Here is a 144179-nt window from a genome sequence, read left to right as displayed (position 1 = left end):
TACATTCTCTATGGGATTTAGGTCAGGCGAGTTTGCTGGCCAATCAAGCACAGTGAAACTGTGGCTATTAAATCAGGTATTGGTACATTTGTCAGTGTGGGCAGGTGCCAAGTCCTGCTGGAAAATGAAATCAGCATCTCCATAAGACTTGTCAGCAGAAGGAAGCATGAAGTGCTCTAAAATTTCCTGGTAGACGGCTGCGTTGACTCTGGACTTGATAGAACACAGTGGACCAACACCAGCAGATGACATGGCTCCCCAAACCATCACTGACTGTTGAAACTTCACACTGGACCGCAAACTACTTGGATTGATGCCTCTCCACTCTTCCTCCAGACTCTGGGACCTTGATTTTCAAATGAAATGCAAAATTTACTTTCATCTGAAAACTGGACTTTGGACCACTGAGCAACAGTGTTGGTCCACTGTGTTATATCAAGTCCAGAGTCAACGCAGCCGTCTACCAGGAAATTTTAGAGCACATCATGATTCCCTCTGCTGACAAGCTTTATGGTGATGTTGATTTCATTTTCCAGCAGGATTTGGCACCTGCCAAAAGTACCAATACCTGGTTTAATAACCACAGCATCATGGTGCTTGATTGCCCAGCAAACTCGCCTGACCTTAATTGAGTATTGTCAAGAGGAAGATGAGAGACACCAGAACCAACAATGCAGACGAGCTGAAGGTCGCTATCAAAGCAACCTGGGCTTCCATAACACAACCGCAGTGCCACAGGCTGATCGCCTCCATGCCACGCCGCATTGATGCAGTAAGTCATGCAAAAGGAGCCCGACCAAGTATTGAGTGCATATACTGTACATACTTTTCAGTAGCCCTACATTTCGGTATCACAAGTCATTTTTGAAATTGGGCTTATATAATATTCTAATTTTCTGAGATACTAAATTTTGGGTTGTCATTAACTGTTAGCCAAAATCATCAACATTAAAAGAAAAAAATGCTGGAAATAGATCACTCTGTGTGTAATGAGTTTAACTTTTTGAATTGAATTACTGAAATAAATCAACTTCTAGAAGATATTCTAATTCTTTGAGAAGGAATAATATATACTGTATATATATATATATATATATATATATATATATATATATATATATATATATATATATATATATATACAGTGAAGGAAATAAGTATTTGATCCCTTGCTGATTTTGTAAGTTTGCCCACTGTCAAAGTCATGAACAGTCTAGAATTTTTAGGCTAGGTTAATTTTACCAGTGAGAGATAGATTATATATATATATATATAAAAAAAAAAAGAAAATCACATAGTTAAAATGATATATATTTATTTGCATTATGCACAGAGAAATAAGTATTTGATCCCCTACCAACCATTAAGAGTTCAGCCTCCTCCAGACCAGTTACACGCTCCAAATCAACTTGGTGCCTGCATTAAAGACAGCTGTCTTAAATGGTCACCTGTATAAAAGACTCCTGTCCACAGACTCAATTAATCAGTTTGACTCTAACCTCTACAACATGGGCAAGACCAAAGAGCTTTCTAAGGATGTCAGGGACAAGATTATAGACCTGCACAAGGCTGGAACGGGCTACAAAACCATAAGTAATACGCTGGGTGAGAAGGAGACAACTGTTGGTGCAATAGTAAGAAAATGGAAGACATACAAAATGACTGTCAATCGACATCGATCTGGGGCTCCATGCAAAATCTCACCTCGTGGGGTATCCTTGATGCTGAGGAAGGTGAGAGCTCAGCCGAAAACTACACGGGGGGAACTTATTAATGATCTCAAGGCAGCTGGGACCACAGTCAACAAGAAAACCATTGGTAACACATTACGCCGTAATGGATTAAAAACCTGCAGTGCCCGCAATGTCCCCCTGCTCAAGAAGGCACATGTACAGGCCCGTCTGAAGTTTGCAAATGAACATCTGTATGATTCTGAGAGTGATTGGGAGAAGGTGCTGTGGTCAGATGAGACTAAAATTGAGCTCTTTGGCATTAACTCAACTCGCCGTGTTTGGAGGAAGAGAAATGCTGCCTATGACCCAAACAACACCGTCCCCACTGTCAAGCATGGAGGTGGAAACATTATGTTTTGGGGGTGTTTCTCTGCTAAGGGCACAGGACTACTTCACCGCATCAATGGGAGAATGGATGGAGCCATGTACCGTCAAATCCTGAGTGACAACCTCCTTCCCTCCACCAGGACATTAAAAATGGCTCGTGGCTGGGTCTTCCAGCACGACAATGACCCGAAACATACAGCCAAGGCAACAAAGGAGTGGCTCAAAAAGAAGCACATTAAGGTCATGGAGTGGCCATCGAAAACTTATGGAGGGAGCTGAAGATCCGAGTTGCCAAGCGACAGCCTCGAAATCTTAATGATTTACAGGTGATCTGCAAAGAGGAGTGGGCCAAAATTCCATCTAACCTGTGTGCAAACCTCATCATCAACTACAAAAAACGTCTGACTGCTGTGCTTGCCAACAAGGGTTTTGCCACCAAGTATTAAGTCTTGTTTGCCGAAGGGATCAAATACTTATTTCTCTGTGCACAATGCAAATAAATATATATAATTTTGACAATGTGATTTTCTGTTTTTTTTAAATATAATCTATCTCTCACTGGTAAAATTAACCTAGCCTAAAAATTCTAGACTGTTCATGTCTTTGACAGTGGGCAAACTTACAAAATCAGCAAGGGATCAAATACTTATTTCCTTCACTGTATATATATTAGGGTATGTGCACACACACTAATTACGTCCGTAATTGACGGACGTTTTTCGGCCGCAAGTCCCGGACCGAACACAGTGCAGGGAGCCGGGCTCCTAGCATCATAGTTATGTACGATGCTAGGAGTCCCTGCCTCGCTGCAGGACAACTGTCCCGTACTGTAATCATGTTTTCAGTACGTGACAGTGGTCCTGCAGCGAGGCAGGGACTCCTAGCATCGTACATAAGTATGATGCTAGGAGCCCGGCTCTCTGCACTGTGTTCGGTCCGGGACTTGCGGCCGAAATACGTCCGTCAATTACAGACGTAATTGGTGTGTGTGCACATACCCTTAGAAAGCAGCTGATCTGTTTTTTTTTTTACTGTTTTGGACAGCAGAGGACGCAGACTGATCTCTTTCTCCTCTCACAGAACAACTGCAATCAGAGGAGAGATAAACAGAGCCCAAGTCCTGACTGTGTTATGAAAATACCAGTCTGTGATCTCTGTGATTTATCACAGCGATCACCTGATTAGGGACCAGTCACAATGGTCCCTGATGGTTCCGGTGACTGCTGCTTCCACAGGCAGCTTGAGCACAGCTTGCCATCTGCGCATGCGTGCGCCATCTTGTGTGAGGGGATCGGCAGTGGTGGGGAATCGAACATGGGAGGGGGATAATTTTCATCTGGGGAATTTTTTTTAACACTAGATTACCCTTTCTCTGTCCTCTCTAAGGAATTATTCCATGACATATGAGAGAAAGGGTAACCAACCGGCAGCTGGCATTGACCGCCATGATTTCAACGAATCACAGTGATCACATGACCAGAGACCACTCGTTATGTTCTCCGGTTGTAGCTTCGAGCCCTCGGCTACCTTCGGTAGCTGAGAGATCGGAGCTCCAGTTATTTATTTTGATGCTACATTAGGCTAAAGCGCTGCCGTGAAAAGGCGGCGCCTTAGCCTAAAGCCCCTTAGTGACCGCCATGAAAAGGCTTATTGGTGGTCTGTAAGGGATTAATGTTTAAAAATATCTTGTTTTGTGACTCATCACTCAATCTTCTTGTACATTACAAAATAAATGAATGGGTATCATAGCCAGTATTCTTCCCATATAGTCTACAGTATTCTCTATCATGTTCGACATGCATAGAAGCTACATCTACTTTGTCTCAAATTTGTTTATAAACATTAAAAGGGCAGATGACATATTGTTACTTTATTGCTTCCAATTAACCAAATGCACCAGCATTCATATGATAGCTCTACCTATATGGTCCAAAATGATCTGTACAACAAATTAAAAATAAAATCACTAAGTAAATCTACACTCACCAGTCTTCACAAAATGCAATGAGTAACTCACAATACGCAAATATAACTCGATACTAATGGGTCTTCCTCTCACTAAACTTTTGCCTCTCCAGCCTCTCCAGAATGCAGCAGAGAGGCTCATCTTTCTGGCCAACAACTACACCAATGCCTTTACCCTGTGCCAGTCACTGCACTAGTTTCCCATTCACTTAAGAATTCAATTGAAACCTATTACTCTCACCCATAAAGCTCTCCACAGTGCTGCACCTCCTTACATGTCCTCCCTCATCTCTGTCTACCACCCTACCCGTGCTCTACATTCTACTAATGATTTAATACTAACATGCTCCATAATTCGAACCTCCCTCTCCTGTCTCTAACACTTTTGTCGTGCTGCACTAGTTCTCTGATAATCGATACCCAGGTCAATCGGATTTTGAAAGATGCCCTAAAAACATGCTAGTATAGAAAACTCGTTACACAGGTTTGCTAGCAAAGGGAATGATAAGTATTTATAATTGTGCTCTTTGAGAACGAAGTTGTTCATTACAGGCTTGTCTTACTTCAGGGTTTTGCCTTCTTAACACCTTGTTTTTGGGAATTGGTTTCTCGTTGTTCCTGGCATTCCTCTGCATTCATAGTTGCTGTTTTTATTCTCTGAGCCAAATATATGTGATGATTATCAGCATTGTCCCTTTTATAAGTAATCGTGATCACATGTAGCAGGTAAGGGAAAATCCTGATAATCAATATATATTATTGGATGACTATGCCTGCAATTCTCTTATGTCAAAGAATTGTGTCTTGGTATTTTTTGGAGATAAGGGAATTGCATGCACAGAATTCCTTAATTACTCCTAAAAATAAGAAAATTGTGAATCAAATAAAAAATCGTCCATAAGGTTGAGAAAAATCTAGATTTAATGTTTTTGCAAAATCTCCCATCCCTACATACAGTGATAACTCTGAGTACACTTAATGTAGTTATGTTACCTGCAGTCCTATGTAATGCTACAGATAACACCATGATAACTCTCTGAGTACAGCTAATGTAGATGTTACCTGTAGTCCTATGTAACACCACAGCTAACACACAGTAATAACTCTGAGTACAGATAATGTAGTAGATGCATGCACAGAAATATATACATTTACAGATACAGGGGCGTAGATAAAGGCTCATGGGCCCTGGTGCAAGAATTCAGCTTGGGCCCCCCCACCCCTTTATAACATCACCAGACCCCTATGCACGCCGATGAATGCCTCCACAGTATAATGCTACCCATTGCTGACCCCACAGTATAATGTCCCATAGCTGCCCACACACAGTATAATTCCCCCATAGCTGCCCGCACAGTATAATGCCCCCATAGATGCCCCCACACAGTATAATGCCCCCCATAGCTGCCCCCACAGTATATTGCCATCCATAGCTGCCCCATACAGTATAATGCCCCATACAGTATAATGCACTAATACAAAATAATGCCCCATACAGTATAATGCCCCCCCTTAGCTGTACCATACAGTATAATGCCCCCAATACATTATAATGCCCACCATAGCTGCCCCCTACACTATAATGTTCCATACAGTATAATGCCCCCCATAGCTGCCACATACAGTATAACATCCCCCATAAAGTATAATGCCCCCATAGCTGTCCCATACAGTATAATGCTGCACACAGTATAATGCCCACCATAGCTGTCCCATACAGTATAATGCCCAACACAGTATAATGCCCCCCATAGCTGCCACATACCGTATAATGTCCCCATACACTATAAAGGCCCCCATAGCTGTCCAATACAGTATAATGCCCCCCAGAAAGTATAATGCCCCATAGCTGTCCCATACAGTATATTGCCCCACATACAGTATAATGCCCTCCATAGCTGCCACATACAGTATAATGCCCCATACAATATAATTCCCCCTATAGCTGTCCAAAACAGTATAATGCCCCCCATACAGTATAATGCCCCCCTCAGCTTTCCTATACAGTATAATGCCCCCTATAGTATAATGTCCCCTCAGCAGCTACTATATGATCCCCCGTCCCATACCCAGTATAATGTCCCCATATGTACGTACCCAATAGAAAAATAATAACATAATTACTTATCTATCCCCGTTCCGACGACGGGTGGTGAAACCTTCTCGTCCGGTCTGTGTTGAGAGTGACTCGGTGCAGAGAGGCGTGATGACATCACTACATCGCCCCTGCCTGAGCCAAACCACTCACGGCACAGTGAATGATGGAGCAAAGCTCCAGCATTGTACTGAGCTGTATTTGCTTCCTAAGGGTATGTTCACACGAGGGCGTCCGTTACGGCTGAAATTACGGGGATGTTTCAGCCTGAAAACATCCCCGTAATTTCAGCCGTAACGGCATGTGCAGGCGCTTGAACGCCGCATCAATTACGGCCGTAATTAGCGCTGCTATTCATTGGAGTCAATGAATAACGGCTCCAATTACGGCTAAAGAAGTGACAGGTCACTTCTTTGACGCGGGCGTCTATTTACGCGCCGTCATTTGACAGCGGCGCGTAAATATACGCCTCGTGTGAACAGACAAACGTCTGCCCATTGCTTTCAATGGGCAGATGTTTGTCAGCGCTATTGAGGCGCTATTTTCAGACGTAATTCGGGGCAAAAACGCCCGAATTACGTCCGTAAATAGGCCGTGTGAACATACCCTTAGGATGCAAATACAGTTGGAAGCGCGGTCAGCGCTGTGTGGCAACAAGTGCCCTGGGAGGGGCCCCATGCTTGGGGGCCCGGTCGCAACTGCGACAATTGTGACCCCCTATAGCTACGCCACTGTACAGATACATATATAGGCACATAGACAGAGACACACCGACAATTAGAGGCACAAACAACAGACAGACTAAGCACTTACATTAAACCGAAAAGAAAAATCTCGACATAATAATATTATATCAAAATATTTTTATTTTTAATTTATTAGACATCAATAAATACAAAACATACAAAATTAACCCCCTCCCAAGTATATACTATAGACATATAAAATATAATTAAAAGAAAGTGTACCAGGTTCACAAAATACAGTATCAAAAATAGTTATATATAGAGAAATAATTCCTCCCAATAGAGAATCACATCCCAGGTAAGTAATAGCTTATATCATGTGTATGAGTATCAGACTGACAGGTCCCTCCAAACAGTAAAGTATAGCAACCATGCTTAAGATAATGGAGACCTAATCAGAAACAAGCTATAGGCAGTTAGAAATAGAACACAATACCTGTTGAGGACATGATACTGGTGGGATAGGACACCTGGACACCAAGCACCTCGACCCGTGTTTCGCAACCTTTTTGTATGTTTTGTATTTATTGATGTTTAATAAAGTAAAAATAAAAATATTTTGATATAATATTATTATGTCGAGATTTTTCTTTTCGGTTTAATATATATGGATTATGTGAAATCTTGAATTTAATGAATTGGCTATGAGTATATATATATAGGTTATTAGACTAAGCACTTACATCTCCTTCCTCACATGCTTCTTGCAGGTTGGGCTGTGGGCGGAGCTAACTGTGCCTTGGACACCACATCCTTGCCAAATATATATATATGATAGTTTTAGGCAAGCCTATCACATTCTATCAATTGACTCCTGTCTTTTTCATAACATTATTTCTTAATATGTGACTCCTTCATTTACCACACTACATGTACCCTAATGCACTTCATATCTGTCATACAGTGATTCTAGCTGGTGACTGGCTCATGCAGCTTTATATATACAGATGTAGCACTGTTTATCTTGACTCTGGTTACATACTGCAGCGTGGTATCACACAACAAAAGCCATTGAAAAAGTCAAGTTAAAGAGGCTCTGTCATCAAATTTTGCAACCCCTATCTGCTATTGCAGCAGATAGGCACTGCAATGTAGATTACAGTAACGTTTTTATTTTTTAAAAATGAGCATTTTTGGCCAAGTTATGACCATTTTTGTATTTATGCAAATGAGGCTTGCAAAAGTCCAAGTGGGCGTGTATTATGTGCGTACATCGGGGCGTTTTTACTATTTTTACTAGATGGGCGTTCTGACGAGAAGTATCATCCACTTCTCTTCAGAACGCCCAGCTTCTGGCAGTGCACAGACACACAGCGTGTTCTCGAGAGATCACGCTGTGACGTCACTCACTTCCTGCCCCAGGTCCTGCATCGTGTCGGCCACATCGGCACCAGAGGCTACAGTTGATTCTGCAGCAGCATCAGCGTTTGCAGGTAAGTAGCTACATCGACTTACCTGCAAACGCTGATGCTGTTGCAGAATCAACTGTAGCCTCTGGTGCCGATGTGTCCTCGCTCGTCCGACACGATGCAGGACCTGTGAGTGACGTCACAGCGTGATCTCTCGAGAACACGCTGTGTGTCTGCACTGCCAGAAGCTGGGCGTTCTGAAGAGAAGTGGATGATACTTCTCGTCAGAACCCCCAGCTAGTAAAAGTAGTAAAAACGCCCCGATGTACGCACATAATACACGCCCACTTGGACTTTTACTTTAAACACGCCCACTTGTACTTTTGCAAGCCTCATTTGCATAAATACAAAAATGGTCATAACTTGGCCAAAAATGCTCGTTTTTTAAAAATAAAAACGTTACTGTAATCTACATTGCAGCGCCTATCTGCTGCAATAGCAGATAGGGGTTGCAAAATCTGGTGACAGAGCCTCTTTAACCCCTTGGAGACACGGCCAATTTGATACCAAATTTATTTGTTTTGTTTTATATTTTAGCACTTTTTAAAAAAAAATAATACTATTTGCTAAAAAAAACAATACAGTATTATAATAATTTGTGTCACCATGTTCTGAGAGCCATAACTTTTTTAATTTTTCTGTCAATTTAGCGATGTGGGGCTTAATTTTTGCAAAGTGAGCTGCAGTTTTCACAGATACCATTTTGGAGTATATGCGACTTTTTGATCTCTTTTTATTTCATTTTTTTGGTGCGCTAAGGTGACCAAAAAAACAGCAATTTTTACAGCGTTCAAGTCTCCTAGGGGGACTAATAACAAAAAAAGTAAAAAATAGTAAAATATATATTTGTTATGTTAAAAAAAAAGTTAACATACAGATGTAGCCGTATTATAGCCAATGTAGACGCATTAAGTACACAGTGGCAAGATCCCTTATCTTGACTTTTTCAATGACTTTTCAATGGCTTTTGTTGTGTGATATCACGCTGCAGCAAGTTATCAGAGTCAAGGTAAAGATGGCTACATCCGTAACTGGTATCGCTGCATCCGTAAAAGTCCGAACCATTGCAATATAGCGTTGCTTAACCTGCTCGGTGAACGCTATAATAATTAAATAAATCTCACAATATACTGTAATACATTAGCATTGCAGTATATCATGAAAGCAATCCAACGATTGTCGTTGGATCGCTTGCATGATATACTGCAATACTAATGTATTGCAGTATATTGTGAGATGGGCAGTCTCCTTTGAAGCCCTGCCAGAGGCTGCCATAACAACCATTTTAAGCAGCTGATCGCTCCGCAGAGGGGTGCAATGTCGTGTTTGATGGGGTGCCCCCCTGATTCTAACCATTTAAATGATTGACCGCAGCATTTAAGGTGTTGAATGGGCGTAATCAAAGTGAACTTTAATTTCGCCCGCTGGAGAGAGGTGTCGGCTGTCACCCGCCGAGTATGGAGCGCGCTCAGCCTGCATACTTCCCTTTGGCGACTGCAAGGTAATAGTACGTAGCATGTCGCCAAGGGGTTAAAGTTTCTTGCCACTGTGTATTTAATTTTGTTAAGAGTCAATATAAAAAGTGCTACATCTCTACTACACCATTTGGTTTAAAACAGGGGTCTCAAGCACATGGCCCGCGGGCCGCATGCGACCCCTGGGGCTGTCATCTGCGGCTCGCGGGACACAGAGCCGCTAGTATTGGCTCTGCTCCGAGAATCTGGAATTCCCTGACATCGCTGTCCACATATGAACAGCGATGTCTGGGGCTTCCCCAGAGCCAGAGTCCAATGCAGAGCGCTAGTACAGGCTCTGCTCCGGGACTCTGTGGAATTCCCTGACATCGCTGCCCATATATGGACAGTGTGTCAGGGTCTTCCCCAGAGCGGAGTCCCGGGCAGAGCACTAGTATCGGCTCTGCTCCAGGACTCTGAGGAATTTCCTGACATCCGTGTCCATGTTTGGACACACAATGCCTGGGGCTTCCCCAGAGCCGGAGTCCTAGTGATGTCAGGAGCACAGCTGGAGTCCCAGGAAGAGCCTACTTGCGCTCTGCCCGGGACTCCAGCTCTGGGGTTGCACCTGACATCTCTGTCCATATATGGACAGTGATGTCAGGAGCAGAGCTGGAATCCCAGGCAGAGTGATAGATGCCGCTCTGTTCCGCGACTCCAGCTCTGGGAAAGCCCCTGACATCACTGTGGCAGCATCTGCAGAGGGCACTGTGGCAGCATCTGCGGAGGGCACTGTGGCAGCATCTACGCAGGGCACTGTGGCAGCATCTATGGAGGGCACTGTGGCAGCATCTACGGAAGGCACTGTGGCAGCATCTACAGCGGGCACTGTGGCAGCATCTACAGAGGGCACTGTGGCAGCATCTACAGAGGGCACTGTGCCAGCATCTACAGAGGGCACTGTGGCAGCATCTACAGAGGACAATGTGGCAGAATCTACAGAGGGCACTGTGGCAGCATCTACAGAGGGCACTGTGGCAGTATGTACAGAGGACACTGTGGCATTATCTAGGGGTGTGTTGTATTATCTACAGAGGGCACTGTGGCATTATCTACAGAGGGCACTGTGGAATTATCTAGGGGTGTGTTAAGTTATCTACAGAGGGCACTGTGGCATTATCTACAGAGGGCACTGTGGCAGCATCTACAGAGGACTCTGCAGCAGCATATACAGAGGGCACTGCTGCATCATATACAGAGGGCACTGCGGCAGCATCCACAGAGGGCACTGCGGCAGCATCCACAGAGGGCACAGCGGCAGCATCCACAGAGGGTACTGTGGCAGCATCCACAGAGGGCACTGCAGCATTATCTAGGTGTGTTGAATTATCTACAGAGGGCACTGTGGCAGCATCCACAGAGTACTCTGGAGCAGCATCTACAGAGGGCACTGCGGCAGCACCCACAGAGGGCACTGTGTCAGCATCCACAGAGGGCACTGCGGCAGCATCCACAGAGGGCACAGCAGCAGCATCCACAGAGGGCACTGCGGCATTATCTAGGGGTGTCTTGAATTATCTACAGAGGGCACTGTGGCAGCATCCACAGAGGACTCTGCGGCAGCATCTACAGAGGGCACTGCGGCAGCATCAACAGAGGGCACTGCGGCAGCATCCACAGAGGGCACTGCGGCAGCATCCACAGAGGGCACTGCGGCAGCATCAACAGAGGGCGCTGCGGCAGCATCCACTGAGGGCACGGTGGCACTATCTAAAAAGGGGCTGGCCAATCTTGACATGTGTGTCTGCCAAACGCTGCTAACTGAGCCGTCGGACTGCATTTAGCGACACTTAAACTGGAAAACTGGATTGTTTAAATAAGCACGTGGAGAAATATCTCAAATTTTAAACCTAGCTGTATTATTATAGCAATGTAGTATTATTATTATAGTAATATAGTGTTATAGTAGTTCAAATAACTAATTGATTAACAATAATTTTGTATTGTGTCAAATTTGAAACTAATGCGGCCCGTCAACTTCCCATTTTTTCTATATGCGGCCCACTTACCCGGCCGAGTTTGAAACCCCTGGTGTAAAGGATAGCTAGATTATTGAATAAAAAACATGCACTTTTAGCTCTTGTGTCAGCCCTTTTTTCTCATAGATTGAAAGTTCTAGAGAGCAGGACCCTCACTTTTTTTGTATGATCAGTTAATTTGATTTTTACTATGTAATGTCTGATTTTGTTTTTACATACCCCTCTGACTTGTAAAGAATGTGGGTAAAAAATGATGGATTGCACTCCTGGCTGGAATGTTCAGGTGCTGTGAAGGTTCGGGTTTGGACAACCCACAATATATGTAAAACAAACAACCCAAGCACTCAAGCATATAAATTAGGGGGGATTCACACGAGCGTGTATTCGGTCCGTGCGGGCCGCGTGGTTTTCACGCGGCACGCATGGACCAATACAAGTCTATGGGGCAGTACAGACAGTCCGTGCTTTTTGCGCAGCGTTTGTCTGCTGCGCAAAAAGCGCGACAGGTTCAATAACTCCGCGTATTTCGCGCATCACGCACCCATTGAAGTCAATGGGTGCGTGAAAATCACGCGCACCACACGGAAACACTTCCGTGGGACGAACGTGATTCGCGCAACAGCAGTGAAAAGGATGAATGAAAACAGAAAAGCACCACGTGCTTTTCTGTTTCCGAACATCCAAACGGAGTGTCTTTGCGATGAGCGAAGCCGGACAAGCGAACCGAACTTCACCGGGTTCGGCCGAACTCGTTTTGGCCGAACCCGGCAAATAAATTATCGGTACGCGACGTCAGGAGATAGTCACTGTCCTTGGTGCTGAAAGAGTTAAACTGATTCAGCACCATGGACCGTGACTTCCGATCCCAATATACATGAACCTGTAGAAAAAAAAACGAAGTTCTGACTTACCGCTAACTCCCGGCTTCTTCCTCCAGTCTGACCTCCCGGGATAACAATTAAGTCCAAGTGACAGCTCCAGCCAATCACAGGCCAAGCACAGGCTGCAGCGGTCACATGGACTGGCGCGTCATCCAGGGAGGTGGGGCCCGATATCAAGAGAGGCGCGTCACCAAGAACGCGTCACCAAGGCAACGGCCGGGAAGTTCTCGGTAAGTACGAACTTTTTCTTTTTTTTCGACAGGTTTTGCGATATTGTGTTCAGCATTCACTGTCGAGGGTGCTGAAAGAGTTAGCTCTTTCAGCACCTTGGACAGTGACGGCCGTCGACTAGCCTCATCTCTATGATGGCGGCTGCGCAAAAATCACGCAGCCGCGCATCAGACACGGATGACACACGCAGCTGTCAAATGGTTTTTGCGCGCGCAAAACTCAGCGGTTTGCGCGCGCAAAAACGCAACGTTCGTGTGTATCTGCCCTTAATGTAAGATTTTTTATTTTGTTTTTTCTTCACAAAGGTATTTTTAGAGCAAATACTTTTCTTCAAGCAGTATTTTGAAGCCACCTATTTTACAGGCGATTTATTTGGACTTTTCAGCCAATCCAGGCCTGTTCTTCTTGTAGGAGTGTTTCAGGGTAGCCTCTCTGTATACATTTATTGGACATTTGTTCTAATCTGATAGTTTTTGTACTGTCATTAGAGACAATCCTGGAAATTCTTGTAAATTATGATCCTGGTACAGAATGTTTGGTGTTTCTGGGGTGGTTACTCTAAAAATGCAATAAACCATTCTTGTCAGTGGGTTTAGAATAAATGTCTGTGGTCAGGTTGCCCCCATTATCCTTCATAATGATTTTATCTAGGAAGCAGACACTATTGCTATCTGAGTTAAGTGTAAATTTTAATTCTTCTCTTACCTGATTAATGTGTAATAAAAAAATGTCTAAGGTTTGTTGAGAACCTTCCCAGATGCAAAATATGTCATCAATATAATGATGCCAGCATCTGGCATGTTGCAAAAAGTCTGCATTGGTGTAAATGTGTTCTTGTTCAAATAATGTCATATAGGCATTGGCGTATGGTGGTGCGACATTTGACCCCATGGCCGTGCCACAGATTTGCACATAGAACTCATCCCCAAACATAAAAACATTTTCATGTAGTATTAAGTCTAATAATTTTAGACAGAATGTCTTAGATTCAGTAGTCATGTTGGTGGATGCTAGTAGTTGGCTGGTGGCTCTCATGCCGTTTTCATGTTGTATTGAGGTATAAATGTTATTTACGTCGAAGGTCGCTAAAATACACAATGGATTTACCTAGGACTGCTCTTTAATTTTATGAAGAAAATGGCCAGTATCTAATAAAAAAGATTGTGTAGCTTTAATCAAGGGGTGAGAATTTTCTCCCAAAAAATTGAGAGTGGTGAGAGAATCGACTCAGTGGAGGCCACTATAGGTCTACCTTGTGGATTTTTTAGGGATTTGTGAATTTTTGGTAAGATGTAAAAGACCGGAATGACTGGATGGGGATTTTGGAGATATTTCAGCGTTTTTTCATCGATGGTTCCTAAGTTATGATAATGTTCTAAAATTATGGAAATTTTCTTATGAATATTTGAGGTTGGGTCAATATGGATTTTATTATATGTGTCACCATCAGATAATTGTCTTTCGATCTCCACTATATAGTCCACTTTGTCCCAGACTACTATCGCACCTGCTGGTTTAATTATGATGTTTTTATTAGCTCTCAGGGATGTTAGGGCTTTGGACTCCTCTTTAGTCATGTGATTTAGATGTGGGTATAAGCCCAATTTGTATTTCTTTAAAATACTCTTGGTGTCCCTTTTGAATAATTAAATAGCTGTTTCAGTAGCATGATAGATTCTAGGTGAAAAATTGCTCTGATTATGTAGGCCTAACTGTGAAATTGCTAACTGTGCTATTGATACAGTCGAAAAAACGGAAACCTGCCGGAATCGTGACAAACGGAAACCAATAGCAATGTTTCCGTCACCATTAATATCAATGGTGATGCAAACGGAAGCTAAGGTTTCTGTTTGACTTTCCGTTGAGGGGTTCACCCGATGGAAACTTTCGACGGAACCCCTGAACGGAAAGCCAATGTTGATGTGAACAGGCCCTAACTCAACTCCTGCAGTCCACTTGTCCTGGTGGCCGATATAATCTGCTCTCCCTCTCCCTTCTTTCAGTGTTAGATATAGCATTAGGGAGGGGCTGAAGGTTGTAAATGGCAGATCAGAGTGTGAAGAGGGGGGGGGAGGGAAGCTTCCAAGTCCTCAAAAAGGTCAGATCACACAGGCTATCAGTATCAAAGTGTACATAGGAAGGGGACAAGAGGTGAAATCACACAGGCTATCAGTGTAGAGAGAAAGCTGGGCTGATACATGAGAGCTAGAGAAGGCAGCAGCATCCTGGAGTCACAGAACTCACTACCAGCATGTACTACTAGGAGGGACATGCTCACAGTGAAGTGAATATCAGGGGGTCTTAAAATTAATGAAGAAATGAAGAGTGCAGCTCGAAAACTTTTTTTTAAAAAAACAAAACAAAATAAACTCAAGTTAACCACTAACATATATAAAAATCTTTTTTTTTTCCATGTCAATGGATTCCATAGCCTTTAATACATTTTGTGAACTATGAATTCTAGATTTTAGATTCATTTTACTAAGGATATTTATGGAGTGAATTTTATGAAAATTTTATGGACTGTATATTAGAAAATTGAGATGCCACTAAGTGGGCAAAAGAAAGCAACACTCATGTCACATACTAACATTTAAAACGATATCTATGGTCTTTAACATGTAAATATATACAGTATAAGTCTTAGCTTTTGACATATGTTTATAATACATAAAATACAGAGTTACTAAAGCAATCTCCTGTGCATTGATAGGCAATAACAATAAAAAATTGTATGGCTAGAAACAATAAAAATTACAGACTCGGATTGTTATTTTATGGTGCATCAAATACAGGTAAAAGTTAATGGCCTACAAAAATATATTACACTTTCTGTAGACAATTCTAGGACTGAAAACCAAAATGTAAATGAAAGAGCAGATTAAAAATCATTTTACAAAAATTCTTCTACCACAGTAGACACTTAATTTCTCATAGTAAGATTTGAATGGTTTCAGCCCTTTATTTTTATTTGTGTTTTCACAATTGGTTTGCAGTTTTTTTGCAATTGTTCCTGTGCATGTAGTATATTAACATACAACTAGATACTGTCCTTAATATTACAAGTACTACAATGTTTAAACATTAAAACAGACAATTATAGAATAGTAAAATGGTTACAATATAATAAATGTAAGATCTATGTCATTTACAATATTATTTGTAATTTTTACAATTAAATTATTTACGACTTTTATATTCACAATATAATTGATTATACACTTCTAAACTAAGAATATGTTTTACATATATAGGAAGTAAAAACTTGCTAATAGTATGGATTAATCACAGAAAAAGGGAATGTATTTACTTAATAAATACAGAAAAATGCCATACTTACTGATACAAGGGCAGGTTTAAACACCAGTTCCCAGAAGGATGCAGACAAGCCACAAATGCTTTATAGAGAAAGATTGCACCAGTGCAAACTACTGATAAACAGCCACTCTCACACCTATTATTTATGAGGGGGTGCTTAGCACTATCATTGCACACAGATTAGGCTCATACAAGGGTGCCAGTCACACGGTTACATGTAGTGCACCATGCTTGCTTGCAGCCTATAGATCACACCTATAATATTAAGCAGCCACCCTCCTCATATATGGTAGGTGTAGGAATGTATGCTAATCCGTATTTTGCACCTGTGCTAAGTCCCCCTTATAATGTTGTGGCTTGTCTGCATCATTCTGGGAACTGGTGTCTGAACCTGCCATTGTATCAGTAAGTATGGCTTTTGTCTGTGATTTTTAGGTAAATATATTTAGTTTTTCTGTGACTTGTTTGTAATGAGTGTAGGGACTCAAGACAATGAGAAACCGTGACGCGGGTTGAATATTTTGGCCAAAATACTCACTAATACCTCATGTTTATCATGGATATTTTTACAGGATGCAGCCTATCCCTTGTGATGTCGGGGGAGAATGGGGTGTCATAACTTAGTGTGGTACACTTAGAAGGTGCTGGACAGTCCGCCTGATCTTACAATATGATTGTGATCAATAGACTGTATACCAGCAAGGTGCATTACATGTAACTGGCACACTTATAAAGGCCTTATCTGTGTTCAATGATAATACTAAGCAGCCTCCCCCTTATAAAAGGTAGGTGTGAGAGTGGCTTTACATCAGTATTTCACCTGTGCAATCTCCTTCTATGTAGCATTTGAGGCTATTTTGTTTCCTGCTGGGAACTGGCGTATGAACCTGTCCTTATGTAAGCATGGCCTTTTTCTGTGATTTTTAAATAAATATATCTGCATTTTCTGTGATTTGTTTGTAATGCGTGTAGGGAATTTCAAGACGATGAGTACCCTTGACGCAGGTTGCGAGTTTGCATATTTTGGCCTAAATATCAAACTAATACCTCATGTTTATCATGTATATTTTTACAGGATGCAGCCAAGCCTTGTGATGTTGGGGAGAATAGGGTGTCAGTACTTAGTGTGGTACACTTAGAAGGTGCTAGGCAAGCCACCTGATCTAATAGTACTGGTGTGATCAATAGGCTTCAAGTCAGCATGGTGCCTTATATGTAATAGTGTGACTGGCACTCTTATATAAGCCTCATAAATGGTAGCTGTGAGAGTGGATATTCATCAGTATTTTGCACCTGTGCAATCTCCCGCTATGTAGAATTGTGACGTGTCTGTATCCTGCTGGGAATTGGTGTTTGAACCTGCTCTTGTGTTAGTAAGTATGGCCTTTTCTTTGTATTTTGAAATTATAGACTGCCCAAAAAGGTAGTAGGCAGAATATTTCAATATGGTACATGCTAGCAAATCTTAAAGCATCCTGTCATCTGCTTAAATCCCTCTTAGGTTATGCATCGCTATGTTCTACACTGTTTCAAATTTGGGTCAGAGTAGGAATACACTTGAATTACTGCAAGTATTTAATAAATTATTGATGTGAATTAGATAGATATATAGATAGACAGAAGATAAATTGAATATCTGTATGTTTGTAGAGACAGCTTGCTAGCTACTTAAGTCCTGTGATTATAGCAGCATTGGCACCATCTCACGCAAGCAATCTCTGCAGGGTGAAAGGGTTGGAGGGAGGAGAAGGAGTGGCAAGTGTAATATGAGCTAGCTGTCTGTTGTTAGTTAACCGTTACTGCACTGTAGCTTAATTGTAGTAGTAACATGGCAGACAATGAAACTTTCAGTTAATGAATTATGGCCCATTTGCATGTGACAATTATGATTAGTTTCCAAGTAATGGTAACTATAATTGGCCAGTGTGAATGTAAAAAAAGTTAACAATAAACATCATGGCCTGATGAAGGCACTTGTCCCACGTCGAAACGCGTAGCCCTTATCATATTATTAAACCTATGTTATCATTAACACGCCAGATTACTGTCTCGTATAGCAGCGCCATTTTGGCGTCCTATTTGTTCTCCTCATCCATTCCTATCTAACAATAAACAATGGTTTATCATTGATTGACATATTCCTTCTAACTTTCCCGGCCCACTCTTCTCCCCGTTGTATTGAACTGGATCTTAATTGTTTTATTTAAACTATATATTTATTTACATTTGTGAATGTGTATTTATAATACTGAAGTTCTTCGATCCGGAAGCGTCTTCCATTTTTTTATGGAATGATGTTCCCCTTTAGAGTCATGCCCCCTATGAAACCAGAATGGGCAAACTAGTCGGACATAGATACTGAGGACCATTAGTTTGCAGAGTAAAGCTGATATGCAATGTATCAAGTTTTAATCTCGTAAGTGTTCATAATAAATGCAACGTCATTTATCTGATTGACCAGTTTCCACACAGTTTTAGCCTTCTTTCTCTTTGAAATTCCTTCAGGTTGAAGTAAGCCTCTGGTAGCTTCCCACAGGTTCCAAGTTTTGTCAGTTTACTCCCTCGTTTGAGAACCATGAGGAATTTTAAACCAACAGCGCTACCTGTAGTTTGGATGAAGGAAAGTGTGCGCTTCTAAACAAGAGATGTAGAAGCAGATAGAAAGTTCATGGGATTAACGCATCTGACTATACCGAACAGTATCTTATAAGGAACCCGCATTGCTATTGGAAAGTAATTATAAATATGTGGCTTTGCTTACTCCATTTCATAATTCAGCTCTGAGACATTTCTAATTATTGTCTTCTTATTGCTGTGACGCAGGACTCTGTGCTGTCTCGTCTGTGAACTTATATATAGAATTGCTCTACAATTGCTTTTATTATTTTGCTACATTATTTACTGTTACTTTAGTCCTTCCTGTCCAGCGTGCGGAACTCTTGGGAGCCGTAGATAGGCAGCAATTATGCTGATAATGTGTTGGTGTATAGAAATATTTTTATAAAGGGGTATTTAGAAAGAAGGAGAAGTCTGCAGCATAAAAGACTGAGCTTTGAAGGGAAATGCACTTCAGAATCCAAGAGCATTGAAAAGGTTTTTATTTTTTTAATAGATGTATGCTGTGTAATATGATTCTAAGGCTTTCCCCTGATATAAACTGTAAGTTTTAAGCCCAAATGTCAAAGACAAATATTGTGAGGAAAAAATATACTGTATGAATATAATTTTGGAAGATAAGATAGTGAAATAAGCACTAACAGCATTTGAAACTGTAACTCCTTCATAACAACTGATGAAGTCAATCAGGTCCCAGAGAAGTCTATAGCACCTATAGAGAATGCGGCCACATTGACTTTCCCATAGAGGTACGGTATATGAAGCATACAATTTTTTTTCCTGCTTCACTGACTAATATTAGCTCTGTAACACAGGCACCAAAATTTTAATGCCAATAGGTATAAACAGCAAATAATCTTTTAAAAAATCTACATAGAGCAGATCACATTGTCAAATGATTAATTATTTTATTATCTCTACTCATCTAGTAAATTAAAGAAGACTAAAGGAACTGGAGTATTTTCAAATAAATGTATTGGGATATAAAAAGGCTCAAATATGCAAGATTAACAATTCTGTTAGTCTGCCATAAAGACTAACTGGTAATATATTTAATATATTTAGACTATATATACTAATATATATATATATATATATATATATATATATATATATATATATACATATATATATATATATACTACCGTTCAAAAGTTTGGGGCCACCCAGACAATTTTTTGTTTTCCATGAAAACTCACACTTATATTTATCAAATGAATTGAAAATGACTAGAAAATATAGTCAAGACATTGACAAGGTTAGAAATAATGATTTTTATTTGAAATAATAATTTTCTCCTTCAAACTTTGCTTTCGTCAAAGAATGCTCCATTTGCAGCAATTACAGCATTGCAGACCTTTGGCATTCTAGCTGTTAATTTGCTGAGGTTATCGGGATAAATTTCACCCCATGCTTCCAGAAGGCCCTCCCACAAGTTGGATTGGCTTGATGGGCACTTCTTGCGTACCATACGGTCAAGCTGCTCCCACAACAGCTCTTTGGGGTTGAGATCTGGTGACTGCGCTGGCCACTCCATTACAGATAGAATACCAGCTGCCTGCTTCTTCCCTAAATAGTTCTCTCATAATTTGGAGGTGTGCTTTGGGTCATTGTCCTGTTGTAGGATGAAATTGGCTACAATCAAACGCTGTGCACAGGGTATGGCATGGCGTTGCAAAATGGAGTGATAGCCTTCCTTATTCAAAATCCTTTTTACCTGGTACAAATCTCCCACTTTACCAGCACCAAAGCAACCCAAGACCATCACATTACCTCCACATGCTTGACAGATGGCGTCAGGCACTCTTCCAGCATCTTTTCAGTTGTTCTGCGTCTCACAAATGTTCTTCTGTGTGATCCAAACACCTCAAACTTTCGATTTGTCTGTCCATAACACTTTTTTCCAATCTTCCTCTGTTCAATGTCTGTGTGCTTTTGCCCATATTAATCTTTTTGTAATGGCAGGGGGTAGGGAGACGGACAAGTGAGCCCTAATCTACCCGCCACTCTGTCCCTGCCTACTTGCAACGACCCGCCCTAGGCGACGGGGTACAACTGGGCGGCGGTCCCTGCGCTCAGTAAGTGCACGACAAACATGACAAACATACAAAGGAACACAAGCAAGAAAAAGGGGCCGTTGCCCACGGCAACACCGTGAGCAACCAGAGTGGTGAACGAGCCGAGTCAAGCCAGGAGTGTGCGAGGTACAAAACGAAAAGCAGAAGAGTAGTCGGTAAGCCAGGGTCTGTATGGAGCAGGATCAAAAATAGCAGGAGCTGTAGCTGGGCCAGGAAACCACAAGGAAAGAATCACAAGCACCGAGGGACAGGAAGTGCAGGCTTAAATAGACCGAGGGCGGGAGCTAGCTGAGTCTGGCCAGGTTACAATAGGTTCTCCCACTCCTAAGCCTGCCAGCCTGAATGGTGGAAGCAGGAGTCAGTCTCAGGGATGTATTCTCAGGTGCTGACTGATTAGTTCTAGGAGTTAACCCCGAAGCTGTGCCTGGCAGATCCTTTACACTTTTGCTTTTATTAGCCAGTCTCAGATATGGCTTTTTCTTTGCTCTGAAGACCAGCAACCCGGAGTCACCTCTTCAATGTAGACGTTGACACTGGCGTTTTGCGGGTACTATTTAATGAAGCTGCCAGTTGAGGACCTGTGAGGCGTCTATTTCTCAAACTAGAGACTCTAATGTACTTGTCTTGTTGCTCAGTTGTGCAGCGGGGCCTCCCACTTCTCTTTCTACTCTGGTTAAAGCCTGTGTGTGCTGTCCTCTGAAGGGAGTAGTACACACCGTTGTAGGAAATCTTCCGTTTCTTGGCAACTTCTCGCATGGAATAGCCTTCATTTCTAAGAACAAGAATAGACTGTCGAGTTTCACATGAAAGCTCTCTTTTTCTAGCCATTTTGAGAGTTTAATCGAACCCACAAATGTAATGCTCCAGATTCTCAAATAGCTCAAAGGAAGGTCAGTTTTATAGCTGCTCTAAACAGCAAAACTGTTTACAGCGGTGCTAACATAATTGCACAAGGGTTTTCAAGTGTTTTCTAATCATCCATTAGCCTTCTAACACAGTTAGCAAACACAATGTACCATTAGAACACTGGAGTGATGGTTGCTGGAAATGGGCCTCTATACACCTATGTAGATATTGCAGTAAAAACCAGACGTTTGCAGCTGGAATAGTCATTTAGCACATTAACAATGTATAGAGTGTATTTCTGATTAATTTAATGTTATCTTCATTGAAAAAAACTGTGCTTTTCTTTCAAAAATATGGAAATTTCTAAGTGACCCTAAACTTTTGAACAGTAGTATATATATATATATATATATATATATATATATATATATATATACATTTAATGTTGGGTAATTTATGTGCTTTGAAATACAATATGTAATAAATAATACAAGGAGCAAACTAGAGGACAATCACTTAACTACAATGAATTTATGGCATTACCTTACACAAAATGAATTGGAATTCAAAGTGGACACGCTTTCTTTTAATAAAATGCTTGAAGTTGTACTTGTATCATTTTATTGACAAAAGATTGAAGCTAATGACGTTTATCACCTGCCTCATTACTAGATATATCTCGTGCATCAGGTGCACGAGAATGTGTGAAGAGGAGATTAATTATCATTATAATTGAATTATATATATTCACCTTTTGACACCATTTTACTGTTTTGTTTTTTTATAATTTATATACAAAAAATTTAAAACTTTGTAAGTAAGTTGTATTACTTCTTGTGCTTCACAATTTCCAGTCTATATCATGCCACAGAGCTGCATTAAGTTCACCCCGGAGAACATTAAATTTAAAATTAAATTAAAATGTATGTCTTCTTATGTCTATAGGTGTATAAAAAGCAGAGGACAGGCTTTAAATCCCTCCTCCGCAGTCATTTTTTGAATTTTCATCTTTGCTTCTTCCTCCACATATTCCAAAAGCCATATATATATATTTTTTTGTCGATATAGCCATATGAGGACTTGTTTTTTGCAGAATAAATTGTAGTTTATCAGGAACCATTTTTTGTACCATATAAAGTACCATAGATAGAGTATGTTCATGCAACGTCTATGTCTATAAGACGGTTCTCGGGAAGGGATCTACAACAAAATTTCCCTCTTTGCATCCCGGCACTCATAACTTTTTTTATTTCTTGCTCGATGTAGCTGTATGAGAATTTGTTTTTCGCGGGATGAGTTGTACATTATGTAGGTGCCATTTTTTTTGTACATTATCGTTTAATTTATATACATTTTGATTTTGGCAAAAGTTCCGCTACAGATTTCATATATTTTTTTTTACACCATACACGGATCAACAAAAATAATAATTTACATTTCTTGTACAGGTTTTTATGGTCATGACAATACCAAATATGTGTATATTATTTCATGTTTTGGGACTTGTAAAGTTTATTAATTATAAAAAAATGTGCATTTCTTCATATTTTTTTACTGATTATTTTTAAATGTAACATTACTTTTTTTTAAATAATTTTACTACATGCCACATATGGACAGGCAGCCCATGGTCCATTGAAGAACCAAAGGGCTGTCTGACCATATTTATTGTTGTTAGGGCACACTGAATTTTGCCATGAGGCATAGCTAAAGACTCATGTGCCCCGATGCAAAAGTTCTTATTGCCCCCCCCGCAAACTTCTCATAGCCGATGGTCCGCAGCTTTCAGCTGCATCGCTGGGTCTCCTATGTGACCCAACAATGCAGCACTGGCAGCCAGGGGCATCACTAAGGACTTAAAATGTCAGGGGAAATAGACCCAATACATATGTGTCCGCCCAAAAAAATGTATGTGTGTATAGGAGACAGCATATCTATAGCACTACGACCCTATCAACTATGGATAGGATTAGATACATTGGCTCAGCAGACAGTATCACACATGATAGGATTAGATATAAGGCCCAGCAGACAGTTTCACACATGATGGGATTATATACACAGCTCAGCAGACAGTATCACACATGATTGGATTAGATACATTGGCTCAGCAGACAGTATCACACATGATAGGATTAGATACAGTGGCTCAGCAGATAGTATCACATATGATTGGATTAGATACAGTGGCTCAGCAGGCAGTATCACACATGATTTGATTCGATATAGGGCCCAGCTCTCTGACATTGCGGCTCCAGCGCTGGACCCAGGAAAAGTAAGAATAATAATTTTGCTTCTTTATGTGTTACTAATTATTTTTGTGTGTTTGTGTTTTTTTACAAGTTTGGTTGTTGGACTACGTCGGATTCGAGGACTACTTCAATGACAGCGTTTTTTTATTTTCAATAAAATGGTTAATGGGGGTTGTGTTTTTTTATTTCAATAAAACATTTTTTCTATATGCTTGTATTTTTTGAAACTTTATTATTACCGCCTTAGTAATGGCCACTGGCTGATTGACAACCTCCATTACTAAGGTGGGGCTTAATGTTAGCAGGTGCAGAGGCTATCACTAACCCCCATTATTACCCCGGTACAAACCGCCACCAGGGGTACTGCGAAGAGCCGGATACAAACCAGTACGCGACCATCTGTAGTGACGGTCATGCACCGGGGTGGCCCCAGGCTGGTATTGTTAAGCTGGGGAAGGCCAAAAACAGTGTCCCTTCCCACCCTGGTAATGCTAGGCTGCTGCTGTGTTGTATTTGGCTGGTTATGAAAATTGGGGGGGACCCCACATCGTTCTTTCCCATTATCATTTTTTTTTTTTTTTAAATTACGTGGGGTCCCCCCCATTTTTTTATAACCAGCCAGATACAATAAAGCAGCAGCAGCCTAGTATCACCAGGGTGGGAAAGGCCACTGTTTCTGGCCTGTCCCTGCCTGATAATACCAGCCTGCGGCCGCCCCATTGCCCGACCATCACTACAGATGGTCAGGTACTGGATCGTACCCGGCTCTTCCCAGCACTCCTGGTGGCGGTGGGTACCGGGGCAATAATGGAGGTTAGTGTTAGCCTCTGCACCGGCTCACACTAAGCCCCGCCTTAGCAACGGATGCTGTCAATCAGCCAGTGGCCATTACTAAGGCGGTAATAATAAAGTTTAAAAAAATACAAGCATATAGAAAAAATGTTTTATTGAAATAAAAAAATACAACCCCCATTAACCATTTTATTGAGAACAAAAAAACGCTGTCATTGAAGTAGTCCTCGAATCCGACGTAGTCCAACTACCAAACTTGTAAAAAAACACAAACACACAAAAATAATTAGTAACACATAAAGAAGCAAAATTATTATTCTTACTTTTCCTGGGTCCAGCGCTGGAGCCGCAATGTCAGAGAGCTGCTTCCCCTTCATTTCTCTTACTCGCTAACATGGATTCACAGTGTGAGCAAGTGACCGGAATGAAGGTGGAAGCATCTGCTCTCGTACGAGTGCTGTGGCCCCTTCACAACAGCTGATTCGCTGGCTCCCGGGAGACGGACCCCGCCAATCAGCTTCAGCAGACAGGGATATTAATCTTACCCTCCTCTTCAGCCGCGGCGGAAGTTCTGTCCTGACTCTATCCAGGATCACGATGTTGTGCGCGGCGCATAGCGTCGTGACGTCATGCGCTGCGCACAGCGCTGTGACGTCAGGACCTCCGCTGCACTCCGGAACCAGGAAAGTAAGTGCTGTCAGTTACTATAGCAACAGTGGCCCACGGCCCGAGTTACTATAGTAACTTTTTACTGATGTGGTGCGGGGGGCCGCTGGCCCCCTGGCTTTGGGGGCCGGTCGCAATTGCGACCGCTGCGACACCTATAGCTACGCCACTGACTATGCCCATACAATCAGTACACCGGCTAATGTATGCCAGTACATTAGCCTGTTTACTCATTGTTAGGGCATACTTCAGTATGCCATAAGAACAGGAAATATGGTAATAATTAGCACCGATAATATCTTTATGGCATCAATATATTATCAAGACATACTAAAAACTTAAATAAACCAATAAGTCTCGACTATACAATATAACTATCAATCATCACAGACACATAATGTCCATAAATATCCTTTATTACACCACAATTTTGGAACCCCCAGAAACAACAAATATACATACAAAAATACTTTTAAAATGTAATTAAAAATGATCCTTCTGAGACCATTAGCTATATACCAACAATGCCGTGTAGGGTCAAATAGATCAAATAGTCTGTAAACATACTTACGATGATACAGGGAAAGCATATGGTGAACACAATCCTACATCTCCATGTGAAAAAAACAGCCTACACAATGGTAAGTCTGTGATTGTCAATGCAAAATCACATAGAGAGTATAGATCAATTATTTCAATTACCTGTCGCTGGCATGATGGATTTCCATCATGTAGGCTGTGTGTTTTTCACATGGATTCCCTGTAACGCGATCAAAGGGGGGTCATCTGCTTATTTTCCCTTTGAATTTCGCAGTCAGCTTTGATTGTGTATTACAGCAGTTGCCCCTCTCCTGATCATGCCAGTACACTGTGTGTCACACAGGACAAGAATGCTCGCCAATGCTCATCATAATGCGGCAACACGCAAGCTCAGGACGAGTATTCTTGTCCTGTGTCGGCAACCAGTTAAACAAAAGGTGTAAAAAATTGTCATGAGGGGTGATCTAAGCTTTAAAACCTCATTGATGTTTGGAACTAAGGGGCTGTTACGATCTGTTAGTGAAGGATGAGAAGAAGAGCAGAGCTGAAAGAAGCCACCAGTAGCCAAAAACGGCAGAAAAGTGTTGTAGGCACTCCATCATTGGGGATTTCAGCACCCAGACCCCAACAATCGCAATGTGTGAGAAATATTTATGACATGTCAGAAGTTCTGAAAATTAGGGGGACATTTCAGAGATGGTTATGATAAAATATTTGCAGCAGCTCAAACTCCAATACTAAATACTTAGTCTATTTCAAGAATCTCACAAGATTTAAGTTAAAATAGTGAACACCACATTTTACACAATTTCCTACAGTCTAAAGCAAAGAAAACAAAAATAAGACTTAACATATTTAGATCTCTGGATAGACTCGTCTGGGACACTGAATGAGAATTTGTAAACATTCCATGATAATCATATTCCATAATCTGCAAGCTAACCTTGCAGTTAAAACTGTATTGTCACAAAGAAAAATAAATACTTGCAGTATTAAATATGGTACAGAGAAGCCTTAAAAACTTGCATTCACTTACTCAAAAGGGTAACGGAGCCATGAAAAACAATTAAAAAGGAGGTCCATCTCTAGCCACCACAACCACTATTGTAGATTTTCCACACCATGTCAATATGGAATAAATCTTAATACTATTTTACAAGACTGAGTGACACAAGTAGCATCTAAGAGATGTATAGTGAAGATTAGTTTACACTTTGGTTAAAAACACAAACATAGAGTAATCAGCACAATGAAACATCTTCACTGCTTGTGTGTTCTGAGTATGAATGAGAATGGCAATGTCGAGAAAATATTTATTCATCTCTAGTTATAATGTAATAAACTTTACTTTAATTAGACAAAGTCTCACATATATATATATATATATATATATATATATATATATATATATATACATATATATTGTCACGTTGGGTGCGTGGAACCACTGGGCCATACCGCCTTGATGGTATAGCAGCTGGCCAACAGGGTACAAGTCAAAGTCAATAGCTCGGATAGGTGTACTTGTGGTAACTTCAGACAGTAGCGAAGAGGCTTGGATGGGACATTGGCAGCAGGCAGACACCAGGCGTGGTGTAACCATGAGGGCGTAGCACAACATGACTCCAACTCTAAACAGCACTTGAACCAAGATAGCACGGGATACAGGATACAGGTAGCAGGAACGGGAACACTCGGAACTGGGAAACACTAAAGGGACCATTTGCTGAAACGAACATAGGTAAACGACAACAACGCTCAGGCAATGCAGGAAGGGGCAGGGCCCTTCTTATAGTCTAGGGTGCTCATGGGCTAATTTGGTAACAAATTCAGGTGCGCGCGCTGGCCCGTTAAGATTGGGCACGAGCAAGCGCGTGCACCCTATGGGACACAGCAGAGAGAAGCGGTAGTGAGCTCTGGCATCTCTTGAGGAGGAGATGCGGGCCAGCGCTCACAGATCCGTGGCTGCGGCCATCAGGAGGTGAGTAATCCTGATGGCCCGCGGCCATGGGTGTTACAGTATCCCCCACTCTTATGCCCCTCTTCTTGGGACCAGAGCGAGAGAGGAACTTCTTCAGGAGGGCAGGGGCATTGAGGTTCTCCTTTGGCTCCCAGCACCTCTCTTCAGGACCAAACCCCCTCCAATCCACCCAATAGAAAGTTCTTCCTCCTACTCTTTTGGTGTCAAGGATCTCCTTAACCCCAAATGTATCTTATGAACCGCTTGGAGCAACTGCAGGACTAGGAATCTTGGTGTAGTGGTTCAGGACCACAGGCTTCAACAGGGAGACATGGAAGGAGTTGGGGATCTTGAGGGTAGGAGGCAGCCGAAGCTTGTAGGAGACAGGGTTCATCTGTTGCAAGATCTGGAAGGGTCCAAGGAACCTGGGAGCAAACTTGTATGATGGCACCCTCAGCCGGATATTTCTAAAGAACAGCCAGACCTTGTCTGCGTATACGTTTCATGGGGTCAACCGCCAGCAGAATGGAGGATCTGGTCTGCTGCCAGATGTGCAGGCAGTCCCTAAAAGCAGATTCAGCTACCGGCACTTCGGACATAACGGACATCGGGAGAGGAATTCGTGGGTTTTGGCCGTAGACGATGAAGAACGGTGTAGTTCTTGTGGACTCGCTTGTATAGTTATTGTACAAGAACTCGGCCCAAGGAAGAAGCTGCAACAAGTCATCATGTTGCCTGGAGATAAAGTGTCGTAGGGAGTTTTCATGATCTAAATTGATCCTCTCGACTTGACCATTGGACTGGGGATGGTAGGCTGAGGAAAAGTCCAACTTTACATTGAAGAGTTTACAGAGGGCTCTCCAGAACATTGAGGTGAACTGAACCCCACGATCAGACACGATATGCCGAGGTAAACCGTGAAGGTGGAAGATGTGTTGGATAAAGAGGTTGGCCATTTGAGAAGCAGAAGGTAGACCGGTCAGCGGAACAAAGTGAGCCATCTTTGAAAATCGGTCCACCACCACCCAGACCGTACTACATCCCGCAGAGGAAGGCAGATCAGTAACAAAGTCCATTGCTATATGCTGCCAGGGAGCATCGGGCACAGGCAGCGTCTGGAGCAGGCCAGCAGGTTTGGAGTGAGCAAACTTGTTGGCTGCGCACACCGAGCAGGACGAAACAAAGTCCATGATGTCCTTGGGCAGCGTGGGCCACCAGAAATGACGGGCTCAGGTCTCAGGTCTTACGGGTACCCATGTGACTGCTAGTCCGGAGCTGTGTCCCCAGCGGAGGATTCTCCCTCTGTCTGCCAGGTGCACAAAAGTCTTAGCTTTGACTAGGGTTGACAGAGACATTGCAGTATGGATCAATAATATTTTGTGGAGACTCCATGGAGTCCTCTGTCTCGAACTACCTGGATAAGTCATCTGCCCTCACGTTCTTGTCGGCCGGACGGTAGTAGAGCTCAAACTAGAACCGAGCAAAGAACAGCGACCACCTGGCCTGACGAGTGTTCGCCGTTGGGCCATCTGGACATAGGTGAGATTCTTGTGGTCAATGAATATCAGGATGGGATGAACTGCGCCCTCTAGTAGATATCTCCAATCCTCCAGGGCCAATTTGATGGCCAGTAACTTCCGATCCCCAATTGAGTAGTTGCGTTCTGCGGAAGAGAAGAGTTTAGAGTAATAGCCACATACCACTGCCTTGCCCTTGGAACCTCTCTGGAATAGGAGTGCACCGGCACCAAAAGAGGAGGTGTCCATCTCCAACGAAAACTGTAGAGAAACATCAGGATGATGGAGGATGGAGGCTGACGTGAAGGCACACCTCAGGCTAATAAATGTGGATGCCGCTTCTAGAGTCCACACCTTGGCGTTCATGCCTTTTTTGGTGAGGGTAGAGATAGGTGATATTTGGGATGAACTGCATGTAGAAATTGGCGAATTCCAGGAAACGCTGTAAGGACCTTAAGCCTTGAGGACGTGGCCATTCCAGGACGGCCTTTACCTTCTCAGGATCCATCTTGAGGCCTTGATCCGAGATGATGTAGCCCAGGAAGGATAAAGCATCTCTCTCAAACACTGACTTTTCCAGCTTGAGTAAAGGCGACTCTCCCTTAATTACGGCAAAACTTGACGGACATGTCTCTGATGAGTCATCGGATCTGGAGAAAAAATCAAGATCTCATCAAGATAGACCACAACACAGACATAAAGGAGGTCACGGAAGATATCATTAACCCCTTCAGAACATTTGACGTATCCATACGCCAAAGTCGGGTAGGGAAAGTATGGAACGGGGTCACGGAGTGAACCCGCTCCATATGATGCTGGTGTCGGCTGTTTGTTATAGCCGACACTTCATAGTAATCCCGCTCATTTAACTCGTTAAATGCCGCAGTCAATAACGACCGCAACTTTTAAATCGTTAGAAAGAGCGGGGCGACCCCCTCTAACAGCTCAACGCTGCCCCCCGCAATGCAATCACGGGGGGGGCGATGGTTGCTATTGCTGCCTGGCAGGCCTAATGAAGGCCCCCAGGTCCGACATCTTTGTGCTCTATGCTTTGTGATCTTGTGCCTCTGGCAGGGCTTAATAGAAGCCTGTCAGAATCACGATATACTGCAATACATCGCTGGTTGAAATCCCCTAGGGGGACTAATAAAAAAAGTAACAATTAGTAAAGTTTTTTTTTTAATATAAAAAAAAATTAAAAATTAAAAGTTAAAAAAACAACAACATAATTGGTATCGCCGCGTCCGTAAAAGTCTGAACTATTACAATATATCATTATTTAATCCACACGGTGAACGCCGTAAACAATCTCTATTTTCTGGTCACCTAATCTCCCACAAACAATTAAATAAAAAGTGATCAAAACATCGCATGTAACCTGAAGTGGCATAATTAAAAACTACAGCTTGTCTGTATTGCGGCCACGGAGGCCATCTTGTGTGTCTGTGCCCCAAAAGCCCCAGAGCATAGGGTTGGTTGGTGAGACAACCCTGGTTGAAGAAGGACTTTCTTCTAAATTTTCCATCCCCGTGACCATAGTGTCTGGCGAAAAGATGCACCGTGTCTCTGCCTATCTGGACTCTGGATCCGCAGCTAACTTCATTCAGAGAGACCTGTTGGATCTTCTCCAGTTGCACATCCGGGTCAGCCTCCTCTGCCTAAGTCTTTGACAGGATTGCCTTCTCATTATTCAATGTTCTCGGATGTCTTCAGCAAGAAGGAGGCGGAGATGCTGCCCCTACACCGGGAGTATGACTGTCCTATCAAGCTGGTTCCTGATGCATCCCTTTCCCATGGTAGGGTATATCCTCTCTCCTTGCCAGAGACTAAGTCCATGTCCGCCTATATTAACCCCTTCCCGACATTTGACGAATCCATATGCCAAAGTCGGGTAGCGGAAGTATGGAACGGGCTCACGGAGTGAACCCGCTCCATACGATGCCGGTGTTGGCTGTTTGTTACAGCCGACACTTCAGAGTAATGAGCGGCATCGCGCTCGAGCGATCCCGCTCATTTAACTCGTTAAACGCTGCGGTCAATAGCAACCGCAGCATTTAAATCATTAGAAAGAGGGGGGCGACCCCCTCTAACAGCTCATCGCGGTGGGGGGGGGGCGATGGTTGTTATAGCTGCCTGGGGGCTTAATGAAGGCCACCAGGTCCGTTATCTTTGTACACCTATTAAGCCTTGCCTCCCGCAGTGCTTAAAAGATGAATGTCAGAATCACGATATACTGCAATACATTAGTATTGCAGTATATTGTGCAAGTGATCTAACGATCGCTGGTTGAAGTCGAGCATAGTAAAAAACTAAATTAATTAACATAATTGGTATCGCTGCGTCTGTAAAAGTCTGAACTATTACAATGTATCATTCTTTAACGCGCACGGTGAACGCCGTAAAAAAAAAATTGTAAACGCCAGAATCTCTATTTTTTGGTCACATAATCTCCCACAAAAAAATGAAATAAAAAGTGATCAAACCGTCGCATGTACACCAAAATTGTATTATTAAAAACTACAGCTTATTCCTCAAAAAATAAGCGCTCATACCACTTATCGACAGAAAAATATAAAAGTTATGGCTCTTGGAATTTGGTGACCCAAAATAAATTTTCTTTTTTACACTTAGGTTTTTACTTGTAAAAGTAGTACAATATAGAAAAAACTATATATATTTGGTATCGCCATAATCGTATTGACACACAGAATAAAGTTAACATGTTGTTTTAATTGCACAGTCAATTCCGTAAAAACGGTGCGCAAAAAAAACATGGAGGAATTGCTGTTTTTTTCATTTTCTACCCCACAAATAATTTTTCCTAGTACATTTTATGGCAAAATAAATGGTGCTACAAAAAACTACAACTCGTCCCTCAAAAATCAAGCCCTCATAGTACTATATCGTTGGAAAAATAAAGACGTTATGGCTTTTGGAAGGTGGGGAGGAAAAAACGAAAATGAAAATCTGAAAAAGGGCTGCGGCGGGAAGGGGTTAAGGAGAATCTGGAGAAGGGCTTCATATGGAAGTCTTCCTCCCTGGCAGGAGCCGGATTCTTCTTCGTCAAGAAAAAGGATGGTTCTCTGTGGCCCTGCATCTACTACCGGGGTCTCAACCAGATCACGGTAAAAACAGATATCCATTGCCTTTGATCTCTGAACTGTTTGATCGCATACGAGGAGCCAAATTTTTTTCTAAACTAGACCTGCGGGGGGCCTATAATATAATCCGGATTTGCCAGGGAGACAAATGGAAGACTGCATTTAACACCCGTGGCGGACACTATGAATATCTAGTAATGCCCTTCGGCCTGTGTAACGCTCCCGCGGTCTTCCAAGCGTTTGTTAATGACATCTTCCGTGACCTCTTCTATGTTTGTGTTGTGGTCTATCTTGATGACGTCTTGATTTTTTCTCCAGATCCAATGACTCATCAGTCCGTCAAGTTTTGCTACGGTACCAAACTAGGAGGTCTGTGCCGGATCGCCTAATCGGGTGAGGAATGTCAGGAACCTATCTTCCTTACTGACCCTGTTCTGAAGAACGCAACTGGGATCTATTGTGTAGTTCACTCTACGCTATGAGTGGACTTAATTTTACCCAGGTGGTTTGGATTGGATCAAGCCGGTCTGATCTGGGGAGTTAAATTTAAACCTTCTCCCACATCTAATTTTGTCCTAACAACTGGAGGTGTCTTTCAAGGGATTTGTGCTTCTATACTTCGGCACATAGACACAGATTCCCTACATCATCATTGAAGGACTTTAATCTGCATGACAATTTTATCAATGGGGCCCCTTGATCACGTCAAGATATAGATAAGTAAATTTGGATCTGTATGCATTCATTATGTTATAGTTTGTACTTAGTCTTCAATTGTTTTGCATCACGTGATTTCTCATATATTGTCTGTATATGTGAATTCAATACTTTTGGAAACTTAATCAGCAGTACTAATCGTGATATATTTATCTTCTCAGCTGATCATGTATGATGTTCTTTTTTTAGCAATCACATTATATGTCATAGATCTTTGTTTCCAGGTCTATGAATGCTTTACGTATTATAGTGAACAAAATCGACTATACTTTTTTAATTAATTAATACATTTTTACTTACTTTTATATTAAATATTTTACCTAGAGTGTGCTGGTTTGTGTCCAATGATCTTTTTTGTTTTGGTTTTGTCATATAATAATTTGGGCGGCACCGTGCATATTATATTTTTTTGCATTTTTTCAAGGTTATTTAGTTGGAAATTTTTTTCAGTTTTCTTATGATATCTCCTATTTCTAACCTCACCAAGAAAGGCATGAACGCCAAGGTGTGGACTCGAGAATCGAAGGCCACATTTAATAGCCTAAATAAAGCCTTCACGTCAGCCTCTATCCTCCATCATCCAGATGTTTCTCAACAGTTCTCGTTGGAGGTGGACTCCTCCTCTTTGGTGCTGGTGCACTCCTGTTCCAGAGAGGTTCCAAGGGCAAGTCAATTTCAATGGCATGTGGCTATTACTCCAAGCTCTTCTCTTCCGCAGAACGCAACTACTCGATTGGGGATCGGGAGTTACTGGCAATTAAATTGGCTCTGGAGGAGTGGAGACATCTTTTAGAGGGCGCAGTTCATCCCGTCTTGATATTCACGGACCACAAGAACCGCACTTATCTCCAGACGGCCCAACGACCTAATCCCCGTCAGGCCAGGTGGTCGCTGTTCTTTGCCCGGTTCAAGTTTGAGCTCCACTACTGTTCGGCCGACAAGAATGTCAGGGTCGATGCCTTATCTAGGTCGTTCGAGACAGAGGACACTATGGAGTCTCCACAGAATATTATTGATCCGTCCTGCATCTTCCATGTCAACCCTCTGCAAGTTAGATACATTCCCCCGGGGAGGAATTTTGCGCATCTGGCAGACAGAAAAAGAATCCTCCGCTGGGGACACAGTTCCAAACTGGTAGGTCACGCGGGTGTCCGTAAGACCTGAGACTTGATCGCTCTTCAGTTCCGGTGACCCACGCTGCCCAAAGACATCACAGATTTTGTCTCCTCCTGCACTAAGTGCACAGCAAATAAAGTTGCCCACTCCAAACTGATGGGCTTGCTCCAGCCGCTGCCTGTGCCCGATGCCCGCGGGCCACATATTGCTATGGACTTTGTCACGGACCTGCCTCACACTGCGGGATTCAGTGTGGTTTGGGTGGTGGTGAACCGATTTTCGACGATGGCTCACTTAATTCCGCTGACCAGTCTACCTTCTGCATCTGGCCGCCTTCTTCATCCAACAAATCTTCCGCCTGCACGGCTTTCCTAGGCATATCGTGTCTGATCGGGGGGTTCAGTTCACCTCTAAGTTCTGGAGAGCCCTCTGCGGACTCCTCAGTGTGAAGTTCGACTTTTTTTCAGCCTACCATCCTCAGTCCAATGGTCAAGTCGAGAGGATTAACCAAATCATGGAGAACTACCTATGACACTTTATCTCCAGGCAGCATGATGACAGAGTGTAGCTGCTTCCTTGGGCTGAGTTCTCCTACAACAACCACACTAGGGAGTTAGAGTCCATTCTTCAATGTCTATGGCCAACACCCTCAAATACCTCTCCCTGTTTCCACTACGTCCCAGGTGCCTGCAGCTGACTTTTAATTCAGGGACTTTCTACAAATCTGGCAGCAGCCCCGATCTTCTATTCTGCTGGCGGTCGACCGCATGAAAAGAAAGGCAGACACAAGAAGACGAGAGCCTCCCCAGTTTCTTCCAGGTACTAAGGTTTGGCTGTCCTCTAGGAATATCCAGCAGAGGGTGCCGTCGTACAAGTTTCCTCCCAGGCTCCTTGGACTCTTCGAGATTTTGCAACACATCAACCCTGTCTCCTACAAGCTTCGGCTGCCTGCTACCCTCAAGATCTCCAACTCCTTCCATGTCTCCCTGTTGAAGCCTGTAATCTTGAGCCGCTACTCTAAGACTTCCACTCCTGCAGTGGCTCCCAGCGGTTCATCAGATACTTTTGAGGTTAAGGAGATCTTGGACACTAAAAAAGTAAGAGGAAGAACCTTTTATTTAGTGGATTGGAGGGGGTTTGGTCCAGAGGAGAGGTCCTGGGAGCCAGAAGAGAATCTCAATGCTCCTACCCTCATTAAGAAGTTTCTATCTTGTTCTGGTCCCAAGAGGAGGGGGCGTAAGAGGAGGGGGATACTGTAATGTCCGTGGTTGCTGACCACTAACTCATTCCATCTGGTCGACGCCCTTCTCTCCAGAGATGTCTGCACATGCGCCGTCCTGTTCCACAGTGACCACCAGGGCACACTCGCGAGCTCAGTCCAGACAAGGAGCCAGGTCGCACACAGGTGGGAGATTTTGCTGATTGCTCCTAGAGCACCCTGGACTATAAGAAGGGCTCTGCCCCTTTCTACCTTGCCTGAGCCTTGTTGTAGTTATCCTAGTATGTGTATGCAAATGGTCTCCTAAGTGTTTTCCAGTTCCCAGTGTTCCTCGTTTCTGCTACCTGTTACCTGTATCCCGTGCTATCCCGGTCAAGTGCCGTGTTGAGCTGTAGTCATGCTGTGCTGTGTTCCACGCCTGTCCTGCTACACCACGCCTGGCGCCTGCCTGCTGCCTAGTCCCAGCCGAGTCTGTCTTGCTACTGTCTGAGCTACTACAGGTACACTATATGAACTATAGACTGTGACCTGTGTCCTGTTGGCCAGCTGCCATACCATCAAGGCGGTATGGCCCAGTGGGTCCACGCACCCCTCGTGACACGTCTATATGTGTGTATATATATATATATATATATATATACTGAACGGCCACTTTAGTAGCGACACCTACCTTTTCACAATTAGATGTATGTATATATATATATATATATATTTTTTTGTATTACAACCCTCAGTAGAAGTGATCACCATGCCAATCTGTGAAAATGGTGGAAATGGCTTTTGTCCTGTAGAAGATACAGTTTATTTTGTGACAGGGCTGAAAAGCAGTGGTAATGGGGTTTTTGTGATTAAGTTCATTTTAATGGCAAGGAATGGCTTTGCATTTAATTGCAATTCATCTGATCACTTTTATAACAATCTAGAGTTAATGCAACAAACAACTATAATAACTATAATAACTGAAGCAGCAAACTTTTTGAAAACCAAAATTTGTCTTAGTCTCAAAACTTTTGGCCAATTAAATTCTTATCATCTGGATAACATCAGCATAAAAGCACAAATGAATGTATTTAGCGTTACATGAGAATTTGAAAAATCCCTGGACAGAGAAGGCCACCAGTAACGAAGAGATACCAGATCTACTGTTTTCCGAATACTAAGGTGTCCAGAGAACTTGTAAGAATGACCCTAATGGAGAATTTGTTCTGATTGAATCAGAGGAACAAAAGTCTTTTGACAAGAAATATTGATAACTTCGGCTGGAGCCAGAGACTAAATATGACTGATAATAACGAACTGAGGTTCATGGTCCTGATCTTCAGGGTAAAGGAGTTTTTGTGCCCGCAGTCGCTACTTATCCGAAGCCGCGACTACAGGACACTTTCTTTATGCCGGCGTCTCCCTACTCAAAGACGTCGGTACATGCGGCTGCAGCTCCCTTCAGTGTCTTGTAGGATGTGTGCGCGCTCACTTCCAGCCTTAAAGGGCCAGTGCGCACACCTGTGTTAAGTTCCCCAGCCAATCCCTTTACACAATGAACTATAAATAGGGCTCTCTCCTCTCCTTGCCTGAGCATTGTTGCGTCTACCCATGTTCGTAAGCAAATGGTTCCTGAGTTGTATCCTGTTCCCAGTGTTCCCATATCCTGTTTCCTGTATCCCGTATCCAGTAACTGTGTTTGTCCCTGTGCGGTCTAGTGTTGGAGTCGAGTTCATCCTCTGTACCATGTGTCATCTGCTACGCAAAGCGTCATCTGCCATGCCAAGTATCATCTGCCACGCCAAGAGTCATCTGCCACGCCAACTGTCATCTGTGCTGAGGAGTCTGCTATGCCACAGTGTCTGCTATGCCACATGTCTGTCAGAACTTCTATACAGGTACTTCAGTTTTAAAGACATACATTAACTGTGTTTTGGCCAGCTGCTACTCCGATATGGCGGAGCGGCCTAGTGGGTCCACATACACGCGGAGTCGTGACAGAAGTGCAATAAGGTGACTGACTTGATGTTTTTGTCAGCGTGTCAATATTAGAGGAAGAAATCAAATTATGAAAGAACAGAGCCCAATGTTTAGTCGATGGGCATTTGCTGATACAACAAATGTTTGTGGTTGGTATAAATGGTAATTTGATGATGAATCCCTTCTAGCAAATGTCTCTCTTTTTAAAGAGCCAATCTAATAGCCATGAGTTCGTAATTTCCGATGCCATAATTTTTCTCGGCAGGAGAGAAGGTCTGAAAGAAGAATCAACAGAAAAAGGCTCTCCCTCTGTGTCTTCTCTGAGAAAGAACAACACCCACACCTACAGAAGAGGCATCTACTTCCAGAATAAATGGTTTCGCTAGAGTCCGCTCTATAAAGCACAGCAGCAGAGGAAAAGGCCAGTTTGAGACTGAGAAAAGCTAAATCGACTTCAGGAGTCCAAATAGTTTCATTAGAGAAGCAGAGATGTTTGCCACCAAAAAAGAGGAATAAACTGTCAATAATAATTGGCAAATCCAAGAAGACGTTGAATGGCTTTGAGTCCTTGGGAACGAGGCCATGTCAGTACTGCAAACAATTTTGCTGAATCCATTTGTAGTCCTTCATCAGAGAAAATATAGTTAAGAAAATACATACTGGTTTCTTGAAAATACATTATTCTAGCTTGACATACAGATGATTCTTTCTGAGAAGCTTCAGGGACAGACGTACTTGGTTGCGTTGGGTACAGAGATATGGAGAGAAAACAAGAATGTCATCCAAATAAACCAGTACACAACTGTAAAGGAGATCTCTGAAAATGTCATTAACTAGTTCTATAGTATAGGAGGAGGTAGAAAAATTGGAATACTTCTCCAGCGCTGTCTCTTTGCATAGAGGGTACATGCAGAGTGTATAAAGCAATCAGTCCATAGGAGGAAGGAGATAGAATACTATATGTTTTATTCAGAATAAGCTATGCATTGCAAGGTCAGACCGACCTCTTCATCAGGTTAAAAAACATACAAGTTGCTGGAGAGACCCAGCAGGGTTTATATAATTTAGAAAAACCGCCAAAAAGCATCATTGGGGTCAGAGGTTGAAACATGATGTGACAATGATAAGAGCTGTACATACAATTAGACAACAGTAGCGGAATTGTAATGTCAATGTTTAAAATCACATTCTTGCTGGCAATAAATTAGTTACTAGTTGAGAGCACAGTCAGAGGGATGTTAATCATGTAATTCTGGGAGAGGGGAAGGTTACTTTGATTTATTGATGTTGGTATGGAGACAACCAAGGATCTACGGACAACTCGGGAGGTTGGGAAAGTAAAAGTGAAGGTATATGCAGTCTCTGCTTTGGTATGTGTCAGCCGCAGGGGGGGGGGGGTGAAGTGTCCAGAGTCTAAATCGGGTTGTGTGTATATTAGTTGTGCAAATGGTATTCTCAATCAGCTAGGAAGGACTGGAAAGCACGGTGCTCGCTGGATAATGTATAAATGCAAGAATGATGCAAAGGGAAAGGAGCCCTGCAGCACCGTTTGTATGTGATGTAGACATATCCTAGTGCAAGTAGAACAAGATGAACATGGTTCCGGGAAGGATTAATGGGAGTATGGGTTTGCATCTTTGTTTATAAAAGTAGCGAAATAAAAGAAAACAGTTGTTTTCTCTGTACAGAAACAAATATGAATGTAGATGAACTGCATACATAGATAAAATATTCTCATAGATAGTACGGTGGTGATAATATTAACCCATTCATGACTAAGGGTCATTGATGCCCCTGTGTGCAGGTCAAATTCTAGATATGCACTTCTTGAAACGATAATATCATTGCAACCACTTTGAATATCACAACTATTTTTACTTGTTTTTTTTACAAGACTTATGAAGCTTTCATATTCTAGATTAGTTTAATTAATCCTGTGTTTTTAATTTTTATTATGAGCAGATGAATCACTAAAAATTAAAGTAAAAACACTTTTTTGTTATTTTTTTATATATATTTATCTATATATAAATCTCTCTCTCTCTCCCTCTCTCTCTATATATATATATATATATATATATATATATATGCGCACATATACATACACTGTAAAGTTCTGTAACAATTAGTCTTCTCTCTCCGTCACCCTGGATCGCTGGGATGATTGTGGATCAAGCTCTGGTGTGAGCATAAAAATACGGACACTAAGCACAATGGCCGCATTTACTAATGCTGTGTAATATTTAGATAAATATAAATTTAGACCAGGCAGCCCGCATGATGCACCAAGTTTATCACAGTGGTGAATGCTTTTTGATAATTTTGGCACATCTGGCTTGACCTGTTATGCACTTTTCTCTTTCTTATACCACCTTTGATTTGGCTTATTTTAAGCCAGAATTCTGTCCTGGTTTTTTTGGGCTCAATTTTGGCACCCTTTGGTGCAGTTTAGGCACCACTTCCTTCAGCTAAGCCACACCCCTTTTCCTATACACTTTTTAAGTGTTAAGTATGGTGCAATTATTCAAAACGTGCCAAAATATGTCAAATTGCTCCAGAATCTGATGCATTTTTCAACACATTCTACAGGGGCGTAGCTAGGGAGGGGAAGGCAGGGCATGTGCCCCGGGTGCAACGTAGAGGGGGCGCCAGGGCCGCACCGTCCATGATGCCGGCCTGCTGCCTCTCTGAGGGGTCAGCGGCGCCACTGAAACCATCCGCCACCACCCCCTCCTGCACTATAATTGTACCTGCATTGATAGGAGACAGCAACAACTAGAAGCAATGAATGGCCGGATACGTAACATGCCCGACCATTCAGCGCCTTTCTACGAGTGAAGCGGCGTGATACTTTGCACCGCTTGCGTCGTTGAAAGGCGCTGATTGACAGGGAAAGTCATTCTGCCCTGCCAATCAACTCCTTTCATAGACGCAAGCAGCGCAATCACGTCATCGCGCTGCTTGCGTCGTTCAACCAGAAGACAGCAGGTCTCCATTGCCGCCGGACGGCGCTGCAACGGGATTAAAGTGAGTTTGTATAGTTTTCTTTTTTATCCTAATAAAAAAGTGTGTGGCATTATCTACGGGGAGTGGCTTTATCTATGGGGGGGTGGCTTTATCTAAAGGGGGGCTTTATCTAAGAGGAAGCTCTATCTACAGGGGGGCTATATACTGGGGTGGGCTATATGTGGTGCACTATATAAGGGGATGAGCTGTATGTGGACCACTATATACAGGGGTGGGCTATATCTACAGGGGGCTATATACAGGGATGGGCTATCTGTGGAGCACTATATACAGGGGTGGGCTATATGTGGAGCACTATATACAGGTGTGGGCTATATCTACAGGGGGCTATATACAGGGGTGGGCTATCTGTGGAGCATTATAGGGGGAGCTATATGTGAGGCACTATATACAGGGGTGGGCTATATATGGAACACTATTTATAGAGGGAGATATATGAAGGGCACTATCTACGGGGGGCTTTGTGGCAGGCACTATCTACAGGGGGCACGGTGTGTGTGCGGGACATTATAATTAGATGTGCAGTGTATGGCAGTATTATATTTAGGGGCGTAGTGTGTGGTATAATGAGAACTTTATCTTTGTTTATAGGTGTATAAATGTTTGAAAGTGAGAAGCTGAAGACATCTGAGCGGCAAACTCCGCAGAAATGGGCTGTGACTGGGAGAAGTCATCATAGAGGTCTGGACCGGATGGAGAAAAAGAACTAGAGTCTGACACGTCACCGGTGAGTCACTTAATGTAAATGTTAAATCCTATAGTGACCTAGTAATAAAACCGGCCGACAAGGGGGGAAATATTGTTCTGATGACCAAAGATGACTATTTTAAGGAAGCCGAAAGGCAACTTGGTGATCCATTGGTGTATCAAAAACTGATGAGCAATGCCACTCCTAAATATCAAGGTCAACTCCAAACACTCTTACGTACTAATGTGGAAAAAGGCATTCTATCCACTAAATTAGCTCAGAAATTATGTTCCATTTATCCGCACATACTGAGTTGGTATTTTGTCCCCAAGGTACACAAAAACAGGGAGCGCCCCCAGGACGCCCTATAGTCGCTGGGATACAGTCAGTTACTGAACCCTTGTCCAAGTACATAGACTGGCTTCTTAGGCCTACTCTGAGGGAAATTTCCTCTTACTTGAAGGATACCAATGACTTCCTTGTGGCTCTTGAGGATTTTGACTGGTGTAGGGGATATAAACTAGCTTCAATTGACGTGGAAAGTCTGTATACCCGAATTCCACATAACTTGGGTATTACAGCTGTAAGAAAAATATTAGGAAATACAGAAAAAAGTGTTGAATACATTGACTTCAATTGTGACTCGTTGGAATTCATCCTAACACATAACGCGTTTAGGTTCAATGGCAAGTGGTATTCACAAATATTGGGAACCACTATGGGCACCCCCGTAGCGTGTACATACACAAATATCTTTCTTGCATTCTTCGAAGAAACATATATTTTTAATGTATTAAACAAATTTTCTCGTCACATTAAACTCTATTTGAGATATGTGGACGATATTTTCATAATCTGGTCGGGTACAGACACAGATTTCTGGGTTTGTAGACCACCTCAACTTTAATAACAGCATGAATATTAAATTCACTTATAAAATTGATTCAAATAATCTAGAATTTCTAGACGTATAAATATCCATTAAAGAGAACAAGCTGACTACGTTAGGTTATCGCAAACCAACAGAAACAAACTCATTATTGCATAACAAAAGCTTTCACCCACACCACACTAAAAAGGCCTTACTGTATGGACAGTTCTTACGACTCAGACGTATCAATGACAACGAGCAGGCCTTTCTCCAGCAGGCATTCAAAGAACGCCTCCTGGAGGGCTTTTGAGAAAGATAGGTCTGAACTACTCCATAAGCATCGTAATAGTGCCAATAGGGAAAGCAATAAGAGGAAACAGAGATTCACCTTCACTTTCCAACTTAGCCCTTTGGAATCTGTCATTATATCAGCTATCTATAAAACCTGGCATATTATAGCGATAGATCCTGATTTGAGAGACGTGGCTTTGAATAAACCACTGATTAGCTTCAGACGTAGTAAAAACATCAAGGACATGTTGGTAAGCAGTACACTTAAAAGTAACAAAGAAAACTGGCTAGATAAATCTATCCAAAAAGGGAATTATAAATGTGGTCACTGTAATCACTGTCGCTTCCTTCTGAAGTCTAGATGTTTAAAAAATAAGGGGTATAACTAAGGGTGTGCCAATTCATTAATTGCAAAAGCAAATTTGTGGTGTATGTAATTTTCTGCCCATGTGGTCATTTTTATATTGGCAAGACAATACGCTGCCTACATGTGAGTTTCCTGGAACACTGCAATTCTATTGAAACGGGCGTGGGAGCCCCAAGATTGATAGAACATGTTACGCAGGCAGATTAGAAGTCCTTACATTTGCAGGGATAGCAATGGTTAATTTACCATCAGCAGGAGGTGACCGCAATAGATTGCTACTTCAGAGTGAGGCCAGTTGGATTATAAAAATAAATGCACTAGGTAACCTTGGCCTTAATGACCGCAATGATTTAGGTGTATTTTTATAACTTTTGTCTTTTTTAACTTGTGCCGTGTTTTATGTTTACATGTTTCCATGACAACCCACGTAACTCACGCATTTAAGGGCGTGTAGGCGTGTGCTGTCAGCAGAAGGCTTGAGAAAGCGTGTCTACGCGAAACAGCTGTTGCCTGTAATCTGTGTATTCCGTCTCTCCCCCCACTTCACTTTTTGAGCAATAAAGCATTTGAAAACGTCGAATACGGTGTGGCTCTATTTCCTTCTTCATTCATTGTGTTACAAATGAACTTTTCTTGCTGAGCCAGCACCTCCCTTGACACACAACGGAACAGTGTGTATGCTACCTTGGCAGTGACCTGCCAAATGTCCGGAGGACTATTTATTGCTTCAGTGCCGACTTATTTTCTTTTTACTACTGCTTTATATTAATGTAAATGTTTATTCTGCCTCTAATCAGTACTGTAGTCACCGTATGATCTGCAGCGAGATGATGGGTGGTATGATTATGATCTATTTTTTTTTTTTGTGAAACAGCAACTCCCAGCATATCCTTATTATTGTTTGGGCCATGCAGGGATCCGGAAACAATTTAGTGCAAAAGTATACAGCAGGGGTTGCACTAAATTGAGCTGTATTTGCGCTGGTGTTGTATATATGTACTGAGCTTGGTTCTGGTACTATACATATGTACTGAGCTTGGTTCTTGTGCTGTATATATGTAATGATCTTGGTTCTGGAGCTGTATTTATGTACTGAGCTTTGTTCTGGTACTGTATATATGTAATGAGATATGCTCTGGTGCTGTATATATCTACAGAGGTTTGTACTGGAGCTGTATTTATGTACTGAGCTTGGTTCTGATGCTGTATTTATGTACTGAGATTTGTTCTGGCGTTGTGTATATGTAATGAGCTGTGTTCTGGTGCTGTATATATGTAATGAGCTTGGTTCTGGTGTTGTGTATAAAACTATATTGCTTGTAAAATGTACAAATGTTTTATGCTCGAGTTACATAAAAAAAATTGTGGAAAAGAAATGACACGTCATTGATTGGTAGAGAAAACGAACATGGCGAGGGGGAAGGTAATGTCGGGAAAGAGGTTGGGGGGCGCCAAACTGAATCTTTGCCCCGGTGCTGGAGAATCTAGCTAAGCCTCTGCATTCTAGACTTCGTACAGTAGTAAATCTTCCCCAATGTGCCTGGTGCTAAACAGCTTTTGGATGCTGGAGCTGAGAGGAGAAATGTTAAACTTGTACAGGCAATCATATATGCTACAGTCAGGGGCGTAACTAGGAAAAACTGGGCCGCATAGCAAACTCTTGACTGTGGCCCCCCCAGGTGTCACACGTTGCCCCCCTTATAGATAGTGCTTCCTGCATATTGTGCTATACATTCCCCCTACAGACAGCGCTATACAGCTCCGACTGTAGACAGTGTCACACCCCACTTGTAGATAGCGCACCTAAACTCCCCCTGGTAGATAGTGTCATACAGCCCCCTGTAGATGTCGCGATACAGCCCTCCCTGTATATAGTGCCACACAGCCTCCTCCCTTGTATATAGTGCCACACAGCCCCCCTTAGTGGATAGTGCCACAAACAGAACCCTGTGGATTGCACCACACACAGCCCCCTGTAGATAGAGTCACAGCCCTCCCCCTTGTAAATTGTGCCATGCAGCCACCATAGTAGATAGTGCCACACAGCACCCCCTTTGTAGTGTCACACAGCCCCTTGTATATAGTGCCACATAGCTTCCCCTTGTGTATAGTGCTACACAGCCCCCTTGTATATAGTGCCACACAGCCCCCCCCCAAGTAGTACAATGCAATGGTGCAACCAAGAAAGTTGTATCAGCCAGGGGCATGTCAATCAAACATGGAAAGGTGGGTTTGGAGGCATGTGACTCTTCAGGATAGTGGCACCGACCCATTAATGAGTAATTAGCGCATAGTGTGTGCCGTTTTAAAAGATGATTTTATAGAATTTGCTGCATCTGAAAAAAAACATACATTTGGAAATATTGTCTCGTCATATATTACCGCATGGTGGTGGTTCAAGGGGTTAAAACTACCAGACAGGTTCCCATTAAATATACAATGAAATGAAAACAATTCCATCTGCTCTGCAATTTTGTTACTATAAATATATCCCATATAATTACAGCTGAAGAAACAAGCTCTGACATATATACCGTACCACAATCAACCTCAGTACATAAATACAGCACTAGAACCCAGCTCATACATATATACGGCTTGAGAGCCAAGCTCAATACATATAAACAGCACCAGAACCAACCTCAGAACATAAATACAGCACTAGATCCAAGCTCTGACATATATACAGCACCAGAATCAACCTCAGTACATAAATACAGCCTATAACCAAGTTCAGTACATATACACAATACCAGAACCAAGGTCAGTACATATATACAATACCAGAACCAAGATCAGTAAATAAATACAGCCACAGAACCAAGCTCAGTACATATATACAGCACCAGAACCAAGCTCAGTACATAAATACAGCCCCAGGACCAAGCTCAGTACATATATACAGTACCAGAACAAAGCCCATACATATATGCAGAAATAGAACAAAGCTCAGTACTTAAATGCAGCATCAGAACCAAGATCAGTATATATATACAGCACCAGAACAAAGCTCAGTATATATATGCAGCCGCGGAACCATGCTCAGTACATATATACAACACTAGAACAAATGCAGCTCCCTTTAGTGCAACCCCTGCTGTATAGGTTTGTACTGCATAAAGCTACAGCTCCCAGCATGGCCCAAATAATGGTAAGGATATGCTTGGAGATGCTGTTTCACAAAAAAAAATAATCATACAATGCATCATCTCACTGCAGATCATACAGTGACTACAGTACTGATTAGAGGCAAAATAAACATTTACATTAAGTGACTCACCGGTGACGTCTCAGATTCTAGTACTTTTTTCTCTTTTCTTCTCCCTCCGGTCCAGAACTCTATGATGGTTTTATCTTCCGTCCATGACCCATTTCTGCATTTTTCCACTCAGATGTCTTCAGCTTCTCACTTTTAAAACATTTATGCACCTATAAACGAAGATAAAATTCTCAACACCTCTAAATATAATAGCGCCATACACTGTGTCCCTGAAAATAATAGTACCATACACTGTATCCCATTCACACACTGTGCCCCCTGTAGATAGTCCCCCTAAAGCCCCCTGTAGGTAGTGACCCCATAGAGCCTCTGTAGATAGTGCCCCACATAGAAGCCCCTGTAGATAGTGCCCCACATACAGCAGTCTGGAGATAGTTCCCACATATGGACTCCAGAGCTGCAAAGGCAATAGTGCTAACCACTGAACCACCGTGCTGCCCTACAAATAGCTTCCCCTATAGATAGTGCTCCACGTATAGTTCACCTCTGTAGATAGTGCCTTACATATAGCCTACCCCTGTAGGCTGTGGTCTACACATAGCTCCCCTGTAAATAGTGACCCACAGGTAAACCATCCCTGTATATAGTGTCCAACATATAGCCCACAGCTGTAGATAGTGCCCTACAAATATCTCCCCCTATAGATAGTGCTCCACATATAGCCCACCTCTGTAGATCATGCCTCACAAATAGCTCCCCCTGTATATAGTGCCCCACATATAACCCACCACTGTATATAGTGTCCCACATATAGCCTACCCTATAGATAGTGCCCTACAAATACCTCCCCCTATAGATAGCACTCCATGTATAGCCCACCACTTTATATAGTGTCCCACATATAGCCCACTCCTGTAGATAGTGCCCTACATATAGCTCCCCCTGTATATTGTCCTCCACATCACCCATGTAGAAAATGCCACTCACATTTTTTGTAGAAAAAAACGAAAACTTTACATACTCACCCTGGTCCAGCTCCCGTGCCGTCCGGTGGCAATGCAGATCTGTTCTCTTCTGAGCAGGTCTGCTGGAGCTGAACCACGCAAGTGGCGTGTCGTTGAAAGGCGCTGATTGGCAGGGCAGAATCACTTGCCCCGTCAATCAGCACCTTTCAACCATGGAAGCGCTGCAATGACGTCATCACACCACTAGCATTGTTGAAAGGCGTTGATTGGTGGGCAAGTCATTTTGCCCTGCCAATCAGTGTCATTGTAAGGCACTGAATGGTCTATGGATATCGACGCAGGTACAATTACTGCAAGAGGTGGTGGCTGTCGCTAGCACCAGGACCCCGTCCAGTGCTAGCAACGCCACCCGGCATGAGAGGGCCTGTGCCGCCCGGCCCATAAATGTTTCAGGCTCAGCGGTGCTGGCCCGTAGTTGCATCGCTACCTCTGTAGCAGCCACAATGGCTACTAGCGGCGCGACCGGGCATATGGGGGTCATGTCAGATGGCAGCACGGGCCCCCTCATGCCGTGGGCCCCGTAGCAGCCGTTACGGCTGTTACTGTGGTAGTTACACCACTGGCTACAGTCACATAACAGATATTCTAATTTAGGCATAAAGTCACATCTTAGCCTCTAAATGTACAGTACAATGATAGTACAAGTACAGTACAAGTATGGGCATAACCAAAATTTGGTATTAAGTAGGTTCTCAAAATAAACTGTCCACTTAGTGTATTCATTTTAGTTAGATCTATAAATTTATGCCACAGTGGGATATATATTACATTGATAATAAATGTTGTTTGAACTAAAATAAAGGATAAGGTCTATAAGAGAAGTTATTAAACAATCATGTTTGAATAAGAAATAATAAAACAACAGCTACCATTTGATGGCAAATACAGCAACATTAGTCAGATTAGGCCAAGTATAAAACGTTAGAAACTTTTTATTTTGATCTGTCAACTCAATGACACTTCCTAAATGCATCTTGATTTAACCTCTTCTACCATTGTAGGCGCATACAAAACAGGCATATATCAAACTATCACATTACACTTAACCCCTTACCGCACCAGGACGCACCGGTACGTCCTGCATTGAAGTGCTTTAAGGCACAGGGACGTACCGGAGCGTCCTGGCTAAAAACTGTCAAAGGACAAGGTGACAGAACTGTGCCGTCAACTGACAGTTGATCGGCACAGTAAGACGGCAGGGGACAATCACAGCGGTCTCCTGCCGGCGATCGCTGTGATTGGTCAGTCAAAGCAGACTGACCAATCACAGCTCCATGACGTGGTGTATGTGATGGCGCTGGCTCATAAGCTGGCTTCTGAGCCAGTGCTATCACCACTGGTAATCAGATGTCCGACACCCCTCTGCAACCGCCAGGACCAGAGCTAGGCTCCGATCCGGCCGATTAACTCCTTTGATGCTATCGCTGCATCTAAGTGATTAGATCGCACCCTATGGTTGCTAATGACAACCATCGGCACCCGCGGGTGTTCCGATGGTTGCTATGGCAACCGTAGCCTAACAATCGCTTCCTAGTACAGAAGCCTATTAGGCCCCGCCGGGAGGCGAAGCCTAATAGGCTTGCTGTCAGTGAATAGCTGACAGCTCTAATACACTGCACTATGTAGGTAGTGCAGTATATTAGAATAGCGATCAGGGCTTTATGCCTTCAAGTTCCCTAGTGGGACACAAAAAAAGTTAAAACAAGTTAATAAAAATGTTGTAAAAAAGTAAAAAAATAATAAGTTTCATGAAAAAATAAGTTTCAAAAAACACTATAACAGCCTTTTTTCCTATAATAAGTCTTTTATTATAGGAAATACAAAAAAAACATAAAAAAAGTACACATATGTGGTATCCCCGCATTTGTAACGACCCAATCTATAAAAATATAAATCTATTTTACCCGTACGGTAAACACCGTAAAAAATTTGAATAAAAAACTATTCCAGAATCGCTGTTTGTTAGTCACTACCCCTCGCAAAGCAGAATAAAAAAAGGGATCTATAAGATGCATGTACCCCAAAATTATACCATAAAAACTTCAGCCCGTCCCGCAAAAAACAAGCCCTCCCGCAGCTTTTTTGACGGAAAAATAAAAATGTTATGGCTCTCAGAATATGGTGACACAAAAAATAAATTATTTGAAACAAAAGTGATTTTATTGTGCAGACGCTGCAAAGCATAAGAGAAACTATATACATATGGTATCGCCGTAATCGTGCCGACCCGCAGAATAAAGTAAAATTGTCATTCATAGCGCATGGCGAACGCCGTAAAAAAATAAATAATAAAAAACATCAGAATTGCAGGTTTTTGGTCACCTTGCTCGCCAAAAAAAATGAAATACAAAGTGATAAAAAAATCTCATGTACCCCAAAATGGTACCAATGAAAACTACAGATTGTCCCGCAGCAAATAAGCCCTCACACGGCTCAGGTGGAGAAAAAATAAAGAAGTTCTGGCTCTCAGAATATGGAGATGCAAAATGTGCAGAGTGTCCAAAAGCGGATAAGATCTGGCACCATTTATCAGTGCGACACCGGCCACATATCTATGAATTATTATTTATTTACCCCATTATAAAAACCCTCTTATTATGCCCCTGATGTTCTCCGCACAGCTTACATATGCCCCCACATCATAAACTGAAATACCAGCGAAACCCCAAACAAAACTACCAAGCAAAATCTGCGCCATACCCGGGAGAACCCGCTTAACATTTTGAGGTATTTGTCTTCGGTGGCATGAACTGGGCACAAAATATTGTGCACTAAAATAGCACATACCTGTAGAAATTTGCAATTTTCACTTTGCACCATCCACTGAGCATTCATTTCTAATAGAAAAAAAAAACCTATGTGGTCAAAATGCTCACTACACCCGTTAATAAAATGCCTTCAGGGGTGCAGTTTCCAAAATGGGGGTCACTACTTCGGGGTTTGTTGTACTATTTGACCCCAGAGCCCTGCCATTGTGGGCTAATGCTGCGAAAATCACCAAAATAGGTCTCACATGCGCCTTTCACTCCTAAGCCCCGTCACATGTCCAGGCAAATGATAAATGCCTTGAGGGGTGTAGTTTACAAAATGGGGTCACTTCTCAGGGTTTTACACTCTACTCTGGTACCTAAGGGAGCTCTGCAAATGCGACATGTCGCCCCTACACCATTCCAGCAAAATCTGCGCTCTAAAAGCCAAATGGCGCTCCTTCCATTTTGAGCTCTGCCATGTGCCCAAACAGCAGTTTAGGGCCACACATGGGATTTTGCCGTACTCGGGAGAAATTGGGTAATAAATTATGTGTTGTTTTTTCCCCTATTACCCCTTGTGGGAAAAAAAAGGGTGCAAAACGACATATTTTTGGGAAAAAAATTTTTTTTTCATTTTCACTGCCTCATTCTAATACAATCTATGAAACACCTGTGGGATCAAAATGCTCAGTACACCCCTAAATGATTACCCTGAGGGGTATAGTTTCCAAAATGTAGTCACTTCTCAGGGGTTTCTACTGTACGGGTACCTCAGGAGCTCTGCAAATGCGACATGGCGCCCAAAAAACAATCAACCAAAATATACATGCCAAGTAGCACTCCTGCCATCCTGAGCCCTGCGGTGTATCCAAGCAGCAGTTTATGACCACATATGGGGTATTACCGTACTCGGGAGAAATTGGTTTACAATTGTTGGGGCGCTTTTTCTTCTTTTTTCATTTTCACAGACCAGTTCCAATAAATTTAGCAAAACCCTGTGGGCTAAAAATGCTAACTATACCTCTTGAAAAATTCCTTGAGGGGTGTAGTTTCCAAAATGGGGTCACTTTTGGGGGGGTTTCCACGGTTTTGGCACCACAAGACCTCTTCAAACCTGACATGGTGCCTAAAATATATTCTAATAAAATAGAGGCCCCAAAATCCACCAGGTGCTCCTTTGCTTCGGAGGCTGGTGTTTCAGTCCATTACCACACTAGTGCCACATGTGGGATATTTCTAAAAACTGCCGAATCTGGGCAATAAGTTTAGAGTTGCGTTTCTCTCGTAAAACCTTCTGTGTTACAGAAAAAACTGTATTACAAATGAATTTCATAAAAAAAAAAAAAAAATTGTAAATTTCACCTCTAATTTGCTTTAATTCCTGTGAAATGCCTAAAGGGTTAAAATAATTTCTGAATGCTGTTTTGAATACTTTGAGGTGTGCAGTTTTTAAAATGGGGTGATTTATGGGGACTTTCTAATATATAAGGCCCTCAAAGCCACTTCAGAACTGAACTGGTCCCTGAAAAAATAGCCTTTTGAAATTTTCTTGAAAATGCGAGAAATTCTAGCTAAAGTTCTAAGCCTTGTAACGTCCTGGAAAAATAAAAGGACGTTCAAAAAATGATGCAAACATAAAGTTTACATATGGGAAATGTTAACTAGTAAATATTTTGTGTGGTATTACAATCTGTTTTACAAGCAGATACATTACAATTTAGAAAAATGCAGATTTTTGCACATTTTCTCTACATTTTGGTGTTTTTTTACAAATAAATATTGAATTTAACAACCAAATTTTTTCAGTATCATAAAGTACAACATGTGACGATAAAACAATCTCAGAATCGCTTGGATAGGCAAAAGCATTCTGGAGTTATTACCACATAAAGTAACACAAGTCATATTTGAAAAAATCGGCTGTGTCCACAAGGCCAAAACAGGCTTAGACACTAAGGGGTTAATATTATAATTGATTTTCACAATGAAATTTTGATTTACAAGAAGATGCATTATCATACTGTATGTCATCTGTATTTTCAAGAGAAGATCTAAATGTTTATATTTCTACCACTAGATGTGTTAGAGTACTGTGCCATACTTGCACATTTAGTCTTAGGCGGGATTCACACGACCGGGTCGTTCCCGAGCCCGAGTGCCGGCCGGTAAAATCGGACATTCTGCCCGGCCGGTTTGCATAAAGTTATGCATCCGTGCCGGGTCGGGCAGATCCGGACAGTGACATCAGCGGCAGCTCCTGAAGGGGAATCCCCATGTGTTCGGGGATTCCGCTTCAGGAGTTTCCCCTGATGTCACTGCCCAGATATGGACAGAGACATCAAGCGCTCTGTCCAGGAGCGGAATCCCCGAAAACACGGGGATTCCGCTCCTTTAAGGAGCTAAAGTGCGGCTAGCACATAGCAGAGCGGGGAGATACCTCCCTGCTCTGCTATAGTGGCGTCGCTGCAGTAGTAGCAGCCGCAGCAGCAGCAGCAGCTGCTGCTACTAGCGGCGCCATCGAAGGTGTCGCCGAGCCAGGGTGCTTTTAACAAGCAGGGGAAGGGAGCCAGCGCAGCGCTCCCTCCACCTGCTGTACACCCCGGCCCTGCAACACAGTGTACAGCGATGCCATTCGTCAGAATGGCATCAACTCCTCCTCCTCACATGCACTCTGCGCTGTGAGGAGGAGGAGATAGAGCGCAACCGCCGGGAAACCCGGCCATCACTCGGAACACATTCCGGTGATGGCCGTGTAATACCCGGCCCCATAGACTTCTATGGGAGCCGGGCGGCCGGGTGCCCGGGCAAAGATAGAGCATGTCCTATTTTTTGACGGCCGGATTTCCCGGCCGTCAAAAAATCGGTCGTGTGAATAGCCCCATTAGGGGTCTATCATTCCTAATGCAGCCGAGTGCCGGCCGATTTATGAACGGCCGGCACCCGGCCGGGAAACCCTGCCGTGTGAATGAGGCATTAGTGTATGTTCACATAGGGCGGGCAGTTTTTCGGCTGGAATGTCCACTGCAGAAAACCGCATTTAAAAAAAGAAGCCTATACTTACTCATAGCCATGGCTATGTAACGCTTCCCTGTAACGTCCTGCAGGCCAGCCTCCTGGTATGGCGTTTATTCCCTTTGGACTGCTGCAGCCTGTGACTGGCTGCAGTAGTCACATGGGATGAAACGTCATCCCTGGAGGTCGGGCTGGAGGCAGAAGTAGAGGGATCCAATATTTCGCAGCTTTTCCACTACAAAAATTGCAGCATCTTCTATTTGTTGTGGGTTTTTCCTCCCCATTGAATTCAATGGGGAAAAACTGCAACAGAAAAACAGTGATTAAGCAACATAAATTGACATTTTGCGGATTAACAAATCACTGTAGGCCAATTTCTGACATTTGTAACATACTCTTACATTTTGTAGTATACATCATATAAGTTTTAAAGTAGACTACGCTTTTCAGGATTATGGAAAAAAAGGATAGAACGTAAGCACAGAAAATGTATGCACAAACTACTCTATTAGAGCATCCATTGAAATCAATGTACACGCTGTGGTACACATTTTGATAATTTTTTTTTTCACGTCAAAATGCACACGTCAGACGTACAGTAAAAACAATATGTGAACTTGGCCTCATGCTGTGGATTTTCTGCATTGAAAGCTATTGTGAAAGATCTGCAATGTTTATGCTTCTTATGGACATACCCTTAGAAGGTTTTCCCACCTTCGTAAGTGATAGCATATTGCTAGGACATGACATCACTTCCTGATCGATGGGGTTTTAAGTTCAGAACCCAACGATCCTTAGAACAAAGGGACTGTAATACTAGCTAAATTGAAAGTGTTTCCTTGCACAGTGGTGCTCCTGGCCACCAAGGAGCCACAACACCGCCCAAGTTTACTCAAAGTGCTAAAGGTTTGTTTTTTGTTTGCTTTTCATTACATTCAGTATTGCTCTCCATTTTCTGATCTATACTTAGGTTTTCAGAGACTTACGTTTGACACTGAGGGTATGTTCACACGGCCAAATTTCAGACGTATACGAGGCGTATTATGCCTCGTTTTACGTCTGAAAATAGAGCTGCAATACGTCGGCAAACATCTGCCCATTCATTTGAATGGGTTTGCCGACGTACTGTGCAGACGACCTGTAATTTACGCGTCGTCGTTTGACAGCTGTCAAACGACGACGTGTAAATTTACTGCCTCGGCAAAGAAGTGCAAGGCACTTCTTTGCCACGTAATTTGAGCCGTTCTTCATTGAAATCAAAGAAGCACGGCTCAAGGTTTACGAGCGTCTCAGACGCCTCGTAAATTACGAGGAGGAGCTTTTACGTGTGAAACGAGGCAGCTGTTAACAGTCTGTCTTTTCACACGTAACTGCCTCTCAGCGTGTGAACATACCCTTAGGGAGAACTGTTGGAACTTCAAGCCCCAGTGGCCATTGTATTAGCTTTGTTTATGTGCCTTATTTTCCAAATGATAACAGGACTGTAACGACGGGGGTAGGGAAACGGACAAGTGAGCCCTAATCTACCCGCCACACTGTCCCTGCCTACTTGCAACGACCAGCCCTAGGCGACGGGGTACAACTGGGCGGCAGTCCCTACGCTCAGTAAGTGCACGAGACAAACATACAAGGGAATACAAAGCAAAGGGAAAGGGGCAGTTGCCCACGGCAACACCGTGAGCAACCAGAGTGGTGAACGAGCCAAGTCAAACCAGGAGAGCACGAGGTACCAAACGCAGAGCAGGAGAGTAGTCAGTAAGCCAGGGTCAGTATGGAGCAGGATCAAATAGATAGGAGCTGTAGCTGGGCCAGGAAACCACACGAGAAGAATCACAAGCAAAGGAGGAACAGGAAAGGCAAGTATAAATAGACAGAGGGCGGGAGCAAGCTCCGTCTGGCCAGGCTGCGATAGGCTCTCCCACTCCTAAGCCTGCCATCCTGAGTGGTGGAAGATGGAGTCAGTCTCAGAGACGTAGATTGAGGTGCAGACTGATTACCTATGGGAGTTAACCCCGAAGCTGTGCCTGGCAGATCCTTTACAAGGACATCAGTATAATGCATTCACAAGAATAATGGGGCAGATTTACTGTTGGTGTGCCAGAATTCTGGCCTAAGTTGTATCTAAGTTGTAAATTGTCTGAAAATGGTCATGGCTTAACAAGAAAGGGTCATGACTTTAGATGCGCCAAAATGCAACAAAAAATTGTCCACGAAAAAGTGGACTTAAATAAGCCAACCAAGAGGTGGTATAAAGTAAGACAGAAGTGTCTAAAGGTGCGCCAAATTTTTCATCCAACATGAGCCCCTGTAATATATTTGAAGCATCTAATTCCAAGCTGTCTGAATTTAAGACAGTATTAGTAAATCTGCCCAATTATGCTTGAATGGAAAGACAAAATGACTGGTTCATGGGAGTATTTTGCTTCATTGAATGTCTGACTGCACCTCTATGTTTATTTTAATTATTTTTTACAATTATGTGTGCTATGAACTAAAAATGGAAATCAATCATATCCCACAATTTTTAATTAGGTCACAAAGGTGGAAATCTGGAGACCTGTAATAACCCGACTCATCACAATTAGTAACCCTGGTTGCTCAGGAAAAACAATGTGCATTTGCTAACTTGTGAATGATAAATGCTTGCCAGCTGTTACTGCATAATTTTTGCTAGAAAGAAGATCAAATTCTTATAAGAGCAGTTTACAGTTTAGTGCAAATAATGTTTCTCTAGTAAAGCAACAGTAATAATTTTTATTTATTTAAAAAATATTTTTATGAAATTGTGTACATGACACATTTAAACGTTGCTTAACCTATAGATGTTAAATAAATAGTTATATACATCTCTGTGAAAAAAGTATCCAATTTCTTCTATTTTTTGCTAATTTGTAATATTTAACAGATCATCCAACAAATTTAACCCCTTAGTGACCACCATACTTTTCACGTTGGTCACTAAGGGGCCTTAGGCTAGGCCGACGCCTTTTCACGCTGGCCTAGTCTAATTCCTGCACGGGTGTCCCGTGCAGGCTGGAGCCGGGGCTCTGCTGTCTGGTGACAGCTAGGCTCCTGCTCCAACACCCGCGATCGAAGTTTACTTCGATCGCGGCCGTTTAACCTGTTAAATGCCGCCGTCAATAGCGACCGCAGCATTTAACTTGTTTACAGAGGGAGTGTGCTCCCCCTGTCACCCATCGGCGGCCCAAAAAGGCAATTGCGGGTCTCCGATGGGGTGTCATGGCAGCCGGGGGCTTGATAAAAGCCCCCAGGTCTGCCCTGGACATATGCCTATTAGGACAGGACTTATATGCCTTAGGCTGGGTTAACACGACCTATTTTCAGACGTAAACTAGGTGTATTATGCCTCATTTTACGTCTAAAAATAGGGCTACAATACGTCGGCAAACATCTGCCCATTCATTTGAATGGGTTTGCTGACGTACTGTGCAGATGACCTGTCACTTACGCATCGTCGTTTGACAGCTGTCAAACGACGACGTGTAAAATGACTGCCTCGGCAAAGAAGTGCAGGACACTTCTTTGCAACGTAATTTGAGCCGTTCCTCATTGAAGTCAATGAAGAGCAGCTCAAGATTTACGTGCGTCAAAGACGCCTCGCATAATGCGAGGAGGAGCTTTTACGTCTGAAACGATGCAGCTGTTTTCTCCTGAAAACAGTCTGTCTTTTCAGACGTAAAAGGTAGCTAGCGTGTGCACATACCCTAATAGATTGCATGTCAGATTTATACGAAGTGTACCAAACCATTATAGCAGCGATCTGAAGATCGCACAGTAAAGTCCCCTAGTGGGACTAATAAAATAAGTAATAAATGTGAAATAAAGAGTAATAATAAAAATGACTGTAAAAAAATAAAAAATAAAACATTTTTTTTCATAAAAAGTGGTTTTATTTAGTAAAAGTGTAAAAAATAAATAAAAGTACACATATATGGTATCGCCGCGACCGTAATGACTCAATTAATAAAGTTGTAATTATATAATTATATAAATTATTATAAAATCTGTAATTTAAACCGCAAGGTGAATACCGTAAAAAAACTGCGCAAAAAACAATGGCGAAATTGCAATTTTTTTCCATCGCCCCAAAAAACTACGTCTCGTCCCGCAAAAAACAAGCCCAGAAAATCACTACATTGATGGAAAAATAAAAAAGTTACGGCTCTTGGAAAGCAACGATGCAAAAACAAATAATTTTAGTTCAAAAGTGTTTTTATTGTGCAAAAGTCGTAAAGCATAAAAAAACCTCTACATATGTGGTATCGCCGTAATCGGACCGACCCATAGAATAAAGTTAACATGTTATTTATGCCGCACAGTGAACGGTGTCAATTTAAAAATGCATAGAACGATGGCGGAATTTCAGGTTTTCTTTTTATAATCCCCCCAAAAAAAGTTAATAAAAGTTAATAAAAAAATTATATGTACCCTAAAATGGTGCTATTAAAAAGTACACCTAATCCCGCAAAAAACAAGTCCTCATACAGCTATGTAGACGAAAAAATAAAAAAGTTATAGCTCTTTGAATGCGACTATAGAAAAACGAATAAAATAGCTTGGTCATTATGGCCTAAAATGGGCTGGTCACTAAGGGGTTAAATATAAGATAAAAATAATGCAACACAAGTAAACACAAAATGCAGCTTGCAAATAATTATTCCTTTTTTTGAAAGATAAATATTTATTCAAAACCTACTACATATATCAACCATGTGAAAAAGTAATTGCCCCCTAAACCTAATAACTGGTCATGCCACCCTTGGCAGTAACAACTGCAATCAAATGTTTGCTATAATTTGTGATGAGTCTTTTACATCGCTGTAGAGAAATTTTGGAACACTCTTCTTTTCAGAATTGTTTAAATGTGGCTACATTGCAGGGTTTTCGAGCATGAACTGTCCGTTTAAGGTTTTGCCACAACATCTTGTTGCTGCAGAAATACTTTGTCCCTTAAAACAAAATAACTAAACCTGCAATTGCTTTTGAGTTCCAAATTGAGTAAAACACAGTCTTTCGGGGTGAGAGAGAAAGTTATTTGCCGGCCGGAAGAGACAACTAGACACATATAGTTGGTGTTCAAATAAAGTCTCAGCCCCTAGTGGCAAGACATATCTTTATTTAAGTCAAAACAAGAGTAGACGTTGCCCTCATATTCACATATACATTTCTTCCACGTATGGTATTGATACAGAAATGTCCAATCCTGTTTAACCCATTCAGGACTGAGCCTGTTTTGGCCTTCAGGACGACATATTGTACTTTATGATAGTGAAAAAATTTGGTCGATAAATTCAATATTTATTTGTAAAACACACCAAGATTTAGAGAAAATTTGCAAAAATGTGCATTTTTCTAAATTTAAATTATCTACTTGTAAGGCCGGATTCACATGAGCGTGTGCGTTTTGCACGCGCAAAAAATGCGGTGTTTTGCGTGCACAAATGGCACTTAACAGCTCCGTGTGTCATGGTCATATGGTGCGCGGCTGCGTGCTTTTCGCGCAGCCGCCATCATTATGACACTCTGTTTGTATGTTTGTAAACAGAAAAGCACGTGGTGCTCTTTTTATTTCATTCATACTTTTCACTGCTGTTGCGCGAATCACGCGCGTCCCACAGAAGTGCTTCCGTGTGGTGCGCGTGATTTTCACGCACCCATTGACTTCAATGGGTGCGTGATGCGCGAAACACGCACAAAGAACGGACATGTCGTGAGTTTTACGCAGCGGACTCACACTGCGTAAAAACCACGGACTGTCTGCATGGCCCCATAGACTAATATAGGTCCGTGCGAGGCGCGTGAAAATCAGGCGCGTTGCACAAACGTATTACACGTTCGCCTGAATAAGCCCTGAAACAGATAGTAATACCACACAAAATACTTACTAGTTTATATTTCCCATATGTCTACTTTATGTTTGCATCATTTTTATGAACATTCTTTTATTTTTCTAGGACGTTACAAGGCTTAGAACTTTAGCAGCAATTTCTCATATTTTCAAGAAAATTTCAAAAGGCTATTTTTTCAAGGACCAGTTCAGTTCTGAAGTGGCTTTGAGGACCTTATATATTAGAAAGTCCCCATGAATCACCCAATTTTGAAAACTGCACCCCTCAAAGTATTCAAAACAGCATTCAGAAAGTGTTTTAACCCTTTAGGCGTTTTACAGGAATTAAAGCAAATGTAGCGATGAAATTTACAAATTTCATTTTTTTTTGCCAAAATTCCTTTGTAATACATTTTTTTCTCTACCACAGAAGGTTTTACCCAAGAAATGCAACTCAATACTTATTGCCCAGATTCTGCAGTTTTTAGAACTATCCCACATGTGGCCCTGGCATGCTAATGGACTAAAACACCGGCCTCAGAAGCAAAGGAGCAACTAGAGGATTTTGGGGCCTCATTTTTTTAGAATGTATTTTAGGCACCATGTCAGGTTTGAATAGGTCTTGTGGTGCCAAAACAGTAAAGAACCCCCAAAAGTGACCACATTTTGGAAACTACACCCCTCAAGGAATTTATCTAGGGGTATAGTTAGCATTTTGAACCCACAGTTTTTTTGCTCAATTTATTTGAATTAGTATGTGAAGATGAAAATCTATTTTTTTCTGAAAAAAACATAGCAATTTTTAACTTTTATAAGGAATAAAGTAGAAAAGACACCCCAGCATATGTAAAGCAATACCCCATATGTGGTAATAAACTGCTCTTGGGACCAAATGCAGGACTCAGAGTGGAAGGAGCGGCATTTTGATTTTGGATTTATGATTTTGCTCGAATAGTTTTCTGTGTCGCGTTTGCAATGCACTGGAGAGATGAAAACAGTGGGAACCCCCCAAAAGTGACCCCATTTTGGAAACTACACCCCTCAAGGATTTTTTTTTAGGGGTAAAGTTAGAATTTTGACCCCACAGTTGTTTTGCTGAATTCATTGGAATTAGTCTGTAAAGCTAAAAATCAACTTTTTTCCTGAAAAGACGTAGACATTTTTAATTTTTACAAGAAATAAAGGAGAAAAAGCACCACAACATTTGTAAAACAATTTCTCCCGATTACGTAAATACACCATATGTCGTAATAAAGTGCCGTTTGGACCCACAGCGGGGCTTAGAAGGGAAGGAGTGCTATTTGGCTTTTGGAGCTCAAATTAGCTGGAATAGTTTTTGGGTGTCATGTCGAATTTGCAAAGCCACCAAGGGACCAAAACAGTGGAAGCGCCCCAAAAGTAAACCCATTTGGAAAACTACACCACTTAAGGAATCTATCTAGGGGTGTAGTGAGCATTGAGACCCCACGGGTCTTTTGCAGAATTTATTAGAATTAGGCCGTGAAAATTAGTATCAACATTATTTCCACTAAAATGTTGATTTTTTTCAATTTCACAAAGGATAAAGGAGAAAAAGTACCCAAACATTTGTAAAGCAATTTCTCCCGAGTACAGCTATACCCCACATGTGGTCATAAATGCTTTTTCATTAGAAAGTAATTAACCCTTTCCGGACTGATCCATGTTTTGCTTTTTCTTTTTAATTTTTCCCTCCCCGCTTTCCGAGAGCCATAACTTTTTTATTTTTTCATTAATAGAGCAGTGTGTGGGCTTATTTTTTGCGGGACGAGCTGTAATTTTTATTGGTACCATTTTTTGGTACATACACTTTTTATTAAATTTTTTGGTAGAGCCAAGGTGACCAAAAAACAGCGATTTTGCCATTTTTAATTCTTTATATTTCACGGCATTCCCCACGCAAGTAAAATAATTGTATATTGTAATAGTTTGGACTTTTACGGACGCAGCAATACCAATTTTGTGTATTTTTTTGATTATTTTTTTACATTACTTTAGAAAAAAAATGTGAAAAGGTTTTTTTTTTGGACTTTAAATATTTATTACATTTTTTCCACTAATAATAACTATTTACTTTTGTGTTTACACATTTTATTAGTCCCCATAGGAGACTTGAACCAGCATTCGTTATATCACTGATAGAATACACTGCAATACTAATGTATTGCAGTATATTTCATTTTTACATGCTCCTGTAACAGCGCGATCGCTGTTTCTGTCCGTTAGTCCCGGGTATCAGCTGTAATACACAGCTGACACCCGCAGCGTATGGCGCGGGCTCAGTGCGTGAGACACTCCATATATCACCCCCCATACCACGACATGCTATTAAGTCATGGTGCGCGAAGGGTTTAATGCGCAGCGCATGGTGCAAAGTGAAAATTAAAATTTTCCACTGATGTGCCATTTTAGTGCACTATATGTTGTGCGCAGTTTGTGCCACAAATACCTCATAAAATATTAACCGGGTTCCCCGGGGTATGGTGATACCATATCGGTGGACATAAACGGCTGTTTGGGCACGCTGTAGGGCTCAGAAGGGAGAGAGCACCATTTGGCTTTTGGAGCACAGATTTAGCTTGGTAGTTGCTCAGGCGTTTTGCTGGTATTTCAGTTTATAATGTGGGGGTACATGTAGGTTTGGCAGAGTACATCAGGGGCATAATAAGAGGGTATAATAATGGGGTAAATAAATAATAATCCGCAAATATGTGGCCAGTGTCGCACTTATAAATGGCGCTCGATCTAATCCGCTTTTGGAACACTGCACATTTTGCATCAATATTTTCTGGGAGCCAGAACTTTTTTATTTATTTCACCACCGGAGCTGTGTGAGGGTTTATTCTTTGCGGGACAATCTTTAGTTTTAATTGGTACCATTTTGGAGTACATGCAATTTTTTTTTATCACTTTTTATTCCATTTTTCGGCAAGCAAGGTGACCAAAAACCATCAATTCTGACAATGTTTTTTATTTATTTTTTATGGCGTTCATCCTGGGCTATAAATGACCATTATATTTTATTCTGCGGGACGATATGATTACGGCGATACCATATGTATATAGTTATTTTTACATTTTGCAGCGTTTGCGCGAGAAAATCACTTTTTTATAAAATAATTTATTGTTTGTGTAACCATATTCTGAGAGCCATAACTTTTTTATTTTTCAGTCAAAAAAGTTTTTTTGCGGGACGGGATGTAGTTTGAATTGGTACCATTTTGGCGTCATGCGACTTCTTGATCACTTTTTATTGTATATTTTGGAAGGGGTGGTGACCAAAAATAGTGATTCTAGCATTGTTTTTCGTTTATTTTATTTGCTGTGTTCACCGTGCGGGAAAAATAATATTATAGTTTTATAGTTGGGGTCGTTACAAACGTGGTGATACCAAATATGTGTACTTTTTTCTACGTGTTCATTTCTTTCCAATAATAAAAGAGTTATTATAGGAAAAAAGCAGTTCTTGTTTATGTCACTTCTAACTTTTATTTTTACACTTTTAAAAAAATATTTTTATTCTTTTTTTTACTTGTCCCACTAGGGGACATTTAGACATGCATCTCTGATCGCTGCTGGAATACATTACACTACCTACGTAGTGTAATGTATTCTAACTGTCATTGTGACGTGACAGTCACTCTGACAGGAAGCCTACGAAGATCGGCCTTCGTCTGGTCCTCATAGGCTTCGGTACATGGCAGCCCGGAAGCCATTGTCTGGCGTCCGGTTGCCATGGGTACCATCGCCAGACCCCGTGATTTCACGTGGGGGCTGCTGATCTCCGCTAAACTCCTTAAATGTGGCGATCGACATTGACCGCCGCATCGAAGGGGTTAACTGCCAAAATCAGCGGCGATGGGCAGCTGATCGGCAACAGGGAATGCAGGGCAGACACCCTGCACAGTTAACCGACGCTGCGGTGTAGCGCCGCGCGGCGGTTAACTGTCAAAGCACTGACGTAACTGCAAGTCGAGGTGCACAAAGTTACTGCTCACCTCGACGTGCATTAACGGCAAGGTGCGGGAAGGGGTTAACCCCTTCCCTATTTGGCCACTTTTGACCTTCCTGACAGAGCCTAATTTTTCAAATCTGACATGCTTCACTTTGTATGGTAATAACTTCGGAATGCTTTAACATAGCTAAGTGATTCTGAGATTGTTTTCTCGTGACACATTGTACTTTATGTTACTGGCGAAATTTGCTCGATACATTCAGTATTTAAATGTGAAAAACACCAAAATGTAGCGAAAAATTGCAAAAATTTGAATTTTTCTACATTTTTAATGTATCTGCTTGGAAGACAGGCAGCTATACCACACAAACTAGTCGCTAAGTAACATCCTCCATTTGTCTATTTTAGATTGGAATCATTTTTTGAAAATCCTTTTAATTTTCTAGGATGTTACAAGGCTTAGAACTTTAGCACCAATTTCTCACATTTTCAAGAAAATCTCAAATGGCTTTTTTTGCAGGGGCCAGTTCAGTTGTGAAGTGTCTTTTAGGGCCTTATATTATAGAAACCCCCAAAAAGTCACCCCATTTTAAAAACTTCACCACTCAAAGTATTCAAAACAGCATTTAGAAAGTTTATTAACCCTTTAGACATTTTACAGGAATTAAACCAAAGTAGAGGTGAAATTTACAAATTTTTATTTTTTGTTGTTTCAGAAATGTATTTTTAATCCATTTGTTTTATAACACAAAGTTTTACCAGAGAAACGCAACTCAATATTTATTGCTCAGGTTCTACAGTTTTAGGAAATATCTCACATGTGGCTCTAGTGTGCTACTGGACTGAAGCACAGGCCTCAGAAGCAAAGGAGCACCTAATGGATTTTGGACCTCCTTTTATTAGAATATATTTTAGACACCATGTCGGGTTTGAAGAGCTCTTGCTGTGCTAAAACAGTAGAAATTCCCCAAAAGTGACCCCATTTGGGAAACTACATCCCTTAAGGAAATTATCTAGGGGTATAGTGAGCATTTTGACCCTACAGGTTTATTGCAGAAATTAGTGGAAGTAGGCAGTGAAAATGGAAATCTACATTCTTTCAAAGAAAATGTAGGTTTAGCTATTTTTTTTCTCATTTCCACAAGGACTAAAGGAGAAAAAGCACCAGAACATTTGTAAAGCAATTTCTCCCGAGTAAAACAGTACCCCATATGTGGTAAGAAATGGCTGTTTGGAAACACGGCAGGGCTTAGGAGGCAAAGAGCGCCATTCGGCTTTTGGAGCTCAAATTTAGCAGAAATGGTTTGCGGAGGCCATGTCGCATTTGCAAAGCCCCTGAGGGACCAAAACTGTTGAAACCCCCCATAAGTGGCCCCATTTTGTCAACTACACCTCTTGAGGAAATTATCTAGGGGTATAGTGAGCATTTTGACTCTGCAGGTTTTTTGCATAAATTATTGGAACTAGGCCGTGAAAATGGAAATCTACATTCTTTCCAAGAAAATGTAGGTTTAGCTAATTTTTTCTCATTTCCACAAGTACTAAAGGAAAAGAAGCACCACAACATTTGTAAAGCAATTTCTCCCGAGTAAAACAATACCCCACATGTGGTAATAAACAGCTGTTTGGACACACGGGAAAGAGCGCCATTTGGCTATTGGAGCTTAAATTTAGCAGGAAGTGTTTGAGGAGGCCATGTCACATTTGCAAAGCCCATGAGGGACCAAAACAGTAAAAACACCCAAAAAGTGACACCATTTAAGAAACTACACCCAATGAGAAATTAATTTAGGGGTGTAGTGAGCATTTTGACACCACAGGTGTTTCATATAATTTATTAGAATTGAGCAGTGAACATAAAAACAAATTCTTTATCTTCTTTAAGGCGTAGCTTTAGCTCAAAAGTTTTAATTTTCTCAACAAATAAAGGAAAAAAAGAACCCCAACATTTGTAAAGCAACTTCTCTGGAGTACGGAAATACCCCATATGTTGTGATAAACTGCTGTTTGGGCACACGGCAAGGATCAGAAGATAAGGAGCACCATTTGGCTTTTGGGGCACAGATTTTGCTGGATTGGTTTCTTGACACCATGTCGCTTTTGCAAAGCCCCTAAGGTACCAGTACAGTGAAAACTACCAAAAAGGGACTCCATTTGGGATACTACACCCCTTTAGGAATTAATATAGGGGTGTAAAAAGAGTTTTGACCCCCACAGGTGTTTCATAGAATTTATTAGAATTGGGTAGTGAAAATAAAAACAATCCTTTTTCGTCAATATGACGTAGATTTAGCTCAACGTTTTTCATTTTCTTAACAAATAAAGGAAAAAAAGAACCTCAACATTTGTAAAGCAACTTCTCTGGAGTACGGAAATACCCAATATGTGGTCATAAACTGCTGTTTGGGCACATGGCAAGGATCAGAAGGGAAGGAGCGCCATTTGGCTTTTGGAGCACAGATTTTGCTGGATTGGTTTCTATTCTATGTAGCATTTGCAATAGACCAAAACAGTGGAAACCCACCAGAAGTGACCCCATTTTGGAAACCATACCCCTCAAGTTATTCTCCTAGGGGTGTAGTGGGCATGTTAACTCCGCAGGTGTTTTGCAGAAATTAATGTGCTCTTGATATTGCAGAGTGAAAATTGTATTTTTTCCATAGATATGCCAATATGTGGTGCCCAGCTTGTGCCACCATAACAAGACAGCTCTCTAATTATTATGCTGTTTCCCGGTTTTAGAATCACCCTGCATGGGGCACTAATCTTTTGCCTGGACATTCGACACTGCTCAGGAGTGAAATAGTACCATGCGAAATTGAGGCCTAATTTGGCGACATATAAAGTATTGGTTCACAAAAATAAAATGTTATTATATGTTTTACAACTTTTTTTTTTTCACTTTTTTTATACTTTTCTTTTATTCCACTAGGGGACTTGAAGTTTCATCTGTCAGATTTTTTTTCTCATACATTGCACTACCTATATATTGCAATGTTTTAGATCTGTCAGTCATTCACTGACAGCAAGCCGATTGGGCTTCGCCTCTGGGCGGGGCCTAATCGGCTTCCGTAATGGCAGACAGGAGACCATTGTTAGGTCTCTTGTTGCCATAATAGCAGTCGGCAGGCGTGTGATTGCATGGCACAGCAGCCGATCTGCTAACAACCACAAAGATGCAGCGATCGCATCCGATTGCTTCATCTAAGCGGTTAATGGCAGGGATCGGAGCTAGCTCTGTTTCCTGCCATTACAGGTGGATGTCAGCTGTAACATACAGCGGACATCCATCGCTGATGACGCCGGCTCATCTCCTGAGCCGGTGCCATCTTGCCAGCGGCTACTGAAGCCTTTCAGGCTCCGCCTTCGGGTGGGGGCTGTGAGTTTTCCATGCTAGGCACACCCTGGGAGGCCAGTATTAGGCCTCCGGTTGCCATTGCAGCCACCAACACCCGGCAATTTCATTGATGGGGTGTCGATGAGCTGCAAACACCTTAAATGCAGCGATCGCATTTGACGGCTGCATTTTAAGGGGTTAATGGCGGGGATCGAAGCTAACTTCGGTCCCCGCCATTACAGCAGCATGTCAGCTGTAATATACAGCTGACATATGGGGATGATGGCACCGACTCTGAGCCGGTGCCATGAATTTGTCGTAAGTATACAACATTTTGAGGGAAGCACTGGCTTTCCATGAAGTATACTTACGACAAATGTCGGGAAGGGGTTAAAGTTCCTGATGAAATGTATACAAAAAATCTCAAACAACAACAACACAATTCCTTTTCTTTTCCATTCCCCCCCAAAAAATAAAATAAAAGTGAATTAATAAGTCCCATGTATCTAAAAAGAGTACCAAATAAAACCACTTTGTCCCGCAAAAAAAAAAACAAGCCCACATGTGGCTGCGTGGACTGAAAAGTAAAAAAGTTACGGCTCTTGGAATGGAGCAATGCAAAAACAAGTATTATTTTTAAAAGGTTTTTATTGTGAAAACGTAGGAAAACATTTAAAACCTGCATATCTTTAGTATCCCCGTAATCGCGCCGACCCATATTATATAGGTAACATGTTATTTATACTGCACAGTGAATGGTGTAAATTTAAATCTTTTTGATCCTAAAATAAAGTTTATAAAAGTTAATTAATATATGATATGCATCCAAAAATGGTGCAATTGAAAAATACAACTAGTCCCACAAAAACGGACACTTATATGTCGACGAAAAATTGTTATGACCCTTGGAATGCGACAGTGAAAAAAATAATTCTTGGTCATTAAGGCCAAAAAAGGCCTGGTCTTTGAAGGGTTAGGTCCATGCAAACTTCCTTGCATTTTTCACTGTCAGTAAATACTGCATGGATGGGCCGCAGAGTGTCATCCGCGCTCCCAGTAATAAGTATTGCGGACAGTGCTCACAGTAATAAGTATTGGAGCACGGTCCGTAAATGTGAAAAATAGGTCATGTCCTATTTTTTTATGCTCATTTCTATGGCCCGGACACACATCTCTAAATATACGGGAAGGCGTCCATGGTCGATAAAAATTAAAGTTTCAGTATTTTATTCTCAATTACGGATTTGTAATTGTGGATGAAAGCTAGGTGTTATGGAATTTCTATGAGAGCGATTTCGCCAAAGCCTGCAGGAGACTACCGGGAGTGAGCTTGCAAATTAATCCGAAACCTCAAATCCATCACAACTCTGATCAACAGAGTCTAAGGCTGGGTTCACACAACCTATTTTCAGGCATAAACGAGGCGTATTATGCCTCGTTTTACGCCTGAAAATAGGGCTACAATACGTCGGCAAACATCTACCCATTCGTTTGAATGGGTTTGCCGACGTATTGTGCAGACGACCTGTAATTTACGCGTCGTCGTTTGACAGCCTCGGCAAAGAAGTGCAGGGCACTTCTTTGAAACATAATTTGAGCTGTTCTTCATTGAACTCAATGAAGAGCAGCTCAAGATATACGAGCGTCACAGACGCCTCGTATATTACGAGGAGCTGCTTTTACGGCTGAAACTACGCAGCTGTTTTCTTCTGAAAACAGGCTGTCATTTCAGCCGTAAATAACAGCTAGCGTGTGAACATACCCTAAGGCTACTCTATGGATTTCACAAGTGCTGCCCGCAAGGCAGGATTGTTTTTGCTGCATAGAACCCAGGTTGTTTTAGCAGAGTTCAGTGTTGGATAAGAGGTGCAATGCAGATAAACATAAACAGGACAACCAGACAGCCAGAGGGTAAAAAAATAAATCTAAATCAGAAAGCAAGTGGAATGTATAGCAGAAGTCAAAACCAGCCGGAAGCAGATATACCAAATCAGTAAACAAGGGGTTATCCAGAGACAAGCAAGGTTAGTTTCCAAGAAGTCCAGAAGTCAGAGGTATAGGGTATTGTCAGAAGCTTGATCAGCATACCAAAAGACAAGTAAATTACAAGCAAAGAACAAGTGGAGGAAGCCAGGTATCAATACTCCATCCTTACCTCTAATAGGGAGAAAGACAGAGAAGAGAGAAAGGCTCTAAGTAAAACCAGAACTGGCCACAAGCTAGACCAGTAGTCAAGGCGATCATAAAGGAACAGACATTTTCTAAGGCCTGATTTACACGAGTGTGTGCGTTTTGTGCACGCAAAAAACGCGGCGTTTTGCGTGCGCAAAAGGCACTTAACAGCTGTGTCATCAGTGTATGATGCGCGGCTGCGTGATTTTCGCACAGCCGCCATCATTTTGACACTCCGTTTGGATGTTTGTAAACAGAAAAGCACGTGGTGCTTTTCTGTTTACATTCAGAGTTTGACAGCTTTTGCGCGAATCACGCAGTTCGCACGGAAGTGCTTCCGTGCGGCATGCGTGGTTTTCACGCACCCATTGACTTCAATGGGTGCGTGATGCACGAACAGCGCACAAAGAAAGGACATGTCGTGAGTTTTATGCAGTGCACTCGTGCTGCGCAAAATTCACGCACTCTGCACTGCCCCATAGCCTAATATAGGTGCGTACGACACGCGTGAAAAGCACGCGCGTCGCACGCGCGTATATTACGCTCGTGTAAATGATGCCTAACTCTACAAATGTGTGCATGGTTCCTTAAAGAAGCTTATGACAGCAATTTTTGTTCACAAGTTTAAAACGTCGTTGACATAAACTTGCTCAGTCATGTAATAGTAGAATGCACAATCAAGGACTACATTCTGATCAGATCCCCTGAATGCCATTCACTGTTCAATTGGCATTCAGTATACATGTCTAGTGACGGGTGATTTTACTACATTACGTACACAAATGAAGATTCAAGGAATTACAGGTTTCACAATCAGGACAATACCATCCATCTTGGTGTAGTGCTTACGGCTTGACAGATAACCTTATCAGACATGGAAGGATTCAATGTCTCTTAAACAGGTGGCTCTGAATGTTTCCTCCCTACATGGTTCTTTGTGTGTTGGGTGGTCTGAACCACACACACATTAATATCCTGTACTGTTTTCTTAACTGCCATTATTTTTGCATTAAAACATATAATAATTTTAACCCATTAGTGAACGCCAATACGCCTTTTCACGGCGGCCACTAATGTGCTTTATTCTGATGCAAACTCCTTTTCACGGCGCTGCATCAGAATAAAGAAACAGAGCAGGAAACCGTTAAATCTCCCTGCTCTCAGCTGCCAGAGGTAACGGTATCGATCTCACCCGTTTAACCCCTCAGATGCGGTGCTCAATAGCGAGCCTCTCATCCCACCAGCACCCGGCGATAAGATCGCCGGGTGTCGTGTCTTCTATGGCACTCGGGGGGCTTAGTAAAGGTCCCCAGGTCTGCCTGTAGTTTATGCCTGCTAGGTCATGCCAGAGGCCAGAGGCGTTTTAAACGGACAGGCGGTAATATACTGCAATACAAAAGTATTGCAGTGTATTATAAAAGTGATCTAATTATCGCATAGTAAAATTCCCTAGTGGGACTAGTAAAAAAGTAAAAAAAAGTTTAATAAAGTTAATTTAAAAAAAAAGTAAACAGGTTACACATATTACCGCATCCGTAACGACCCCAACTATAAAGCTATTACATTATTTAACCCGCACATTGAACGCCGTAAAAAAAATAAAAAAAAAATATGCCAAGATTGCTGTTTTCTGTGAATCCTGCCATAAAAAAAATTTGATAAAAAGTGATCAAAAAGTCTCATCTAGAGACATTCTGATCAGACAGAAATCTGGTGGTGGTATAGGTTTACCTGATCTTGAGAAATATTACCGGGCCATACATTTGTCAAGGATCTTAGATTGGATTCATGCTCCTGCTTATAAATGATGAATATCGGTGGAAAACGCTATTTCTCCGATTCCTCTACACACACTGGTATTGTATAATAGAGAGGCGGTGGAGGCTGCTAAATTGTGTAATCCAATGACCTTGGCGACACTAAAGGTTTGGCACAGTTTCTCATTTGGTTCTACTAGATGTTCGGTGCCATCCCTTCTGTTACAAGTCAGGGATCTCCTGAGTCTCACTCCATTGGCTTTGAAAGAGGGCATCCCTGGTTTAGTGGCCTCTTCCTGCTGTTTACTGACCAATCACTTTAATAGTTCAGGTGGTCTCAAGAATGACGTTTCCTTGTCTTCTTTGCTGGAGTTTTCCATCCTTCACTCTCCATTACTCTAGTTTCTTAAACTGCGTCTTTTGGCCAATATTTTGTAGGTCCTAAGCCCTTGCAATGGTTTGACAAATTATTATCTCAGGCAACAACGGTTCATAAACCGATTTCATTATTGTATAAAAAACTCATATTTGTAGATCCCTCCTCTTCTCCATATTTTATTAGATTATGGGAGAGAGATCTTAATCAAACCTTTTCTGAGACCGAAATTACTAGATTAATGTTAGCTCCACATGCCATGTCCAGATGTGTATGAATTCAGGAAAATGGTTACAAGATTCTGTCCCGCTGGTATAAGTCCCCAGATGTAACATCTCTATACTCGCTTACCCACTCTGATGTTTGATGGCGGTGTAATAAAGTTAGGGGAACCTTTTTTCATGTTTGGTGGTCCTGCGACATACTCATGGACTGGTGGAGGGATATTTTTGACCGTTGTACTTTTATTAGCTTCCCCAAACATGGCACTTTTAGTAATCACCCCTCCTACCATTAAGGTTATCCCATCCAAATTCTTTAGGATTCTATTAGGTGCTGCTAGGTTGTTGATCCCGTCCTATTGGTTGTCTGCCGCTGTTCCTCCTGTGGAGCACTGGATTGCGAAGGTGGATCAAATTTATTGTTTTGAAGAAATTTCTTATTGGGAGAGCTATACTAGGGATGCCTTCTTGAAAATGTGGTTGCCTTGGAAGCGCTATCATAATTTTGATCGATTGTATCTTTTTTCTTCCTTTATACTTTTTAGGAATTTTTCCTTTGCAGAGACTTTTATTTTGATATTGATAATTTATGCGCATTTATAATACCTGATTGTTTGTAATACTTTTTGCTTTGTACAGTCTTTATTGTATCTGCTTGACTACACATGTACATTGTTCTTCTTCTTTGTTTATATTGTATAATTGCTTTATTACAATAAAAAAAATTCAAAAGTAAAAATAAATAAAAAAAATAAAAAAAAATCGCATCTACTCCAAAATGGTACCAATAAAAACTACAAGTCATCCCTCAAAAAAAAAAAAGCCCTCATAAAACTCCTACGGCAGAAAAATAAAAAATGTATGGCTCTTCAAATATGGAGACACAAAATAAAATAATTTTGACAAAAAAGGGTTTTTACTGGGTAAATGTAGTAAAACATAAAAATCAATACAAATTTAGTATTGTTGAAATCGTAACAACCCGCTGAATAAAGCTATTGTGTTATTTATACCACACGGTAAACGGCGTAGATTTAGGACACAAAAAACTGTTTTTATTCTATTCCCCGCAACGACCCCTCCCCCGACAGCCCCCACCCCTCCCCCGACAGCCCCCACGGCGCCCCCCCCCCGATTCCCCCCCATACCTGGTGTAACTGTGTGTGTCTTTATGTAGCATTGCTGAGTGTGTGTATGTATGTAGCAGTGCTGTGTGTGTGTGTATGTATGTAGCAGTGCTGATTGTGTGTGTGTGTGTGTCTGTATGTAGCAGTGCTGAGTGTGTATGTATGTAGCAGTGAGGAGTGTGTGTGTGTGTGTGTGTGTATGTATGTAGCAGTGCTGAGTGTGTCTGAATGTAGCACTGCTGAGTGTGTGTGTATGTATGTAGCAGGGCTGAGTGCGTGTGTATGTATGCAGCAGTGCTGCCTGTGTGTGTGTGTGTGTGTGTGCAGCAGAGCTGAGTGTGTGTGTGTGTGTGTGTGTGTGTGTGTAGCAAAGCGGAGTATGCATGGGTGCCGCTGATCCTTCATAGCCGCTTATCAGCTGTTTTGAAGAATCAGCGGCGAGCACCCCCCCCCACACACACATACTCACAAATCCCCCAAACATGCAAATTCAAGTGTAATAAAGCGTTTTTTTATGCGGTTTTTGGCATATAAAATGCGCCAAAAAAAACATGTGTTAAATACACGCCGTGTGAACATGTCAACTGAAAAGTCATTCACTTCACTTTCATCATTCTAAGGGTATGTTCACATTCAGTGTTTTCAGCCGATTTTCGGGCCGTAAACGTCCCAAAAAACGGCTGAAAAATCGGAAGCAGAACGCCTAACAAACATCTGCCCATTGAATGGGAAATACAGCGTTCTGTTCCGACGGGGTGTATTTTATGCGCCCGTTTTCCAAAAACAGCACGTAAAAAGAAGCCCGACAAAAAGAAGTGCATATCAGTTCTTGGGACATTTTTGGAGCAGTTTTTCATTGACTCTATAGAAAAACAGCTCCAAAAATGGCCGTAAAAAACACCACCAAAAACGCGTGTTTCCTTTGTTTAGTAAGCGTGTGAAAATACCCTTAGCCTTTTGGTGTGTCCTATAGCTCCTGCCAGCTGCCATTTGGACAATTACACCCAAAATGGCAGCCATACATTGCTTAGCAATTTAAAGACACCTTTTCCTGGCTTGTAGGAGTGGGGTGAGATTCCCTCCCACATTTACAGCAGCTGTGAGTCAGGTTGCTTTGCCTTATTCACCTTGCTGTAATTGTGGGAAGTGCTCACTCTGGTGGCCAACATAGGAAAACATGTCAAATTATTATTTAATTTTTAATACTTTCCACCATGTGGAAGAAAAAAAAAATACAGCAAAACCTAAAAATATAATATAAATAAGTAACTTACTAAAAAAAAAAGGTTTAATTTGCGATACATTTCCTTTAACTTTTAACCCCTTCCCGACATTTAACGTATCCATATGCCAAAGTCGGGTAGGGGAAGTATGGAGCGGGCTCACGGAGTGAACCCACTTCATACAATGCCGGTGTTTGTTACAGCCGACACCTCAGAGTAACTAGCGGCATCGCGCTCGAGCGCGATCCCGCTAGTTTAACTCGTTAAATACCGTGGTCAACAGAGACCGCAGCATTTAAATCGTTAGAAAGAGGGGGGGGCGACCCCTTCTAACAGCTCATCGCGCCGCCCGCAGCACAATCGTGGGTGGGGGGGGGTGATTGTTGCTATGGTTGCCTAGGGGCCTAATGAAGACCCCCAGGTCCGCCATCTTTGTCCACCTATTAAGCCCTAAGGGCTTAATTGTTGCCTGTCAGAATCACGATATACTGCAATACATTAGTATTGCAGTAAATCGTGCAAGCGATCTGACGATCGCTGGTTGAAGTCCCCTAGGGGGACTGATAAAAAAAGTAAAAATGAGTTAAATAAAGTTTTTTTTTTGTGTAAAAAAAAAATATATATATCAAAAGTTCAAAAAAAAAACATTTTCTCATTCTCCCCCTAGAGCATAGTAAAAAAATAAATAAATAAACATAATTGGTATTGCCACTTCCGTAAAAGTCTGAACTATTACAATATATCATTATTTAACCCACACGGAGGAACGTCGTAAAAAGAAAATTGTAAACGCCAGAATCTCTATTTTTTGGTCACCTAATCTCCCACAAAAAAAATGAAATAAAAAGTGATCAAACCGTTGCATTTACACCAATATGGTATTATTAAAAACTACAGCTTATCCCGCAAAAAATAAGCCCTCATACCACTTAATCAATGGAAAAATAAAAAAGTTGTGTGTCTCGGAATTTGGCGACACAAAATAAATTTTCTTTTTTAGACTTAGGTTTTTACTTGTAAAAGTAGTAAAATATAGAAAAAAACTATATATATTTGGTATCGCCGTATTCGTATTGACCCAGAGAATAAAGTTAACATGTTGTTTTAATTGTACAGTGAATTCAGTAAAAACGGCGCACAAAAAAACATGGAGGAATTGCTGTTTTTTTTCATTTTCTACCCCACAAATAATTTTTTTCCCATTTGCTAGTACATTATATGGCAAAATAAATGGTGCTACAACAAACTACAACTCGTCCCGCAAAAATCAAGCCCTCATAGTACTATATAGACGGAAAAATAAAGACGTTATGGCTTTTTGAAGGTGGGGAGGAAAAAAACAAAATTAAATCCTGAAAAAGGGCTGCGGCAGGAAGGGGTTAATACTTTTAACTCCAGCGATAGTCACTGTCCCGGGTGCTGAAAGAGTTACTGCCAATCAGTTAACTCTTTCAGCACCCTGGACAGTGACTATCCCCTGATGTCGCCTAGCAACGCTCTTGTAATTACGGGGGCACACACGTAGCCACCCGTAATTAAGGGAGCCCCATAGACTTATATGGGCCTGCCCGTGCCGTAATTATGGCCTGAAGTAGGACATGTTCCACATTTTTCAACGGCACGGGCACCTTCCCGTAAGCAAAAGGGAAGGTACCCGTGGCCAATAGAAGTCTATGGGCCCGTAATTACGCGCGTTTTTACGTTCTTGTGCATGAGGCCTAAATCTGTAATGAATATATTGCTTCATTTAATTTATTTTATGCTTCCAATAACATTATTTACACTCTCTAGCAATTAAGTTCATATCGAGAGTTAGCAATTAAATTCATACTGAGAGGTATTTAAATAGTGAGCTTGTACTCTATCCATACCGTAAGTCAACCTCCCGAGCAACGCCGGGTATAAAAGCTAGTGTGTATATATATATATATATATATATATATATATATACATATATATATATATGTATATATTTATACATATATATATATATATATATATATATTTATTTATTTTTACGACATAGCCGTATGTGGGATTGCTTGTTTATATATATATATATATATATATATATATATATATATATATATATAAACAAGCAATCCCACATACGGCTATGTCGGCAAAAAAAAATAAAAAGTTATGGCTTTTGGATAGCGGGGAGTAAATAAACTAAAATGAAAAGACGAAGATTGGCCATGTCACAATTGGCTGGGTGTAGCTCAGCCTGTCGGGCCAATCAAGATTCCAATCTTCTTTAGAATTAACTTTTCGAAATTCTTACTTTACCTTCCATGCTTGTTCTATGTCATGCTTTACCTGTACCAATCCTGAGGGATTTACATAATGGCAACAGGCTGGTCCAACAATTTGGCCCATCCCCCCCCCTGTGATGCAGTCAAATAATTAAGTACCATAGTATGTTGATTAGTTACCAAGACTAAGGGTATGTTCACACGGCAGCGTCCGTTACGGCTGAAATTACGGGGATGTTTTCAGGAGGAAACATCCCCGTAATTTCAGCCGTAACGGCATGTGCAGGCGCTTGAACGCCGCGTCCATTACGGACGTAATTGGCGCTGCTTTTCATTGGAGTCAATGAATAATGGCTCCAATTACGCCCAAAGAAGTGACAGGTCACTTCTTTGACGCGGGCGTCTATTTACGCGCCGTCATTTGACGTAAATATACGCCTCGTGTGGGCAGATGTTTGTCAACGCTATCGAGGCTATCGAGGCGTTTTTTCGGACGTAATTCGGGGCAAAAACGCCCGAATTACGTCCGTAATTAGTGTGTGTGTGTACATACCCTAATTGTCCTATTTTGTCAGTGTTATATTCAAACTAACTGTATAGATAAGCCCGAAAATGTCAATGCTAGGCAAAACTTTTCCTGCCAAGGTACATTTTGGACTTCCCTTTTTAGTAACATGTATTTGGGAATATTACATTAGGGGAAATCTTTCTCTTCCCATACCCAAGTAGCTGGTTGTAGCCTAGCTATGGTACACACTCCCGGTCTCCTGGGTGGCAATGACTTATATGCCTTAGGCTGGGTTCACACTACCTATTTTCAGACGTAAATGAGGCGTATTATGCCTCGTTTTACGTCTGAAAATACGGCTACAATACGTCGGCAAACATCTGCCCATTCATTTGAATGGGTTTGCCGACGTACTGTGCAGACGACCTGTCATTTACGCGTCGTCGTTTGACAGCTGTCAAACGACGACGCGTAAATTGACTGCCTCGGCAAAGAAGTGCAGGACACTTCTTTGCAACGTAATTTGAGCCGTTCTTCATTGCATTCAATGAAGAGCAGCTCAAGATTACGGGCGTCAAAGACGCCTCGCAAAATGCGAGGAGGAGCTTTTACGTCTGAAACAACGCAGTTGTTTTCTCCTGAAAACAGTCTGTCTTTTCGGACATAAAAGACAGTTCTCGTGTGCACATATCGTTATACCTACATATGAAGTTTACAATATGTTAGGTGGAAATACATCCCCGGAGTGATTAAACAGTCCTGCAATCCAGGAGGATAAGATTATGTCCTGTCTGGTGGCATTCAACGATGGTACCTCTTTATCAGTTAAATAAAATTTTATTGCGGCTTATAGGCCCTGCAACTTCCATTTGCTAGCTGTCTCAGACCAGTGGGAATTTCCAGTTGCTCTTATGCCCACACAAGATACAGATTGAACCCCTTTACTGTACTTTGACAGTAAACCGCTGTGCGGAGCTACACCGCATCGGCGGTTAACTGTGCACGGTGTCTGCCCAGCATTATGTGTTGCCGATCATCGCTGATTTCAGCAGTTAACCCCTTAGATGCGGCGGACGATTGTGATCGCCGCATTTGAGGAGTTTAGCGCAGATCGGCCGCCCCCACATAAAATCACGGGGGCTGGCGATGGTACCCATGGCAACTGGACGCCAGATAATGGCCTCCGGGCTGCCATGTACAGAAGCCTATGAGGACCAGCCTTCGACTGATCCTCATAGGCTACATGTCAGAGTGACTGTCACGTCACAATGACAGTTAGAATACATTACACTACGTAGATAGTATAATGAATTCTAGCAGCGATCAGACCTGCAAGTCTCGTAGTTCCCTAGTGGGACAAGTAAAAAAAGTTAAAAAAAAGATAATAAAAATGTTTTAAGTGTAAAAATTAAAGTTAGAAGCCACATAAACCAAAAATGTTTTTATTATAGCAAAAAATATGTTAAAAAAAGTACACATATTTGGTATCACTGCATTCGTAACGATTCAAATTATAAAACTATAATGTTATTTTTCCCGCATGGTGAACACCGCAAAAAAAAAGTAAAAAACAATGTTAGAATCACTATTTGTTGGTCACCACCCCTCCCAAAATATACAATAAAAAGTGATCAAAAAGTTGCATGTACTCCAAAATAGTACCAATAAAAACTACAACCCGTCCCGCAAAAAACAAGCTAAAACCAAACGCTGCAAAACGTAATAAAAACTATATACATATGGTATCACCGTAATCGTATCGACCTTCAGAATAAAGTAAAATTTTCATTTGTAGCCCATTGTGAACGCCATTAAAAAAAAAGAATAAGAAACATTGTCAGAATTGATGGTTTTTGCTCACCTTGCTTGCCAAAAAAATGAAATAAAAAGTGATCAACAATACTCGCATGTATCCCAAAATGGTACCAATGAAAACTACAGATTGTCCCACAACAAATAAGCCCTCACACAGCTCTGTTGAAGAAAAAATAAAAGGGTTCTGGCTCTCAGATTATGGCGATGGAAAATGTGCAGAGTGTTCCAAGAGCGGATAAGATTGGGCGCCATTTATGAGTGTGACACTGACCACACAGCTGCGGATTGTTATTTATTTACCCCATTATTATACCCTCTTATTATGCCCTGATGTTCTTCACAGAGCTTACATATGCCCCCACATTATGAACTGAAATACCAGCAATACCCCAAACAGAAAAGCTACCAAGCAAAATCTGTGCTCCAAAAGCCAAATGCCTCTCCTTCTCTTATGAGCCCTACAGCGCGCCCAAACAGCAGTTTACCTTCACAGATCTGGCATTGCCTTACCCGGAAGAACCCGATTAATATTTTATGAGGTATTTGTTTTCACTGGCACAAACAGGGCACAACATGTTGTGCACTAAAATGGCATATCAGTGGAAAATTTTTATTTTCACTCCACACCACACGTTGCGTATTAACCCCTTGGTGCACCATGACTTAATAGCATGTCGTGGTGCGCGGGGGGGGGGGGGTTGTATGGGGAGGGCTCATGTGCTGAGCCCATGCCATACGTTGCTGGTGTCAACCGTGTATTACAGCTGATACCTGGGACTAACGGACAGGAACAGCGATTGTGCTGTTACAGGAGCCTGCAAAAATAATAATATACTACAATACATTAGTATTGTACCAGCGATCTAATGATTGTTGGTTAAAGTACCCTAGGGGGACTAATAAAATGTGTTAAAGAAGAAAAAGTTAATTATGTTTTTAGGGAAAAAATTTTAATAAATATTTAAAGTCCAAAAGAAAACCCTTTTCACATTTTTCCCCTAAAGCAATGTAAAAAATAAAAAAAATACACAAAATTGTTATCGCTGCGTCCGTAAAAGTCTGAACTATTAAAATATACCATTATTTAACTCGCACTGTGAACGCCATAAATACTAAAGAATTTAAAACGACAAAATCTGTGTTTATTTGGTCACCTTAGCTCTAAAAAAAATGTTAATAAAAAGTGCTCAAAAAGTTGTAAATACCAAAAAAATGGTACCAATAAAAACTACAGTTCGTCTCGCAAAAAATAAGCCGTCACACCTCTCAATTGACTAAAAAATAAAAAAAAGGAATTCCTCTAGGAATGTGGTGTTGCAGGAATGGGTATGATAGATACCAGTCTAACTGGCCCAAGGGTCCTTGGCTATTCTATAAACTTTCTAGTTACAAATGTGTCACCAATAATTAATAACTCATTCAAGTTGAGCGTCCGAGGATTAGTCCACATACATACTCTTACGTCGGGCCAGGTGCACCTCAATATGGGTCACAGTCTGGATGTGCAGAAGTCCTAACAATCACTTGGACGAAGTTGGTTACCCGTCACTTCTGAAAGGATCAATTTGCAATCTGATCCCAATACAGTCTAAACCCAGGGATCGGAGAGACTTCGGACAGTGCTGTCTCAGTATTAGGTCAAATTTCAGTATGTCTTGGGATCACAAAACAAACACTCCCTTATTTCAGCCTATTACAGATACATTCACAGATTGGTTTATTCTCACACACCTTTTCCTATATCACATACAAAAACTCATAGACAAGTGGTGTTCATGGTTCCCAATGAGTCAACAAAGAGACAATACTTGGAGGGCAGCTATTTCAAGAGGGAAATGCACAGTAAGAATACAATTTCTTACTGACCGGTATTGTGTGCAGTTCCCCATTGTTTCCTTAGCTGTCGTCCAACTTTGATTGTCACCTTGCATCTGTGTGGGGATCCCAGAAGAGCGACCTGGAAATGTTGCTGCAGAATTTACTTCGTCCCTTAAAATAAAAGGACACACAGAGGCAAACCCTTTATAAAATGAAGCGAGACCTGGAATCTGCTAATCACGACGGGTCCAGCTTCTTTCACCCCTAGCCAAGTCTAGGCATACATTTCCTCTGCAGTGACCACTGCTCACGTGGCTGTTTGTGTAATGCATGGACATGGTGGGTCTGCCAGAGCAAGAGCTGCTCTACATTTTGGCAAATAGATAGGGCTCTTGAGCAGGGAGTTACCCTTTATGATGTCCATATGCCCTAATAGCCTGTTTGGCAAAGGGTTGTCATCCTGAGACAACCCCTTTAAAGTGGACTAAAATGTTTTTCATTCAAATCTTTGTGTGAAAAATGCAGCGAAACTATTTATAAAAAGTATAATAGAAACTTTAGTTGACACAAGTTTTTCAATCTAAAGATTTGTCCTTGTACCGTTCTTTAAACTGTATTCAAGGAAGTGATAAACACTTTTGGGAAACCTCCAGATTATGAAGTTCAATTTTTCTGCTATTTATTTGCTTTCATTACATAATACAGGTTTTCCATTAAAATAGTCATATCAATTAATCAGGAACCCAGAAGACTGATTTAAAAAGTGGCTGCAGTGGGCAGATATTCTCTAACATAATGAAAGAATCCAAACTCTATTGACCTTAAGATAATACTTAGAAATATATATATGTACACCTTAGTGCCAAACCATGAAAAGAAAATCAATACCATAGCTTAAAGGCCTTACAATATTGATGTTCACATTCTATTAAGTTTATGATACAATGTTACACTGTTTTCTCTTGAGGATTAGTTTGAGAATTAAGTAGGAAATAAACTCTGAATAGTTTAATAGGTTGTTTGTTTTTTTATATGGTCCAAGAGCATTGTCCAAATTAGGATTTTGGGCTATAAATGCTAACAATTAGAAATATTAAATTTCATAATTAATGCAATGATGGATTTATTTTTATACCCTCAGGCTATTTGCTTTTAATTTCTAAAATTCTCAATACCATGCTTCTATAATAACTGTATGTGCCTTTAACTTTCTGGTGTCATGCACATTGTAACTTCAATCAAAACTCCAGGGAATCTATGAGCAAGCACATTTGGCACATCAGTCAAAATACTGCTGCACAAACAGGCATTCATCAGAAAAGCAGAAAAGGTAGCAAAAGTAAAATTAAATGAAATAATATATTTTTTCTTATTGATAGTTTTACAGTAGCAAATCCGCAATGAGAAATAGAGATAGATTTTGTAACTCTACAGTAATCCTTGACCAATCCTAATGATACTACAATACCATTTTTAGCCCTCCCCTACAGTATATGCACCACATGTCAATTCCTGCAACTTAGTGCTATAGTAATAGAGGCTCTAGAGCAAATACAGTCCTTTATCTGTAACCTGGACATAATTACAGTTTCATATTGTTCTATTGATATGTAGGCTACAGTTTCTCATAGAACCGCTAAGAGTTTGTCTCAATCCCTTTTTAGATTAAAGCCGTTGTGGTTTTCAGCTGATTATGGTCCGGCTTCTCACACTCCCGGCACACAGATAATATTGCAGGGGCAAGTTGCTTTCAGCTGTCAGGGAAATTTTATTGTATGCCCTATACCATCTAGGCATTCAAATAAATGGTCAACAATGTAATATATGCATGGCTTGAGTTCTTGAGCTTTTGATCGTGGCTCTCCATACTGACTCGTAGAGTAAAGTCCCAAGCAGGGAACTCTACTCTATAACATCCATATGCCCTATTCGTTTTTTTGAGGCAACTTTTAATCCCTTAATGACCAGCCTATTTTAAACCTTAATGACCAAGCCATCTTTTACGTTTTTCCATCATCGCATTCCAAGAGATATAACCTTGCTGTTATCTACATTGCAGCGCCGATCACATTCAATAGGAGATAGGGATTTGATAATCTGATGACAGAGCCTCTTTAAGTTTTCTTGAAATATCCAATGTTTTCATACCTTGTCCAAGGTATTGCACTATATCATGCTTTTCAGCAGCAGAGAGATCCTTTTTCTTTCCCATATTGCTTGAAACCTGTGGCCTGCTTAATAATGTGGAACGCCCTTCTTAAGTAGTTTTCCTTTGATTGGGCACACCTGGCAAACTAATTATCACAGGTGTCTGAGATTGATTACAATGATCCAAAGAGCCCAAAGACACAATACCATCCATGAGTTTAATTGAAAAACTAATAATTAAATGTTTCTGACACTTAAATCCAATGTGCATAATAATTTGGAACATGGTGTATAACAGCCTGGGGGATGTCAATCAAGCATGGAAAGTTGGGTTTGAAGGCGGAACACTGACTCTTCAGGATAGCGGCACCGTTCCATGACCCTTTAATGAGTAATTAGTATATAGTGTGCACCGGTTTAAAAGTTGATTTTATAGATTTTTCTGCATCTGAAAACAACATACAGGGGAATGTTTGGAAATATCGTCAGGTCATGTATTACTGCATGGTGGTGGTTCAAGAGGTTAATACTACCTGACAGGTTCCCATTAAATATACAATGAATTGAAAACAATTCCATCTGCCCTGCAATTTTGTTATTATAAATACATTCTATATAATTACATCTCCAGAACCAATCTCTGACATATACGGCTCAAGAACCAAGCTCAGTACACCAGAACAAAGCTTAGGACATAAATACAACACCAGAACCACAGAACCAAGCTCAGTACATATATACAACACCAGAACCAGGCTTAGTACATACATACAACACCAGAACCAAGCTCAGTACATATATACAGCTCCAGAACAAAGCTCAGCACATATATACAACACCAGAACAAAGCTCAGTACATATATACAGTACCAGAACCAAGCTCAGCACATAAATACAATACCAGCGAAAATACAGCTCAATTTAGTGCAACCCCTGCCGTATAGGTTTGTACGGCGTAAAACTACAGCTCCCAGCATGGATCGAACAATTGTAAGGATATGATGGGAGTTGCTGTTTCACAAAAAAAATCATACCACCCATCATCTCACTCTAGATCATACAGTGACTACAGTAATGATTAGAGGCAGAATAAACATTTATATTAAGTGACTCACCAGTGACAATCTCAGATTCCAGTTGTTATTTTCCTCTTTTCTTCTCCATCCAGTCCAGACCTCTATGATGATTTCTCCCGGCCATGGCCCATTTCTGCAGAGTTTTCCGCCCAGATGTCTTCAGCTACTCACTATTCAAACATTTCTAGCACCTATAAACGAAGATAAAATTCTCATGGTGACACACACTGTACCCTTAAATATAATAGTTCCATACACTGTACCCCTAAATATAATATTTCCTTACACTGCACCTCTAATTATAATAGCACCATACACTGTGTCCCTGATTATAATAGCACCATACACTGTGTCTTTCACACACACAGTGCTCCCCGTAGATAGTGCCCCCATAGAGCCCCATGTAGATCGTGCCCCACATATATCCCCCCTGTACATAGTGTTCCACATATAGCCTCCCCTGTATATGGTGTCCCACATATAGCCCCTGTATATAATGTCCCACATATTGCCCCCTGTAGATAGTGACCCACATATAGCATCCCCTGTAGATTGTGCACCACATATAACTCCCCCTTTATATAGTGCCCCACATATAGCCCCCTTAGTGTCCCACATATAGCCTCCCCTGTAGATTGTGCCCCACATATAACCCCTGTTTATAGTGCCCCACATATAGCCCCCCTTTAGTGTCCCACATATAGCCTCAACTGTAGACTGTGCCCCACATATAGCCTCCCCCTGTAGACTCTTCCCCACATATAGCCGCCCCTGTAGATAGTGTCCCACACATAGAAACCCCTGTAATGATAATGCCACTCACACTTTTAAGTGGAAAAAACAACAACTTTACATACTCATCTTGATCCCATTCCCACGCCGTCCTGTGTCAATGCAGACCTGCTCTCTTCTGAGCAAGTCTGCTGGGGCTGAACGATAGCACTGATTGGCAGGGCAGAATGACTTGCCCTATCAATCAGTGCCTTTCAACAATGGAAGCGGTGGGATAACATCTTTGCACTGCTAGCATCGTTGAAAGGCACTGATTAGCGGCGCAAGTCACTCTGCCCTGCCAATCAGCGTCATTGTAAGGCAGGTACAATTAGTGCAGGAGAGGGTGACGGCGGCTGGTTTCAGTGGTGACACTGCTCTCTCAGAGCGGCATCAATTGTTTGGGCGGCCAGCAGGCGGCCCTGTGTTCACCTGACATTTGCCAGAACTGCCAAATGGCCAGTTCGGCCCTGGTGTCACTTATTGGGTTGTTGTGGCATTCATTTTTCTGTTGCTCCAAAAACAATGTCCTTAAGTTCAAACTGTTCTCCACAAAAGTCATGAGCAGTAAAATAATGGCATTTTTTACAGCCTAATTATATATATTTTTTTTTGCCTGACAGATGTAACCATTTAGTCTCAGAGCCTCCCTCATATTACAGTAAGTTATATTATACTGTGCAATAGAGAGAGGTGGGAGTACAAGCAGGAGAAAATCATATTTCAATATGCACTAGGTTCAATGGTTCTTTAGTTTCCCACTGTATGGTGAATTAGTACATTTTCATCTGAATGTACTTTTGTGATTATATTTGTGCATTATTTGTAATTCTGTATATGGTAATTCTCATACTGTTGCTGCCAAGAATTTTCTGCAGAAATCTGTTGCAAATTGTCAGAAAGTTGTCTTTTATACATAGTTAATATCAAATAAACTGTTGTCAAATGGAATTAATTGCCTGGAAAAAGCACAATTGTAAGTATGTAGAAAAATGGTAATGAACAGATGCAATTTACACAGTCCAGCTCACATGGGTTAATAAGCAAAAGATGCTATAAAACAAGTCCCAATGGAGCCACTGTGCAGATGGAAAATAATCTGTGAAGGCAATAAATTTACACATTTCAAGAAATTAGTACTGGTGAGCTTTGAAAACGCTAATATCGTATAAATTCACAGTAGACGAGGCATTTTATGAAAAATAAAAACCATTCACCAGGATAGTTTGTATAGTAAAACAGGCTACTTTAGACTAACTTCATACCAGAAGTGTTGCCAATTAAAAATCTGAAATTTTACTTAAACTAAAAAGTTGATTGGGAAATAACTATATGTTTTTTTTGTAAGTTTATCCATTTGTACTCCACACTTTTCCTGCTTTCAGTTTCTGAGATAGGAAGTAGCTATCTGACAGATACCATTGTCAGCCATATTAATTATCATAGGGCTCATTTATTTTGTCACCCTGTCATAAAATAAATTCTTTGTCCTTCCTTTTGTACAAACCTCTGCACAAACTAAATCTATGCTTATAAAGTATGAAACATTATATAGTATTAGTCAGGAGGGCTGTAAATGTGAAACTCTTGTGTACAGCAACCAGGAACAGGATATTTTCCCAGTTTTGGTCTTCTGGGACACCTAGAACAAGGGTCTGGTTGCTGAATTCTGGAGAGAATGGCAAGCCCACACTTAAGTACATACCAGGTCTTGGACTCTCAAATAGATGCAATAAAGCACTGGTCAGAAGTATTTATCTGACTAGGGACACAAAAAGGAAATCTGTATGACAGCTGAGTAAAAAAAAGTCTATGAGAAAAGGTTTTTACAAATGTGGTTGAATGTGATTTCGAGTTATGATTCCCATAAAAAGCCGTTGTAAACTAAAAATAGTGTACCCTTCAATGTAAGTTCAGCAAACCATTGTATCTCCTTCCCAATATCCGCCGTATACATACGGCGCACGTCGGGTGGGGGAATATGGAGCGTGCTCACGGGCTGAGCCCCCTCCATAGAACGGGTGTGTCAACTGTGTGTTACAGCACACACTTCAGGGTAACGAGTGTGATCCCGCTCGAGTGCAATCTGGCTCGTTTAACCCGTTAAATGCCATAGTCAATAGCAAACGCAGCATTTAAATTACTAGAAACAGGGGGGGCGGCCCACTGTAATGTTCCAACGGCTCCCCCACGACGCGATCCTGGGGTGTTATTGGTTGGCGTGGCAGCCTGGGGGCCTGATGAAGGCCCCCAGGTCTGCTATCTTTGTACTCCTATGAAGCCCTGCCTCCAGCAGGGTTTCATAGGAGAGTTTCAGTATCACGGTTAGTATTGCAGTATATCATGCAAGCGTTTCAAGTTGGTTCAAGTCCCCTAGGGGGACGAGTAAAATAAAAAGTAAAAGGCAGTAAAATAACGTTTTTTTTAATAAATAAAAAAAAAAAATAAATTAAAAGTTAAAAAACACTTTGCCCATTTCCCCTCAAACACAATGTAAAAAAAAAAATTACATAATTGGTATTGACGCGTCCATAAAAGTCTGAAATATTACAATATAATATTATTTAGTCCACACAGAGAACGTCATAAAAAATATAAAATTAAAACCTGCCAGAAACCCTCTTTTTTAGTCACTTCATCTCCCACAACAAATGGAATAAAAAGTGATCAAAAAGTCTCATGCACCCCAAAATGGTATGTATGCACGACTGGAGCCGGAGTTCCAGGGTGAATATCTCTGTGGCAGATGTGAGCATATTGTTCACCTGGAAGCTCGTATTAGAGATCTGGAGGAGCAGAATGCAACACTGAGGAGGATAGACAATTTTGAACGGAGCTTGCTGCTCACAGAGCATGCAGTTAGTGGGTTGCAACTGGAGGGTGAAGACATGGGTGAGCAGGATCAGGTAAGTAGCTGGGTTAATGTAGTTAGGGGCAGTAGAAAGGGGTCAAAGACAAGGAAGGCCGATCCGGTTTCTGACATTCCAGGCAAAATTGCCAAGTTGGGTGATGATGCGAGGGTGTCAGTCTCAGAAATGGCAGCCCTAGTGGATACTGATCTCCCTAACAGCCGGGAGAACAGCCCAGCTAGTAGTCGGCGGGATGGTAATGCAGGTAAGCCAAGACAATTGATAGTCGTAGGGGATTCTATAATCAGGAAGACGGATAGAATTATTTGTCGCCAAGACCACCTCAACCGAATGGTTTGCTGTCTCCCTGGTGCCAGGGTTCGGCATGTGGTGGAACGGGTGGACAAATTGCTGGGAGGGGCTGGTGATGATCCAGCTGTCGTGGTCCATGTCGGTACCAACGACAGAATAAATGGTAGGTGGAGGAGCCTTAAGAATAATTTTAAAGAACTAGGCTACAAGCTGAAGGGAAGGACCTCCAAGGTTGTATTCTCAGGAATACTGCCTGTGCCATGCGCATCACAGGAAAGACAGCGGGAGCTTAGGGAGTTAAATGCATGGCTGAAGTCTTGGTGTAGAGGAGAAGGATTTGGGTTCCTAGAGCACTGGGCTGACTTTTCATTGGGGTACAAACTGTATTCTGCAGATGATTTGCACCTAAATGGAAGGGGGTCCGCTGTGCTGGGGGAGAGAATTCTAGCTGGGGTGGCGGAGTATTTAAACTAGGGCTGAGGAGGGAGGTCAATGTAGAAAAAAAAGGGGTAGCCAGGTTAGAGAGGGGTCAGACTATATTGGTGGGGGGAGAAACAGAATGTGGGGAGAGGACTGGACAACAGGATAAGGAGATCCTTTCGTTACAAAACATCAGTGTAAATAAAAAGGACCGATTAATGTCAAATCACATTTCTGATAATAAAAGTGAAAAACTGACAGGCAAGTTAAAGTGTATGTTCACAAATGCCAGAAGTCTAGCAAGTAAAATGGGGGAGCTGGAGGCCTTGATACTGGAAGAAAATATAGATATAGTTGGTGTTGCTGAAACATGGCTGGACTCTTCACATGACTGGGCTGTAAATCTACAGGGTTTTACACTTTTTCGTAAAGACAGGACAAATAGGAAAGGTGGTGGTGTATGTCTGTATGTGAGAAGTGATATGAAGGCGAGTGTGAAAGAGACAATAGTGGGTGAAGACTGTGAGGAGGTTGAAACCTTGTGGGTGGAACTAGAAAGGGAGGTAAACACTGAAAAAATTACTTTTGGTGTAATCTATAGACCCCCCAATATAACTGAGGAGATGGAAGTTCAGCTATATAAACAGATGGAGCGGGCTGCACAGGCGGGTACTGTAGTGATAATGGGAGATTTTAATTTCCGGGATATTAATTGGTGTCATGGTTCGGCTTCAACTGCAAAGGGGAGACATTTCCTCAACCTGTTGCAGGAAAATTTTATGGGCCAGTTTGTGGAAGACCCGACTAGAGGTGAAGCTCTGTTGGATCTGGTCATTTCTAATAATGCAGATCTTGTTGGGAATGTCAATGTTCGTGAAAACCTCGGTAACAGTGATCACAATATAGTTACATTTTACCTATACTGTAAAAAACAAACGCAGGCTGGGAGGGCAAAAACATTTAATTTTAAGAAAGCCAATTTCCCCAGGATGAGGGCTGCAATTCAGGATATGGACTGGGAAGAACTAATGTCAAATAATGGAACAAATGATAAATGGGAGATTTTCAAATCTACTTTGAGTTATTATAGTGCAAAATTTATTCCTACAGGTAACAAGTATAAACGACTCAAATTAAACCCCACATGGCTTACACCTTCTGTGAAAGGGGCAATACATGACAAAAAAAGGGCATTTAAAAAATACAAATCTGAGGGTACATCTGCAGCCTTTGTAAAATATAAAGAGCTTAATAAAATCTGTAAAAATGTAATAAAATTAGCAAAAATACAAAATGAAAGGCAGGTGGCCAAGGATAGTAAAACAAATCCTAAAAAATTCTTCAAGCATATAAATGCAAAAAAGCCAAGGTCTGAACATGTAGGACCCCTAGATAATGGTAATGGGGAGTTGATCACAGGGGATCAAGAGAAGGCAGAGTTACTAAATGGGTTCTTTAGCTCTGTATATACAACTGAAGAAAGAGCAGCTGATTTAGCCGGTGCCAGTGCTGTTAATATATCAGTTGATATACTGAATTGGATGAATGTAGAGATGGTCCAAGCTAAATTAAATAAAATAAATGTGCACAAGGCCCCGGGACCAGATGGGTTACACCCTAGAATTCTTAAAGAGCTTAGTTCAGTTATTTCTGTCCCCCTTTTCATAATATTCAGAGAATCTCTAGTGACTGGTATAGTGCCAAGGGACTGGCGCAGGGCAAATGTGGTGCCTATTTTCAAAAAGGGCTCTAGGTCTTCCCCGGGTAATTATAGACCAGTAAGCTTAACATCCATCGTGGGGAAAATGTTTGAGGGGCTATTGAGGGACTATATACAGGATTATGTGACAATAAATAGCATTATAAGTGACAGCCAGCATGGTTTTACTAAGGACAGAAGTTGTCAAACTAACCTAATCTGTTTTTATGAAGAGGTGAGCAGAAGTCTAGACAGAGGGGCCGCTGTGGATATAGTGTTTTTGGACTTTGCAAAGGCATTTGACACTGTCCCCCATAGACGCCTAATGGGTAAATTAAGGACTATAGGTTTAGAAAATATAGTTTGTAATTGGATTGAGAATTGGCTCAAGGACCGTATCCAGAGAGTTGTGGTCAATGATTCCTTCTCTGAATGGTCACCGGTTATAAGTGGTGTACCCCAGGGTTCAGTGCTGGGACCACTATTATTCAACTTATTTATTAATGATATAGAGGATGGGATTAATAGCACTATTTCTATTTTTGCAGATGACACCAAGCTATGTAATATAGTTCAGACTATGGAAGATGTTTGTGAATTGCAGGCAGATTTAAACAAACTAAGTGTTTGGGCGTCCACTTGGCAAATGAAGTTTAATGTAGATAAATGTAAAGTTATGCATCTGGGTACCAACAACCTGCATGCATCATATGTCCTAGGGGGCGCTACACTGGCGGATTCACTTGTTGAGAAGGATCTGGGTGTTCTTGTAAATCATAAACTCAATAACAGCATGCAGTGTCAATCAGCTGCTTCAAAGGCCAGCAAGATATTGTCGTGTATTAAAAGAGGCATGGACTCGCGGGACAGAGATGTAATATTGCCACTTTACAAAGCATTAGTGAGGCCTCATCTAGAATATGCAGTTCAGTTCTGGGCTCCAGTTCATAGAAAGGATGCCCTGGAGTTGGAAAAAATACAAAGAAGAGCAACGAAGCTAATAAGGGGCATGGAGAATTTAAGTTATGAGGAAAGATTGAAAGAATTAAACCTATTTAGCCTTGAAAAACGACGACTAAGGGGGGACATGATTAACTTATATAAATATATTAATGGCACATACAAAAAATATGGTGATATCCTGTTCCTTGTAAAACCCCCTCAAAAAACAAGGGGGCACTCCCTCCGTCTGGAGAAAAAAAGGTTCAAGCTACAGAGGCGACAAGGCTTCTTTACAGTAAGAACGGTGAATTTATGGAATAGCCTACCGCAGGAGCTGGTCACAGCAGGGACAGTAGATGGCTTTAAAAAAGGGTTAGATAATTTCCTAAAACAAAAAAATATTAGCTCCTATGTGTAGACATTTATCCTTCCCTTTTCCCTTCCCTTGGTTGGACTTGATGGACATGTGTCTTTTTTCAGCCGTACTAACTATGTAACTATGTAACTATGTAACTATGTACCAATAAAAAAAACTACAGCTCGCCTCGCAAAAATAAAAAAAATAAAAAAATCGATGGAAAAATAAAATAGAATATGGTGACAAAACTTACATTTTTGTTTTAAAAGTAGTAGAACACTATATAAATTTGGTATCATCCTAATTGTATTGACTGGCAGAATAAAGTTTGTGGTGAACGCCGTAAAAACAAAACCGCCCAAAAGAGGAATCTCAATTTTTTTCATATTCCACCCTACAACATTTTTTTTCCAGTTTCCCCTACTACGTTATATGGTACAATAAATTGTGCTGGGAAAATCCACAACTCTTTCCACAAAAAAACATGCACTCATATGGTAATATTCAAACCAAACAGATAAAAACAAGGGGACATATAACACAAAAACACAGAAAAAGGCCGTACTTACAAATGGACACAGACAGGTCAGAAACGCTGATGAAGGAGAGTGAGCAGGTGCTTTAAATAATAATAGCCACTCCCACTAGTCTTGAGGGGAGTGGCGTGTGGTGAATGGGATGTGTAGCAAAAAATAATAAATTAATAATGTATGTGTAAGTGATAATAATAGGGGTGAAATATAGGGGGCAGTAATGAGTAGAGATGAGCGAACGTATCAAAAGTTCGGTTCGGCTAGTTCGCCGAATTTCATGAAAAAGTTCGATTTGGACCGAACTAGTTTGGACCGAACCTGTAATTTCCGTGCGCCGAGCATGCTACTGTCCAGGGTGCAGATAGAGTTAATGGACTGCACTAACTCTTTCAGCAACCTTGATAGTACATGCTCGGCGCGCGGAAAATACAATTTTTTTATGTAATAAAAAAAAATAATAATACGTTCATACTTATTTTCCTCCTGTCCGGCCTCCAGCGATGACGTTTCATCCCTTTCGCCGCTGCAGCCAATCACAGGCTGTAGTGGCGGCCACGCACGTCAGGATGACGTCAGAAGGCCGGCCTCCAGGGATGACGCTTCATCCCACGTGACCGCCTCTGCAGCCAATCACAGGCTGCAGCGGCGACATGGATGAAACGTCATCGCTGGAGGCCGGACAGGAGGAAAGTTAGTATGAACATATTATTTTTATTTTTTTGGCATGTATGTATGTTGGCATGTATGTATGTTGTCATGTATGTATGTATGTTGTCATGTATGTATGTATGTATGTATGAATGTATGTATGTATATATTTGCATGTATGTATGTTGTCATGTATGTATGTATGTATGTATATATGTGCATGTATGTTGGCATGTATGTATATATGTGCATGTTTGTATGTATATTTGCATGTATATATTTGCATGTATGTTTGCTTGTATGTATGTTTGCATGTATGTATGTTTGCATGTATGTATGTTTGTATGTATGTATGTATGTATATATGTGCATGTATGTTTGCATGTATGTTGGCATGTATATATTTGCATGTATGTATGTATGTTTGCATGTATGTATGTTTGCATGTATGTATGTTTGTATGTATGTTTGCATGTATGTATGTTTGCATGTATGTATGTTGGCATGTATGTATGTTGGTATGTATGTATATATGTACATGTATGTATGTTTGCATGTTTTTATTTTTGCATGTATGTTTGCATGTATGTTTATATATATATGCATGTATGTAATTATGTTTGCATGTATTTATGTTTGCATGTATATTTGTGCATGCTTGTATATATGTATGTATGAATCTTTGCATGTTTGTTTGTATGTATGTTTTCATGTGTGTATGTTTGCATGTATGTATATTTGCATGTATATATGTGCATGCTTGTATGTATGTATGTTTGTATATATGTATGTATGTTTGCATGTATTTTTGTTTGTATATATGTCTGTATGGCCATGTATGATACTGTCTGCTGGCGCCCTGTATCTAAGTCAACTTCGCGTCAGGCTTCTATACATGGTATAACAGTCAGTATCACACATTAAACTGAATCTAAGCCTACGACATGTTTTATTTCATTTATTTTTTATTTATTTTTTTACAGGTTTGGTGTTTGGACTACGTCGGTTTCGAGGACTACTTAGATGACAGTTTTTTTTTCTACAATAAAATGGTTAATGAGGGTTGTGTTGGGGGTGCTTTATTTCAATAAAATATTTTATCTATGTCTTTGTCTTTTCTTTTCAAATTTTATTACTACCACTTTAGTAATGGCCGCTGTCTGATTGACAACATCCATTACTAAGGCGAGGCTTAGTGTTAGCCGGTGCAGAGGCACTAACCACCATTATTACCCCGGTACCCACCACCACCAGGGGTGCCGGGAAGAGCCAGGTATGATCCAGTACCCGACCATCTGTTGTGATGGTCGGGCGCTGGGGCGGCCGCAGGCTGGTATCATGAGGCTGGGAAGGGCCAAAAACAGTGGACCTTCCCACCCTTGTAATGCTAGGCTGCTGCTGCTGTGTTGTATCTGGCTGGTTATAAAAGTGGGGTGCACACTACATGTGTGCACCCGTCATTACGGCAGCGTTACTAGGCGACGTCAGTAAATAGTCACTGTCCAGGGTGCTGAAAGAGTTAACTGATCGGCAGTAACTGTTTCAGCACCCTGGACAGTGACTACCGATCACAATATAGAGTAACCTGTAAAAAAAAAAAAGACGTTCATACTTACCGAGAACTTTCTGCTTCCTCCAGTCCGGTTTCCTGGCTGTTGCCTTGGTGTCGCGTCCCTCTCGACATCCGGCCCGACCTTCCTGGTTGACGATACAGCCCATGTGAGCGCTGCAGCCAATCACAGGCTGCAGAGGCCTCTGCAGCCAATCACAGGCTTCAGAGGCCTCTGCAGCCAATCACAGGCTGCCGCGTCAGAAAAGAAAGTCGGACTGGAGGAAGAAGAGGGACTCGTCACCAAGACAACGACCGGGTACGTATGAAATGCTTTTTATTTTATTTTTAATCAGCAGCCTCTTTTCTCTATCAGTGATTGATAGAGATAAGTGGCTGCCGATTTGTATAATATTTTTGACCGGGTTTGGTCAAAACGGGTTCGGCCGAACCCGGTGAAGTTCGGATTCGCTGCGAACCTTTTCCGGATGTTCGGACCGAAACCGGGTTCGGTTGTCCCGGTTCGCTCATCTCTAGTAATGAGTAAAGTGCATAAATAAAAGTAAATGAATAATGGGGTGCCAGTGTGTGAAACATGGAGGGATAGTGTGTAGGTCATGAGTCGCAGCGTGTATATCCAGGTAGAAGCCTATTTGTGACGCCTTGATAATGCATAGAGCGGGCTGCCCAGCTTACTATGCCAAACAACAGCACACCATACTCTCCCAGCATCAAAGACCCGGCTGTGTCCAAAAGAAGCAAATATAAGTAAGAATGAAAAATACCTGGGGTATTAGTAATCATTTTGGCCAAAAGGACGCAAGCTCGCAATCCACGACAAGGATCCCCAGTCTTGCGAGTCCCTATTTTATTTTATTTTTTCATATGGTAATATTGATGGAAAAACAAAAAAGTTATGGCTTTTGGAAGGTGGCAAAAACTAAAGTGAAAATCTGAAAAATGGCTGCAATGGGAAAGGGTTGTATAATTTTTTATCAAGCACTTATCACACCCATGTGTATTGAACTAATGACATTTTGAATTTATTTATTTTTATTGGGATAACAGGATCTGGATTATGTAGACAGAAGTAAATGTGGATGTTGAGAGACACTTCTTCTTTTTGAGGTTTATATACACTGTATTCCCTGCCATTTGAATCATTCAATAATAAGTAAGAAACATTCATATGTATCATTTAAATATAAACTATAATTCAATTTTATTTTGTACCACAATATGACACCGTGCTGATAAAGTAATCTCAATATAAAATAAGACTCTCAAGTGCCCCTTTTCCCCTAGATTCTACTCAATCCTTTTTTATAGAATGCATAATTTTACAAAGATTGCAGGAAACATGTAATTAGAATTATGATTTGTTAGCACATTTTTAAAGGATTGTCACTAAAACTCATTTGAAAAGTTCACAACCCTGATATTTACTGTGCCTGCAGATCCTTTTCATTTATATACTCTCTGCCCTCATACATTAATGGCAAACGGTTAATGACATACAGTATTTTCAAATCCTCTAAAGTTTGCTTGCTGTTATTTCACTGTGTACAACTTTACACTTAGGTTGCCCTGTGGGCACTTTGCATATTTTAGCCTCATAAATCATTTGCTCTCAAACATCACAATAGAGCTGTCAGTATGCAAATTAGATTATCCATTTAATTTCTGCACTTTTAAAAAATAATTTAATATTAGTGGATACTTCTCCCTGTAGGGATATAGAAATAATAGAATTGCAAACTCCTACTCCTGCACTGTATGCACAGTATGAACTCTTCTAGTACTGAGTGGGCTAAAATTGTGAGTCAACAAAACATAATTTATTATTTTTTAAAAATATTTATTTGCTTTATTTGTAAACAAAATAATAATATGGGTTTTAATTAGAATTTAATTATATGTAAATTATTTTATACACATAATTCATTGCCAGAGGATTAGCAGAAGGACAAGAGGGGTAATTGTTCCCATTGTTTGATGGTCTACTAACTATGTTTATTCTTTTTTAACAATTGATATAACCTTTACCAACAATATGGTTGCATCTATGGATTTGTAGGATGGGGCTACACATAGACAAATATTATGTGACATGTGGTAGTTGTTCAAAGTATTACTTTGTGATAAAAAATATTATATTCACTAATTTGATTGGTTTGAAGACATTTACCGTGAAAACTTTCTTGAACTGTAAATTGACAATGTTAATGTACATTATTCAGTGTCCATTTAAAAAATATTATGTAGGGAAATGGTGGGAGTTACTGAATGGAAGGGGAGGGGGATGTAACTGCAACTCACTCCCTTCCCCTTTGTTTTTTAATATCAAAATAAAGAATTTACAAAAGGAAAAAAAATATTATGTAGGAAAAACAAAATGGAGTTGTGTGTACGAAAAGCAGAACACATTGGATATATTTTTTTAGAAATGATAATCAAAATTCATTGGCATTTCCTTTAATAGATGTTCATAGTAAATGTCTGTCTGATTTTGCCTTCATGCACATATAATAATTATGTAAGGATAGGGCAGGTTTCCATAGCGATAGGCTCCTCCTGCAAAAGGAATCAATGTGAATTTACTTATTAAACACATTAACCACTTTCGATCTTTACAATTAAATTAAATTAATGTTTTTTTTTCTATAAATCTATGAATTGTTATTAGTATCAAAAAATGTCTCTACTGGGAGTGTGGCCTGCACGCTGGTGCACCGGCCACTTTATCCTGTAGCTTTGCACTGAACACCAGCTAAAATATTTCAGACTGGCTATTCCAGAGACTCACTTCGTCCTTACCTGCTTTTTCGGACTGACCTAATAATGGGGAGAGTGAAGTTGGTTGCATATTTTTTATGAATTTTATACAATTCATTTTAGTGTATTAGAATAAATAAGCAATTCTATTTGATATTGGTTTGAATGGTCATTGCAACGTCCCATATTTTTGTGTCTTTTGTCTTTTAATTTTATTGTCAACATAGCTATATGATGCCTTTTGTTGGATAAAATGTCGTTTTCATTGGTACTATTTTGGAGCACATAGTTTTTTTTCTTCTGATTAGGGTAGTAGAGAAAGACAGACAGTGTTTACCGCCACATGGTATACATAATATTTAAACTTTTTTCTATTGGTTATTAAAATTTGGCAAAATCAATTATGCATTTTTATAGTGTACTATTTTTAAACAATATAATATGATTTTTATATTAAAAAAAATGGGTCTACCTTTTTTTTTTTATCAATCCCTCCCTGCCACAGCCATTTTTGGGATTTTCACTTCCTCTTCTCCTTCCAAAAGTAATTTCTTGTTGTTTCTTGCTTGTCTTTTAGCAAAACAAGTTGTAAATTCTCAGTGTACCATTGATTATTATAACCTACTGGGAAACTAGATACATTTCTTTGTGGGAATGGGAATTAAAGTGATTTTTAGTGTTTGCTTTTATGGCATTTACCATGCGGTAAAATTCACGTCTTAACTATTCTGCGGGTCAATATAATTATGGTGTTAACAAATTTATATATTTTTTTTGTTTTTCTATTTTTCCAAAAAAACCTGATTGTTAATATTCTGAGACATCTGAATTCTGAGACATCACCTATATGTACCTCCAGGAGTGAAATCTTTTTGACTGGCAGTCAAAATAGATTAAACATATAACCGAGTGAAAAACTTGATGCATTGACCTTTTATATGCAAGATATAGCCTATAGATGAGGTCAATTAACACAAGATTGTTTGAAAAAATACAAAATATCCTTTATTGTAAACATATATGAGACAAAACATGTTAAAAATGAAACATGCAGTGCAATATAAAGGTGTCCTACAAAGCAGGTAGCCTAGAATATTCTGAGACACATAACGTTTTTATTTTTCCGTCGATTAAGTGGTATGAGGGCTTATTTTTTTGTGGTGTGTGTTGCAGTTTATATTGGTAACATTTTGGGGTACATGGGACTTTTTGATCACTTTTTATTCCATTTTTTATGAGAGATGAAGTGACTAAAAAACAGGTATTCTGGCATTTTAATTTTTTCTTACAGTGTCCACCTTGCGGGTTAAATAATGGTATGTTGTAGTAGTTTGGACTTTTAGGGCACATTCCCACGTGGAGGAATTGCTGTTTAATTCCGCTGTGGACAGTCCGCAGTGGAATTCTGCAGCAGCCGTTTTTTACATTTGTTTCTATACATTTTTAGGAAAGTTAGTTCAGACGTTGCAGAAAATAACTGTGCAAAAATTAGGCTGCGGTGCAGAATTTTCCCTCCGCAACATGCTCATGACGTTGCGGAGAAGAAGTGGAATTTCACTGCGGATTTCAGCCTTTGCAAAGCAAAAACTGAAATCTGTGACAAGTCCGCTGTGATATCTGCAACGTCTGAATTATCTGTCAAATATACAAATGTTGGTGCAGATTTGTTGCGTAATTGCCCCAAATCTGCACCAACATTTGCAGCAGAAAAATTCTGCCATGTCTGAACGTGCCCTTATGGACGTGGCAATACAAGTTATGTTATTGTATTTCTTTTACATTGTGTTTGAGGAAAAACAGGAAAAGGGGGGTTTTGAATTTTTTTTACTGGTCCCCCTCGCTAGCATTATATACTGCAATACTAATGTCTCCCAAGAAGCCCTGCCAAAGCTTCATAGAAGTACAAATATGGCAGACCTGGAGGCCTTCATTAGGCCCCCAGGCTGCCATGCCAGCTATTGCAGTCCTGTGATCACACCGTGGGGGGCTGATGCAATGTCACAGGGGGCCGCCCCCTGTTTCTAACGGCTTAGATGCTGCAGTTGCTTTTGTCAGCGGCATCTAAGGGGTTAAACGAGCGGGATCCCACTCATTACACTGAAGTGTTGGCTATTACATACAGCTGACACGCTCGCTCCATACTCCCTCACCCAACCTTCACCGTATATATACGGAGGATGTAGGGAAGGGGTTAAACTTTATTAAATTTTATTTAAAAAAAAATTCTTATCTAACTGGGCACTTAGCCCCTTCCCGACATATGACGTATACCTATGTCATAGCCGAGTAGGGAGAGTATGGAGCGGGCTCACAGGCTGAGCCTGCTCAATATTATGCGAATTTTGACTGTATGTTACAGATGAAACATCACAGTAAAGAGCACAATCCCACTCATTTAACCCATTAAATGCTGCGGTCAATAGCCACTGCGCCATTCAAATTGTTAGAAAGAGTGGAGGAAGCGGGGTGCCGATGGTTGCTAGTGGAAGCCTGGGCGCCTAATGAAAGTCCCAAGGAATGCCATGTTTGTGCTTAATAGAAGCTTATCAGGGAGACAACATACTGATATACATTAGTATTGCAGTATATAGTGCAAGAGATCCGGTGCGCAACAGAAACAAACGGAAACCATGGGCACCGGATCCGTCACCATTGAAATCAATGGTGTTGGAAACGGAAACCTCTGGTTTTCGTTTGTGTAAGTTTGTGTCTGTTCAGAGTCCCGTTCTGACGGAAAGCTCAGATGGAACGTCAGAACGGGATCCCAACGTAGATGTGAACGAGGCTTTACTCCACTATATACATTTTCTGGACCCTAATCAATTTGAGAGTATGAGCTTCTAACAATTTTCTCATTCACATATGGTATCCTGGGTCTTTTCACTGCTGAGGGATAGTGGGGAGGACTCTGGTCAATTGCCAGATCCCTCTTTTATTCTCAAGTGGAATTCTTATCTAATGCCACCGGAAGGAGAAAACGAAAATATATGAAAGTCTGGGAGGTGTCAGGATAGGACTTACAATATTTTGTCTCGTTGATACTGTGGTCCTATAATACGTAATTAAATATTTCCCACCTGCTCGGACACTTGCTGGTGCTGTCTTACAGACAAAGGAATTCCCCTACATTTTTGCTGGGAATGTTCAGTCATTCAACACTTCTGGAAGGTAATATTTTCCTTATATAATTTGGTCTGTGGAAGTTTTATTCTACCCACCCCTGAAATAGCTTTGCATCGGCAACGCTCTAGCAGGAGATTCCGGTCCAGGGGGAGTGCCTGACATCACTGAACCTAGGTCAAAATTACCCCAGCAGGTTTAAGACATATGTGGCAATACCATGGCGGGGATCCCTCTTGTTTGAGATACCAGGGGATTCAAAAAAAATGTCGATCTCAACGAGGTGGCAAAATTGACAACTGGCTGCTGCGTAAGGAAGCCAAGTGGATCTTCAGATTGAACAGTGTTAAACCACGGGGTCTGAATTATTCTCATTTGTGCCATTCATTGAGTAGTTTTTCACATGTATAGCCTTTATGGGTATAGGTTTATATAGCTGATGCCTTATTAGAATTTATCATGGCATTTTTCAACCTGTATTCACACCATGCGTTGTATATGCACCTTTGGTGAATTTTTTTATGTGTTTTTGGATTTTTGCGTTTTTTGACCTATATTCACAAAAGGTGTTTTTGGTGCGTTTTTGCATGTTTCCACAATTTTTTTTTATTTTGTGGTAGTATAATGCCCGTCGGCTAACAGGGTCTCTCATTGCTTTAGTTTTTGCATGTTTGACACATTTAACCTGCTGGGGTAATTTTGGTTTAAATTTTGGTTTGGTTGTGTTGTATTATACTGATATTAGTCTTTTATATTCAAATTACATGGAAAATTGGATCATCTCCTTGTTTTATACTAAGAGAAAGGATCTATTATATCAGTGGTTTAGATTAGGGGGTAATCGCTGATGCGGGATTAGTTTACCCACATTTTGTGGGACATTACCCCTGTGCCTATACCTAGGGGGAGATGCTGTGATGAACTATGTAATTTAATCACACATTGATTTCACTCTCTTTAACATATGTATGTCGGCACACCACTAAGTAGCATATGAGTAAATTTGTCTAGCCTCCTGTCAGCGCATGATGATGGCGCTGCTATGTTCTCTGCCTAAGTATGCAGAGGGTTAATCATCAGATGTGAGCTCATTAGGGATATGTCCTCCCTTTCAGTATATCATCAGGATGTATTCACACACACCCGGGTCTCTGTGACAACGTGCCGGCCCCTGGAGCAGTTCTCCAATCATGGGAGGTTGTGACACTGGCCGGAGGTGGGACTGGGGTGTGGCTAAATCCTTAAATAGTCAGCATGCATTAGTTTTTACTACTTTTCATCTACTTTATTATTCATCAACAGCAGTTTTTACTGCTCTTAATATCCGCATCGATCTCTTGAGGATCCCACAAATATTTGGGGGTGAAATGTGTAGAGATAATATATCTATAAGATGAGATCATGGTTTAATTTTAGCTACTATTGTTAATGTGAACACTACCATTCAATGTTCACATTAAGGAGTGTAGTCAGTTACCAGGTAGTATAGAGACGCTATATCAACTAATTGAGTCGAGTAAGCCAGTATACCCAGAACATCATATGGTTAATTAGGTAAAGGCTTGCCTTTTTTTTATAAACAACCGCTCTATACTCCATTCTTTCGTGTTATGCCTGTCTACACAGGGTCAGGTAGTAGTATAGGTAGCTGGTCTGACGTGCATGCCCAGTACCTTTGTTTGTGGTGGATGTCACTAAACACAATTTATTTTAATATGTATCGAATAAAAGTTAATTTTTAGGTCCTATCGCTATATTCACACTCAGTCAGTGATATATTTTGTGCTACAAGTGGATATACTTAATCTATAATTCAGTGATACATCCCATCCTACATGCAGTGGTTAAGTAGACTATAGGCCCTGGGCTATTCCCCCATCCTTTGTCCCTACATACTGACAGTCTCTAACCATCGCTGACAGTATCACACTGTGTAGGGACACATCCTCTTGACAATGGGAATGGTAATACCCATTTGTCTATTAGCCCTGGGTACAAAAGGACTTTTTATAGAATACAAGGATTTCCTATAACAGACATGTCAGGAGAGGCGGCAGATCCTCTATAGATTCAGTGACTCACAAGTAATGTCTACTCTGATGGGAGTCGTTCTCTTCTCCTTCTGACACAGGCCATTATGGTAACTTCTCCTGATGACTGAATTTCCTTTTGGGCGATCTTTGCCCCTCGATTCTGCAGCAATTTTCAACGTCTATAGCAACGCAAAAATTCAGAAATTAAACACCCAGACCAAACACTTAAGCAAATTAAGACCTCAGGCCCATACATTGACTCAGACCAATAAATTCAGTCCCAAAGGGGTAACTAAACTATTAAAAAACTTTTGGCATGTCATAGTGATATGTCAGAAGTTTTGATTGTTGGGAATCCAAGCACTGAGATTCCCATCAATCGCTAAAACAAAGTGGCAGAGCACTGTACCCCTTTATTTCTGCTAGTCTTTCCTCGGAGCGGTGTACGGACTCATAGACTTTCTATTGTGCCCGTACACCTCTTTCTCGGCTATCAGAGGAAAGGCAATCAGAAACAAAGTGGCACAGCACTCACCTGAGCGCTTCTGCCACTTTGTTTTAGCGATTGGTGGGGGTCTCAGTACTCAGATCCCCACCAATGAGAACTTTTGACATGTCACTATGACATGTTAATTTTTTTTTTTAAAGTTTAGTTACCCTTTAAGCAGTCAGACACCTCTCCTCTTGTAGTAAAATAACTCCTGAGGGCCAGAGCATCTGGCTGACTGCTGATTGCTTAATAGGAGCGTCTGAGCGTCTGACACTTATGGCTCTGGGGGGAAGGAGTTATTCCCCATAGAGCCCTCAGCAGTCAGCCAGCTGCTCTGACCCCGCTGGCAGTATAATAACTACTGTGGTCTCTATGGGGGGGATTATAATGCAATGAGGGTTCTGAGCATTTGACTGACTGCATAGGGCTCTATGGGTGGGAAATAATTTTCACGCCCATAGAGCCCTCAGCAGTCAGTTAGAATTTTTGAGATGTACTTTTTTGTTTTTGTCCATCACACACATTATATACAATTGACACTCATACCACAGACTATATATTTAAACCACACACACTATATACACACACACTACACGCACACACCATACACACACTTACACTATATGCACTATACATACACACCACACATTATATAGAATTACATTGTGTACACTATAAACACTATATAAACTTACATTATATACACCATACCCACACTATATATAAATCACACTCACACCACACACTATATATTTAAATCACACACTATATACACACACTATACACACACTTACACTTTATACACACTATATCGACTTACATTATACACACACTGTCCTGCCCCCACTTCACGCACCCCTGGGGTCTATGTGGAGCTCGACAGGCAGTTAAACACCGTCCTACTAGCCAATAAATGAGACTGACTGGAAGTCTATAGCTTTATTAACTGGTCATAGGATTAGGATAAAACTGAGGAACAAACAAGATTATGCATGCCATTAGATTACAGCAATACATAAGAACAAGGGCACATTGTATAAATGTACTACAGATACGGGCAACAGGCTGACATATATTAAGCCCATCTGCAAATAAACAGTAGAGCTAACAGTTTATAGTACAATATGAACAGTGTATGGCAGTACAAATACAGTATAGGACCATACATGGCCGACCATGAGGCTAGGCCGAGCTTCACAACTACACCATCTGATATATTACAGTCCCATGTAACAGAGTGAATACTGTCCTAACATTATTCCTGTGGCTGCTGATAGCCAGTAATATAAAAACCATCTATCTGCTTACCGGCTATACTACTACAAAGGGATGGGATGGAACACACAGGTCCTCTCTCTGTGCAGACATAGAAGAGACTGCCCTCCTTCTTCCCAGAATCCTTTTCACCTTCTCATGGGTGGGTAAAACAAGAAATTACACAATGAAGGAAACTGGCCACTAGCCACTAGCTGGCACCTGAAGCACTAATTACATGCATTACATAACATAGAAAATAACATCACAAATATCAGTCTATAACATTACGCCTATGAGCAGCACACACACACACTACATACACACACTATACATTATATACACTATACACATATACTATATGCATTATACACACACACTATATACACTTACATTATACACACACACTATATATTATGTTTCACGTAGCAGGTCAGTGGACCCACTAGGCCGCAACGCCGTAGCGGGGAGGCAGCTGGCCAAACAACAGGGAAACCCAGCAAAACAATGTCCCGCACAAGGGTACCTGGATATTCCAGACAATGGCCGCAGCTCTGGTACAGATGGAAATGGGTGCAGCACGTAACACCAAACGTGGCGGATGACACAGGTGCCGCAGGTTGCGCCAGACGTGACGAATTCTTGCGGACGTGGCAGAGGACAGGTCGTGGCAGATGACACAGGACGTGGTGGATGACACAGGTCGTGGCAGCTGACACAGGACATGGCGGATGGCACAGAAGCCGCAGGTAGCTCCAGACATGGCGAATTCCTCTGGACGTGGCAGATAACACAGGACGTGACACTACTCCGACACTAATAGGCTCAGGAACAAGAACAGCATGGGATACAGGAACAGGTAACAAGACACGGGTAACAACTGGAACGGGAAACACTAAGGGACCATTTGCAAGTCAGACTTGGCATAGCTAACAACGCTCAGGCAAGGATCAGAAGGGCTGGGGATTTCTTATAGACCAGGAAACCATGGGCCATTGATGATGATGATTTCCTACGGGACACAGCAGAACGGAGCGGAAGTGAGTGCTGGCGTCTCCTAGGAAGGAGATGGGGGCCAGTGCTCATGGATCCATGGCTGCAGGCGTCGGGAGGTGAGTAAACCCGATGGCCCGTGGCCATGGACGCTACAGTATCCCCCCTCTTATGCCCCCTCTTCTTGGGGCCAGAGTGAGAGAGGAATTTTTTAATAAGAGCAGGAGCACTGAGTGTAAAGGATCTGCCAGGCACTACGTCTGTGGATACTCCCAATATTAATCAATCGACACCTGAGGCCAGACCTCTTAGACTGACACCGGCTCCCACCAATCAGGGTGGCAGGCTCAGGAGTGGGAGAGCCTATCGCGGCCTGGTCAGTCGGAGTTAGCTCCGCCCCCTGTCCATTTATACCTGCCGTTTTCTCTTCCTCATTGCTTGTGATTCTTCTTGGTTTCCTGGCCCCACTGCTGCCTTGCTCCAGCCTGCTTCTGCCGTGCTTCAGCCTTGCTTCAGTTCCCGCTTATCCTGCTTTGCTCTGCCCCCGGCTTGCTTCCTGCTCCGTGCTCTGCGTTTGTATACTTCATTACATCCTGATCCTGACTGCTCGTTCACCACTCCGTTCCCTCACGGTGTTCCGTGGGCTACTGCCCCTTCCCTTGCTTGTTCCCTGTTTGTATCCCCTTGCACTTAGTCAGCGTAGGGACCGCCGCCAAGTTGTACCCCGTCGCCTAGGGCGGGTCGTTGCAAGTAGGCAGGGACAGGGCGGTGGGTAGATTAGGGCTCACTTGTTCCCTTCACCTCCTTCCGCCATTACATAATCACAAGCCCATACCTAGTCTACCATTACTCCTACGCTGACGCTATCATGGACCCCCTTGAGACCCTGACCCAGCAGATGCAGGGCCTCTCCCTACAGGTCCAGGCCCTGGCTCAGAGGGTCAACCAGTCTGACGCTGCCATAGTAGTACCCCTCACCTCACCTCTAGAACCTGACCTCAAGTTACCTGACCGGTTCTCAGGGGACCGTAAGACTTTTCTCTCCTTCCGGGAGAGTTGCAGACTTTACTTCCGTCTAAAACCTCACTCCTCAGGTTCCGAGAACCAGCGGGTGGGAATCATTATATCCCGACTCCAGGAAGGGCCCCAAGAGTGGGCCTTCTCCTTGGCTCCTGACGCCCCTGAACTTTCCTCCGTTGATCGTTTTTTCTCTGCCCTCGGACTCATTTACGACGAGACTGACAGGACTGCCTTAGCCGAGAGTCAGCTGGTGACCTTACGTAAGGGTAGGAGACCGGTTGAGGAATACTGTTCTGATTTTAGAAAGTGGTGCGTAGCTTCTCGGTGGAACGACCCGGCCCTAAGGTGCCAGTTTAGGTTAGGATTATCTGACGCCCTGAAGGATCTGCTTGTTAGCTACCCCTCTTCTGACACCCTAGACCAGGTTATGGCCCTAGCAGTACGACTTGACCGACGTCTCAGGGAACGTCAGCTTGAACGTTTCAGTGTTTTCCCCTCTGACTTCCCTGCGATCCCCCCCGAGGTCCCGTCTCCTCGCTCTTCCACGGAAGACTCGGAGGTACCTATGCAACTCGGGGCCTCCATGTCCCCTCGACAACGTAGAGAGTTCCGCAGGAAGAATGGTCTCTGCTTCTATTGTGGGGATGACAAGCATCAACTGAACTGTCCCAGGCGCAAGAATAAGCAGCCGGAAAACTTCCGCGCCTAAGTGATCATCGGGGAGGTCACTTGGGCGCACAGGTATTTCCCGTTAATATGAAACGCAATAAAATTTTGCTTCCCTTTCAGGTCTCGTTTGCTGGCCGGTCTGCCACTGGCAGTGCCTTCGTGGATTCTGGCTCATCTGCTAATTTCATGTCTGTGGAATTTGCTATGTCTCTAAAAATGCCTTTTATTGATTTGCCTTATCCTGTCCCGGTAGTGGGTATCGACTCCACTCCTCTTGCTAATGGTTATTTTACTCAGCATACTCCTGTTTTTAAACTCCTTGTTGGCTCCATGCATTTGGAGCAGTGCTCTGTACTGGTGATGCAGGGATTATCGTCCGATCTGGTATTAGGTCTTCCCTGGTTGCAGCTGCATAATCCCACGTTTGATTGGAATACTGGGGATCTCACCAAATGGGGTAGTGAATGCCTGACGTCATGTCTTTCGGTTAACTCTATTTCTCCCCGTGAGGAGGTAAACACGCTACCTGAGTTTGTTCAGGACTTCGCTGATGTTTTTTTCTAAGGAGGCCTCCGAGGTGTTGCCCCCTCATAGAGATTACGATTGCGCCATCGATTTGGTACCAGGTGCTAAGCTTCCTAAGGGTAGGATATTTAATCTTTCATGTCCTGAACGTGAAGCCATCCAAGAATGCCTGGCCAAGGGTTTCATTCGCCCCTCGACTTCTCCTGTAGGTGCTGGCTTCTTCTTCGTGGGGAAGAAGGATGGTGGTCTTAGGCCGTGCATTGACTATCGGAACTTGAATAAGGTCACAGTAAGGAACCAGTATCCCCTTCCTTTGATTCCGGATCTTTTTAATCACGTTCAGGGGGCCCAATGGTTCTCTAAGTTCGATCTACGGGGGGCGTATAACCTTATCCGCATCAAAGAGGGGGATGAGTGGAAGACTGCGTTCAACACGCCCGAAGGTCATTTAGAATACCTGGTCATGCCCTTTGGGTTGCGTAATGCCCCTGCTGTCTTCCAGAATTTTATTAATGAAATTCTGAGAGATTACCTGAGAAATTTTCTTGTAGTGTGCCTTGATGACATACTGGTGTTTTCCAAGGACTGGTCCTCCCACGTGGAGTATGTCAGGAAAGTCCTCCAGGTCCTCCGGGAAAATAATCTGTTTGCGAAAACCGAAAAATGTGTGTTTGGGGTACATGAGATACCATTTTTGGGTCAAATCCTCACTCCTGATGAATTCCGCATGGACCCTGCCAAGGTTCAGGCTGTGGCGGAATGGGTCCAACCTGCCTCCCTGAAGGCACTACAGTATTTTTTGGGGTTCGCTAACTATTACAGGAGATTTATTGCCAACTTCTCGGTCGTCGCTAAGCCTCTTACGGACCTCACTCGCAAGGGTGCTGATGTCCTCCACTGGCCTCCTGACGCCGTCCAGGCTTTTGAGACCCTCAATAAGTGCTTTATCTCGGCCCCCGTGCTAGTTCAGCGCAACCAAGGGGAGCCATTTATTGTGGAGGTTGACGCGTCCGAGGTGGGAGGGGGGCCGTCTTGTCCCAGGGTACCAGCTCCCTCACCCATCTCCGCCCCTGTGCTTACTTCTCTAGGAAGTTTTCGCCCACGGAGAGTAACTATGATATTGGCAACCGCAAACTTTTAGCCATTAAATGGGCTTTTGAAGAGTGGCGTCACTTCCTGGAGGGGGCCAGACACCAGGTAACGGTCCTTACTGACCACAAGAATCTGGTTTTCCTAGAATCTGCCCGGAGGCTTAATCCTAGACAAGCTCGATGGGCGCTATTCTTTACCAGATTTAACTTCTTGGTTACCTATAGGGCTGGGTCCAAAAATATTAAGGCTAATGCACTGTCACGTAGTTTCATGGCCAATCCTCCTTCTGAGAAGGATCCTGCTTGTATTTTACCCCCTGGTATAATCGTTTCTGCCACTGATTCTGATTTAGCCTCTGACATTGTGGCTGATCAAGGTTCAGCTCCCGGGAACCTCCCTGGGGACAAGCTGTTTGTCCCCCTGCAATACCGGCTAAGGGTACTTAGGGAAAACCATGACTCCGCACTATCTGGTCATCCTGGCATCTTGGGTACCAAACACCTCATTACCAGAAACTATTGGTGGCCTGGGTTGCCTAAGGACGTTAGGGCTTACGTCGCCGCTTGTGAGGTTTGTGCTATGTCCAAGACCCCTAGGTCCCGACCTGCGGGCTTACTACGTTCTTTGCCCATTCCCCAGAGACCTTGGACCCATATCTCCATGGATTTTATCACCGATTTGCCTCCATCTCAGGGCAAGTCGGTGGTGTGGGTGGTAGTAGACCGCTTCAGCAAGATGTGCCACTTTGTGCCCCTTAAGAAACTACCTAACGCCAAGACGTTAGCTTCTTTGTTTGTTAAACACATTCTGCGTCTCCATGGGGCCCCAGTCAATATCGTTTCGGACAGAGGGGTACAATTTGTTTCCTTATTTTGGAGAGCTTTTTGTAAAAAGTTGGAGATTGATCTGCCCTTGTCCTCCGCCTTCCATCCCGAAACTAATGGCCAAACGGAAAGGACTAATCAATCCCTGGAACAATATTTAAGGTGTTTCATCTCTGACTGTCAATTTGATTGGGTCTCATTCCTTCCCCTCGCCGAATTTTCCCTGAATAACCGGGTCAGTAACTCATCAAGGGTCTCCCCGTTTTTCTGTAATTTCGGGTTTAATCCACGGTTCTCCTCCGTTTCTCCTGGTTGTTCCAATAATCCCGAGGTAGAGGACGTTCATCGGGAACTGTGCACAGTCTGGGCCCAGGTTCAGAATAACCTAGAGGCGTCCAAGAGCGTACAAAAGGTTCAGGCTGATAGAAGACGTTCTGCTAACCCCCGGTTTGTCGTCGGGGATCTGGTGTGGTTGTCGTCTAGGAACTTGCGCCTTAAGGTCCCGTCCAGGAAGTTTGCTCCCCGATTTATTGGGCCTTATAAGGTCATTGAAGTCCTCAACCCTGTATCCTTCCGTCTGGAGCTGCCCCCATCCTTTCGCATACACGACATCTTTCATGCCTCCCTCCTTAAACGCTGCTCCCCGTCCTGGTCGCCCTCGAGGAAACCTCCTGTTCCCGTTCTCACCCCTGAGGGGGTCGAATTCGAGGTGGCCAAGATCGTGGACAGTAGGATGATCCAGGGCTCCCTCCAGTACCTGGTCCATTGGAGAGGATACGGGCCGGAGGAGAGGACTTGGGTACCTGCTCGGGATGTTCACGCTGGGGTATTGGTCAGGAGGTTCCACCTTCTCTTCCCCACTAAACCGGGTCCTCTTAGTAAGTGTCCGGTGGCCCCTCATAAAAGGGGGAGTACTGTAAAGGATCTGCCAGGCACTACGTCTGTGGATACTCCCAGGATTAATCAATCGACACCTGAGGCCAGACCTCTTAGACTGACACCGGCTCCCACCAATCAGGGTGGCAGGCTCAGGAGTGGGAGAGCCTATCGCGGCCTGGTCAGTCGGAGTTAGCTCCGCTCCCTGTCCATTTATACCTGCCGTTTTCTCTTCCTCATTGCTTGTGATTCTTCTTGGTTTCCTGGCCCCACTGCTGCCTTGCTCCAGCCTGCTTCTGCCGTGCTTCAGCCTTGCTTCAGTTCCCGCTTATCCTGCTTCGCTCTGCCCCCGGCTTGCTTCCTGCTCCATGCTCTGCGTTTGTATACTTCATTACATCCTGATTCTGACTCCTCGTTCACCACTCCGTTCCCTCACGGTGTTCCGTGGGCTACTGCCCCTTCCCTTGCTTGTTCCCTGTTTGTATCCCCTTGCACTTAGTCAGCGTAGGGACCGCCGCCAAGTTGTACCCCGTCGCCTAGGGCGGGTCGTTGCAAGTAGGCAGGGACAGGGCGGTGGGTAGATTAGGGCTCACTTGTTCCCTTCACCTCCTTCCGCCATTATACTGAGGTTCTGCTTTGGGTCCCAGGACCTCTCCTCAGGACCAAACCCTCTTCAGTCAACCAAATAGAAAGTCCTTCCTCCTACCCTTTTGCAGTCTAGGATCTGCCTCACCTCGAATATATCAGAAGAAGCCGCTGGGAGTAACAGTGGAACTAGAAGTCTTGCTGTAGAGGTTCAGGACCACGGGTTTCAGGAGGGACACATGAAAGGATTTGGGGATTCTGAGGGTAGGAGGCAGCCGCAGCTTATAGGAGACAAGGTTTATCTGTTGCAGGATCTCGAAAGGACCAAGGAACCTTGGAGCAAACTTGTATGAGGGCACCTTCAAACGAATGTTCCGAGAGGACAACCAGACTTTGGTACCCAGAAGATACTGAGGCGACTCTCTTCTCCTAGTATCTGCTTTTCGCTTCATGCGATCGACTGCCAGTAAAATAGAGGACTGGGGCTGTTGCCAGATTTGCAGAAAGTCCCCATATGCAGAGTCAGCAGTGGGTACCTGAGATGTGGTCGACACTGGAAGAGGGACTTTAGGATGTTGACTGTACACAATGTGAAATGGAGTGGAAGTGGTGGACTCACTTGTGTGGTTGTTGTATGAGAACTCAGCCCATGGAAGAAGCTGTACCCAGTTATCATGCTGTGAAGAGATGAAGTGGTGAAGATAATTCTCCATGATCTGGTTGATTCTCTAAACTTGCCCATTTGACTGGGGGTGATAGGCTGAGGAAAAGTCCAATCTCACATCCGGGAGTTTACAGAGGGCTCTCCAGAACTTTTAAGTAAACTGAACCCCCCGATTAGACACAATGTGAAGAGGCAAGCCATGCAAGCGAAAGATGTGCTGAATGAAGAGACTCGCCAGTCGAGGAGCAGAAGGTAGGCCGGTCAGCGGGATAAAATGTGCCATCTTAGAGAACCGGTCCACCACCACCCATACAGTGTTGCATCGTGCTGAGGGGGGAAGGTCTGTGACAAAGTCCATTGTAATGTGCTGCCAGGGGGCGTTGGGTACAGGCAGAGGTTGAAGCAGGCCGGCAGGCTTGGAGTGAGTAACTTTGTTAGAAGCACACACCGTGCAAGAAGAGACAAGGTCCAGAACATATTTAGGTAGCGTGGGCCACCCAAAGTGTTGCGCAATCATGTCTCGGGTTTTACGGACACCAGCGTACCCAGCAAGTTTAGAACTGTGTTCCCAGCGGAGAATTCTTCACCTGTCTGCCAATCGAACAAAAGCTCTTCCCGGAGGGATGTCTCTAACCTGCAGAAGATTAGCAGTGACAATGCAGGACGGGTCTTTGATAGTCAGAAGGGACTCCACCGTGTCTTCCGTCTCAAATGATCTGGACAGGGCATCGGCCCTCATATTCTTGTCCGCGGAACGGTAGTGAAGCACAAACTGGAAATGGGTGAAGAACAGCTCCTCTGGAACAGAAGTGCGCCAGCACCTACAGAGGAAGCGTCCACTTCCAGTGAGAACTGCCGAGATACGTCAGGATGATGGAGGATCAAAGCTGAAGTGAAGGCTCCCTTGAGGCTAATAAATGCCTCTAGAGTCCACACCTTGGCGTTCACACCCTTCTTGGTAAGGGTAGAGATGGGAGCCGTCAGAGATAAGAAGTTAGGAATAAATTGCCGGTAGAAACTGGCGAATCCCAGGAACCGCTGTATGGCCCTTAGGCCTTGAGGACGTGGCCACTCCAGGACAGCTTTCACTTTCTCAGGATCCATCTTGAGACCTTGATCCGAGATGATGTAGCCTAGGAAGGGCAGAGAACTCCTCTCGAAGACGCACTTCTCCAGCTTGGCGTATAAACGATTCTCCCTTAATTGTAGTAGAACTTGACGGACATGCCTCTAATGAGTCGTCGAATCTGGGGAGAAAATCAAAATATCATCGAGATAAACAACAACACAGACATAGAGGAGATCTCAGAAGATATAATTAAAAAACTCCTGAAACACTGCATGAGTGTTACACAGTCCGAAGGGCATCACTAGGTTTTCGTAGTGCCCTTCCTGGGTGTTAAATGCTGTCTTCCATTCGTCACCCTGGCAAATCCGGACTAGGGAGAGAGGCATTAGGAACCAGTTCAATGGGGCAGTCATAAGTCCGATGTGAAGGCAGCGTCTCAGCCTCCCTTTTGCTGAAAACATCCGCAAACTGAGCAAACTGGGGGGGCAGTCCCGCCAATGACTTAGAGGAGGCTTGACAGGATGGATCTGCAACAGACAATGACCAAGGCACTTGGAGCCCCATTGGAGAACCTCTCCAGAATTCCAGTCCAGGACCGGGGAATGTAGTTGAAGCCAAGGCAGGCCCAGCAAAACAGGATTGATGACCTTGGGAAAACTAGGAAAGAAATCAGTTCAGAATGAAGGACTCCAACCTGGAGCTTCAACGGCTTGGTTTTAGAAACGATAGGATCAGGCAGAGACAGTCCATTCACCGAGGCAACAGCCAAAGTCGCCTCCAGGGGAACTGTGGGCAACTGAAGATGATCCACTAGCTCCTTTTGAATAAAGTTTGCCGCAGAAACCCGATGCGTCCTCTCGCCGGATACTAGGGTCACAGGCAGTGGCGGATTAACATTTGGGAGGTTCGGGCGGCCGTCCGGGGCCCAAGGCTCCCAGGGGGCGCATGGCCGGCCGAACCACACATGATCGCACGTCCCCCCTCATGCCCGGTGGGGCGTCGCTAGCACCAGAGGGGGCCCCGGTGATAGCGGCAGCCACATTCACACATCAATGAAAAGTTACTATAGTAACTGGGGCCTATGTAATGAACTACACGGGCCCCTGTTACTATAGTAACTGCAGTACTTACCCCTCCTCTTCCTGGAGCGCATCGGTGGTTCTGACGTCACAGTGCTGTCCGCTGTGCGCAGCGCATAACATCGCAACACTTGATGGAGTGAGGACCTGCGGCAGAAGAGGAGGTAAGTTTAATTCTAGTGTCTTGCTGAAGCTGATGGGTTGGGGTCCGACACCCGGGACCTCCACCAATCAGCTGTTTTGAAGGGGTTGCAGCCGCTCGTACGAGCGCTACTTCTCCTTCATTCCGGTCACTTTCTCACACAGAATCGCCGAAACGGATGTGTCAGTGATATACAGTGTGAGCAAGTGAGGGAAATGAAGGGGAAGCAGCATTCGTATGAGCTCTGCACCCCCTACAAGACCGCTGATTGGCGGGGATCCCGGGTGTCTGATGCCAACCCATCAGCTATTGATGGCCTATACTGAAGATAGGCCATCAATGTTTAAGGACTGGGTAGCCTTTAAAGCCTAACATCTGTTAGGCTTAGATACAGGGCCCCAGCTTATACTGCATAAGAATACTGTCTGCTGGACCCTGTATCTAAACCTACCTTAGGCTTAGATACAGGGTCCAACAAACAGTATCACACATGCACATGGGCCCTCTTCACATCACCGCTGCCCTTCCGTTGAGGGGTTCCGTCTGGTTAACCCCTCAACGGAAAGGCAAATGGAAGCCTTAGCTTCCGTTTGCATCACCATTGTTCTCAATGGTGATGGAAACTTTGCTAAAGATTTCCATTTGGGGGGATATTAATTTGAATCTATAGGGGGCTCTGTGTAACGCTCTCTACGGGGGGATGTGTGATATCTACATGTGGCTGTATGTGCCGCTATCTATGGGGGTGTGTAATATCCACAAGGGCTGTGTGTGGCACTATGTACAGGGGGCTGTGTGTGGCACTATCTATGGGGGTGTGTAATATCTACAGGGGCTGTGTGTGGCACTATGTACAGGGGACTGCGTGTGGCGCATTCTATGGGGGGGTGTAATATCTACAGGGGGCTGTGTGTGGCACTATCTATAGGGGGCTGTGTGTAACACTCTATGGGGGGATGTGTGATATCTACAAGAGGCTGTGTGTGGCGCTACTATGGGGGTGTGTATATGTGGTGTTTTACAGTGTGTGGTATAATTATATACAGGCGCGCAGTGTTTGGTGCTATTATATTTAGGGGTACAGTATGTGGCACCATGATAACTTTATTTTCATTTATAGGTGTGGAAATGTTGGAAAAGTGAGGAGCCGAAGACATCTGAGTGGCAAATTCTGCAGAAATGAATCATGGCCAGGAGAAGTCGTCATGAGCTCTGGACCGGATGGAGAAGAAAAGAGGAAAAAAACGACTAAAATCGGAGACGTCGTCACATGTGAGTCACTAGATTTATAGAGACTCTGTCACCTCTCCTGACATGTTTATTATAGGAAATCCTTGTATTTCACAAAAAGTCTCTCTGCAGTCCAGGACTGATAGACAATTCCCCTTGTCAGGAGGATGTGTCTCTGCACAGTGTGATCCTGTCAGTATGTAGGGACACAGCCCTGTGACAAGGGGAATCCGTAACACCCATTTGTTAAAGCTTGCCCAAAAAGGTAGTGTTAAAAATAGTTACTGCGCGGCAGTGCGGCGTTGTGCAAGGGGGGCCCAAGTTTGGGTAACAGCCCAGGGCCCATCGTCTACTTAATCCGCCACTGGTCACAGGAATAGTCAACTTGGAGCAGAATGCTCTATTAGGTACTATTCCACATAGGGTTGTCTCTCCAACCAATCCTAGGCAATGGGTCTCTGAGGACACAGACGCACAATATGGCCTCCGAGGCCGCAATACAAGCAAAGTCCAGAAGTAAGTCTGCGCTGTTTCTCCTGGATAGACAACTTGGCCTGGTTACTCTGCACAAGATCCTCTGGTTGAATGACTGAGGAGGATTGCTGGAAAGTAGAATCCAGCCTAGGAAGTTTTTCTCCCGGAGAACCTCTTGGGAACGCTCCCGGATCCCCATGTCAACCCGGGAGGCGAGTAGGATAAGATCATCCAGGGTAGATGGCAGATCGCGAACAGCCAGCTCGTCCTTAATCCCTGAAAACAGTCCCTGCCAGAATGTGGCCACCAAAGCCTCGTTGTTCCAGGTCAACTCAGCAGCCAGGATACGGAACTGAATGGCATACTCGCCCACAGAGAGGTCTCCCTGGTGTAGGGTCAGCAGGGATGCAGCAGCCATAGAAACTCTCCTAGGTCCCTCAAAGATCGAGCGGAAGGTCTGTAAGATTTACTGCAAGTCACGGGTCTCTGGTCCCTGATGTTCCCACAGAGGATTATCCCATGCCAGGACATTTCTAGTAAGGAGAGAGATGATGAAGGTGATCCGGACGTCATCCGAAGAGAAGGACCTGGCATGTAGTTTGAAGTGGATCTGGCACTGATTCAAAAAACCCCTGCAGGACCTCGGATCTCCATCATAGCGTGGAGGTAGCGGCAGGAAGCACAGGGGATTGGTACTGGTACAGGCAGGAAGTGTAGCAGGAGGAACAGCAGAAATGAGTGCGCTGACGACTGTGGTTGGAGCAAGCAGCCGATGGGCGATGACATTCACGGACAGGAGTTAGTTCTTGTCGTGACTGGAGATCCTCCATCTCGGTCAGCATGGCTTGTGTCGTCAAGGTCTCAGGTTGACCAGCGGGGTCCATGGCCTGAGCGTACTGTCACGTAGCGAGTCAGTGGACCCAATAGGCTGCACCGCCGTAGCGGGGAGGCAGCTGGCCAAACAACAGGGAACCCCAGCAATCCAATGTCCCGCACAAGGGTACCTGGACATTCCAGACAGTGGCCACAGCTCTGGTAAAGATGGAGATGGGTGCAGCAGGTAACGCCAAACGTGGCGGATGACACAGGTGCCGCAGGTTGAGTCAGACGTGGCGTATTCCTCCAGACGTGGCAGATGACACAGGTCGTGGCAGATGGCACAGGACGTGGCGGGTGACACAGGTAGTGGCAGATGATACAGGACGTGGCGGATGGCACAGAAGCCGCAGGTTGCGCCAGACGTGGCGAATCCCTCCGGACGTGGCAGATGACACAGGATGTGACACGACCGACACTAATAGGCACAGGAACAAGAACAGCACAGGATACAGGAACAGGTAACAAGGCTTGGGTGTCATGAAGGGTCTGTGGACCCACTGGGCCATACCGCCTTGGCTGTAAGGCAGCTGGCCAACAGGGAGCAGGTGAGAGTCTATATTTCTATAGGTACATGTGGCAGCGTAGACAGCAGCAGGGCAGGCTCGGCTGGGACTAGGTAGCAGGCGGACGTCAGGCGAGGTGAAGCAGGTCAGATGTGGATGCAGCACAGCACGACTTTGGCACCGCTCAGTGCTAGACCAGGAATGTATGGATTGCTAGGAACAGGAACTGGAAACATAAGAGGTACAGGGACAGGGACTGGAACAGGGACTGGAACAGGAAACACACTAGGAGGCCATCAGATAGACAAACTAGGGAACACAACAACACTCAGGCATAGAACTAGGGGGCTGGACCCCTCTTATAGTCCAGGGAACTCACGGGTCAAAGTTCATCAATGAGGTCCGATGTGCGCGCTGCCCCTTTAAGAGCGGGCACGAGCGTGCGTGCGCACCCTACGGGATCCAGCTGAGGTGAGTGGACGCGAGTGCTGGCGACTCCTGAGGAGGAGGCTGAGGCCAGCGCTTGCCGACTCGTAGCTGCGGCTGTCAGGGGGAGGTTGGAGCTGACAGCCCGCAGCCACGGACATTACAATGGGTAACAACTGGAACGGGAAACACTAAGGGACCATTTGCAAGACAGACTTGGGATAACTAACAACGCTCAGGCAAGGATCAGAAGGGCTGGGGCCTTCTTGTAGACCAGGAAATCATGGGCCGTTGATGATGATTATTTCCTGATGTGCGCTCGCTGGCCCTTTAAGGCCGGGCACGAGCGTGTGCGTGCACCCTACAGGATACAGCAGAACGAAGCGGAAGTGAGCGCTGGCGTCTCCTAGGAAGGAGATGGGGACCATTGCTCACGGATCCATGGCTGCGGGTGTAGGGAGGTGAGTAAACACGACGGCCCGTGGCCATGGACACTACATTATGTACACTATCCACACATACTATATGCATTATACACACATTTACACTATGTACTCTATTCAGACTTACATTATACATACTATAAACTCTATGCACACAGCAGACACTATATAGACTTACATTACACACACTGTAAACTCTATACATACAGCAAAGACTATATAGACTTACACTATATACACTATACACACACTGTATAAACTTACACTATATACGCACTATAAACAAACCACATACTATATAGACTTACTTTATACACACTATAAACACTATACACACACACACCACACACTATATACACACACTTACATTATACACACCATATACACACACTATACATTATGTAAAATTTTCACACATACTATATGCATTATACACAAAAATAGTATATGCATTATACACACACTTACACTATATACACTATAAAGTCTTACATTTTACATACTATAAACACTATACACACAGCTAGGGATGAGCAAACTTATGAAAAGTTCGGATCGGCTGGTTCGCCGAATTTCATGAAAAAGTTTGATTCGGACCGAACTAGTTCTGACCGAACCTGTAATTCAAGAAAGCCCCTAAAAATCGTGTATAACACTGTTTAAAAGCCCTAGACACCCTGTATAACACTCTTAGGTCACCCATGAGTGTATCCAAGTACTTTTGAGCTGTCTTTAAGGCAAAGTTAGTGTCAAAGTTACGCCAACATGTATGGCTATAGGAAAACGGATGGGACACGGTGATAACTAACAGAAACCACTGCACTTGTGCATGTTGTATGCTTAATGCATTGTTAAAAAAGGTACAAAAAATAACCATTTTTGGCAGCAGATGCCTGCCAGGGTTCATACATATAAGGTGGTAAAAGAATAAGCAATAGCTTTTGACAAGCTCTCCAAAAATGTACCCTTTTTATTGGCAGATGCCTGCCGGGGTTCATCCATACAGATACATGGATGTAAAAGCAACAAGCAATGGCTTTTCACAAGCCCTCCAAAAATGTACCCTTTTTATTGGCAGATGCCTGCCGGGGTTCATCCATACATGGATGTAATGTAAAAGCAACAAGCAATGGCTTTTGACAAGCCCTCCAAAAATTTACCCTTTTTATTGGCAGATGCCTGCCGGGGTTCATCCATACATGGATGTAAAAGCAACACGCAATGGCTTTTTTCACAAGCCCTCCAGGTGTGCTTGTAGCAGACGGCAGTGGAGGTGTATTGGTGGTAGTAGAAGTAGCCAACGGACAGCAAGGGTGGTCGTAGTAGTAGTAGCAGCAGCACATTAAAAGACATTGGACAGTCACAGAACAAAGCCCTGTGGTGGGGCAGGCCTGCTTGTAGCAGACGGCAGTGGAGGTGTATTGGTGGTAGTAGAGGTAGCCAACGGACAGCAAGGGTGGTGGTAGTAGTAGTAGCAGCACATTAAAAGAGACTGGACAGTCACAGGACAAAGCCCTGTGGTGGGGCAGGCCTGCTTGTAGCAGACGGCACTGGGGGTGGATTGGTGGTAGTAGAGGTAGCCAACGGACAGCACGGGTGGTGGAAGTAGTAGTAGTAGCAGCACATTAAAAGACACTGGACAGTCACAGGACAAAGCCCTGTGGTGGGGCTGGCCTCAGGCCTGCTTGTAGCAGACGGCAGTGGAGGTGTATTGGTGGTAGTAGAGGTAGCCAACGGACAGCACGGGTGGTGGTGGTAGTAGTAGTAGCAGCACATTAAAACAGACTGGACAGTCACAGACAAAGCCCTGTGGTGGGGCAGGCCTGCTTGTAGCAGACGGCACTAGGGGTGGATTGGTGGTAGAAGTAGTAGCAGCACCAACAGCGGCACATTAAAAAAAGAGTGGATAGGACAGAATCCCGTAGTAGCAGGCGGCAGTAGCAGGCGGCAGCGGCAGCAGCAGCAGCAGCAATGTCAGATCTAATCAGTGGCATCAGGCACAGGGGTTTTAAAATCCTCACCGATCCACGCTTGATTCATTTTCAGAAACGTGAGATTTTCCAAGTTGTTGGCGGACAATCTTGTTCGCTTAGGAGTGACGAAGCTCCCTGCCGCGCTGAATACCCTCTCTGATGTTACACTGGAGGGTGGATAAGACAGTACACCCATGGCAAACTGGGCCAGTTCTTGCCAATGATCCAATCTGCTGACCCAGAAGTCCATGGGGTCTGGGATCAGGATTTCTGACGGAGAAAGGGCACAGTCCAGGTATGAGTGAACCTGGTTGTTTAGGTGCTGGTGATGGTGAACATCCCTTTGGTGACTACGATGTGTGTCAGGTCGGGGTATTGGATGTAAAAATGTTGTCATCATATTTTCCAAACTGAATTGGCTGCTGCCGCTGCTGCCGCTGCTACTGCCGACTATTGCAGAGGTAGCTCTGCCAGAGGCGGTGGAACGATGAGACAGTAGGGAGCGGAGAGTGGCCCCCCAGTCAGACATGCTTGCAGCAGGTGTTTGCCGTTTGAAAGCCGTGACAAGCTGGCTGCATAGCTTCTCTCGATAATAAGCCAATTTTGCCTCCCTCACGGAAGGCGAAAAAACTCCCCCATTCTGGCTTTATACCGAGGGTCTAAAAGTGTGGCTATCCAGTACTCATCTCTTTGCTTCATGCTAACAATACGACAGTCAGCGCGCAAGTAACGAAGCATACAGCTTGCCATCGTGGCCAGCGTTTCAGAGGGCCCGGTTGGTTCCATCTCCGCCCCATACTGCCATGGTTGTCCATCATCAAGGTCGTTGTCAGACTCGTCATCATCATCACTGTCATGTTGTGCGGCTGCCTCGTCCCCTATCCCTTCCTGTGAATCCATCTCCAAATCCAGCTCCTCTTCAGGTCCTGTTTCCTCATACTCATCCTCCTCCTCCTCCTCAACATCCATAGCCAGATGTGATCCTTCCTCCATTCTTTGCTGAATCATCGCTGTGAGCGTTTGCTCCAGAATGAATATCGGCGCCATAACATCGTTCATTCCGCTAGCGTCACGGCTCACAAATCGTGTGGCCTCTTCAAAGGGCCTCAAAACGCGACATGCGTCTCTAACCAGCTGCCAGTGCCTGAGCTCGAAATTACACTGGCTCCAAACGCTGCCCGTCTGCTGCATCAGGAAATTATTCACGGCTTTCCGCTGTTCGTACAGACGCTCCAACATGTGCAGGGTGGAATTCCAGCGTGTTGGAACGTCGCAAATCAGGCTCTGTTCTGAGAGATTGTTTTGACGCTGCAAGTCCAGGAGGGCGTGCTTAAATGCATACGAACGTCTAAAGCGAACGCAAACCCTCCTGGACATGGCCAGCACACCCTTCAAACCAACATATGACTTTAAGAAGCGTGTTATGACCAGATTGATCACATGTGCCATGCAAGGAGCGTGTGTCAGGTGACCTAGACGCAGTGCAGGCACAACGTTCTTCCCGTTATCAGAGACAACATTGCCGAGTGTGAGTTTCAGAGGAGACAGCCAGCGTGCGATTTCCTCCTTGATGCACAGCAGCAGCTCCTGCCCTGTGTGGCTTTTCTCGCCCAGGCTCAGCAGGTGTAAGACAGCGTTGTGGCGCTTCACCTTGGACCTATGAAAAGAGGAGGGAGGAGGAGTGGAAGATATGCTGTGTCCTGTCGGGAACGGGAAGATCTCCATTGAGGAGGGCAATGAGGAGGAGTAGGAGGAGGAGGATGGTAGGCACCTGGTGTCCGGAGTTGAACCAGAAAGATACAAGCGTGGAGGTGGTAATGCCTGGCATTGCTGTGGTGGTGCATCGGACTGCAAAATATTGACCCAGTGGGCCATGAAAGACATGTACTGTCCCTGCCCATAGTTGCTGCTCCACATGTCGACGGTGGCATGTACTCTGCTGCACACGGATAATTGCAAGGACTGGCCCACCTTTTCCTCCACGTGCTTGTGCAAGGCAGGGACAGCTGTTTTGGAGAAATAATGGCGGCTAGGTATTCGCCACCTAGGCTGAGCGCACGCCATCAATTGCTTGAAGCCAGCGGAGTCGACCAGGTGGTACGGCAGCGACTGCACCACCAACAACTTAGCCAGGTGTGATTTAAGCCGCACGACAAGTGGATGACTGGGTATATATTGTTGCTTATTGGACAACAATTCCGTAATGGATAACTGACGGGACGTAGGAGGAGCACTAGATGACAGTGATGATTATGACAACGAGATGGTGGATAAGGCCTGGCTACTACTTAGATGACAGGGAGTTGGAGCAGCAGCAGCAGCGGCAGAGGGGTCTTCATTAGATGTACATGATGGTGGGGCATGTCGATTGTCCCACATGGCCTTGTGATGCCGCTCCATGTGTTTACGTAGAGCGGTAGTTCCTACATTGCTGCCCTGCCCCCGCCTTACTTTCTGCTTGCAGATACGGCACTGTGCCATGTTTTCGTCCTCCGGGAAGGTACAGAAAAATTGCCACACGGCAGAGTACCGTAAAGAGGTAGTACCACGTCCACCACCACCACCACCAACCGAGCTTGCCCCTTGTCTGGCAGGCTTTTTTCGGGAGCCTACACCAGTAGCAGCAGTGTCGCCGTCACCGGCTCCTGAGCTGACCCTACCGCTGCAACTTTTTGCAGATTTACTTCTGACCCTACCTCGGCTTGGCTGTTTATCACTGCCAGTGCTGCCACTACTACCCTCCTCTTCTGACGCCGTCATCACCTCGTCACCTAGTTCCCACGTCCTGTCTAAAACAACATCATCATCATAGCCCACCTCATCATCCCCGCCACTTCTGTCACTGTGTTGTGAATGTGATGTGACATCATGGCGGGCTCCATGCCCCCCCTTATTACTGCGTCTGCCACCACGGCTACCACCAACACCCCCACTACCACAGCTATGCGTCTCGGACACCGCTTCCACCTCCACCGCCGCAACACACTCCGTTGGCTGACTCGCGGAAAACAAATCATCATCACTATGTTGTTCAGTATCTTCCTTCGCACCCGAGGAGATGTCTCTTAGGACTCTCAGGAAAGATGGCTTCCCGCTAGGAAGGGGGAGTGAAGACATGATGGAATGGAAACGCTAGAAATACCCATATTACTACTGTCACTGTGCCAAGGAACTGTAGAGGATCTGGAATCCAACGACAAAACCTGGCTTGAAGCTAGATCGTCAGAGTCTTCCTGCTGAGATGACCGCGAGCCAGCCAACCAGTCCACAATGGCCGTGTTGTCTAAAATAACCCGCCCACCGGAGGAGATGGACAAGTCTGGCTTACTGATACTGCTACTACTACCAGCAGGTACATGGCTGCTGCTACTAGTAGAACTGGGCACTAGTAGACTAGTAGAACTGTGCCACAAATGCTGGTACTAGGTCTGGCACCAACAGATCCACCATTTGGACTGCAAGAGGACATGGCATGGGTGTTTTTTCCTCTACCCCGTCCTTTCACAACCTTTTTTTTACCAGACATTTCACTGCTGGAGTGCAGCAAGTTGAATCAAAACCCCTTCCCCTACTAGAGGAATGAGGCCCTTATAAAATATTATTTGGACTGGCTGAAAATGAGTGACTGTGAATAGGTGGCAGTCAGTGTATGCTGTGACTTGTATAATAGCACCAAAGGCACCGGCTGTACTTAATTAGCATGTTGAATTAAACCCTTAGACAGAAGTGAGGCCCTTTTAAATTGTTATTCGGACTGGCGGAAAATCAGTGACTCATAAGGTGCCAGTCAGTCGGGGAATGCTGGGCGTTGTAGTACTATAAAGGCTGCCTGTATTGCAAGTTGGATGTTAACCCATGCAACGGGGACGAGCCCCCTCTAAAAGCTTATTCACACACTGGCTTGGCAAATGGCAATGAATGAGAATTTCTATCAGCCACGGTGCACTCAGGGAATGCTGGTCGTTGTAGTACTACAAAGGCTGCCTGTATTGCAAGTTGGATGTTAACCCATGCAACGGGGATGAGCCCCTTCTAAAAGCTTATTCACACACTGGCTTGACAAATGGCAATGAATGATAATTTCTATCAGCCACTGTGCACTCAGGGAAGGCTGGGCGTTGTAGTACTACAAAGGCTGCCTGTATTGCAAGTTGGATGTTAACCCAAGCAACGGGGGTGAGCCCCTTCTAAAAGCTTATTCACACACTGGCTTGGCAAATGGCAATGAATGAGAATTTCTATCAGCCACTGTGAACTCAGGGAATGCTGGCAGTTGTAGTACTACAGCTGCCTGCCTGAATTGCAAGTTGGATGTTAACCAATGCAACGGGGATGAGCCCCTTCTAAAAGCTTATTCACACACTGGCTTGGCAAATAGCAATGAATGAGAATTTCTATCAGCCACTGTGCACTCAGGGAATGCTGGCAGTTGTAGTACTACAGCTGCCTCCCTTGATTGCAAGTTGGATGTTTACCCATGCAACGGGGATGAGCCCCTTCTAAAAGCTTATTCGCACACTGGCTTGGCAAATGGCAATGAATGAGAATTTTTATCAGCCACTGTGCACTCATTGAATGCTGGCAGTTGTAGTACTACAGCTGGCTGCCTGTATTGCAAGTTGGATGTTAACCCATGCAACGGGGATGAGCCCCTTCCAAAAGCTTATTCACACACTGGCTTGGCAAATAGCAATGAATGAGAATTTCTATCAGCCACTGTGCACTCAGGGAATGCTGGCAGTTGTAGTACTACAGCTGCCTCCCTTGATTGCAAGTTGGATGTTTACCCATGCAACGGGGATGAGCCCCTTATAAAAGCTTATTCACACACTGGCTTGGCAAATGGCAATGAAGAATGGCAAATAGCAAATGGAGAATTTGTATTGCAATTTGGATGTTGAGAGTAGAGTAGACTCCCGCTGTAGTGGATGAGCCCCTTCGATTGCTGGATTCCTGGCTTTTGGATTCCTAAAGCTTTCCCTTACTGCACAGAGATGCTATCCCTACAGCTCCTGTCTGTAAAATGGCCGCTGAGCATCCGTGCATAGACTTTATTGCTGGCTTGAGCCCGCCCTTATGCTGCCTCCCGATTGGCTGGGAGAGCCGTTTGCAAGGCATTATGGGGTAGCCTGATGTCAGATTATATTTTGAAATCCTCCATTTTAGATCTAACATGTGGCAGGCGCCAAAATGTAGCCGGGTTCGGTCAAAACGGGTTCGGCCGAACCCGGTGAAGTTCAGATTCGCTGCGAACCGAACTTTTCACGATGTTCGGACCGAAACCGGGTTTGGTTGTCCCGGTTCGCTCATCTCTACACACAGCATACACTATATATACTTACACTATATACACTATACACATACTGTAAAGACTTACATTATACACACTATAAACTCAATACACACAGCACACTCTATTTATGCTTACACTATAAACGCTATACACACAGCACACATTATATAGACCGACATTATGTTTGCTATATACACACCACACTTACCAGAGCCTCTTCCTCTGCGGTGCTTGTGCTTGGGTACAGCCTACAGGACCTTGGTCATGTGAATGTGATGTCACTACAGGTCCTTCACCTCCTAGTTGCAATCTTGCTGTTATCAAGCAGCTACTGGAGGTTTAGACAAATGGGACAGTGCACAGCAGCACAGAGGGGCACCTATTCATCTCTATCTCTGACAGTCTGCTCTCCACAGCTGATGTGCTGTGTGGTCCCTTAAACAGTGGGAGAGAGATGCGCCTCCTGTTCCTGGCTTTGCTCGCCCCTGCATTTGACTTCCTCTGACTGCATTCCCGCCCCATCTCTTCATCAGTAGGTGGGATCGACGACTGTGAGAATGCGGCCGGCAGAATCCCTACATGTGTGGTTTGGGCGGCCATATGCCCCTGGGAGCCTTGGGCCCCGAGTTGCCACCGGAACCACTCATATGAGGATCCGCCACTGCTTACATGTAAGGGGCTGCACTCATTTCCAGCCAATTACTGGTGGACTAGCACACCTAAACTATGAATAGGGTGGTCTATGGCTAGTACCCTACTGTCACTAAATTGGAAAGATTTACTGTTTTTGAACAAGGGCCCTCTGTGGCCAGTGTTTGTCTCTTTTAACCCCCTTATGACAAAGGACAGATATATCTGTCCTATGCAGGTGCTTGTTCCCGCATAAGGACAGATATATCCGTCCTCTGATCGCGTGGGTACTGCCACTGTACCCACGTGATCAGCAGCAGGAGCACGGCTGTTATACACAGCCTGGCGCCTACCCCTACTGCCAGAATCGATGCGCTCTTCGATTCCGGCAGTTTAACCCATTAGATGCCAATAGCGAAAGCGGCATCTAATATTTTTGACAGAGGGAGGGAGCTCCATCTGTCACCCCATTGGCGCCCCGCTTCAAAATTGGACTTATGTTTAAATATTGCTCAGAATATTTTTGTGTATCACTGGTCTGTTCTTGTGCTGTTCATTTATGGTATGCGTCCTTGATATTCCTGCACTAGTGTAACCTAACCAGTGTACATACATTTTTCTTGAATGAATTTATCTGTACTTTGCCTTATCACATAATGTTTATATGTCATTTGCATGTTACTTGTGTAGTCCCCATTGTATGTCCACACAAATTTTTTATTGTTTGTTAAATTGCTTTTAAGTCTTGATGGCCAGTATGTTTTTATGATCATTGTAATAATGTATTTATATTTTTCCATGGTACATATTTGTACTTTGTGGTACTCTTTCCGTTTAGGATATTTGATTAGTCTTCACGTATAACTATAGGTATTTAGTTTGCTGCTTTTGATATGTGCGGACGCTTTATTTTCTGACGTTTGTCTAGGGTCTGCATTAGTATAGGTATTTACTGCCTTCAGCAATTGCCTATTAGGCCATGCCATTGACAGGCAATAATGCTTTGGTATACTAAGTATACCAAAGCATTATATATGTGATCTAAAGATCGCAAAGTGAAGTCCCCTAGTGGGACAAAAAAAAAGTTAAATGGATAAATAAAGTTTATATAAAAAAAATAAAAAAGATTACAGTAATACAAAATAAAACCACTTTTTTTCCCCCAAAAAGTGGTTTTATGTAGTAAAAGTGTCAAAAAAAATAACACATACACATATATAGCATCCCCGCGATCATATTGAATCTTTTAAATATAACTTTCCATTAATTTAATATACAAAAAAACTAACATTAAAAGGACTTTCAGTCTTATTGTAGATAGATAGTTAAAATATATCAAATAGATTACAATCCTTAAATTAATTGTATTAAATTAATAAGAACATTTGAAACAGCAAAAATGTCAAAATTATTTCCTTGCAGTCCCACACATTTTCCTTAAATAACAAACCAATAACAAAACAGATGAAAATGCAAAATGAAACTGCTAGCATCAATTTAAATACAAATTGATTAATCTTTAGAGTATCAAGTCAGGAAATAAAATATGTTAATATGAATGAATATCTTACGCTTAAGAAAGACAATCTGCTTCAATTTAATTTTATGTGTTTCTGTATATAAAAGATCTTTGACATTAACCCCTTAAAAAGGCTCTGTCACCACATTATAAGTGGCCTATCTTCTACATAATGTGATCGGCGCTGTAATGTAGATTACAGCAGTGTTTTTTATTTAGAAAAACTATAAATTTTGATAGAGTTATGACCTATTTTAGATTTATGCTAATGACTTTCTTAATGCCTAACTGGGAGTGTTTTTACTTTTTGACCAAGTGGGCGTTGTGGAGAGAAGTGCATGACACTGACAGCGTGATCCCGCGAGATTACGCTTGCTGTGCTGTAAGCCCCACACAAACATTACCGAAGTGTCGGGATTGTGAATAGACTGCGTTCTGGCTGGGAGCAATGTCTATTAACTCTCATGACACTTCAGTAATGTTAATGTGTGAGTATGTGACTGCACATCATGATCTAGCAAGATCACTATGTGCTGAATAAATGTAAAGCAGTTAAACAAAGTTTATGGAAAAAAATATATATTACAGTCCCAATAAAGTGGTTTTATTTTTAAAAGTTTCAAAACAAATAACACATACACATATATGGAATCCCCGTGATTGTAACGACTCAAACAATAAAATTAACATGTTAATTAAACCGCCCGGATTATTGGCGTCCAATAAAAACTGAAAAAACAACGGTAAAATTATTTATTTTCTTCCATTCCCCGCATAAAAAAATAAAATAAAAGTTAATCAATAAGTCCCATGTACCCCAAAATACTACTGATGAAAACTACACTTCAAAAATTAAGCCCACATATGGCCAAATTGAAGTAAAAATAAAATAGGTACGGCTCTTGGAATGCGGCGATGCAAAAACAAGTAATTTCTTTCTAAAAGGGTTTCTATTGTGCAAACGTAGGAAAACATATAAAACCTTTACATATTTGGTATCCCTGTAATCATGCTGACCCATAGAATAAAGGTAACATGCTATTTATGCTGCATAGTAAACGGCGTAAATTTATAACGTGAAAATCAATACTAGTATAGCTGCTTATTTTCAATTCTCTCCTAAAATAAAGTTCATAAAAGTTAATCGATATATTATATGCATCCAAAAATGGTGCAATTAAAAAGCAAAACTCGTCCCGAAAACAAAAAATAATCCTTGGTCGTGCAAAATGGCCTGGTCATTAAGGGGTTAAACAAATAACTACTATTTAAACAATGATCAAATTTCTAAATTATTACAATAGCAAATATTTAAATATTAACTTATTCTTATAAATTATTCTTAGTATGCAACATGATCCAGAACAACATGATCCAGAAACATAACTAAAATGCTCTTTCTTCTTCTATTAGTGGATTACCTGTAGACTTTACCTTTGGACAGAGCACCTCCCTTGACTTTGTCACAGAGTCTGTTGGGCATCAGAACGGGATTTCAATGTTAAGCAGTACCGACCTTCATATTTCTTCCCCCTGTGACCAGAATTCAGGTTTTGGAACATGTTCCAGTATGATTTTTTTCTTTTTTTGCTAATGGTAAAAATTGCATGCATACAGTCTGGTGTGCTTGAAACCAGTTATAAATCTGTTTATCAGTTGAGTAGCACGTTGTAGCAGCAAATGTAAGTTACTCTAAAATTGATCAAACAAATGTTATAATTTACTGCTAAGCCCTAATAATTGCAAATCACAATAAGAAAGAAAAAACAATCTTAAAACAAAGAAATATCTCAAATCCGAACAGCAATCACAGCAGCACCTTTGTTTACTGCTCAAGGAAATACAATTCCCCCTATGTAATTTCTCTAGGCACAGGGATAGCTACTGTGTTGTGTCCGCAGTCGCTGACCGCCAGCACACTGTACTTATCGGTAGCCGTGACCGTGGGACACTCAGGGCATGTCGGCATCTCCCTCCTAGGAGACGCCAACTGCGTCTGCACTCTCCTGCCTCTAGGGTGCACATGCGCGCTCGTCCCCGGCCTCAAAGGGCCAGCGCGCATCAACAAAATGTTCCTTAACCTATCCCCTTACATCCTGGACTATATAAAGGGCCCTGCCCTCCCACTTCTTGCCTGAGCATTGTTGTTGTATTCCCATGTCAATCTTGCAAATAGTCCCTTAGTTGTTAACCTGCTCCCAGTGCTCCCGTATCCTACTACCTTTATCCTGTATCCTGTAACTGTGCTTGTTCCTGAGCTATAGCTAGTGTTGGAGGCATGTTGTCCTCTGCCACGTTTCATGTCATCTACTACGTCTGGTGTCATCTGCCACATCTGGTATTATCTGCCACGTCTGGTATCATCTGCCACTCCAAACATCACCTTTTCCACGTGTCTGCTACTTGACAAGCATCTGCCTAAACATCCTCCCAGGTACTCTTACCCCAGAGACTGTTATTGACTGTAGTTTGGCCAGCTGCTACTCTGCTACGGCAGAGCGGCCTAGTGGGTCCACATACCCCACAGGCGTGACAGTCTGTATGCCAGATCTCTACTGAGCGAGCTCTGACCGGCAGACCAAAGTACCAGAAGATCCTCTATTCACACTATTTTGCAATAATGGACCTCAAAGGTCCAGCAGAGAAGCCATTTGTAGCTAATTTTGGAGCCATTCTCTTGTCCTTAACCCTTTCAGGACCAAGCTCATTTTGGCCTTCAGGACCAGGCCCATTTTTTCAAATCTGACATGTGTCACCTTTTGTGGAAATAACTCTGTAATGTTTTTTTCTATCCAAGTGATTCTGAGATTGTTTTCTCGTTACATATTGTACTTTGTTAGTGAATAAATGTGGTCGATTAATTCATTGCTATTTGTGAAAAACACCAAAATTTTAAGAAAATTTGCAAAAATTATAATTTTTCTAATTTTAAAAGTTTTTGCTTGAACAACAGATAGTAATACCATACCAAATAGTTACTATTTCACATATTCCATATGTCTACTTTATGCTGGCATCATTTTTTGAATGTCCTTTTATTTTTCTAGGATATTACAAGGCTCAGAACTTTAGCAGCAATTTCTCATATTTTGAAGAAAATTTCAAAAGGCTATATTTTCAGGGACCAGTTGAGTTCTGAAGTGGCTTTGAGGGGCCCATATATTAGGAACCCCCATAAAACACCCCATTTTGAAAACTGCTCCCCTCAAAGTATTCAAAACAGCATTCAGAAAGTATTTTAACCCTTTAGTTGTTTCAGGGGAATTAAAGCAAAATAGAGGTGAAATTTACAAATTTTATGTTTGTGTGCAAAATATATTTGTAATACTTTTTTTTCTGCAACACAAAAGGTTTTACCAGGGAAATGCAACTCAATATTTATTTCCCAGGTTCTGCAGTTTTTAGAAATATTCCACAAGGGGCCCTAGTATGCTAATGAACTGAAGCACAGGCCTCAGAATCAAATGAGCACCTACTGGATTTTGGGACCTCCTTTTTTTTAGAATATATTTTAGGCACCATGTCTTTGAAGAGGTGTTGTGATGCCAAAGCAGTGGAAACCTGCCAAAAGCGACCCCATTTTGGAAACTACACCCCCAAGGGAATTTATCTAGGGGTGTAGTTAGCATTTTGACCCCACAGGTTTTTTGCTACATTTATTTGAATTAGTCTGTAAAAATGAAAATCAACTTTTTTTTCTACATAGAATTTTCTAATTTTTGCAAGGAATAAAGGAGAAAAAGCAACCCAACAGTTGTAAAACAATTTCTTCTGATTACAGTAATACTCCACATGTGGTAATAAACTGCTGTTTGGACTCAGAGGGAAGGAGCGCCATTTGGATTTTGCAGGGCGGATTATGCTGAATTGGTTTCTGGGGGCCATGTCGCATATGCAGAGCCCCTAACGTACCAGTACAGCAGAAATTCCCCAGGTGTGATCATATTTTGAAGACTATACCCCTCAAATAATTAAATAGAGGTGTAGTGAGCATTTTGATCCCTCAGGTGTTTTATAGATTTTATTATAATTGGGCTGTGAAAATGAAATGTATATTGTTTACAATAATATGTAGCTTTAGCTCATGTTATTTCCACAAGGAATACAGGAGAATAGACACGAATATTTGTTACACAATTTCTCCTGAGTAAGGAAATACCCCATATGTGGTTGTAAACTGGTATTTGGGCACAAGACAAGTGTCTAAAGGGAGAAAGCACAATTTAGTTTTTGGAGTGGAGATTTTACAAAATAGTTTTTTGACGCCATGTTGCATTGCGCTGAGGTACCAGTACAGTGAAAACCTTTTTCCCATTTGGGAAACTACACCCCTTCAAAGGAATTTATCATGAGGTTTAGTGATCATTTTGACCCAACAGGTTTTGCAGAAATTAGTACACAATAGATGTTGCAGATTGAAAATTTTAATTTTTCCCACAGATATGCCATTTCAGTGCCGAATATGGTGTGCCCAGCTTGTGCCGCTTAAGACACACAACCCAAAAATTGTTAAGTGGGTTCTCCAGAGTACAATAATTCCCATATGTGGTCATAAACTGCTGTTTAGGCACACTGCCAGGCCCAGAAGTAGCGCCATTTGACTTTTGGAGAGCAGATTTTGCTTGCTAGTAGTTTTGTTTAGTGTTTTAATGGTGTTTCAGTTTATAATATGGGGGGATATTTAATCTTGTTGGAGTACATCAGAGTATATGTAAACTCCCCACTCCAACATTGCCTATTCTTTTATTTTTTCACTAGCCCAATATGTAGCACAAGACCCCAAAATGTCATAATTTCCGCTGCATTTACAGGGTCTACCAGTGGGGGCTAGCAACTGATGATGTGGGGTTTTAGGTGAAGAACTGCTGCACTTATAAATTAGTCTGGGCCGTTGTTTTGCATTATTGCGTTCTGGGAGTCATAACATTTTATTCTTCCGTTGACGTGCTGTGTCAGTGCCTGATTTTCATGGGACGAGCAGTAGTTTTTATTAGTATCATTTTGGGGTACATGCAATTTTTTGATCCATTTTTATTCAATTTTTTTGGAGGTGAGGATACTAAAAAACAGAAATTCTCCTACTGTTTTTTATAAATTTTGAAACAATGTTTTAGTGTCAATATATCCTGAGAGCCATAACTTTTCAGTTTTTTTGTCAATGGAGTGAAGTGAGAGCTTGTTTTTTGCATGACAAACTGTGGTTTTTATTGTTACTATTTTGGGGTACTTGCGACTTTTTGATAACTTTTTATTCCATTGTTTTGGAAACAATGTGAGCAAAAAAGGAAATTCTTCCATTGTTTTTTATTAAAAAAAGTTACGGTGTTCACTGTGCGGGATAAATAATATGATATTTTTATAGTTCAGGCCGATACGAACACAGTGATACCTATTATCTATAGTTTTTTTTATTTTTTCATTTTTTTCTAATTATAAAGTACTTGATCAGCGAAAAAAGGCGATTATTGTTTTTATTACAAAAAAACGAATATTTATTTATTTTTTCTAAAACTTTTTTTTTTTACACTTACAATGCGACTTGGAGATCTGATCTTCTGATGCCTTGTACAATACACTGCACTACTTATGTAGTGCAGTGTATTGCAACTGTCATTTTACAACACAGCCAGTCTATTAGGTCCTGCCTTTGGCAGGACCTAATAGTCTTCCGTACCTGGACGACCGGGAAGCCGTTGCTAGGATTCCTGGTTGCTATAGCAACTATCAACACCTCACAATTTTTCATGGTGGACCAGTGGGGTACAGAGGGAGCCCCATCCCTCTGTGTCAATCACTTAAATGCCGTTGTTGCTATTGACAGTGGCATTTAAGCGGTTAAATGGCAGTGATCAGAGAGAACTGTGATCGCCGCCGTTGCAGTGGGATGTCGGCTGGATTGGTGGGATCCTCAGGGCTTTACTGTATGCCAATTTTCGGGAACGCACCGCTAAATAGGATGTACAGTAACGCCCAATCGATGAAAGGGGTTAAGGTTTATTTCTGGGGTTAATTCACAAATAACATATTTTACCTTACCGATGATATGCCCTGTGTGTGCAATAATAACAACAAAGTTTGACTTGCAATTAAAAGTGGAAGTGTACATGTTATGTATAATTATGGGAATATGTATAAGTAGTGCTGAAATCTCAAGAAAATTCTTATAGATAAAGGAGTAATATGATTTCAGAAAATAAAGCTTATTCATTGTATATTGACATGTTTTGCAATTTTGCAATATACTGTGGATATCAATTCCTTATTCCAATTTGTAACATTTCTTTGTGCTGTTATTATGTAGGTTCTTTCATAGTTTACTACTAGGGGATGACAATCTGTCTTGGTAATACGATGATCACATAGGTGCATAGAGAGCTCTATTGATAACTGTACTGTAAATACAAGGTGATATGTGTGGTCACCACATAACCAGTATTAGAAAATAGTACAACTTTTTATTATGCAATGAATAAGTTTTATTTACTAAAAACGAAACTCCCCTTTAATAATTTAATGTCATGCAGATATCTTTATTAGCTAGAAGATTTAACATGTGTAAAGCATTCATTTGTACGTTATTTCAATATTTCATAGATAAATAAAAAATAAATAAATGTATTCAAAATTTATGATTATGAGTCCAACAGGAATGAACCACTATGCAGCAGATTTAATAAACAAGAATTACATAGTTGACTGTCTTGTGAGGTCAGAACTGATAAACCTATTTTTTTTTAATAAACTAGAAAGGATGAAATTGGATTTCCAAGTCATTATTTTCCCAGATGACCATGGTAAAGCTAGAGAGGCAAATGTCACAATCTCAAAGAAAATTGACATTTCTCCCATTTTGTATGCTTGCTGTGAACACCCTTAAGGCATCTCTGAAATAAAATGCATAGCACTTCTATAATCAAGCTATTTATAGATATGAGATATATTATGATTCACTTGACTAGGTTACAAAAACAAACACTGAATGTAGAATATGTGTATTGCCCAAATTATATAATTTCAAGACAATAATAACAGTATTCAAATATAATGAGTCAATTTCAGATGGTATTTAATGATACATTATTGAAATGCAGTACATTTAGCTATGACATTCTAAAGGTTTGTTTGGTATCCTATGCCCTACTTACAACTATGTTTGCTGCTAAGTGTGACTCTATATATTTTTATACTTTATATTACAATTAATATTTTAATGTGTTTGGCCTGAAATACTGTAAAATATGAATCTGCTACTGCTTTAGAATATACTATTTATAAATAATACCAATCTTTATATACAGTTAGGTCCAGAATTATTTGGGCAGTAACACAATCTTCACAATTTTGGCTCTGCATGCCACCACATTGGATTTGAAATGAAACAACTGAGAGACAATTGAAGTGTAGACTTTCAGGTTTAATTCAAGGGGTTGAAAAAAAAATATCCTGTGAAACGTTTAGGAATTGCAACCATTTTTCTACACAGCCTCCTCATTTCAGGGGCTTAAAAGTAAAGTAAGGGCACATTCAGACGTGGTGGAATTGCTGTTGAATTCTGCAGTGGAATTCTGCAGCAGACGTTTTTTTACATTTCTTTCTATACATTTTTAGGAAACTTAGTTCAGACGTTGCAGAAAATAACTGTGCGGAAATTAGGCTGTGGTGCAGATTTTTCCCTCCGCAGCATGAACATTACATTGCGGAGAAGAAGCGGAATTTCACTGAGGATTTCAGCCTTTGCAATGCAAAAACTGAAATCTGTGGCAAGTCCGCTGTGTTTTCTGCAACGTCTGAATTACCTGTCAAATATGCAAATGCTGGTGCAGATTCGTTGCGTAATTGCCCCGAATCTGCACCAACATTTGCAGTGAAAAAATTCTGGCACATCTGAACATGGCCTAATTGGACAAATTAACATTACCATAAATAAAATGTGTTTTTTTTTAAACTTTGTAGAGAATCCTTTGCAGGCAATGACTGCCTGAAGTCTGGAACCCACGGACATCACCAAATACTGGGGTTCCTCCTTTGTGATGATTTGCCAGGCCTTTACTGCAGCTGTCTTCAGTTGGTGCCTGTTTGTGGGTCTTTCTGCCTTAAGTTTTGTCTTAAGCAAGTGAAATGCATGCTCGATCGGGTTGAGATCTGGTGATTTAATTGCCATTGAAGAATATTCCACTTCTTTGCCTTAAAAAACTCCTGGGTTGCTTTCGCAGTATGTTTTGTGTCATTGTCCATCCGTACTGTGAAGCAACGTCCAATCAACACTGCTGCATTTGGTTGAATCTGAGCAGAAAGTATATCCCTGAACACTTCAGATTTCATCCGGCTGCTTCTGTCTTCAGTCACATCATCAATAAACACTAGTGACCCAGTGCCTTTGGCAGCCATGCATGCCCATGCCATCATATTGCCTCCACCATGTTTTACAGAGGATGTGGTGTGCTTCCTCCCATCATTCTGGTACAGGTTGATCTTAGTTTAATCTGTCCAAAGAATGCTGTTCCAGAACTGGGCTGGCTTCTTTAGATTTTGTTTGGCAAAGTCTAATCTGGCTTTTCTATTTTTGAGGCTGATTAATGGTTTGCACCTTGTGGGGAACACTCTGTATTTGCTCTCATGAAGTTATCTTTTTATGGTAAACCTAGATACTGATACACCTACTTCCAGGAGAATGTTCTTCACTTAGGTAGATGTTGTGAAGGGGTTTTTCTTCACCATGGAAAGGATTCTGTGATCATCCACCACTGTTGTCTTCCATAGATGTCCAGGCCTTTTGGAGATCACAAGATCACCAGTGCGCTCTTTTTCTTCAAGAATGTACCAAACTGTTGATTTGGCGACTCCAAACATTTGTGTTATCTCTCTGATGGATTTCTTCTTCTTTTTTCAGCCTAAGGCCTCATTCACACTACAGGGTTTCCCGGCCGGGTGCCGGCCGTTCATAAATCGGCCGGCACCCGGCTGCATTAGGAATAATAGACCCCTAATGGGGCTATTCACACAACCTATTTTTTTTAGGACATGCTCTATTTTCGGCCGAGTACCCGGCCGCCCGGCTCCCATAGAAGTCTATGGGGCCGGGTAATACACAGCCATCACCGGAATGTGTCCCGAGTGATGGCCGGGTTTTCCGTGGCTTGCGCTCTATCTCCTCCTCCTCACAGCGCAGAGTGCATGTGAGGAGGAGGAGTTTATGCCATTCGGATGAATGGCTGTACACTGTGTGGCAGGGCCAGGGTGTACAGCAGGTGGAAGGGAGCGCTGCGCTGGCTCCCTTCCCCTGCTTGTTTTAAAAGCGCCCTGGCCCAGCGACAGCTTCCATGGCGCCGCTAGCAGCTGCTGCTGCTGCGGCTGCTACTACTGTAGAGACGCCACTATAGCAGAGCAGGGAGGTATCTCCCCGCTCTGCTATGTGCTAGCCCCACTTTAGCTCCTTGAAGGAGCGGAATCCCTGTGTTTTCGGGGATTCCGCTCCTGGACAGAGCGCTTGATGTCTCTGTCCATATCTGGGCAGTGACATCAGGGGAAACTCCTGAAGCGGAATCCCCGAACACATGGGGATTCCCCTTCAGGAGTTGCCGCTGATGTCACTGTCCAGATCTGCCCTGCCCGGAACGGATGCAAAACTTTATGCAAACCGGCCGGGCAAAATGGCCGATTTTACCGGCCGACACTCGGGCTCGGGCGGGACCCGGTCGTGTGAATCCCGCCTAACGATGGTCTGCTTCACTTACATTGGAAGCTCATTTGACCTCATGTTGTTGGTTCACAGCAACAGCTTCCAAATGCAAATGTCACACCTGGAATCAACTCCAGACCTTTTACCTCCTTAATTGATGATGGATTAATGAAGGAATAGCCCATGCAGCCCATTAAATAGTGTTTGCGATAATTGTCCTATTACCTTTGGTCCCTTGAAAAAGGAGCTGCTACATATTAAAAAGCTGTAATTCGTAAACCCTTCCTCAAATTTGGCTAAATCTGCACTTTAAGCCCATATTGATTATATAAGTGTATATTCAATATATTTTGGTAAACAGCTAAAATGCCAAAACTTGTGTCACTGTCCAAATAATTCTGGACCTAACTGTAGTACCTGCAAATTCTACTGCATAATATAATTGTGGACATAATAAACAGGTAATCAAAACAAATGAGCAAACAATAAGACAAAATGAATAATCTCCTTGTAATGTCGGGGTAGGGAGACAGACAGGTGAGCCCTAATCTACCCGCCACTCAGTCCCTGCCTACTTGCAACGACCCGCCCTAGGTGACGGGGTACAACTGGGCGACGGTCCCTACACTCAATAGGTGCACGACAGACAAACAGACAAGGGTACAAAGAAGCCAGGGAAATGGGGAAGCTGCCCACGGGGACACCGTGAGCAACAAGCGAAGTGAACGAGCCGAGTCAAACCAGGAGATGAGCAAGGTACAAAAACGCAGAGCAGAAGAGTGGTCAGTAAAGCCAAAGTCAATCACAAGCAGAGGATCAGTAGTTCAAGAAGCTGCAGAAGGGCCAGGAAACCAGCAGAGAAGAATCACAAGCAAAGGAGGAACAGGAAAGGCAGATATAAATAGACAGAGGGCGGGAGCTAGCTCCGTCTGGCCAGGCTGTGATAGGCTCTCCCGCTCCTAAGCCTGCCATCCTGGGTGGTGGAAGATGGAGTCAGTCTCACAGACATAGAAGCAGGTGCAGACTGATTAACTTTGGGTGTCGACACAGAAGTTGTGTCTGGCAGATCCTTTACAGTACCCCCGCTTTTATGAGGGGCTACCGGACCCTTTCTAGGTGGACCTGGTTTATTGGGGAAACGAAGGTGGAACCTCCTGAGCAATACCCCAGCGTGAATATCCCGGGCAGGTACCCAAGTCCTCTCCTCAGGCCCGTATCCCCTCCAATGGACCAGGTACTGGAGGGAGCCTTGGACCATCCTGCTGTCCACAATCTTGGCCACCTCGAATTCTACCCCCTCAGGGGTGAGAACAGCGACCGGAGGTTTCCTCGAGGGAGCCAAGGACGGGGAGCAGCGTTTAAGGAGGGAGGCATGAAACACGTTGTGTACTCGAAAAGACGGGGGCAACTCCACTCGGAAGGAGACAGGGTTAAGGACTTCAATGACCTTGTATGGCACTATAAACCGGGGAGCAAACTTCTTGGACGAGACTTTAAGGCGCAAATTTTTTGACGATAGCCACACCGAACACAAACAAGGGGTTAGCAGAACGTCTTCTATCTGCCTGAGTCTTTTGTATGCTCTGGGACGCCTCTAGGTTCTTCTTAACCTGGGCCCAAACTGTGCACAGTTCCCGATGAACGACATCTACCTCGGGATTGTTGGAACTACCAGGTGAAACGGAGGAGAACCGTGGATTAAACCCAAAATTACAGAAAAAGGGGGAGACCCCTGACGAGTTACTGACCCGGTTATTAAGGGAAAATTCGGCGAGGGGAATGAATGAGACCCAATCATATTGACAGTCAGAGATAAAACACCTTAAATATTGTTCTAGAGACTGATTAGTCCTCTCAGTTTGGCCATTAGGAAGGCAGAGGTGAAGGACAGATCAATCTCCAACTTTTTACAGAAGGCTCTCCAAAACAATGAAACAAATTGTACCCCTCTGTCAGAAACAATATTGACAGGGACCCCATGGAGACGCAGGATGTGTTTGACAAACAAGGTAGCTAACGTCTTAGCATTGGGTAGTTTCTTGAGGGGCACAAAGTGACACATCTTACTGAACCGGTCTACTACAACCCACACCACCGACTTGCCTTGATATGGAGGCAAATCGGTGATGAAATCCATGGAGATATGGGTCCAAGGTCTCTGGGGAATGGGCAAACAACATAGTAAGCCCGCTGGTCGGGACCTGGGAGTCTTGGACGTAGCACAAGCTTCACAAGCGGCGACGTAGGCCTTAACGTCTTTGAGCAACCCAGGCCACCAATAGTTTCTGGCAATGAGGTGCTTGGTACCCAGGATGCCTGGATGGCCAGATAGTGCAGAATCATGATTTTCCCTAAGTAACCTTAGCCGGAATTGAAGGGGAACAAACAGCTTGTTCTCAGGAAGGTTCCCGGGAGCTGAACCTTGATCAGCCGTAATTTCAGAGACTAAAACAGAATCAATAGAGGAAACGATTATACCTGGAGGCAAAACACAAGCAGGATCTTCCTCCGAAGGAGGGCTGGCCATGAAGCTACGCGATAGTGCATCAGCCTTAATATTTTTAGACCCAGCCCTATAGGTGACCAAAAAGTTGAACCTGGTAAAAAATAACGCCCATCGAGCTTGTCTCGGGTTTAGCCTCCGGGCAGATTCTAGGAAAACCAGATTCTTGTGGTCGGTAAGGACCATTACCTGGTGCCTAGCCCCTTCCAAGAAGTGGCGCCACTCTTCAAATGCCCATTTAATGGCTAAGAGTTTGCGGTTGCCAATATCATAGTTACTCTCAGTGGGCGAAAACTTCCTGGAGAAGTAGGCACAGGGGCGGAAATAGGTGAGGGCCTGGTACCCTGGGACAAGACAGCCCCCACTCCCACCTCGGACGCGTCAACCTCCACGATAAATGGCTACATTTGGTTGGGCTGAACCAGCACTGGGGCCGAGATAAAGCACTTCTTAAGGACCTCAAAAGCCTGGACAGCCTCAGGAGGCCAGTGGAGGAGATCAGCACCTTTGCGAGTGAGATCCGTAAGAGGCTTAGCGATGACCGAGAAGTTAGCAATAAATCTCCTGTAATAATTAGCGAACCCCAGTAAGCACTGTAACGCCTTCAGGGAGGCAGGTTGGACCCATTCCGCCACAGCCTGGACCTTGGCGGGGTCCATGCGGAATTCATGAGGAGTGAGGATTTGACCCAAAAACGGTATCTCCTGCACCCCAAACACATATTTTTCGGTCTTAGCAAACAGTTTGTTTTCCCGAAGGACCTGGAGCACCTTCCTGACATGCTCAATGTGGGAGAACCAGTCCTTGGAAAACACAAGTATATCATCAAGGTACACTACAAGAAATACCCCCAGGTAGTCTCTTAAAATCTCATTTATGAAATTCTGGAAGACCGCGGGAGCATTACACAACCCAAAGGGCATGACGAGGTATTCAAAATGACCTTCGGGCGTGTTAAACGCAGTCTTCCACTCATCCCCCTCTTTGATGCGGATAAGGTTATAAGCCCCCCCGTAGATCAAACTTAGAGAACCATTGGGCCCCCTGAACCTGATTGAAGAGATCAGGAATCAAAGGAAGGGGATACTGGTTCCTTACAGTGACCTTATTCAAGTTTCGGTAGTCAATGCATGGCCTAAGACCACCATCCTTCTTCCCTACGAAGAAGAAGCCAGCACCTACCGGAGAAGTAGAGGGGTGAATGTAACCCTTGGCCAGGCATTCCTGGATATACACTCTCATGGCTTCACGTTCGGGACACGAGAGATTTAATATCCTACCCTTAGGGAGCTTAGCTCCTGGTACCAAATCAATTGCACAATCGTATTCTCTGTGAGGTGGTAACACTTCGGAGGACTCTTTAGAGAAAACATCAGCGAAGTCCTGAATAAACTCAGGTAGAGTGTTCACCTCCTCAGGGAGAGAAATAGAATTAACAGAAAAACATGACGTCATGCATTCATTACCCCATTTGGTAAGATCCCCAGTATTCCAGTCAAACGTGGGATTATGCAACTGCAACCAGGGAAGGCCTAAAACCAAATCGGACGATAATCCCTGCATCACCAGTACAGAGCACTGCTCCAAATGCATGGAGCCAACAAGGAGTTCAAAAACAGGGGTTTGCTGTGTAAAATAACCATTAGCAAAAGGAGTGGAGTCGATACCCACTACCGGGACAGGTTTAGGCAAATCAATTAATGGCATAGCTAGAGACATAGCAAATTCCACAGACATAATATTAGCAGAAGACCCTGAATATACGAAGGCACTGCCGGTAGCAGACCTACCACCAAAAGAGACCTGAAAGGGAAGCAAGATTTTATTACGTTTCATATTTATGGGAAATACCTGTGCGCCCAAGTGACCTCCCCGATGGTCACTTAGGCGCGGAAGTCCTTCCGGCTGCTTATTCTTACGCCTAGGACAATTGTTCACTTGATGCTTTTCATCCCCACAGTAGAAGCAGAGACCATTCTTCCTGCGGAACTCTCTACGTTGTTGGGGGGACACGGAGGCCCCGAGTTGCATAGGTACCTCCAAGTATTCCGTGGAAGAATGAAGCAACGGAACTTCAGGAGGCATCATGGGGGAGTCAGAGGAGAAAACACAAACACGTTCAAGTCGTCATTCCCTGAGACGTCGGTCAAGTCGTACCGCTAAAGCCATAACCTGATCTAGGGAGTCAGAAGAGGGATAGCTAACTAGCAGGTCTATCAGGGCGTTCGACAGACCCAATCTAAACTGGCACCTTAAGGCAGGGTCATTACACCGAGAAGCTAAGCACCACTTCCTAAAGTCAGAACAATACTCCTCAACAGGTCTCTTACCCTGACGTAAGGTCATCAGCTGACTCTCGGCAAAGGCAGTCTTGTCAGTCTCGTCATAAATGAGCCCGAGAGCAGAAAAGAAAAGATCAACGGAGGAAAGTTCAGGGGCGTCAGAAGCCAAGGAGAAGGCCCATTCTTGGGGACGGTCCTGGAGCCGGGACATAATTATACCCACCCGCTGGCTCTCAGAACCAGAGGAGTGGGGCTTTAAGCGAAAATAGAGCCTACAACTTTCCCGAAAGGAGAAAAAGGTCTTCCGGTCCCCTGAGAACCGGTCGGGCAACTTGAGGTGGGGTTCAAGAGGTGAGGTGAGGGGCACTACCAGGGTAGCATCAGGCTGGTTGTCCCTCTAAGCCAGGGCCTGGACCTGTAGGGAGAGGCCCTGCATTTGCTGAGCCAGGGTATCAAGGGGGTCCATAGTAGTGTCAGGGACCAGGGTAGACTAGGTATATGGGCTTGTGATTATGTAATGTCGGGGTAGGGAGACAGACAGATGAGCCCTAATCTACCCGCCACTCAGTCCCTGCCTACTTGCAACGACCCGCCCTAGGCGACGGGGTACAACTGGGCGACGGTCCCTACACTCAATAGGTGCACGACAGACAAACAGACAAGGGTACAAAGAAGCCAGGGAAATGGGGAAGCTGCCCACGGGGACACCGTGAGCAACAAGCGAAGTGAACGAGACGAGTCAAACCAGGAGATGAGCAAGGTACAAAAACGCAGAGCAGAAGAGTGGTCAGTAAAGCCAAGGTCAATCACAAGCAGAGGATCAGTAGTTCAAGAAGCTGCAGAAGGGCCAGGAAACCAGCAGAGAAGAATCACAAGCAAAGGAGGAACAGGAAAGGCAGATATAAATAGACAGAGGGCGGGGGCTAGCTCCGTCTGGCCAGGCTGTGATAGGCTCTCCCGCTCCTAAGCCTGCCATCCTGGGTGGTGGAAGATGGAGTCAGTCTCACAGACATAGAAGCAGGTGCAGACTGATTAACTTTGGGCGTCGACACAGAAGTTGTGTCTGGCAGATCCTTTACACTCCTAGCTTGTAAGACCCCATGTGACTGTAGTTTAAATCCATAATTACGTAATCCATAAATAAGGTAAAATTGTGGACCCATTCATTTCTAAAGACCACGGACAACTTTGCGTATATATTTACGGATGTGTGTCCCGGCCATAGAAATTACCTGCAAAATATAGAACATGTCCTATTCTTGTCCGCAATTGCAGAACGGACTAGCCCATAGAAGTAATCAATGGGCACTTCCGCAATTCCGGACGGCTACGGATGTGTACATGTAGACTTCGGATCTCTATTTGCGGACAGTAAAAATCTTTACGGTCGTGTGCATGAGGCTTTAGTCCTTCCAACCTGATTTTAGCCAGGGAGCCAGTCACTTGTCCTGGCAAGGGGAATATAAGTAAAGCTACATGAACTTGCCAAACAGCCAGTATCTAATACTAGTGTGCAGAGTGATGCGCTAAGGGTAATACGTTCAAACATTGATAATATTTACTCTGTAATGTCTTTAATCTGTCATCTGATCATCAAAAAAATATGGCAGCTAAGCAGATCCTAATAATATAATAGAATGTTCTGCTTTGTAGAAATTAAGCAGGAGAAAATATTCTGTTGTAAGGAAACGTGAGAATGTGCCTTTGTAAAGAAGAAACAGAGAAAATACTTTGTCCCAGTGTAAGAATGTGGGGAGGATCACCAATACTTTGGGGCTTAAATTATTATACTAGGGTATGGTGTCTCTATTTAATATGTTGTCTTTAAATGTGTGCTGCTTAACCCCTTCCAACCGCTGCAGTTTTTCGGATTTCGATATGGCCGTAAGAGGGCTTTTGCAGGACGAGTTGTCGATTTTTTACTGCACCATTTATTGTACTATATAATGTACTGATAAGAGTTCTTTGTTGGGTAGAATGGGAAAAAAAAGTGATTCCTCCATTTATTTATTTATTTTTTGTTTTTACAGCATTTACCGTGTGGTAAAAATGACATGTTAACTTTTTTCTGCAGGTCAATATTATTATGAGAATACCAAATTTATATAGTTTTATTTTAAGTTTTACTATTTTACAAGGAAAAAACTGAGTAAAATTAGTTTTGTTTTGCCATATTCTGAGAGTCATAACTTTTTTATTTTTCCGTCGATTGGACGGTATTTTACCGATTGGGCGGTATTGGGCTTATTTTATGCGGGGTTAGGTGTTTCTATTGGTGTGCATTAGACTTTTTTGACCACTTATTATTGAATTTTTTGTGGGAAATGAAGTGACCAAAAAAAAGTGATTCTGGCGGTTTCATGTTTGTTTGTTTTTTACAGTGTTCAACCGTCGGTTCAAATAATGTTATATTGTAATATTTTTGATTTTTTTGGGCACGGTGATACCAGTTATGTTAATGATTTTTTTTTACATTGTGTTTGGGGGAAAATCAGAAAAGGTAGTTTTAAACATTTTTTACTAGTCCCCCTAGTTAGATCGCTTGGACTATATACTGTGATACTAACGTATTGCAGTATATCATGATTTTAACTGTCTCCAATGAACCCCTTCCGGAGGCAGACCTGGGGGTCTTCATTATATCACGTCGCAGGGGGCTGATGCAACGTCACTGGGGACCGTACACCTGTTTCTAACGACTTAGATGCCGGAGTCGCTTTTGACTGCAGTATCCGAGGGGTCAAATGAGCGGGATGCCGCTGATTACACTGAAGTGTCGGCTGTTACAGCTGACACGCTCGTCCTATGGAACCTTCTTCTTACTCCCCCACCCGTATATATATACGACAGATGTCGGGAAGGGGTTAAACTTTTTTTCCCTTAGGAATGGTGTTCTGGAAATGTTGTTTTCTGCTTTATTGTTTTGCACTCTAATGTTATTTTGTTTTTTATAAATAATGATTGGCTAGCTGGATACGTCTAAATTGTTTGGCTTCGGGATGAATGGCCAGAACACCATCTTAGTGTACAGCTGCTTCATCACAAGACCTGAGCTTGCAGCATGGCTACGCTGTGTCCTGATGCTGGCAGTAGTGCTTAACAAATAAAAGGATGGTGTTGCCGCAAATGTGTATTCAGTGTATTGGCAAAGCACTTGAGAACAAATGCTGAGAGAGTCCGTGTTAATAGCTGCTGGATTCTCCCTATGTGTGACAATGAGAGAATCAGAGCTGTGGTCGGGTGTCACGAAACATTGGCCTAAGTACAGATTTGTTTTGTAATAACTCTTGGTCTCCATATCATCCTTTCTATGACAACCATGTCAGGTGCAATACATTATCTAGGTCCACAGTACACCATTACCACAAATAATTGAAATATTAATACTGTATATCCACCAAGCGATTGTGTTATTACAGTAGATATGTTGTATATTGCTCATTTTACAGGTATGCAAACTTTTTATAAGAGCCCTTGTCAAGATGATCACAAAGCATCCCACTGTGGGAATACAGGATTGTCCATGTAATGCAGGAAGGTCCTCCAGATTGAGTGACACTCTTTGTAAGGGCTCTCCACTCTGGAAAAGAGATGAGTCCTGAACAGAGGTCCACCTTTTTTTTTTTTGCAGCAGCAGCATTTAGATTAAATGCAATTTTATTGAAAGAAATCCTTTTTTTTTTTTTTTTAATAATTTCTTTATTTAGACATGTATGCCTTTCTTTTCTAAGTTTGACAAACACCCTAATTTATAAACCTCATTTTGATAGACATAATTCCACAATGAAGTAACTTTGAATAAACCTATTCAGTTTATAAGTCTATTTACCATTTCAGACATCTGTCCAACAGTCCAGCTATGGGGAGATCCGTTAATTACCCCCGGTCATGCTGGCCGAATGTATCACTTCATCCGTAAATTTTCTCTTACATCTTTCGACCAGGAATTTAAAAAATTCCATTTACTCTCAACTACTTGGATATTGTAAATGGGAAGTTACGTATATAACCTTAAATCTATATCTTTTGTCACCAGAATGGTGTTCAGGTTATGAAAGTTGGCAATATTGTATCTGAATCCAAAAAATATTGAATGTGTTTTTTCCCCTGTAGGATTTTTAAATTGTTCTTAATATTGATTTTAATATTATTCAAAGCGAGTAGAGAAGATTTCGGCCAATTAATTGCTTAGCCCGGATATGAACCAAATGTCTGTACCCTTCTTGTTTGGATGTTCAATGAATATCTTGTCCACTGATCCCCCAACAGGCTTACCAGGGATGAATCCATTCTGATCCAAATAGATGAGTTTGGGAACCAACTTTGCTAACCTGCTGCCAAAAATATATAAAATAATTTTATATCTGTATTCAGGAGCAAAATGGGTTTGTATGAACAGGAACCTCTCTAAGAGCGCTGATGACTAATAAACAAGCAGTAGTAATAGTATATAGTATAGCAAGATTGCTTTATTTGTGACTACGCATTTCGATGCTCGAATAGTATCTTCCTCAGGCCAGTAATACAGAGTTAAAAAGTAACACACTTATACAGCAGTACAAAACAGTAAAA

This window comes from Rhinoderma darwinii, chromosome 5 (assembly GCF_050947455.1).
Source record: "Rhinoderma darwinii isolate aRhiDar2 chromosome 5, aRhiDar2.hap1, whole genome shotgun sequence".
Lineage (NCBI taxonomy): Eukaryota > Metazoa > Chordata > Amphibia > Anura > Rhinodermatidae > Rhinoderma > Rhinoderma darwinii.
The sequence above is the reverse complement of the archived record's forward strand: the minus strand, read 5'-3'. Positions refer to the sequence as shown.